We start from the raw sequence: 144,179 nt of genomic DNA, 5'->3' as shown, positions 1-144,179 counted from the left end.
TGGGAGATAGAGTTTATTCATACTCTACAGGGTGGATCATTTTTGATAAAACATGTTAATATCAATTTAGACAATTTTATTGATGTCTCATTTGTTTTGCAGAGTTTGTGTAACCTATGGGACAGGTAATTGCTGTGGTATTTTCATGATGTGGATGTGCCGCTGTTGGACTGGGGTGGATAGATCAGAAGTCACATGACACTAGGTTATAGTCCAACAGATATATTTGAAATCACAAGTTTTCAGAGCACTGCTCCATCTTCAGGTGATGTTCTCCTGATGAAGGGGCAGTGGTCCAAAAGCTTGTGATTTCAAATAAACCTGTTGGACATAACCTGGTGTCATGTGACTTCTGATGTGGTATTTTTAAGTCAATGCTTTTCCTTCTTAAAACTATTCTAATCCAATAAACTCCCAGGTTTTAAAATAAGATGATGAAATTACAAAATCAATGGGCCATGTTTTATCACGATCGTAGCAATTGGGGGAATCATCCGGTACTGGGGTTATTTGAAGAGCCATATAAATATCACTGCCACAAGCCAGCTCAGGGTGGCAACTTTGCAGAATGTAACTTATCTCAAAAATCTAAGCACTCCAAAATCTACCAGTCATCTACAAAGAAAAGATCAGGGATGTGATGGAATACACATGGTGTACATGGATGAGTGTAGATCCAACACATAAAAACATTTAACGCAATCCAGCACAGAGCACCCTGTTTAACCTACATCCTCTCCACCACAAAAAAACATTCACTTCATCCATCATTGGTACAGAGTGACAGAAGTGTGTATCACCTACAAAATTTATTGCTATCGCTTACCATTGCTGCTTAGACAGGTAGCCAATGCTATTTTCCTAAGGAGGGGAATTAGTCAAGGCACTCCAGGATCATCTTGCAGTCTTTATCAACTGCATAAGTACCTTTCGTTATTTTGTAATTCCCTTAAATCATTGTTCTCTTTGGCTTCTCTCCTCTGCTATTGCGAGTAGTTTCTGCCTTTTCACTTTGTTGAAATCTCTCATGCTTATTAAATATAAATCAAATTTCCTATGAACCTTCTCTACTCATAGGGAAACAGTCCAATCTCTCCAATCTATCAATGCAGTTGACGTCCCTTATCCTTGAAACCATTCTTGCAAAACTTTTCTCACCTTTTTTCATGCAATAAGCCAGTTGAGGCTAAGTCAATTCTTTATAAAGATTCACCATTACTTATTCCCCATTGAATTCTATGACTCGGCTTATATAGCTCAAGATCCCAGATGTCTTATTAATCATTTTCTCAATTTCCACTACCATTCACAAAAATGCATGTCCATATGCCCCACCTTTGCTCCTCTGCAAACTTTAGAATGGTATTCTTCATTTTATTGAGTCATGGAAACAGATCCTTTGGTTCAACTTGTCCGTGGTGACCAGACATTCCAATCTGACTTAGTCCCATTTTCCAGCATTTAGCCCTCATCCCTGTAAACCATTGCTATTCACCAACATGTCTTTTAAATGTTGAAATTGTACCAGCCTCCATCACTTCCTCTGGCAGCTCATTCCATACACACAATACCCTCTGTGTGAAAACATTACCTCAAAGGCCCTTTTTAAAATTTTCCCTCTCACCTTAAACCTATCCCCTCTAGTTTTGGTCTCCCCACCCAAGGAAAAAGATGTTAACTATTCACCCTATCCATGTTTCTCATAACTTTACAAACCTTTATAATGTCAAACCTCAACCGCTGATGCTCCATGGAAAAAAGCTCTGGCCTCTTTGGCCTCTCCCTATAACTGAAACCCTCCAAATCTGGTAACATCCTTGTAAAACTTTTCTTCACCCATTCAGGTTTAACAAATTTTTTTCTATAGAAAGGCGACCAGAAGTGTATACAGTATTCTAAAAGTAGCCTCACCAATGTCCTGTACAGTCACAACATGACATCCCAACTCCTTCACGTGATGTTCTGACCAATGAAGGCAAGTGTGCCAAATGCCTTCTTCACCACCCTGTCTACCACCAGGTGACTCCACTTTCAAGGAACTATGCACCTGCACCCCTAGGTCTCTTTGTTTGGTAACACTCCCTGGGGCCCTACCATTAACTGTTTAAGTCCTGCATTGACTTTCTTTACCAAAATGCAACACCTCACATTTAACTAAATTAACCTCTGTATGTCACTCCTCACCCCATTGGCCCATCTGAGCAAGTTCCCATTGTACCCTGAGATACCTTTCTTCATTGTCCACTATACCAACTATTTTGGTGTCATCAAATTTACTAACCTTCCCTCCTCTATTCACATCGAAATTATTTATATAAATGACAAAAAGCAGTGGACCCTACACCAATCCTTGCAGCACACTGCTGGTCACAGGCCTCCAATCTGAAAAGTAACCCTCTATCACCACCTTCTGTCTCCTACTTTCAAGCCAATTTGGTATCCAATTGGCTAGCTCCCGTTGGATCACATGTGATCTAACCTTACTAACCAGTGCACTATACCTCTCTTCCCAACATTTGTCACTTTATACTTTGCTGCATTTATCATCTGTCCCATATTTACGCCTTTTGGCCAGATTGTTTAAATCTTCACAGCTTTCATTAAAGTTCCCTCTCCTACTGCTAATGCAATTAACAGGAAAAATTTAGTGCTTTGCATCAATTAAGTATTTTGAAAATCCTGCAACTATTCTGCAAAAGCCTTGCAGAATTTTTTTAACCAGGGGTTATTGCTTAAAAATATGGGCTGGAAATTAAACCATAAAACCTGTTTGATATGTAACACTTTTAAAGTGTAGCACAAGATGAAAGAATGCAAAATAGATGAATAAATGATTGGTGAGTTAGGTCAAATTGAAAATGTGCTACAACTGTTCAAAGCAGCTGCATTCATCTTCTGCAGGAATGTACATTTCCACTGACAGCTAATGTACATTCCATGCTTTGATGTTCAGTCGTTGCACTTATTTTACGAGTAAGATGATTGTTAGTTCCATTTAGAAAGTGTCCAGCATTGGCAGGTATTTATGTTCCTCTCTGAATATTATACATCATACACATCCCACTCAAAAATATTTACCATCATTAAAATCATTTGACAATTTGCTGTGATCCACTGACCATTTCATCTTCTGTTTAATATTTGTGGAATTTTTGCTGTGAATGTGAAATAATTAACATGATGTATTAACTTTCATCTTTGCCTTTTGCAATTCACATTGAAAGAACAATATCAACTAATGTATCTGATACCTTAAACCAGTCAGCATCTGTGATTAATGATATTACTGAAGTGTTCAATTATTGAACAGTTTTTAACTACAATTCCCAAATTATTTCTTGATGTGCAATCTAATTATGGTAGAAGTATGAAGAATTTGGAGGCATTGAAGTTTGATAATTTTTACAGTATTAATGTTGGGCTTACTTTAGTTATTAGGGAGTTGAACTAGATATAGGGGATTTATCAGAGCATTCCATTTTTCTTTAATTTAAACAAATAGAATCAGCTTAAAATTTATTTTAGTAGCAGGAAGACACATGTTTTGTATTATCTGCTAGGGTAAGTGGCATACTTGTCTCTCTGTTCTAACACCCACTTTCCACCAAGGCTAATGCTCTGCTACTCTAACAATCCTTTAATGTCTTCCCTCACTTGGTCTCAAATCCCTAATCTCCCACGGCACTAATCCTGCCTGACTCCTGCACTGCCTACTTGCTCACCTTTGCCTCACCGACACTAGCACTGACAACAATACCACCCACGTACAGCCACAAGAGAGAATCCCAGTCTTTGCAGGAAAAGACTAGGTTGCTCCTGTGGGAATGATGAGACCTCTATGTTCCACCAAGTAAGGAAGTACCATTCTTCATACCACTGCTTAACATTATCCCTGCTTTCACTGTCATTGATTAGGATGGCATCAGGGCACTACGGTGGCTCAGTGGTTAACACTGCTGCCTCACCACACCAGCAACCTGGGTTCGATTCCAATTCTGTGTGGAGTTTGCACATTTTCCCTGTGTCTGTGTGGCTTTCCTTCAGATGCTCCAGCTTCCTCTTACAATCCAAAGATGTGCAGGTCAGGTGGATTGGTCATGTTATTCCCCTGTTCGGGGATGTGCTGGCTAGGTGGATTAGACATGGGAAATCTGGGATTACAAGGATAGGGTTGGGTCTGGTTGGGATGCTCTTCGAAGGATTGGTGTGAACTCGATGGGTTGAAAGGCCTGCTTCCACACTGTAGGGATTCTACAATTCTGCACCACATCTGACTATTGGCCACTATGCCTTCTCTTTCTTTTGTCTTGCAGGTACCGGAGGGACGGCCACTAACTCTGCAGAGGAATGGCCAGATTCACCAGAAGCCATTTCTTTGAACTCTGGGAACGAGAGTACTGAAGCCTCAGAGGAAGCAGGAGCAAGACTGTCTCCTAAATCGCTCTCACCTCAGTTTCTGATACGTTGGTGGGAATGTCAGCCTTCGAAACACATGCTGGTGGATATCTTACTGTGACAGCCCAGACCATTGGTCGTCGGAGGATTGCCCAAGACCAGGCACCTGCTCAGCTCCAGGCAGGAGAGAACACCATGATGTCGGCAACCAGATACTTTATCTTTGAATAAAGCAGAAGCTGCAGAGATGGAATACAATTGCCCTCACTACCCAGAGGCTGCAGCATTGCAGCTACGCTATAAGGATCCAGCTGCCCCAAGTATACGACTGCCTGATCACTTCTAGGCAGAGCTAGGTCCAGCTCTTTCAGGGTCTGTTGGACAGCAGCAGACACTTTTACTCCATCGACCCAGCCAATAGTCCTCAGGATTACAGACAAAGAGTACAGGGAGCCTGCCTGCCAACAAGGGCCCTACTTCACAAGGAGACAGGCCAGTGCCAGTAAGCTAACAACTGGAGGAGGAATCACACAGAGAATCCCCAAGTCCTCTGTTAGAATACTCCAGAGGTGGCCAAGCCCTCCACCCCACTCTGCCTACACTCCGTCTAACCCTTAGAAGTTGAAGCTGAGGATGACTCACTTGCCTCAGGCAAGAAGCCCCTCAGCGTTTCTGGGCCATCAAGACACAAATGCATTATATTGGCTTCTAAGCTTTGATTCCAATTTATCCCCTAGGGCAGACCTATTCTCATTGCATTGATGTTGCCATTTTATCAATTAATTTTTATTCTGCATTGTTCCTTTTACTTTTCCAAACTTATTGTATTATGTTCACTGCTCTTTAAATTCTCCCTCCTAACCCTTGAACCACTTAAGACAAGTAATTCCACAGAATGAGATCCAGTAATACTTCCTTTCTCATTGAGTTAGAAGTATACTGTGTAAGAATATATCTTCAACAAACTTCAGGAACTCTTCAGGCTTTTAAAACTATTACTATCCCAGTCTTTATGAAGACAACAAAAAAATGCACACTGTTCCTCTTTTTGTAGATGTTGCATACTCTGTTTAATTTATATATGCTATCTGTAATTCTGCTGCAAATCTGATTCTCTATACCTTTTGCATTAATGGCACCCAACATAGTCTAATGGCACATCTACTGTTTCACGACTCCAAAATCTGATATTTTCAGACATTGTCCCTCCTTCTACAACACTGTGATATTTTACTTAACATGGCACCTTGCCTCCCTCTTTTCATTGCCTATCTCTCTTGATCAATCCACATCCAAGAATGCTTTGGGCTCAGTCATGTTTTTATTTATTTGACAGGGTCTCCATTATCACCACTACTCCATACTTCCATGTTGTGATCTGTGTAGGTAGCTTAGCAATCATCTGTGATTTTAAAAGCACAGTCATAGAGTCATACAGCTCAGAAAGAGACCCTTCAGTCCAACCAGTCCATGCCAACTATAATCCCAAACTAAACAAATCGTACTGCCTGTGCTTGGCCCATATCCCTCCAAACATTTCCTATTCATTAACTAACAGAAATGTTTTTTTTTAATATTGTAACTATAACCACATTCATCACTTCCTCTGGAAGGTCAATTCACACACAAACCATTTTGTGTGTAAAGAAATTGCCCCCATGTCATTTTTAAATCTTTCTCCTCTCACCTTAAAAAATATGTCCCTTAGTCTTGAAATCCCCTACTCCAGGAAAAAGACTCCTGCCATTTTCCTTATTTATACCTGTCATGATTTTATTAACCACTGTAAGGTCACTTTCAAACTCCTGTGTAAAAGGTCCCAGCCTATCCAGCCTCTCCCTATAACTCAAACCCTCCATTCCCAGCAACATCCTGGTAAATCTCTTCTGAACCCTCTTCAACATAATAATATCCTTCCTACAACAGGGTGACCAGAACTGGATGTAATACTCCTGAAGAGGCCTCACCAAGGTCTTGTACAATCTTAACATAACTTCTTCAACCAAGATTCTCGCCCACCCTCTGACGACCCCTTCTCCCACCTCCAACACACCCCATCCACCTGGACACCCCGTGCTGGCCTCTTACCCGCCCTCGATCTCTTCATAGCCAACTGCCGCCGCGACATTAACCACCTCAACTCCCCCACCCCTCTCACCCACTCCAACCTCTCACCCTCGGAACGTGCAGCCCTCCACTCCCTCCGCTCCAACCCCAACCTCACTATCAAACCGGCAGACAAGGGAGGTGCGGTAGTAGTTTGGCGCACCAACCTTTACACCACTGAGGCTAAACGCCAGCTCGCGGACACCTCCTCCTACCGTCTCCTTGACCATGACCCCACCTCCACCACCAAACCATCATCTCCCAGACCATCCAGAACCTCATCACCTCAGGAGATCTCCCATCCACCGCCTTCAACCTCATTGTCCCACAACCCCGCACCGCCCGTTTCTACCCCCTGCCCAAAATCCACAAACCTGACTGCCCCGGACGACCCATCGTCTCAGCCTGCTCCTGTCCCACCGAACTCATCTCTGCATTCTTCAACACGGTCCTGTCCCCCTTAGTCCAAGAACTCCCCACCTACATTCGGGACACCACCCACGCCCTCCACCTCCTCCATGATTTTTGCTTCCCCGGTCCCCAACGCCTTATCTTCACCATGGACATCCAGTCCCTGTACACCTCCATCCCCCATCACGAAGGACTTAAAGTCCTCCGCTTCTTCCTTTCCCGCCATACCAACCAGTATCCTTCCACTGACACCCTCCTTCAACTGACTGAACTGGTCCTCACCCTGAACAACTTCTCTTTCTAATCCTCCCACTTCCTCTAAACCAAAGGAGTAGCCATGGGCACCTGCATGGGCCCCAGCTATGCCTGCCTCTTCGTAGGGTATGTGGAACAGTCCATCTTCCGCAGCTACACTGGCACCACCCCCTACCTTTTTCTCCGCTACATCGATGACTGTATCGGTGCTACCTCGTGCTCCCACGAGGAGGTTGAACAGTTCATCCACTTTAGCAACACTTTTCACTCCGACCTCAAATTCACCTGGACCGTCTCAGACTCCTCCCTCCCCTTCCTAAACCTTTCCATTTCTATCTCGGGTGACCGAATCGACACGGACATTTACTAAAAACCGACCGACTCCCACAGCTACCTAGACTACACCTCCTCCCACCCTGCCCCCTGTAAAAACACGATCCCATATTCCCAATTCCTTCGACTCCGCCGCATCTGCTCCCAGGAGGACCAGTTCCAAAACCGTACAACCCAGATGGCCTCCTTCTTCAAGGACCGCCATTTCCCGCCAGATGTAGTCGATGATGTCCTCCACCGCATCTCTTCCACTTTCCGCTCCTCTGCCCTTGAGCTCCGCCCCTCCAACCGCCACCAGGACAGAACCCCACTGGTCCTCACCTACCACCCCACCAACCTCCACGTACGACGTATCATCCGCCATCATTTCCGCCACCTCCAAATGGACCCCTCCCCTATCAGCGTTCCGAAAAGACCACTCCCTCCGTGACTCCCTCGTCAGGTCCACCCCCCCCCCCCCCCCAATCTCCACTCCCGGCACCTTCCCCTGCAACCGCAAGAAATGCAAAACTTGTGCCCACACCTCCCCCCCTTACTTCCCTCCAAGGCCCCAAGGGACACTTCCATATCCACCACAAATTCACCTGCATCTCCACACACATCATCTATTGCATCCGCTGCACCCAATATGGCCTCCTCTATATTAGGGAGACAGGCCGCCTACTTGCAGAACGTTTCAGAGAACACCTCTGGGACACCCGGACCAACCAACCCAACCACCCCGTAGCCCAACACTTTAACTCCCCTCCCACTCCACCAAGGACGCGCAGGTCCTTTGACTCTTCCATCACCAGACCATGGCAACACGACGGTTGGAGGAAGAGCGCCTCATCTTCTGCCTGGGGACCCTCCAACCACAAGGGATGAACTCAGATTTCTCCAGTTTCCTCATTTCCCCTCCCCCCACCTTGTCTCAGTCAAATCCCTCGAACTCAGCACCGCCTTCCTAACCTGCAATCTTCTTCCTGACCTCTCCGCCCCCACCACACTCCGGCCCATCACCCTCACCTTGACCTCCCTCCACCCTATCGCATTTCCAACGCCCCTCCCCCAATTCCCTCCTCCCTACCTTTTATCTGAGCCTACTGGGCACACTTTCCTCATTCCTGAAGAAGGGCTTATGCCCGAAACGTCGATTCTCCTGTTCCTTGGATGCTGCCTGACCTGCTGCGCTTTTCCAGCATCACATTTTCAGCTTAACATAACATCCCAAATCCTATACTCAAAGGTCTGAGCAATGAAGGCAAGTGTGAGAAAAGAACTAAAAATGAATCAAAATAAAAATTTTATACTACTGCAATGTAATAACTGTAAGAATTCTAGAAATAAACCTGAATCTCAAGAGCAGCTGCAAAATTCATGCTACTCTGAGTCCATGATTTTAAAATCAATTTGTTACGATTTCCAAAGATATTGATAACTTTTTAAAGTTATGCATTTTCCATTCCAGCACATGGAATCACCGAAGTCTTATGTTTCAATACTTCTACTGACAAAACAACCTAAAGCCAACATCCACTAAATATTATTCATCAGTAATTAGTACACCATAGTAAAGCTATTTCTATTGTTATGCATCACTGGGATAGTGAATTTATTTTGCTATAAAAGCACAACACCTGCAGGCAGTCAATGCAGGCACTCAATCCATGTGACATTTTATAAATTCCTACTTTGGAAATCGAACTAGCCTGACTCAAGATTGAAATACAGACAGACTTTAACCTCACTCCTTTCATGCATTGCCCGAGCTGAGATGTCACCTTTTTGTTTCATAAAACCATAAGTTACCTCGGGACTGTGACTTGAAAGAAGTTCTGGGATTTACATAATAATGAACTGAAACCTGCAACCCATTCGAAAAGATGAAAGACTTAACAGCAATCTAGGTTTGTTCAATATATCACATCAGTTCCATAACACTATGATCTTCAGCTATAAATTGTGGCAGCACGGTGGCACAGTGGTTAGCACTGCTGCCTCACAGCACCAGAGACCCGGGTTCAATTCCCGCCTCAGGCGACTGACTGTGTGGAGTTTGCACATTCTCCGTCTGCGTGGGTTTCCTCCCACAGTCCAAAGATGTGCAGGTCAGGTGAATTGGCCATGCTAAAATTGCCCGTAGTGTTAGGGATGGGGGTAAATGTAGGGGAATAGGTCTGGGTGGGTTGCGCTTCAGCGGGTCGGTGTGGACTTGTTGGGCCAAAGGGCCTGTTTCCACACTGTAAGTAATCTAATCTAAGTAATCTAATCTAAAATTCTGAGTCTTATGATCCTGATAAAGGAGCAGTGCTCTGAAAGCTTGTATTTCCAAATAAACCTGTTGGACTATAACCTGGCATTGTGTGATTTTAAACTGGATTCCAACAGGTGTAGGAAGATGTATGAAAAGTCTATGGCTTATTCGATAAAAGTCACAGCTCACAGCAACTGCTGAAGGAAAATAGTTTTCTTCATTGTTAAAGTGGCTTTTGCTGCAGAGAATAGCAAAGTTGCTGAGCTGGTGGAGGTCTGACAGCTTCTCACCATCCTGTTCGCAATCCCCAAGTTGTTCAGCCACCTGAGAACAAATCACATGGTTGTTGGAAGGCAGAAAGCCTTGGTCATTGATAACTTGTCACTAGTCTACTGACCAATCAGCTGTACGTTGCCAGCTGAATTGCCATTTGAACACAACTCCCAGCTCCAGCTCTCTGCAAGCTACACTTCAATTATAGCTTGTACAGGCAGCTATATAAATTACGCTTAAGATGAATGTCAGGTTACTGGTTTTAAAAGCTGCAGTAATGCTTCAGCATCCTTGATTACGGAAGCAATTCTTTTCCCATTTTTCCACAATTGAAAGTACAGAAAAACAAAAAGAAAAGACATGTTCATAAACTATTAACTTTTTAACATCATCAAAATATCCACACCACATTTATCAATTATACCGGACTCTCAGGTAAAATATGAGCTTGTACTGAAACTCTCAACCTTCACCTAGCTTGAATAGGATCACTTCCAATCCTATCAGGGTGAATCTTCCAATGTCCTTTTAAAAGAAAGTTCTTAACACAGTATCCTGAGCATGATTAAATGGACATGCATTAGTAAAGTGTGCTCTGACAATTTCTTCATCATTCACCCTCCACAAACTTTGTTCCTTTGAACAAGGGATATACCTCATCAACATTCTGCTTGGTGCTAAAGTTGCTTACAGCTATGCATGATCTTTTGCCTCGCATCACTCTGTGTGTGTGTGTGTCTCTCTCTCTATCTCTCTGACTGACTGAGTCTATATACAGCAAGACTGACCTTCTCTACCTTGTGTCCGTGTTTAAACTTAGACAATCAATAAGTATTGGTCTTTGGCTGTCTACCTCTCTTTTGCAGTTATGTTCCTGTCTGGGTGTCTGTAGGGAGGGAAAATGCAGAGAACGTCTACATTAACTTGGTTGGACTTCCTTGATGGTTTGGCAGTTACCCATTCTCATTCTTTCTGCGCATGCTTAATTTGTGATACAGCCACCTAGGTAAAAACAAGGACTGCAGATGCTGGAAACCAGATTTTAGATTAGCGTGGTGCTGGAAAAGCACAGCAGTTCAGGCAGCATCCGAAGAGCAGGAAATCGACGTTTCGGGCATTCCTGATTAAGGGCCTTTGCCCGAAATGTCGATTTTCCTGCTCCTCGGATGCTGCCTGAACTGCAGTGCTTTTCCAGCACCACTCTAATCCTGATTCAGCCACTTCTAGAACTGTGCTATCCCTGTGGTTCTCAGCCTTGCCAATGCACCACAGTAACGTCAGTTGTTGCTCAAGGTCAAAACCTGGAGCTCAAGATCTGGCAGCTGTTGACATTCCTGCACATGTGGTTACCCAAGCCAGGGGAAGCATCCTGGAGTTTTCACACAAATGAAAATGCACATTCCATGTAACTGAGCTACTCCAACATTCTTCTGTTTAAAAAAAACTATTAACTAAATTAATGCAAACAATCTTAAGATTCAAAAACAACAAATAAAAAAAAACACCTACCTGCTACTCATTTTAAATTCCTTCCATTCTCCTTACTATTACAACCAGTGTATCATAGAATCCCTACTGTATGGAAATAGGCTATTCAGCCCATTGAGTCCACACCAACACTCTGGAGACCATCCCACCCAGACCCACCCCCACTACCCTATACTTGCAAATCTGCATTTCCATGGCTAACCCATCTAGCCTACAAATCTTTGGACTGTGGAAGGAAACTAAAGCACCTGGATGAAACCCATGCAGACACAGGGAGAATGTGCAAACTCCACACAGACAGTGACCTGAGAGTGGAATTGAACCTGTGTCCCTGGCGCTGTGAGGCAGCAGTGCTAACCACTGAGCTATTGTATTACCCCAAAGTATAAGGGAGATAGGTTCCTCTCTTTATAAACCCCTGTTAGACAAGTCATATTAAACTTGATTTAGCACAGTTCAGTTCAAATGTAATTAACTAGATCAGAATGAAGGAGTCAATTTCAAGGCTTGAGCAAGGAATTTTGTCACCTATTAACCTGAAAGTAAGAGTAAAAACCTGACATTCAATGCACACACAAACACAGGTAATAAGCGTTAAAAGGGGAGAGGAGAGTGTTCCAATAGACAAGAAGGTAAAGGCACTTATAGTATAATGTTATTTAAGTCCCTGAACTGCAGGAGTGAAGCCTGAAACCCATTGGTTCAGCTATGGTCTTGCTTCTTCTGGATTGGTGCAGGATATTAAAGTCCCTTGAAAACTGGATTTCCCTAATACTTACTGTGTAGCATGTTATTTCATTTAAATGCTATTTCAGCAGTAATTAGTTTCCCAAAATTCGAGCATGGGGAAACAAAAGGGAGAATTACAGGAAACATAGAGATCATAATGTGTACTGAACCAGAATCAACAACTTACCCGATGCGAAATCGACTCTATTACCAATCTGTTCCTTTCAAAAATAAGGAGGTTTTTCTCAGAAGGAATGAAAACTAACCTTCAAATGGTGCAGCAGATATTATAACAATAATTGTTACTTTACCAGGCGTAAAGGGAAAACACATAACATTTGAAGTATATTTCTTTTTAAAATTGAATTGAGATGATAAGCCAATAAAATGGGGATGTAAATGACTGGAAAAATTATTTTGGTTCATCTCACTTCCTTCCAGCTTAGTCAGAGATAACATTTCACAGCAATGTTGGAAGTTGCAGAAAGCATATTTAGTACTGAAGGTTCTGTAGAAGTAAGGACAAAGCACGCGAATCATTCAATAGATGACAGGTGAGTCAATCTGTTTTCCTGAAACTGGAGAGCAAGATCGGCATGGGACAACAGTCACCCAATGCCATGAGAGGTTGTCCCACTGCCATTGTCCAAAAAGGTTCAGACAATTGATTAACACAGAGAAATGAACCTGTCCCAAGGAATATGACGTCACCAGGACAGAAGGGAATTATCTTTGGGCAGATTTCATCAAGCAGACCTTGCAGGCAGCAGTTCCCATCTTTTCATCTCAAGGGAACAGTCTTCATCAAGCAGTCCTCTTTAGGTAGATGGAAAATGAACCAGAAGGAGAGGGGAAAGGTCCAGGAAAGAGCTCCCTAACATCTCAGCTCCAGGTTGTCCACTCAAATTCAAGGAGACCAAAGCGTTCCATGCTGAAGCCTATTTATCCGCTGGTATCAGTTTTCACAATTGTATATTTCTTTATCTAATTAACAAATATTTCACATTTAAAGTGCTGCTACTTAATAAACTATCAGAAAATTATTTACAAATTGTTGACTACTCTATTAGGGAACTGTGATAGCGAACCCCATAAAATCAACACTGAATCTTGAAGATGGTCTTGTTTTCTTGGTGAATGGTGGTTTTCCCAAGCTGCTGTTTTTCTGATGCTTTCTTCTAAGATTGTGAGAGACAGCAGAGACAATGCCAACCAGTTTATATTTTAAACCCATTTTCTCATGTCCATATCCTGCTGTTCAGAAGCAGCAGTTGATAAAGGATGGTTTGTATTGTCCTGAGCTTGCTCATTATTTTTCTGAGTGACGTACTCTGCAAACAACTTTTTGTCTCAATGCATAATTCCCACAAAAGTGTTAGTCAACTGCAGACGCAGATGCAACTAGGAGCTGCAGTTTCCATGTCCTTTTGTAACAATGTTAGTTTCAGCTCAGACTAATCCATGTTTATTGATGATTTCATGAGCTTGGTTCAAACTGGTCAAATGATCATAGCAACTATTTTAGCATTTGTCCCTTTAAAATAATTTCTCGCCCAGGAAAGGCCTCAGGTATGAAAATCAGACGATGCAAGTTAAATATTAATAGTTACTTTTACTACGTTTGTATGAAGAGTGCCAGCACTTATCTCACTCTCTGACATTTGCTCTCCTTATTGCGAGATGTTCTGAATCAATTTAGCTTATTATTGGTGGAAAGTTACCTTGTCTGTTTCCATGCAAACTGGACCTTGTCATCCTTTCTAGTCTTATGATGTCAATTTGAGACTTTGCCATTCACTACTGGTAAAACTCCTGTCTGTTCCTTAAAGGAATTAAAATTACTGTTTAATAGATTATTTTAGTTCTGAAGATCCATCATATTAAATTGATAAGTAAATTATTTGCATACTATTAGCTCAACATATCATCTGAGTTTAAGAGTAAAATCAAATTAATATCAGCAATCATGTACCTGCTGTTCTCGATCATCACTCCTTGATTTGTTTTGTTAATTTTGAAGTTTTGGTTTCTAACTCTGCTCCTATCTCTCTCTCTCTCTCTCCAGCAGACGAGTCTCTAAGGCCTTTCTTTTCCTCCGACAGTCCTCTGAATCTCCTGAGCTGACTTCCTATGCCTGGTATCTTAGTTCTGACTTTACCCTGGATCATCCATCTCAAAGTCCTAAGGTTAACTTTCCAGGTCTATGTCACTCCTCTCTTTCTGCCACAGGCCTGGTTTTATCTTGGGTCATTTCCCAATCCCCCCTACTCCCACCCACCAACACCCCTAACCCCTCTTTGTCTTCTGCAGATTGAGTCTTGGGTCTAGTTTTATTCTTTGTTGCACTGCGTGCACTCAGAATAAAAGTAGTTATGTTTTAAAGGCAATCATCAGCCAGGTCACAATCTGAGATTTCCTGAAGGCATAGTATGGTGCTATTTCATTGTAAGTGCTTTTCCTCAATCTTCCATCCTCTGAACATAAAACGAAATTCTACATTAAATATCAGGCTTTTTGTTTTTACAAGATCCTTGGGATGATTCACTATTTCTTGTCCAATTCTAACATACCAGCAAATCTTGGTAATTCAACACATTCCAAATCCAAATCTCAGAAAGTTAATTAACGTCAAATGTTGCCAATAAATTTTATAATACAGGGCAAATGGAGTTAAATGGTTTGATGGAATTGTGTGAAACCATAAGCTATCAAAAGATCATTTAACTGCACTTACTGGTTGTGCGTAGTAATGTCGTCAAGTATGGAAAATATTCAAGCGATAAGCCGCATCTTCAATCATTTTTATGAGAATTTATAATAAGTCCTGGCTTTAACAAAATTATTAAAGAACTTAAAGATATGAAAAAAATCATATTAATGATCTTTTTATGTTGTTGTCAGGACATGAGCCACATGGACAAGTCATTGCTCTGTTAAGACACTTTGATCAGCAGAGGTCTGGAAGGAGATAGGCATTCACAGTAAAACTGAGAGGGAATTTCAAGACATTATTGCTGGCTTTGAAAGGATTTTAACTATCGATCTGTATCGGATTCCAAGTAATCTGCATGATTGCTTTCATGTTGACAATCGTGGATGAGAAACAAAAGTAGAAATTGCTTGAAAATTTCAGTAGGTCTGGCAGCCTATGTGGAGAGAAATCAGAGTTAACATTTTGATCCCAATAACCCTTCCTCAGAATCATGAATGAGGCAACTGAATGGAGTCTTATGCAAAGGGTAAAGGAATATAGAGTGAAGGGGCTAAGGTAGAAAGAGGTAACTTAAACTGTTGGAGCTCATATAGAGTATAAATGTTAGTATTGAACAGTTATCCCAAATTATCTGCTTTCCATGCTGTAGAATCTATGTACAGAATATCGGTACAATATATCTCTTGATTAGATAGAACAATATGTGAATCAAAAGTAGGAGAATTAGTGCACAATGTCACAAAGAGATAGGACATCATAAGTTAGCAAACATATCTGTTTAATTTTAGAGATGTTTTCTGTTTAAATTTGGAAGAAAGCCATTGTGCAAAGACTCAGAAGTTCAAGGAATTTCGCACCAATAGGCAACACTACAGGTAAAGAAAAACAAAAATGCTAGCAAGTTCCCATTAGCTGATTTGAGGGTTGGGTTTTGGCTGCAGTTGGTGACATACTTCATTGATATGCTTTCAGGTGCTGTGAAGGTGCTTCAGACTTGTTCCTCTGATGATACATTTGAAAAGTCATCCTTACACATATAGGGTATAGCGTCCTGTGTAGTGCCCTCCTCCTCCCTTTTCATTGGAGACTTCTGCTCTTTCCTGTCCTCTTGCCAGCTGCCCCTCATTATGCACAGATAACAGAAATAAAACTATTTTGAAGGCCAGTATAAGGACTGCAGCATCAGTGAAATATTTGTGATTAGAAGTTGCATTTCAGCTCTGGAATACAGAAATTCAACAAATAATATCACCAAAGTTAACCCACACCGAAAAGGACAAATTGACAACAAACCTTTATGAATATCACAGCCATTTTTTTGTTGTTTTCTAAAACCGTGATGATCCAAATGCATTTATCATGTGGGAAGTCAAGTAATGTGCTGACCAGTTTCCAAACAGGATCCTGCAGTGCATTAATATTTTTAAAGGGCTAAATATATTTGGGTCAGTAGTGCATGGAAGAGGTGAATCAAATAAGACACTCTTGTAATAGGAAACAGTTGAAGAACTCTCGAGAGTTGTCTAAGTGGGTTGTTGCATTGCACTCATCTGGAAACGACAAATATTATTGGATAAACTATCAGACTCAGTGCTGAAGGAGCTATTTTGGAGGTGGCAGTTATAATTGCTAAATTGAGAAAACATCTTTCATGCATAATGATTAAAAGCCATGAGGGTAGCAAATGAGGGTAGTAAAAGACATATTTGTCAGCTCTCTTATGCAGAAATATATATATTACTAACTGCAAAATTGTTTTTGAAGGTCACAGAATCTGTTAAAGATTGGCGCATATATTTCATGTTACTCAAAAAAAATGAAGAGATTTCTTCTCGTAATGAATGAGCTGCTAATGCAATAATGAACAATATGGCTTTGAAACAGCCAGTTTCAGTCATGGGAATGACAAAGATGTTGCCACTGCATCACTGACCTTTCAAAACTTCAGAAACAGCAACTAAATAATTAACTGATGTAAATGTTAAAAAGACTTCTGAAGCAATTGCTTTGCATAATATTTTTCAGGAAATTTTTCATTATATGTCTTGCATTCTTTTTTTTTTAAAAGTATTTTCAAAATATGAGCACAGGCTTGGTGAGAGGAGAGCAGAAAATTGTAGACCCTGAAATTACACAGTGGGCTACTAGTTTACAAGTACTCAAATAAATCAGCAGAAATTTACTTTAGACCATAAGCTGTACGAGACAGTGAGGTCTGCAGATGCTGGAGATCAGAGTCGGGAGTGTGTTGCTGGAAAAGCACAGCAGATCAGGCAGCATCCGACGAGCAGGAGAATCGATGGTCCGTGCCAGAGCCCTTAATCAGGAATGAGGCTGGGACTCTCACTCTTCACCCCCCCGAGGCTCCCAGCCTCATTCCTGGTGAAGGGCTCTGGCCCGAAACGTCGATTTTCCTGCTCCTCGGATGCTGCCTGACCTGCTGTGCTTTTCCAGCAACACGCTCTCAATCATAAGCTTATAGGAGCCATTCAGTCCATCGGGTTTGCTCCACCATTCACTGTGATAGAGTCATAGAGATGTACGGCACAGAAACTGACCGTTTGCATTCTGAGCATGGACTGGACCAATGAGCTGTCAGAGGAGGTGGGTACAACTACAATATTTAAAAGGCATCTGGATGGGTATATGAATAGGAAGGGCTTAGAGGAATATGGGTCAAATTCTCGCAAATGGGATTAGTTTAATTTAGGCGATCTGGTTGGCATGGACGAGTTGGGCGGACAGTCTGTTTCTGTGCTGTACATCTCAAACGTGGCTGTACTGATTTAGAAGTTATTTAACCTATTTTAACCTTAAACATCAGGAAGAAATTGTCTCATAGAGTCATACAGCATGGAAACAGATCCGTCCAACCAGTCCGTGCCAAATAATAATCCCAAACTAAACTAGTCCCATCTGCCTGCTCCTGGACTATATCCTCTAAACCTTTTCTATTTATGTACTGAGCTTTATTTTTTAAAATGTTGTAACTGTGCCCGCATCCACCGCTTCCTCAGGAAGTTCATTCCGTATGCAAACCACCCCCTTATAAAAAAATGGTCCTTCAGGTCTTTTTTGAATCTCTCTCCTCTCACCTGAAAAATATAGTCTTGAAATCTGCCAATTTTGGGAAAATTAACCTATCATTAACATTATTTACAATCCTCATGATTCTGTACTCATGAGTGCAGTGATAAGGTTGCAAAGCCACCACTTATGGCATTATCTTAAGTACAAGGGCACCTAGGATGTTAGGAATAAATTAGAAAAGTCAAGAAATAAAAAGTTCAGTATTATATTACTTCAAGCAGACCACGTCGGCTCTCACCTCCAGACCACACCTGGCCTCACCCCCAGATCATACCAGAACTTATTTTCAGACTGTACCAGGCCTCACTTCCAGACTGCACCAGGCTTCGTTCCCTGAACTCACCAGGGTCTTGCCTCCAGACCACGCTGGGCCTCACCTACAGATCACACTGGGCCTTGCCTCCACTCCATGCTGGGCCTTGCCTCCAGACCACGCTGGGCCTCACCTCCAGACCACACTGGGCTTCACCTACTGACCACACTGGACCTTGCCTACTGACGATGCTGGGCTTCGCCTACTGACGATGCTGGGCCTCACCTACAGATCACACTGGGCCTCACCAACAGCTCACACTAGGCCTCACCTACAGCTCACACTGGGCCTCACTTACTTACCACAATAGGCCTTGCCTACAGACCACACTGGGCCTAGCTAACAGACCACACTGGGTCTCACCTACTGACCACGTTGGGCCTCACCTACAGACCATGCTGGGCTTCACCTCCAGACCATGCTGGGCTTCACCTACTGACCACACTGGGCCTTGCCTCCAGATCACACTTGGCCTCGCCTACAGACCATGCTGGGCCTCACCTACAGATCACACTGGGCCTCACCTACAGATCACACTGGGCCTTGCTTCAGAGACCACGCTCAGCCTTGCCTACAGACCATGCTCGGTCTCACCTACAGACCACACTGGGCCTTGCCTCCAGACCACGTTGGGCCTCTCCTATAGACCACACAAGGCCTTAACCCTAGACTGCACCAGCCCTCACCTCCAGACTGCACCAGGCCTTGCCCTCAGATCATATCAGGACTCGCCTCCAGACCATAGCAGGCCTTACCCTGAAACCACACAAGGCCTCACCTCCAGTCTACAGCAGGCCTTACCCCCAGACAGCACCAGGCCTCACCTCCAGACTGCACCAGGCCTTACCCCCAGACCACACCAGGCCTTACCTCCAGACTACACCCGACCTTGCCTCCAGAGTGCACCAGGCTTCGCTTCCAGACTTTGTCATGCCTCATCTCCAGAATATGCAGGAGTTAAACGTGCTAATCATCTTTATATGTTCTGAGGAATGAGGAGAAAAATGTAGGGTCACATCACACTTCACCCCAAGGAAGCTATGCAGCAGCAGAGGATAGAGACCATCCATAGACTTGAGACAACTAGCATTTATAGCATGCTGGTCATAAAGGTTTGTATAGTTCCAGCCAAGGTAGTTTGTGATGAGGCAGTTTAAATAGCGGAAGACTTCTGCTTTTCTCTTTCATTTCTTCAGTTGAGCAGTGTTCAGTCAGGCAATGTTGCAAGAATGTTAGAGAAAAATGATTCAGGGAAAGAAATTGATGGAGCAGGTGTAAAGATTTGCCAGAGTGGTGCCAGGAACGAGATTATCCAGTTATGTGACGTGACGAAAAGTGATTAAATTGTTTACCTGGGAGCAAAGAATGTCATGGGGTAATTTAGTCAGGGTGTTCAAAATGATGAGGAGAGCTAAGGCAGAACTGTTCCCGGTGGCAGAACACACAAATTTCATTTACTGGCTGTGAAGGTCAGAGGATGGATCAGGATAGAGAACTTCTACACTGGGGCTGATTTCAGTTAGGAATGTATTGCACTGAAATGGTAGCGTAGGCAGATTCAATAGTGCTTTTCAAAAGGGACTTGGATAAATTCACAAAAGTGTAAAAGTATTAACATTTCTGCTTCAAATAGCCTGCTGGCCCTGGAGATAATTCCAAATATGAATAATAGAATAGTTTATACAGGAGCGTATATGTGGATGTTATCAGAAATATTTTGAAATGTTTTGCTTCTGTGGTCTAACTTATTTCAGTTCGATACAATTGTGCGTGATGTTAAATAGGAGAAAGTGAGGACTGTAGATGCTGGAGATCAGAGCTGAAAATGTGTTACTGGAAAAGCGCAGCAGGTCAGGCAGCATCCAAGGAGGGCTCATGCCCGAAATGTCGATTCTCCTGCTCCTTGGATGCTGCCTGACCTGCTGCGCTTTTCCAGCAACACATTTTCAGCTGTGACGTTAAATAGGCAACTAGTCGCTGCACATTGATCAGAAATTTAAACGCACCAATTAAATTGTCTGTAGCACAATGCCCAACAAATTCAAAATGAAAAGGAAAAGACGTTTTCAGTCAGCATTCTGTCTCCATTTCTAAATTGCTTCACTAGTTCCTTGAACTGAAATTACTGAAGATGCAAGAACTGAACACAATTGCTGAGGCAATACATCTCAAGGCAATATGCAAAACATCATAATTCCAATTAATCCTTACACGTGTTTGTTACTTTTGCATTATATTAACATGTAATTAATTAACAATGAGTAAATTAATCATTGTCAGATTGCAGACAGTACACAACAATGACAATTGACAAAGAAAAATTGACAGTCAGCTTTCTTTAAAAGTTGTTTTACACATAAACAAAATGAGCTGCTTATGTCAAAGTTAATAATGTGTTTATTTCCAATTTGAATACATGGTGACAATAAAAAAAATATATTTACACATGAAAATGATTGTTACTACAACTGTTAGCTCCTAGTTGCAGCAAACATAATTATTTGCACCACTTTTAATTCCCATGCTATCGTTATATATCTAAAATATCCAGTAAATCAATAATAATAGCTCTGAAATAATTCCCTGTGACACTAACCTGTGAATTCCAAATGTTGCAGCTGAATTCCATTCTCTGTTGTCTTAATGAAGGTAATAATCTATTTATTTTCAACAACATTAAAGCATTCATTAAAATAAAAGCTGGATTTCAGAAAAAAAGTGCCAGGTTTCAATGAATGTTAAGATACCAAAACATTTTAACATCTGAGTGGCTGCAGTCCAAATCTTAAGCACCAGCCTTTGGTGCAAATGATGAAGGTATACCTCACAAAGTCCCGCCAGGAATACCACTTTCAAAAACACTCCCAAATAGTGCCTGATACTTTGTGAAACCAGTTCAAAAAATTACTTTTCCTGATAATTGGATGCTTGTTTCTGTTTAAGTAATTCTTGTGTAAAGTCAGGAATCACATGACACCAGATTATAGTCCAATATGTTTATTTGAAATCACAAGCTTTTCATTTGAAATTACGAGCTTCACCTTCACCTTCTTCAGGTGAAGGAGCAACGCTCTGAAAGCTTCTGATTTCAAATAAACCTGTTGGACTATAACCTGGTGTCGTGTGATTCCTGACTTTGTCCACCCCAGTCCAACACCGGCACCTCCACATCAATGCTTGTGTTGATCTTGAAGCTTCACATTTGGGGCACAATTTCTAAGGCTCGCAAAATGACTTAAATTCCCACAGGATATTTTACCTGTTTAAGTTAACTCCGTGACACAAGAAACTGGACTGGTTATTATCCTTTTGAAGAAACCAAGAGACATGCATTGTAGATAACTATTATATGCAAATGCTAGATTACAACAGAACAGCAGTAAATCAGACACTTCTAGTAGTGTTCCATGCTCCAAGAGATTCCAGTGCAAGATGAAGTATGAGAACTTCACACCCGAAGGTCATGTTATGTCCATATTACAGAGGAGGAAGTGCGGAATGTCTTGAAACGGGTAGAGGTGGATAAATCCCAGGACCTGATCAGGTGTACCCTAGAACTCTGTGGGAAGCTAGACAAGTGATTGCTGGGCCTCTTGCTGAGATATTTGAGTCATCGATAGTCACAGGTGAGGTGCCAGAAGACTGGAGGTTGGCAAACATGGTGTCACTCTTTAAGAAGGATAGTAAGGACAAGCCAGGGAACTATAGACCAGTAAGCCTGACATCGGTGGTGGGCAAGATGTTGGAGGGAATCCTGAGGGACAGGATGTACATGTATTTGGAAAGGCAAGCACTGATTAGGGATAGTCAACATGGCTTTGTGCATGGGAAATCACGTCTCACAAACTTGATTGAGTTTTTGAAGAAGTAACAAAGAGGATTGATGAGGGCAGAGTGGTAGATGTGATCTATATGGACTTCAGTAAGGCGTTCAACAAGGTTCCCCATGGGAGACTGGTTAGCAAGGGTAGATCTCATGGAATAAAGGGAGAACTAGCCATTTGGATACAGAACTGGCTCAAAGGTAGAAGACAGAGGGTGGTGGTGGAGGGTTGTTTTTCAGACTGGAGGCTTGTGACCAGTGGAGTGCCACAAGGATCGGTGCTCTAGTTTTTGTCATTTACATAAATGATTTGGATGCAACCATAAGCAGTACAGTTAGTAAGTTTGCAGATGACACCAAAATTGGAGGTGTAGTGGACAGTGAAGAGGGTTACCTCAGATTACAACAGGATCTGGACCAGATGGGCCAATGGGCTGAGAAATGGCAGATGGAGTTTAATTCAGATAAATGCGAGGTGCTGCATTTTGGGAAAGCAAATCTTAGCCGGATTTATACACTTAATGGTAAGGTCCTAGGGAGTGTTGCTGAACAAAGATACCTTGGAGTGCAGGTTCATAGCTCCTTGAAAGTGGAGTCTCAGGTAGATAGGATATTGAAAAAGGCATTTGATATGCTTTCTTTTATTGGTCAGAGTATTGAGTACAGGGGTTGGAATGTCCTGTTGCGGCTGTACAGGACGTTGGTTAGGCCACTGTTGGAATATTGCACGCAATTCTGGTCTTCTTCCTATCGGAAAGATGTTGTGAAACTTGAAAGGGTTCAGAAAAGATTTACAAGGATGTTGCCAGGGTTGGAGGATTTGAGCGATAGGGAGAGGCTGAACAGGCTGTGGCTGTTTTCCCTGGAGCATCGGAGGCTGAGGGGTGACCTTATAGAGGTTTACAAAATTATGAGGGGCATGGATAGGATAAATAGACAAAGTCTTTTCCTTGGGGTCGGGGAGTCCAGAACTCGAGGGCTTAGGTTTAGGGTGAGAGGGGAAAGATATAAAAGGAGCTGCCAGAGGAAGTGGTGGAGGCTGGTGCAATTGCAAAAGGCATTTGGATGGGTATATGAATAGGAAGGGGTGGGAGGGATATGTGCCGGGTGCTGGCAGGTGGGGCTAGATTTGGTTGGGATATTAGGTCACCGTGGACGGGTTGGACCAAAGGGTCTGTTTCCGTGCTGTACATCTCTATAACTCTTTGACTCTGTGTGCTAAAACACAGTGATCAAATGATGAATATGTCCCTTAACAGTGCTGACACACTGAGTATGTGACATAACACGATATGTGCCTTCTTCCAAAAACAACAGTTGTTCCAAACAGATATGCATGGCTGTACTTGTATAAATATTATCAAACTGGTAATTATTCAAACAGGCAAAATAAGGTTTCCAAGACTACCATTCAGAACTTCAGTGTGAACACAATGGGTGTTTGACAATATTTTCTGGTCTGGTGAGTGTGTATCCAATGTGGAGATGTAAGTATTGTGCTTTGTGCACTTGTTTGACACCTTGTTTACCCTCCTGATGCATGCTGTCACTCAAAATCACCGTACAATCATCATTGTCAGGCTGTTCTTCCTCACTCTTTTCATGCATGACTGAGGTGTCAAACATTGGTCTGAGCTGGCTTCTGCGCCTTCACAATATTTAGATTAGATTAGATTCCCTACAGTGTGGAAACAGGCCCTTCGGCTCAACCAGTCCACACCGACCCATTTCCCGCTGACTAATGCATCTAACACTACAGGCAATTTAGCATGGCCAGTTCACCTAACCTGCACATCTTTGGATTGTGGGAGGAAACCGGAGCACCCGGAGGAAATCTTCGCAGATACAGGGAGAACATGCAAACTCCGCACAGACAGAAATGTTGTGCAGCTGGGTTTTAAATATGGGGTCCAGCAGGTGTACACGGGAAGGTCCCAGCAAACATAAAGGATGCTGTGCTGTGTGATTTGCATAACTATTAAGGTGACAAAATAAAGATTGTGTGTGAGAGGTCACTGTGAGCCACAGTAGACCAGGCACTACTTGACAAAACAATAACTCAAAATGAACAAGAATTCAGCATGTTTTTCCCTCATCCTGATAACCTTAACAATTATAGTTGAGCACCATCTACTGGTGGTGCACAGACCTCCTGACTTCAACATTATCTCACAGCAATAGATATTTTTAATTAACCTGTTCAAAGATATTACCACACATCTTTGGAGCAGGTGGGACTTGAGCCTTCTGGCTAAGAGGTGGGAACACTACCACTGCACCAGAAGATACCCATCTTATGGTGATAAACACAATGGCTTTGACAATTGCACCGGAGTCTCCTTGAACTCTGATACATATATACATAATCAACAATTCTGAACAGATGCTCACAAATAGCTGGCTTCTAATACTTACTTATACACCTTCAGATTTGTCTTCTTCTCAGGCATTCCCTCAGGAATGGGGGTTACTTTCACTCTGGAGCTGTGGGTTATGAGCTGTTTGAATAGTCAAATACAGGATCCACAAACCCAGCTCCCCGACAAGGCAGTGCTGCTGCCTGAGGCAGGTGCGTGGGCTGCCCAGGTTATGTTACATTTCTAAAGCTGTTTGCACTTGGTCTACACAATGGTGGAACCTATGCAGTAGCCTTTACTGTTACGATAGTAGTCGATTCAGTAGATGATCCGTTTATTTAAAATAGATTAATTCCTCTATTAACATAATGAACAAAGGAATGTGACAAGTGGCATGTTCAAATGCTAAGGAAAGCAAACAGCTGTTTTCATACTGCATGGAGAAACCGTCCTTGTTTGCACTGCCTACACTAACCTTTACCTATGCACACTGCATAAGCACATGATAGTCAGGGCAGAGCCACTTGCGATGCAACTGTCTACATTTTCCATCAAATCATTTCCACACTTTATTGTGGTTAGTATGAGCTGCTCATCTATGATGAGTCGTTTTAGAATAAGTGCAGCCCAGAATATCTAGTTTACGCTAACTACAGTGGGTTTTGACATTGTGATAGCATAAAGCTGGAAGTCTTATGGTGCTGTGGGTAGCATTCCCTACCTCTGAAGCAGAATTTCCAGATTCCATTCCCAATCCTGCACTTGATGCCAGTGGGATGTGGGTTTGAATCATGGCCAGGAAGGTTGGTTATAAATCTTTCCAATATACTTAGGGTTAGTTCTAAGAGCTGGAGATAGTCCCATGATAGGGCTCAACATAACTTGTCCCACCAAGTCACATTTCAGGAATTTGGGTGCCCACTGATAGCAGTTGAATACCCAATCGTGTTACCAACAGGCAAATCAATAACATTAGGATCACGTGTAGGCAAAACCAACTCTAGAGAAATGTCAAACAACTTTCAGTTCATTTAGTGCTTCTGCAGAACTCACAGAAATAAACTTTGAATAAGAACTCAACCACAACAGGAATACTGGGTGTTTTCTCCTATTCATGTTAAACTGTGACCTTTTTATAAAGGGAAATAAAGGCACTTGTTGTGAAATTACTGTCCATTGCAATTTGTCAGCTTGATGCATGAGGTCAGAGAATTCACGGTTCCTCATTTCCAAAGACCCAATCTGACCTGATGGATCTGATTTATTTTTCCACAATACATTGCTGCATTTAAAGGAAACAATCTACCATGGTTCAGTTACTGTGCTTTAAGACTGTGACTTGCAGCTATTAATTTATTTCACTCTTCAAATAATACATCCTGATGCAACAAAATTCATAAATGGTGCTGGTTTTGTATCAGGCCCTGCTGCAGCAGGTGGCATTGGTGTTGGGGAGCATTGAGTACGGGGCCTGTGCAGTTCTCTGGGATGTCTGCCTGCAGGTCTGACAGTGATGAACACTGGTCAAACAGACTCTGGCTGAAAGGAAAGGGCGTCTTAGTGGAGAAAGAACTGATGGGAATGGGAGCAGACAGGCAAGGAACCTATGTACGCCCCCATACAGTCATTCCATGTTCGAATTCTCAATAGTCCCTTGCTATCCTCCATTTCCCTTCTTGTTTGTCACGATCAGATGCCAGTCAAATCACGAATCCTGTCTTTCATGATCTTTGGGCCATCAGTGCATTCAAATCTCATGTTATATTTCAAAATATTGACATTATCTAATGGTTTAATCAGGGTAGCATTAAGGTTATAGTATGAAGCCCATAAAACAGAAATAAAAGGATGGTGGAAAGCTAAGCGATAAGCATGCCACCTAGATTGGAGACCATGAATAAAATACATACTACATAATTGTTTTTAAAATAGCTGGTGGAGCCATTAGAGACCTAAATGTCTTCACACTTAATATGACGAGGATAGTACTAAGTGGCAGGATCCCAGGGAGTGTTGCCAAACAAAGATACCTTAGGGTGTACGTACTTGGTTCCTTGAAGGGGGGGTCATAGGTAGATCAGGTAGCAAAGGAGGTGTTTGATACAATTGCCTTTATTGGTCAATGCATTGATAGTCGGAGTTGGGAGATCATTTTGCAGCTGTACAGGCCATTGGTTAGGCCACTTATGGAATACTGCATTCAATTCCGGTCTCCCTGCTATAGGAAAGATGTTGTGAAACTTGAAAGGGTGCAGAAAACATTTACAAGGATGTTGTCAGGGTTAGAGGGGTTGAGCTATAGGGAGAGGCTGAATAGGCTGGGTCTATTTTCGCTGGAGCATCGGAGGCTGAGGGGTGACCTTATTGAAGTTTATAAAATCATGAGGGAGATGGACGTGGTAAATAATCGAGGTCTTTTCCCCAGGGTAGGGGGCTTAGGTTTAAGGTGAGGGGTGAAGGATTTAAAGTGGACCTAAGGGGCAACATTTTCACGCAGAGGGTGGTGCGTGTATGGAATGAGCTGCCAGAGGAAGTGGTGGAGGCTGGTACAATTGCAACATTTAAAAGGCATCTGGATGGGTAGATGAATAGGAGGGGGTTGGAGGGATATGGACCAAATGCTGGCAATTAGGACTAGATTAATGGCGAATATGTGATCAGCATTGTAAAGTTGAACTGAAGAATTTGTTTCTGTGTTGTACATCTCTATGATCTATGATTACTGATCTGGAGTTGTCCACCAAAATAATAAAAACATAGCTTAGTAATGACGCAGAAAGGTCTCTGCAGAGAATTTCCTCAAATTGGTTGAGGCGGGTTTGGAGTGGAAGGGTGGAAATATTGTGAAAATTGGCATTGTTCAAGTATCGTTAATCTCAACCTAAACTAGTCCTACCTGCCTGCTCCTGCTCATATCCCTCCAAAGCTTTCCTATTCATGTACTTATTTGAATATTTTTTAAATGTTGCAACTGTGACCACATCCATCACTTCCTCAGGAAGTTAATTCCACACGCAGACTACTCTCGGTGGAAAGAATTTGTCCGTCTCACCGTAAATATGTGCCCGAGTCTCCCATCCTAGGGAAAAGACACCCACCATTAACCCTATCCATACCCCTCATGATTTTATAAACCTCTCTAAGGTCAGCTCTCAAACACTTATGTTCCAGTGGAAAAGGTCCCAGTCTATCCAGCCTTTCTTTACAACTCCAACCTTCCACAACCGGCAACATCCTGATAAATCTCTTCTGAACCCTCTCTACCTTAATAATATCCTTCCTCTAACAGGATGACCAGAACTGGACACGTGGCACACTGTTTGAAAACTCCCATGACAGAAAGTTTACGCGAGTGTACATAGCCAATCAAAGCATTGTTAGATGTCTATTACAGACTATACTGCTCTGCGTCTTCAGTGTTAAATTGATAAGATACTTGCTACTTTTCTCCAATCATTCAAGTTTTAGAATAATTGACTTTTATCATAACAGGAGTAGTATAAAATGAAGAAATTACACTACAGTCATAGAAAGCTCTTGTCAGACTACCATAAGAACACATTGGGATGCAGCCAAAATCTAACTGATTGGTGGAGAATTGAATGTCCTATCCTGTTCCTTGATTACTATGCCATTAAACTGTGGCAACAATCTCAACTCTGAAGCAGAAGGCTGTGGGTTTCAGTTGGGCATACTATACATTATTGACATTAATAGGTATTAATCACTTTAATGTCTCTCATATTTCTGTTAGTAAGTCAATGCAGCCAGCTATGATGTGGATCAATGAGTGGAGCAGGTGGGAGGAACATGGATGTGGAGGACATCAGCAAAAAGCAAGTCAAATTCTGAACAAAGACATTGTTCCTGAGCTCTTTTATAAAATAGAATTTTAACCCAACAAGGACATACACAAACACACACAGACATGTTGTTTCAGTGGTGACCCAGACTGATTGCAACACATGACACTCTGTTTACAACAACTCATAAACAATGGTCTCTCAGGATTTCGTCCTGCCTTACCAAGATACAGGTATAACATTTATTGCCAGCGTGCACCTGGAAACATTCCATGCTGAAAGCACAATATGATTGCAGATAACCATAAAAACAAAGTACTTCAGATGCTGGAAATCTTAAACAAAAACATAAATTGCTGGAGAAACTCAACAGGTTCTGGAAGCATCTGTAGAGAGAAAGCATAATTAGCATTTTGGGTCGAGTGATCTTTCTTCAGTCCACTTGGTTGAAAGTAACAGAGGAAAGCTACTTCCAAAAGTTCCAAAACAATACAACAACATATAAAACAGTAATTGCTGCTCCTGGAATTCAAGGAAATCAACTCCAACACCTAAAATAGCTCAAATAAAAATGCTGTTACAGCCAGAAATGTTCCCATCCTCCATTTTCGATTACCCAAAGCTGTTTTCTCTGTAGCGCCGGAGGCTGAGGAGACATAGAGTCATAGAGATATACAGCATGGAACAGATCCTTCAGTGCAACCCGTCCATGCTGACCAGATAGCCCAATGTAATCTAGTCCCACCTGGCCCATATCCCTCCAAACCCTTCCTATTCATATACCCATCCAAATGCCTTTTAATGTTGCAATTGTACCAACCTCCACCACTTCCTCTGGCAGCTCATTTCATACACGTACCACCCTCTGTGTGAAAAAGTTAGGTCTCTTTTATATCTTTCCCCTCTCACCCTAAACCTATGCCCTCTAGTTCTGGACTTTGCCTATTTACCCTATCCATGCACCTTATAATTTTGAAAACCTCTATAAGGTCACCCCTCAGTCTCCAACGCTCCAGGGCAAACAGCCCCCGCCTGTTCGGCCCCACCCTATAGCTCAAATCCTTTAACCCTGGCAACATTCTTGTAAATCTTTTCTGAAACCCTTTCAAGTTTCACAACATCTTTCCAATAGGAAGGAGACCAAAATTGCATGCAATATTCCAACAGTGGCCTAACCAATGCCCTGTACAACCACAATATGACCTCCCAACTCCTGTACTCAATATTCTGACCAATAAAAGAAAGGATACCAAACGCCTTCTTCACTATCCTATCTACCTGTGACTCCACTTTCAAGGAGCTATGAACCTGCACTCCAGGCTCTCTTTGTTCAGCAACATTCCCTAGGACCTTACCATTAAGTGTATAGGAACTTCTAAGATTTGCTTTCCCAAAATGCAGCACCTCATATTTATCTGAATTAAACTCCATCTGCCACTTCTCAGCCCATTGGCCCATCTGGTCAAGATCCTGTTGTAATCTGAGGTACCCCTCTTCACTGTCCACTACACCTCCAATTTTGGTGTCATCTACAAACTTACTAACTATGCTCTTATGCTCACATCCAAATCATTTATGTAAATGACAAAAAGTAGAGGACCCAGCACCCATCCTTGTGGCACTCCACTGGTCACAGGCCTCCAGTCTGAAAAAACAACCCTCCACCACCACCCTCTGTCTTCTACCTTTGAGCCAGTTCTGTATCCAAATGGCGAGTTCTCCCTGTATTCCATGAGATTTAACCTTGCTAATCAGTCTCCCATGGGGAACCTTGTCAAACGCCTTACTGAAGTTCATATAGATCACATCTACTGCTCTGACCTCATCAATCCTCTTTGTTACTTCCTCTCAAAACTCAATCAAGTTTGTGAGACGTGATTTCCCACGCACAAAGCCATGTTGACTATCCCTAATCGGTCCTTGCCTTTCCGAATAGATGTACATCCTATCCCTCAGTATTCCCTCCAACAGCTGACGTCAGGCTCACTGGTCTATGGTTCCCTGGCTTGTCCTTACCACCCTTCTTAAACAGTGGCACCACGTTAGCCAACCTCCAGTCTTCCAGCACCTCACCTGTAACTATTGATGATACAAATATCTCAGCAAGAGGCCCAGCAATCCCTCCTCCAACTTCCCACAGAGTTCTCGGGTACACCTGATCAGGTTCAGAGGATTTATCCACCTTTACCCGTTTCAAGACATCCAGCACTTCCTCCTCTGTAATATGGACATTTTGCAAGATGTCACCATCTATTTCCCTAAAGTCTATATCTTCCATATCCTCTTCCACAGTAAATATTGATGCAAAATACTTGTTTAGCATCCCCCCCATTTTCTGCGGCTCTGCACAAAGGCTGCCTTGCTGATCTTTGAGGGGTCCTATTCTCTCCTTAGTTACCCTTTTGTCCTTAATGTATTTGTAAAAGCTCTTTGGATTCTTCTTAATTGTATTTGCCAAAGCTATCTCATGTCCCCTTTTTGCGCTCCTGATTTCCCTCAAGTATACTCTTCTAAGGATTCATTCAAGCTATCCTGTCTATACCTTACACATGCTTCCTTTTTCTTAACCAAACCCTCAATTTCTTTAGTCATCCAGCATTCCCTATACCTACCAGCCTTCCCTTTCACCCTAACAGGAATATACTTTCTCTGGATTCTTGTTATCTCATTTTTTTTTTAGATTAGATTAGATTACTTACAGTGTGGAAACAGGCCCTTCGGCCCAACAAGTCCACGCCGATCCGCAACCCACCCATACCCCTGAAGGCTTTCCATTTTCTAGCTGTCCCTTTACCTGTGAACATCTGCCCCCAATCAGCTTTCGAAAGTTCTTGCCTAATACCGTCAAAATTGGCTTTTCTCCAATTTAGAACTTCAACTTTTAGATCTGGTCTATCCTCTTCCATCACTATTTTAAAACTAATAGAATTACGGTCACTGGCCCCAAAGTGCTCCCCCACTGACACCTCAGTTACCGGCCCTACCTTATTATCTAAGAGTAGGTCAAGCTTTGCACCTTCTCTAGTAGGGACATGCACATACTGAATCAGAAAATTGTCTTATACACACTTAACAAATTCCTCTCCATCTGAACCCTTAATACTATGGCAGTCCCAGTCTATGTTTGGAAAGTTAAAATCCCCTACCATAACCACCCTATTATTCTTACAGATAGCTGAGATCCCCTTACAAGTTTGTTTCTCAAATTCCCTCTGACTATTAGGGGGTCTATAAATCAATCCCAATAAGGTTATCACCCCTTTCTTATCTCTTAGTTCCACCCAAATAACTTACCTGGATGTAATTCCAGGAATATCCTCCCTCAGCACAGCTGTAATGCTATCCCTTAACAAAAATGCCACCCCCCCCCCCACCTCACCAAACCTCTCTTGCCTCCCTTTCTATCCTTCCTGTAGCATTTGTATCCTGGAACATTACGCTGACCTTATAGAGGTTTATAAAATCATGAGGGGCATGGATAGGGTAAATAGAAAAGGTCTTTTCCCTGGGGTGGGGGAGTCCAGAGCTAGAGAGCATAGGTCAAGGGTGAGAGGGATTTGATATAAAAGAGATGTAAGGGGCAACATTTTCATGCAGAGGCTGGTATGTGCATGCAATGAGCTGCCAGAGGCTCGAACAACTACAACATTTAAAAGGCATTTGGGTGGGTATATGAATAGGAACGTTTTAGAGAGATATGGGCCAGGTGCTGGCAGGTGGGACTAGATTGGGTCGGCATGGACAAGTTGGACTGAAGGGTCTGTTTCCATGCTGTACATCTCTATGACTCTATGACTACTTCATGGTCTAACTGGAAGAGTATCCCGCAGTGAACAAGATATTGTTTATTGCATGTTAATAAGAGGTGTTAGAGAGGGATGGATGTTCGATCTGACTTCTTAGAGATCCTCTGCTGCACTGTCCTCATGCCATCATCAGAGAGGGTGGGACATACAGTATTCCTCAGTACTAATCTTTTCAGATCAATCTGCAACATTTATCCTCGAAACTTTTATTTTCATCATTAATACTGTACATGTGAATAATTAAACTTCCTGTTGATATATCTCCCACAAAGTCTCTGACTTCACAAATTTAGATGATCTGAATTCTCCCAGAATGCTTTCCACAGACCTGGTGGTTTGCCAGGCGGAATACTGTCGTCTTTGATTCCCTTCTTGATATCTAAGGTCTGAAGGACTCTTTAAGCTAGAGCACTTTGAACTGACTGAATTTCCTTCATGGAGAACATTATCCCAGCAGAAATAGGCAATTTCTTCTTTTCAGTATCCTGAATCTCTGAAATCGGTAATCATTTCATTGCAGTATCATGAATTGTTGAATATCCCGTCCATAGAGGTTGTGTGTATCACCATCTTGTATCCATGTCAGCAGATCTTTATTCTCAATCTGCCCGTGAATCTGTGCTAAAGCGTAACAGTATCTTACTTCTACTTCTTGATGGGAATGGACTATTCATAATGAGTTTCTACATTTTAAAAAACTTTCACACAGCCCCACAACCTTTCAGGTTACTAGATGTCTTACTTTGGTGTTTAGTAAATGCAGAAATCAATTTACACACAGCAATCATTCACAAATAGCAATATGACCATTGTAATGTTCAATGTTCTAAGTTTGATTGTGTGTACCTGTTGATTGATAGGCTCCCTGTGCTTGATTGGCTAAGCATAGTGTGACAATACTGAAAAGCAAACACATTATTGTGTTGCGCTAATTGCTTCAAGAGAATATTAGACCATATATCAGGTATATTTCCTGCTTCTACACTGAATAACACCCTAACATCATGTAATACTAAATTGAAGAGACAACCATTCATCATTGAACTGATCCACTAACACGTCTAACAATGCAGCATTTATTTAATATTGCACTAAAGTCTAAGATTAGGGTGGTATGGTGGCTCAGGGGTTAGCACTGCTACCTCACAGTGACAGTACCCAGGCTCGATTTCACCCGTGGGCGCCTGTCTGTGTGGAGTTTGCACATTCTCCCCATGTCTGTGTGGGTTTCCACCAAGTGCTCTGGTTTCCTCCCATAGTCCAAAGATGTGCAGGTTAAGTAGGTTGGCAATGCTACATTGCCCAGTGTCCAGGGATGTGCAGGCTAAGTGGGAAATACAGGGATAGGGTGGGAGTGTGAGCCTGAATGGGATGTGCTTCAGTGGGTTGGTGCGAACATGTTGGACCGAATGGCCTGCTTCCACACTTCTAGGAGTTCCTAGATCAGAGAATGTGCTTAGGCTCAGGATGAACAAACAACTTTCTGCCTTGAAGGAGAAGATGCAACACAGCCCAATTGGCTAATAGTCATCATCTACTGTATAATGTTATACTTCACATATACTTCCTTCATGTCCTCTGTCACTTTACGGGAACAGTTTTATTTTGAATGCTCATTGTGGACTGAAGAACAGAAATGTCTCAGGCTTGTACAACACTGAGAAGTTCACTCCCATTCAAAGTTGCTGATTGATTGGCACCTCATCCACCTCTAGCAGAATAGTGTATTGCACATGAAATGGACTGCAACACCTTACCAAGGCTCCTTTGATAACCTCAGTTTCCTGAAGTACAGACAGCAGGTGAATGGGAATCTGCGAGTTCCCTCCTAGTCACACATCAATATGAGATGGTATGATGGCCTAAATCATCTTCTGAGGAGACGATCTCTGCAGATTACCACCCCTCTCCTACTTTCTTATGTTAGGACTGATCTCCACATTTCTCACTTGCATTTCCAATCCTGGCCCATTCAGAAATATGGAGTGTTCCTGAAATCTAACTGCTTCCTTGCATGTCGGATAATCAGAGGAAGTCAAACCAAGCCCCCCACCCAATTTTTCTTTTGTGGAGATATATAAGTAGTCTTTTAAGTTTAAATGCCTTGAGTTGGCAAGTCTTCATATAATTATGAATAATTAGTAATTATACCGTGGTTGGCAATCCTTTGTTTCATGTGAAGATGCAACTCCCTGCCCTGACAGTGATAGCTAACCCACACCTGTCAATAGTGATTAACTTCTCCTCCCTGACAGTGGTCAGCACTGCAGTGATCAAATCCTCATTGATGAGTGATAACCCCCTTGCTCAACCTCCCCAATTGTGTTCTCCTCCCTCCATCACACTCACCACTCTCCTCCCCATCTGCACTTCCATGGCAAGGCAGATTACCTCAAAAGTTGCCTGGACACGAGCCAGGTTTCTGCGAGGTGAGTCAGGAGGATTGACATGGTTCAAGGGGTGCTGAAGGTGAGAACAGTTTGTGGTATTGGAAGGGGGTGAACACCATCCAATGGGGGACAGTCTTGTGAATATTACTAGGTGCAAGCTAATTATTGTCAAAGGCACTGGAGTGCTTCGACCCTCCAACTGATTAAGTCAGAGTGATGCTGCTCAGTGGTTTTTAGACCAGCTTTAAAATCTTTTAAGTAAATCCATGTAAAAAACAGTAAGTGGAGGGCAAATAGCCCAAGTTCAAGAACAATTAGAGTTAGACAATAATCATACTTCTCTTAATATGCCTTAAAGACAATATTAAAAAATAGATCAACTGAGCTACCTAATAATGTGTTTATTTTGGTTACAAAACATAAAGACATTCAGCTCTAAGACATTTTTAAAATTATTTTTGTTACATTATAAAATCCAATTAGAACAACTACATGATTTATCCCAATTCAGAATTCTGTACATAAACTTTACTATTTTGATGAATTAATTTTCAGAGATTCAAAACCTGAAATACTTAATGAAAGCCAAGATATGTAAAACATGCACAAATATTGCAAGACAGGGTGTATACATTGAACAGTATTAGCCCCTTATACACTTTCCAAACCAAAGAAATCATTTATCATTCTGTGATACACATTTTCATGACCAAAAATACTTGCTAATTTTAGAAAATTTTGACTTTTTAAAAAGTGATTTATTATTTGAAGCTTTCCCTGTGGGCTGGTTTATTTGTTGTTTATGTCTTTGCTGAGGGAGGGAAAGCATGCTGCCTACTTCCAGGACTTTGTCATTGCCAGACACCATGAGAATACAGATGCTGGAAATCTGAAAGAAAAACAGCAAGTGACAGAGAAATTCAGCAGATCTGGCAGGATCTCTGGAGAGAGAAACACAGAGTTAATGGTTTGAGTCCAGCATGGTTTATCTTCAGTTCCAAATAAGAGTCAGACTGGACTTCAAAAGTTAACTGTTGCTCTCTCCAGAGATGCTGACAGACCTGCTGAGTTTCTGTAATATCTTCTGTTTTTATTAGGAATGCAATCACCCCTACAGTATCCCATCACCAAGTCACCCTTCATTTACACTATAATGAGCTCTGATCATCCAGCTCAGACCCTGTCCCTAGAATGAAGAGATTTTTTGAATCTCTTGCTTAACTCTGTCAGCCAGGGCTCCCTGATTGATTGGGATTGTTAAGCTGAGCCAAAGATCTCATCGTCAATAAGACTCAGTGGTCCTTGTACCAATCACTATATAGGTTTAATTTAATTTTTGTCCCAGTCAATACTTGTTCATTCTGAAATGCCACAGCTGTGTCACAACTCAATCACATTTCCAAATAAAAATAAAACAAGAGTCCTGAGGAAGGGTCACTCAACTGGAAATGCTACCTTTGATCTGTCTCCACAGATGCTGAGACCTGCTGAGCTTTTCCAGCAATTTCTGTTTCTGTTTCTGATTTACAGCATCCACAGTTCTTTTGGTTTTTATTTACATTTTCAAACATTTGCATGGAAGGATTTATGCATCATTGTTCACTTTGGGACACTAAGATTAGCTGGTCTTTTTTAATATTTCATTGAGAAAGAGCCATAGACTAACACTGACGATCAGCGGTGATCACCATAATTAAAAGCAATGCTGCACTGTTATGGTCAAGCCATTTATTTTTCTCTTGTTCTCATCATCCTTTTCTTTAGTATGTAAAACTATTTTCATAGTGAAGCAGTAATAGAGGAACACACACAATTAACATTAAAAAGCATCAAACAATAAAAGAAATTATGGAAATAATTTTACTGATTCTAATTGGAGGTGTTCCTTTGTTTACTTTTTTGTGCAGAGCCACTTTGATACTCTGAAACAGAAATATTTTTCTTCCGTATGTTGATCATAAGTCAGGAAGGAAGCTGATACGAAGAGGACACGATTCGGTTTTTCAAATGACATACACCATTTTGTCTCCATTGTCTTAACCAACAGTTAGAGCAGTTGTATTGCCCCCCAAAAAGTCCCATCTCCCTTTAATGCAATTTGTGCTTGAATTCGTGGTATTATAAGTTCCAGTTCATCGCCCACTTCAAGTTTTGCAATGCCTGGTTGCAAAGAAATAGTTGGTCAGAAACGGTGTTAAAAACAAAAACAATATTTTGAACAAGCCAACGCAAGCTCTAAGATAAATCCTTACCAGCTGTAAAGCAAGTATCATTTGGGCAACAGGCAGACATGCTTTGAATACATCGGAACAGGATCACAGTTCGTGGCTCACTGCCAACACTATTGGCCTTTCTCCTCTGGATAAAATGTCCCATTGTAAATGAATTATCCTTATACCACACCTAGAAATTCAAGAACATAGTAAGTAAAGAACTCTGACAATTGATTAAATCCCTGAATGACAAACCAACTTGCCTGACTGTATACCAGAAAGTAGCCAGCCTCTTTGATCAAGATGTTGTTGTCCTTTTTGACAAGAGCATTTCCATTTTTCAAACTTAGAATCCATGGGACAGTTGTTTCCTCTATAATATAATTTCAAAATAGCTCATCAGTGAATGATAAAAGATGCCAACAAGTTGCATATTGTTTTTTTTTTAAACATTGAAAGTAACTAAGGAAACTGAAGACGATTCCAGGTTTGCATTCTGGTCTGTGGTGCATTAACTCAACTCAGTCAGAGTAATTGGAGACAGATTGTGATTGGTCTGAGCACTCCTTGAGCTGCAAGAGGGGAAATGAATCAGGATTACTATTATTCCAACTGAAAAATACATGTGTAAGTACCATAAGAGCACAACATCTGATCTGACTCTAAGACAAATGCGTGTTTTGGTAGATCCCACCGAGGTGATTGCATCTGAACTGATACATTGTTTGCATGTGTCTTGTGATATTACCAGGGACTGACATTTCAATGAGATGACAGGAAGCATCAGTGATGGGTACTCCTGTAAATTGGTGTAAGGTGTGATATGCTGGAAGAGGTTTGGGAGTACAATGTTGGGGTGATATACACATCTGGATGCAACTGAGTCCAGCTGATTTTCTTTTAAGTTTGTTTCTTTATTTGTTCGTGGGATGTGGGCGTTTTAGATGAGGCAGTATTTATTGCCATCTCTAATTACCCAGAGGGTGATTAAGAGTCAACTACATTACTGTGGGTCTGGACTCACATGTAGGTCAGACCAGGTAAGGATGGCAGTTCCCTTTCCTCAAGGACACTAGTGAACTAGATGGATTTTTTCCAACAATTGGCAATGGATTCATGGACAATATCAGGCTCTTAATTCCAGATTTGTTTCTTGAATTCAAATTCCTCTTTCTGCCATGACAGGATTTGAACCCATGTCCCCAGAACATTACCTGGGTCTCTGAATTAACAGTCCAGCAATAATACTACTAGGCCATTGCCTCCCTTTTATTTGCTCAATTCTCTCCTGTTGGTTGGGTCAGCATTTATTGCTCAACTCTAGTTCCCCTTGAGGAAAATGATGATGTATTGCCTTCTTAAACACTGCAGTCCACAAAAGTTTGTTCAGCTTTCCACCTATCAGTATAATATCTGCTGTGATCTCCAGTTTGGCCTTCTTGCTGTCTGAAGAGGTGATATTTTCTTTACCTCCCCATCGGAAGGGAAGCTCCTTTGAAAGTGCAGCCTTGCTATATTTAAGAATCCATTACCACAGTTGCTTCCTTTGTTCTGCTATCTGCACAATCTCTCAACTGTCTTTTTTATAGTTCCTCTTTAAACAGTTCAACTAATATAAGTCATCATCATTGCACCCACTCAGAAAACCAACAAGTTAGATGCAGATATGGTGCCTGGATTAAAAGCCATCTATAAAAGCATTGCACATACTTCCCAGTTCCCCCTGGAATATCTGCCCTTGCCCACACCAACCTCTGTCTGCTGAGACCTCACCAACCAAACTCCCAAAGATTAAACATTTCAAAATTTCACCTGATGCTTCAGGCCAATTACCTGCTGTCAGCAATGAACAAACTTGGAGATAAAATAGTTTTTAAGCAATTACAGAGAGGGAAACAGTGAGGAGAATGTGTCAGAGAAGAAAGAAGGAAATTATGTTTCTGCCTGGATAAGTGCAAAGTATTTATTGGGCCTTTAAATAGTGGTTGTTTTGAGTCAAATGTTTCTCATTTATCTATGTGTGCCCCCAGATATTTTAATAATGATAAGCACAGTATACATTAAGCTAAAGCTGGAAAGAGGTTGATATCGACAAGATATTCGCAATGTCAATTTTCAAGCTAAAAGAGAACCATTTCTTCACTGCAGAAATTCACCTCAGACAACACCTTCCAAGCCCACGACCACTTCCATCTAGAAGGACAAGGACAGCAGATACATGGGAACACCACCACCTTCAGGTTCCCCTCCAAGCCACTCACCATCCTGACTTGGAAATATATCACTGTCGCTGGGTCAAAATCCTGGAATTCCCTCCCTAAGGGAATTAGATTAGGCTCCCCACAGTATGGAAACAGGCCCTTCGGCTGAACAAGTCCACACCGACCCTCCGAACAGTAACCCACCTAGACCCATTCCCCTACCCTGTATTTACCCCTGACTAACACACCTAACACAATGGGGAATTTAGCATGGCCAATTCACCTAACCTGCACATCTTTGGATTGTGGGAGGAAACCAGAGCACCTGGAGGAAATCCACGCCAACAATTGTGGGTCAACCTACAGCATATGGACTGCAGCTGTTCAAGAAAGCAGCTAACCACCACCTTCTTAAGAGCAACTAGGGATGGGCAATAAAGGTTGGCCAGCCAATGATGCCCGTGACTGAATAAATAAATTTGTGTCATCTCAATATTTTGGTGTGATAGTGAAATTGCAGATAAGTATCCTCCATTTCACATTTTCTCTTGGTCACATTCATAGCTGGATCTCAATCGCTTGTACATTTATATTATTTCTCAGTGATGAAGGTTGAATACAGTTGGTGGCCATGTGGTATAAAAATGGAAATACATTAATGCTACCAGATTTAAAGAAAAGGAAACTTCATAATCATTAGTATCAGATGTTTCATTTTTAATAATCTTTTGGATTGAAGATCACATCTATTGGACTCTGCTATTACTGTTACGGTAAAGCAACAAAACAAAGTTAGTCAGGACAACATCTGTTTCTGCAGTAGCGTCAATGACAAGAGGTCATCCATTTAAAATTGCTACTAACAGTGAAGAAAGAGGTGAGAAGAATTTCCTTCATGCAGAGGGTTATTGGAGCGTGATTGCTTTACAACAGCATGTCATTAAGGCAGAGGTAACTGAATCTTTCAAAAAGAATTACATAAACATTTGAAACCAAAGATGTAAGTCAACAGGATTTGTTTTGCATGGTTCAGTAAACAACTGCAACAAATATGATAGCTCTTCTTTTCTCTCTCTGTGCAATATGCTTGTACAGTTCCTTGAGTGTTTGTCTGTAGAATTTGGGAAGTGAGGGAATTCAGTACAATAAGAGAGGAGATGCCACTCTGTTCTTTTTACAAAACCAGCGGAGTACGAGAGCAGGAGTTGAAGATAACAAAAATCAGATTCTGAAGGTGGAAGGTAGGCAGGATAATTACTTAAACTCCATAAATTTAGGATAATAGTTGTGGCGTTTCTAAACGTGAAACCCAATTGGGTAAAAGGCAGATGTGCTACAGTGAAAGTACATGGATGGTAGTGTGATCTTAGGCAACCACATCAGCAACTTCAGCACAGAGCTGGAATCCAAGTTTTAGTGGTACATTAAGGAGGGTTGTTATGTGGATTCCTTATTCCAGGAGGCAGTTGCCATCCCTACCATGCCCTTAAGTTATGTCGCTCAGATTGGCCCATTGTTAAGGACAGGGCAACGACAACTTAGGCAAGTAGAGGATCGAAAGGAGGTCTTGCTGTCATCCATATTGCTCAATGTCCTTGCAGCTTCTGTGGATGAGCAGGGTTGTGAGAAAGCACAACACAAACTGACCACAGAACCATGGTGCAGGGGCTTTAAATGTGTGGGTTGGTTGGAGGTGGGGGTGGGTTCTGCAAACTGTACTTTGCAGTTGACAGAAAAACTCCTAAAGGTCATGTTGCTTGCATGGTGCCAAGGTTATGGACATCATCTCAGCACTGGAGAGGAGTAGGAGGGGAAAAGTCTTGCTGCCCCGGTCTCTTGGATAGCAACAACCTAAGCAGGATTAAGAATGTTTCTGCTGAGGGGATAGGAACACCTAAGTTTAAAAACAAATCTCAAAAGTAATAATCTCTGGAATGCAACTGAGGAGCTGTAAATTGGCATTGAGTAAAAAAGATCATAGAGTTGAATGCATGACTCAAAAGATTAATATGGGAGGAAAATGGGGCTGTACCATTGGGACGACCTTCACCAGAACTGGACAGGGATTAACGTATTGTTGATTATCATCACTAGGGCTCTAAAGAAGGGTTTAAATTAAGTACAAGAGAACTGTTCACTTCAGAGGGGAGTTCAGTCATGGAGCCCAGCATGTGATACACTGAGATTTTCCTTATTGTCTCTCTTGTCACTCTCAGGTGACGATCATAGGAGGGAAGGTCAGCAGAATCAGCTTTGAACACACCATCATCAGTCTCCCAAATCTTCCACCAATTCAATTACATTCACATACCCATATCAATGCTGAGTCCAAGGCTGATAAGAGGCCTCTGATAACAATGCATGGTCTCCTCCATGGAGATGTTGGCTACTGCCAATGGAGAGCCAGGTTTATCATATGATCCAAATGCATGAGGATCTGCATATCTTGGCTCTGATGCCTGAACATTGGTGGATAGTTAAGAGGTGAGCAAGGCACTTGAATCTCCCACAAGGCAGTCCTTCTCCTCAGGGATACAGTGTGGTATTACCATGTACCATGTGAGTCAATTGTCATGAGGGCACTCCTCGTCCCATCTGTCTCTGAGCCCAGAGCGTCTACTCTTCTGGAGGAGATCTCAGTAGGCCTGGGCTCTTCAAGGTCTCAAGCACACCAGGGTGGGCAGGGACATCTGCTAATTTCATCCCATGGAATGGGCATCAACCTCATCACATAGTAGCTTGCCTTCCTTTAAAGAACATTAATGAACTAGGCAGGTTTTTACAACAATCAACACCAGTTACCTGATCGCCATTTATTTAATTGCAGATTTTTATTGGACTGAAATCTCACCATTACCATGGTTGGATTTTAACCCATTTCTCCAGAATAAGCCTGGATAACTAACCCAGTGATGTGACCACAATACTCCTGTGTCCTTTGTAATTTCTCATTAAGAGTTTGCTTACTTGATGTATGGGTACATGATTTTTAGGATGCTCTTACTCAAAGAATATTGTATCGTCGTGCTTCATATTTGTGAATCGTTGCTGAAGGGAGGGCTTTGAGGATTTCTCGTGAGTGTGGGCAGCAATTTATATATTAATCTTTATTCAGTGATATCACAGATGGTGTAACTTGATGACATGACCATGTAATAATATATATTTTGTCAAGAAAGCTAATCTGACTTTATAAAAGTAGACACAACAACTTAAAAATGGTTCCCAGGAACCATGTAACTGTCCCTACTGATTCTCACTGGCAAGAAAGACATAAACCGATGACACACTAAACCTTGGGGCAGCTGCCAATAAGGTGCACCGGGCAGAGAGGTTCTGAGGTCTTCCAGCAGAAGTTAAATTAGGAACTGTTCAGTTATTGGACCCTCCCAGTGCCTCAAATGAATGTCTATAAAATCTGGTTCAAGTCAGAACTGTCTTTAGTTTGCTTGTGGGATAGAGTCAAACTCCAACGTTTGCTTGTTTTCTTCACATATCAATGTACAGAACCGAACTGCGGTTGTGACCATATATATATATATATTTTCTGTGAATAAAATTGAAAATGTTTGAAATGAAAAAAAATTCAACCAGAAAAGGAAGCCACTTATAATTTGATCAATCTTTGGAAAAGACAATTAATTCTTCAAGGTGGCAGAATTCAAAGCTTCAAATACAAACAGAATATTGGAAGGATGCCTCAGGGGAATTGCAGCATTACTGACTTTATGGGATAGCAATTCATCAAATGTTAAAATAGTAGACATCTTAAGATTAATGTGTATTAGACAGTGTTACATTTCAAATAGTGTCTCATAGCCTAAGAGAAAAGGTTCAAGAGTCAGCAGTGGAGAGAGGCTTCTCAATGAGGAGAGATGATAAAGTCAAAACAGTGAAGAGCTGCTGTACTGAACCAAGCTACTAAGTGCCAATCCCAGCAGGGTGATAAAACTGAATTACAGGAGCCTGCACTCCCACTCAGAACCTGTTCTGCTCAGTTCAACTGTGGGAGAAACTTTCAACCACTCAATTACAGAAGCCATCGCTGCTGTGGACTTTGACTTCAAATTTTCAACCACCTCCCCTTTTGAAAAAGAATCATTGACCAAGTAACAAGCCAGCAATAAAATTTGACTGAAATTATTTTCATATTTATAAGCATCTTTTATCTGTGTCTATGTTTAATCTTTGTATCTGTATTGTATTTTATCAATAAATCATCTATTTTACCAAATAACTTAGAAGAAATATTCCTGTAATAACCTAGTGTTGCATGGTTTTTTAACTTTGTCCATCCCAGTTCAACAGTGGCAGCTGTACATCATGGCAGTTCAAAGATGTGCAGGTTAGATGGATTATCCATGGGGAATGCAGGGTGACAGTGATACGGTAGATCTGTGTGGGATTTTTTTGAAGAGTTAGTGTAAGCTTGATGGACTGGATGGCCTGCTTCCAAACCATAGGGATTGCTTGATATCTTGGTGTGCTTATGGCCTTGTCAGTATGAGAAATAAATAGAAAGATGGCTATAATAGTTTATATTACTTATATTCCAGTGAAAAGCCTATGTACTTGGGGCAGTAATTTCCTGGCATCCTATGTGATCAAGGACTGCTACATCTTCCAATGGGAAGAGGACAAAGTTGGTATGAAGAGAGAAAGGTAGGGTGAGGATGGGTGTATATGTATGTGTGCATTTATAAACACAGCAATTACTCTCTGACATACCTTCTCTTTCTAAATTCCTATCGGTAGATTGGGCCAGGAGACAAGGAAATCCCAAGTTGAAAGGCAAACCATTTCTAACTCCCATTTTCATAGGAATTCTGCCTAGGCTAGCCCACACTGTGCATCGCCAGAGGCAAAAACAAGGCAGATGCTTTTTAAATCAAACTCCAAACCAAACATCTATGAGATATAATTCAATATTTATACTTACGTTTACTGTTTTCATTAGAAACAGATCTTCGCTCAACTCGACAAGTTGACTGTGGTCTTCCATGCATATACTTCAGACAATCATTCACTAACAATCCATAAATATGACAGAGTCAGAGGGGTGAGTTCCACAGACAATAATGGGACACAGTTACATCATTTCCACTTATTATTAATGATATTATATATCAAATATTAATGTTAATCATTATTAATTGTAATTAAATGGTATTACCTTTTAGAAGTGGTCTTTGATCATGCACAGCAATCAACTGCATAAAGGACTGCTTCTCTAAAGCAGAAGGAATAAAAGTCAAACCAATGCACTAACATTCATGATTCCATGAAGTAGGCAGACTGCAGTCTGAGCAATAGAAATCAAAACAAATCTGTTTAACGGTTTCTGTAGGTTGGCTTTTAATTTGAATTCTGTTTAGAAACAATATCAGCATTGATTGGATGTAATCCTACTTAGAAGTAAAAATATAAAAACTGACAGAAGATTACATTGTAAGAATGCAGGGTTTGCTGGTCTGTGAATTAATTTAAAATGATCGTGAAGCAGAGAACACCTTTCTTATTTATGCTGACTCTGAGTAGTGAGAGTGCCTACTAATCCATCAACATGCTTCAATATGTGGTTTGAAATTCAACATAAATTTTTAATGAAAACAGGTGTTAGTGTAATCACTCCATATGGAAGATCAGCAACCTGATTGAGAATTTTAAATTGCAAGTGTATTAAATCTATTCCTCAGTACACTCCTCCAAAGCAGTAAGACCTGGACAACATAGAAGTGGAAGGAAAGAAAAGGATGAACAGTTTCTATTTTACTTCCTCATGCCTGGTATCCCTTGACAGGGCTAGGCCACCAACTCATAGTTATAGGCATACAGCACAGAAACAAATCTTTGGGAGAAGATTTGTAGCTCGGGTGCTCGTTGTTGTGGTTCTGTTCGCCGAGGTGGGAATTTGTGTTGCAGACGTTTCGTCCCCTGTCTAGGTGACATCCTCAGTGCTTGGGAGTCTCCGTGAAGCGCTTCTGAGATGTTTCCTCCGGCATTTATAGTGATTTGTATCTGCCGCTTCCGGTTGTCAGTTCCAGCTGTCCGCTGCAGTGGCCGGTATATTGGGTCCAGTTTGATGTGCTTGTTGATTGAATCAGTGGATGAGTGCCATGCCTCTAGGAATTCCCTGGCTGTTCTCTGTTTGGCTTGTCCGATAATAGTAGTGTTGTCCCAGTCGAACTGATGTTGCTTGTCATCTGAGTATGTGGCTACTAAGGATAGCTGGTCGTGTCGTTTCGTGGCTAGTTGGTGTTCATGGATGCGGATCGTTAGCTAAGATGACAAGCAACATGAGTTCGACTGGGACAACACTACTATTATTGGACAAGCCAAACAGAGAACAGCCAGGGAATTCCTAGAGGCATGGCACTCATCCACAGATTCAAGCAACAAGCACATCGACCTAGACCCAATATACCGGCCACTGCAGCGGACAGCTGGAACTGACAACCAGAAGCGGCAGAGACAAACCACTATAAATGCCAGAGGAAATATCACAGAAGCACTTCACAGGAGGCTCCCAAGCACTGAGGATATCACCTAGACAGGGGACGAAATGTCTGCAACACAAATTCCCAACTCGGCGAACAGAACCACAACAGAAACAAACCCTTCGGTCCAATCAGTCCATGCTGACCATAATCCCAAACCAAACAAGTCCCACATGCCTGCCCATGGCCTATATCCCTCCAAACATTTCTTACTCATGCACTTATCCAAATGCAGTTTGTAACTGTATCCATATCCATCACTTCCTCTGGAAGTTCCTTCCACACACAAACCACTTTCTTTATAAAGAATTTGCCCCATATGCCTTTTTAAAATCTTTGTCCTCTCACCTTTGATCATCTTCTTTGATCATGCTCTTCTCAATGGTGAATTGACAACTAGGTCATGACATCCTGGCCAGCTATTCCTCTGCTACAAAAATTCCCACCTTGCACTAGTGAAGTTGGCAGATATTGATATTGACACAGACAAGCTAGCATCAATGGTTACCCCACCTCAAGGAGAAATGGAAACCTCAGCTGGCCAAGAATAAGCTTCAGAGAAAATAGGAGCCAGGGAATCCCATGTGTTCTCAGGCGACAGTCTTCATCTACAACTATCGCTACAGAGACTGCCATGCGAAAGTGGTGTTCCTGAACCACACTAGTTAATACTGAACACAGTCAATATCAAGCTACGAATCATCATCACAACAGGTTCAAAGATGTCAAGAAAGTGTTACTTGACAGTTAATACAGACTTTATCAACTCCATGCTGTAGAGGGATGATCCAAGTAAATCCTCCTGCATCCCTTATACAAAATTAATTTTGAAATCTGATGCTTTTACCAGACAATAAGCAGTGATTTTTAATTGCACAAATTAAAATCATACATTGATTATGGTCAACAAACAATTTCCTGTCAAGTATCAAATTCAGGAGCTCAAGTCAGATGCATTTGATCAACATATTGAGCATTAAGTGCAGGTTTAAATCTCAACTAAGAAAGGTTACTGAACTCGGAACACTAACTCAGTTTTCTCTCCACAGATGCTGCCAGACCTGCTAAGTTTCTCCAGCATTTTTTTTTTACTCTGTAACTTACAAATTGCTCTGTAACAAAGTATTTACCTGGAAGCCGGTGGGCACCAGGGACTTGGGTTCGATTCTAGCCTTGCGTGACTGTGTCGCGTTTCAACATTCTCCTGGGTCTGCAAGGGTTTCCCACCAGCAGTTCAAAGATACGCAGCTTAGGTGGATTAGCCATGCTAAGTTTCCCCATTGTGTCCAGAGATGTGCACACTAGTTGGATTAGCCATGGGAAATGTGAGGAGAGGGTGGGCACCTGGGTTTAGATGGAATGTTCTTTGGAAGGCTTTGAAAGCAGACTTTAGAGGTTCTACCCTTTGATTCTAAGCCAATCTAAATGGCAGGCTTTACTCCTGTTAGAGAAATCCCATTGATTTGATTTATTATCGTCACATGCACCTAGTTACAGTGAAGAGTTTTGTTTTGCCTGCAATACAGGCAGATCATATCACACAAATTACATTGGGGTAATAGAACAGAGCAAAGAATATAATGTTACGATCGCAGAGAAAATACACAAACACTGAGATGAACATTCAGATTTAAAATTGGAGGTCCATTCAGAAGTCCGATAACAATGGGGGAGAAGCTGTTCTTGAATTTGCTGTTACGAGTGTTTAAGTGTTGTAACTTCTGCCCAACAGAAGAGGTTGGAAAAAATGATAATCGGGGTGGAAGGGGTCTTTGATGATGTTAGCTGCCTTCCCAAGGCAGTGAGAAGTGTAGATGGAGTCAATAGATGGAAGGTTGGCTTGTGCAATGTATACACTGTATACAAGACCACAGCCAAGCAGCATTTAGATTTTAGTGGCTGTTGGGTCAAGATTGCATGAGTAAGTACAGCATCATGGTGGGTGGGTGGGGATCTGTCCGCAAGAAAATGAATTACTACAAAAAGTGAGAAAGAGGCTGGAGATGAGGAGAAGCACTGGGGTATTACTGGGAAAAAGCCAGTATTACTGGGGTTAATGATTGTGGAGGCTGGTGACCATGGGGATTGCAAGCTGGGATTGTAGAGGTGACAAGATGAGGTTTACATGTCTGCTTCTCCTGGCAAACCAGTAAATATCCTTCCTGATTGATCCAGCCTCTCTTCCCTCCTTTCATCTGACAGGTTTTGGTGAAAGTAGATAACTAGTTAAACTGAACACACACTTACCTGAAGGCAGAGAAGTTCATTTTAGCACCGTACACTCTGCTACAGCTAATAATGCTCCCATGAGTATAAATTTCTGATTACTGTCAGAATAGATCTGCCCAATGGTAATCATACAAAAACATGTCCTCTTACATCTAGACTTGTAAACCTGCCCTGTCTCAGATACCCTGATTGCAGCCTGTTGAGTTGGTCTTTATACAGTGCAAGGGAGATTGAACCATATACCTCATGATGCTAGAGGTTCTGAGAATGGTCCATACTGACAGCAGAAGACAGCACCAGGATTTAAATTAAAAGGTAAATGCACTGAAACTTCTATTGCATTGTTTAGATATCACCAAGCTTTTCCTTATTTCTTCTTCACCTTTAAAACATTTAGCGCTATTATTGATTAATGTGAGTGCAATGATTTTCAAGATTTCTTTTTAAGATTCAGTGCCACTGAACATTGCTTTGCTTATTTAGTCTAATGTTCCATGCTATTTCAAGATTTCTAGTTGTAAGTCTGGGAAAGTATCATGAGGTAGCTGGAACGAAGGGTGGTGGATGGGTACGGTGGCGGTTAATTGAGTGAGGCTGTAGATTACGTTGGATGGGGAGTTGGATTCGGGTCAGGGGTTGTCAGGTCAGACGGGAGGGTGGGTGCTGAGTAGGGCAGGATTAGGAGTAGATAAAGGTTAGGGGTTAGATGGGTCAGGTTAGAGCAGAAGTCCAGGGATGGTGGGCATAGGTTGGGTCTGGAAGGGACTTAGCTCTCCATGGTGGATGGGCAGGGAGTTGAGAGGTGATTCAGGGCCTGTGGGTGAGGTTAGTTTCATAATTACACTGTTGGAGCAAGTTGCATTCCCTCAATATTTTGTTGGGTAACTGCTCAGTTAAATACGTCAGACCTATACAAAATCTTAGAATCTAACTCAGAATTGGGAATGTATTCAGAGGATTCCAAATATCAGCTAATTACCCAATAGAAGTTTCAATTTCCAGGGCATTTCCCATGTAGTTAGCTGCCTTGGGATTTCCACATAGTCCTTAATTGCAATAGACACAGAGGGTGGTGTGCGTATGGAACGAGCTGCCAGAGGAAGTGGTGGAGGCTGGTAAAATTACAATGTTGAAAAGACATCTGGTTGGGTATATCAACAGGAAGTGTTCAGAGGGATATGGTCTAAATGCTGGCAAATGGGACTAGATTAATTTAGGATATCTGGACGGCATGGGCAAGTTTGACCCAAAGTGTCTATTTCTGTGTTATACAGCTCTATGACTCTGTGTGCGCTCTACATTTCAGCAAGGGTCAATGTCCTTTCAGAAAATGTTAGCCACTATGCTTCCAAACTTGCTGTTAGAGGTATAATAATAGAATTGGGAGCATCATATTTACTTTGTCTTAAAAGCTTCTTGTCTACCATCCGCTTGTGAATGGTGATGAATAATTAAATTACAAACAAACAGGAGATGGAGGCTTTGCAAATATCCCTATTCTCGGTACAATTGAAAAAGCTGAAGGATTTGCATCCATCTTCAGTCCAAAGTGCCAAGTGATTGATCCATCTCAGCTTCCTCCAGAGGTCCCCAGCATGACAGATTAGAGTGATGCTGGAAAAGTACAGCAGTTCAGGCAGCATCGGAGGAGCAGGAAAATCGATGTTTCGGGCAAAAGCCCTTCACCTATTCCTGATGAAGGGCTTTTGCCCGAAACGCCGATTTTCCTGCTCCTCGGATGCTGCCTGACCTGCTGTGCTTTTCCAGCACCACTCTAATCTAGACTCTGGTTTCCAGCATTTGCAGTCCTTGTTTTTACCCAGCATGACAGATGTCAGTCTTCAATTTTATTCGCTCCGTGTGACATCAACAAAGAGCTGAAGGATCTGAATACTACAAAGTCTCTGGGAACCAACAACAATCCAACAATTGGACTGAAGACTTGTGCTGCAAAATTTGCTGAGTTACTAGCCAAACTGTTCCAATCTAACCACAACAGGATCTACCTGACAACATGAAAAATTGCCCTACTATGTCCTGTGCACAAAGAACAGGACAAATCCAATCCAGCCAATTACTAATTGAACAGTCTACTCTCTATCATTAGGCAAAATGTGGAAGGTATTGTCAATAGTTCACTTCACTTGCGAAGAAACAACTTGCTTACTGACCTTCAATTCAGGTTCCCCACCAGGACCACTGAGCTCCTGATCCTATTACAGCCTTGGTCCATAAATGGTGAATAGAGTTAAACTCCAGAAAAGAGGTGAACACAACTACTTGTGACATCAAGGCAGCATTTGGCCAAAGAACCAGGAGACCCCAGGTAGAACACTCTGCTGCTAGGAGTCATACCTGGCACAAAGGGAAATGGTTGTGGTTTTTGGAGGTCAGTCATCTCAACGGCAGTATTGGGATGACAGTATTGGCGTAGTCAGCAGGATCCAAATGGATTGATATAATCGGAGGATGTCAGCGGCCACCCGGAACATCGGTGTCTTGAGACAGACAGACCCACAAGATAAGAATTTAAACATTGTTCCCTCTCGATATTCCTGTGTGCCGGAAATGGTCCCCTTGCTCAATCGCACTTTATTCTACAGATTCCTTGAATGGTAATTGTTCCGTCGAGAGACACAGTTTTGCAAGCACACTGGCAGGCAGAGGTTCGGGTCCTCTGCACTGCACTGGGGGTAGAGGGGTGAGATTAAGATTTGAGTCCTCTGCGCGGTACTGGGTTTCGAGTCTACTGGGTGGGCTGATTTGAGGTGCAAGTCCTCTGCACTGTGTTTAAGTGAGCTTTGAGCTCTCTGTGTTTAATTGGGGTTCAAGTCCCTGTGAGAAGTAAAGTGAGAAAGGGGTTGGAACCCTCTAGTGGTGAAATTTGAGACTCTGCACATCTTTGTTCTGTGGGAAGAGAGTGGCTTGGATTGCAGTGCTGCTGCGAGGACTTTCTCTTTTTATAAGTGTAATTCCAATGAGAGGATGCAAACAAAAAAGCGAGAAAACACTGAAATTAAGGTTGTACTAATACTTGGGTTGAAAAAGGAAAGTTTCAATGTAGATTGTGCCATGCTGAGTGTGCTTGATGTTTAAACATTTTGGTTTGTGAGAATACTGGTTCAGAAAATCCTTTTAAGTAACTGTTTTGTCTTGTTTGAATCAAGATCTCAATTTTGCGTTTGTGGGCTATGTAATGGGGCAGATTTTGTTTTTACATTGAAATTGGACAACATTATGTCCTTCTTAAAATGATCAAACTTGTAACCTTAAAACAAATTGATTGAGTGCCTTGAGGCCCTGATACATTTGAGATTCTACAAAGCCTGTTTAAAAAGGAAGTGTTGGGTCAGCAGTCATGCTTTAGCTATTGTATGAAAATATCTTTGCTGCTACTGTGTTTTAATGCAGAGTGTTCACAAAAAAGAAGTCTGCATTTTGAGTTTGAATTTTTGTTATGATTTTCTCAAGAATATGAGAACTGGAGGCTGAGCTGCTTAAATTCTGTTAATTATCATGAAGACTTCATTGGCCCCTTCATATTGCAAATTCAAAGAATGTTGATCTCTCCCAAAGTTGCCACAGTAATTCCAACTGTTTTATTTGGGATGTTTCATTTGGAGAACATGTTTTAAAATATTCAGCATTTGTTTCCCACAAATGTTTAAAATTTTAATCTGAACTGAAACTGCCTCTTTAATTGCTAAAGTACAGGAAACATTTTGTAGTTTTCTTGCTGTTTCAGACTTTTGAAATACTTTTCCTGTCAGCTTTCACATTAGCCAAGTATCAATTTGTTAAAAGCAAATAATTTTTGGATAACCCAAATGAGGTGATTGTTGTTTATAATTGACTGAATTGCTTAGGCAATTAGGAAGTTTAAGGATTGTATAAAGCTTTGATAATGTCATAAATAGTGAACAGAGCAACAGACTTCATGAATTCAAAGAATACTGAAATAAGCAGACACAATTTAGTGTAGTTAAATGTGTGACTGTCTTCATACTGATAACCACCTTGGCAAGGAAGGAATGCGAAAGGAAATACAAAGATACTCTCAGTACCTAACATCTTCTCTAGAGTTTCTCCATTTACAGGTAAAGCACACCTTCGGACCATCGCCCGCTCCTCCACAACCTGATCGAATGGATTCAATCAGCTTCTCAGTCATGAGCATGAAAAGTGAAGAAGCTAGCAACAGTAAAGAGGAGGTCAGTCCGCTTTTTGTCAGTGGCCTTTCTGTGGACATTAAACCACGTGAGATTTATCCTGTCTTTTGATCATATAAGTGATATGAAGGTTCACTGATCAAGCTAACATCACAGCAGCCAGTTGGCTTTGTTACATTTAACAGAAGAACGTGAGCAGAAGCAGCAAAGAATGCTGCATTCACCTAGCCTGCAGCTGCCGCACTGCACACTCCGATGCGCTGGTATCCTCCATCTGAAGCATCTCTGCAAGGACAGAAGTCTTGTCAGCTTTGTTAAATACTTGACTGCCCTTATCCAAGAATTCGGTCTTCTGTGTGGAGTGATGTGCAAGGACAGACTTGAATTTTGTTTTCAGGTTGGGCTTTACTGAAGGAGATTTTGGAGAACTGGCTCGTTTCCACTTGACTTGGAGGGGTTGGAGTGGTCACTGAGGACTGTGGATTTAAGAACTTTACTGATGAATTTTTTTTCCACATGGGAGGATGCTTAATTCTATTTACTGTAAGGAATTAGGGTTTTTTTGTTATTATAATCACTGCATGTTGTGTATCAATAACTTGTTTAAATACTGGTTATCTAATGCCATTGGTTATCATGAAATGATATCGGAGGGAATGAGAAAGTGTATCGGGTATAAGCAGGCAGGGAAAGAGTTCCGTTCAGAGTTTTGTGAAGCAAGTTCAGCTGAGCATGACTCAGATAAGAACTTACAATTAACAATGGGGTGCTGCAGGCAAGGGTAATGGGTTAACAAGGTGGAAAAGCATTCATTATGTAGAGCCATTTAAGAAGACGAGGTAGTATTCAGTATGTAACGTCAGTTAACAAAGTGAAAAGTATGCATTATGTAAAACCAGTTATCAATGTTAAGAATATTCATTGTGTAACAGCAGATGGCTTAATCTTTACTGTTGATGCTCGCTGAGTGTAATGGTCACCGAATCAATATGTATGTTGCCTTTTGTGAATGCTCCCTGTAACATGACTATATAGTTCATTACATGCTGCTGTTCCAGAGAAGACTTTGCACTCATGTCTCTGTGCACATAGGTGATTGTTCTCTCTCCCTCCAGGGCCTGGAATAAAGATGAAGGAGGTAAACCTATACTGTGTGTCTGAGTGTTTTGCTTTGACTGGGGCGGGGGAACAAGATGACAGTCCCATTAGAATTCTAATCGGTTTCTCTTAGATCCTTACTCATACTTTTAAATTCCAATGAATATTGGGGAGGCAATGACGTAGTGGTATTATCTCTGGACTGTTAATCCAGTAACCCAGGTAATCTTTTGGGGACCAGTTTTGAATTCCACCATGGCAGATGGTAGAATTGGAATTCAATGAGAAAAACTGGAATGAAGAATCTAATGACCATGAATCCATTGCTAATTGATATAAAAACTCATCTGGTTCACTAATATCCTTTAGGGAAGGAAAATTGCCATCCTTACCTGGTCTAGCCTACTACAGACCCACTGCAATGCGGTTGACTCTTAACTGCCCTCTGAGCAATTAGGAATGGGCTATAAATGCTGCCTAGCCAGCAACGTCCTCATCCAGTGAATTAATAAGAAAAATGTATATAGCATTTACAAATCCAATCACTGTTCATATGTCAGTCTTGCCAGGCCAGGAATCAGTCTGCTAAAACATTGTCACACTACATCCATAGCCAGAGTATTCTTTCTCAGATCAGGAGACCAAAACTGCCCATAACACAATAGTCCTTGTCTCACCAAGACCCTGTATTTGAATCTTCTTGCTATGAAGACCAACACACCATTTGCCTTCTTCACTCCTTGCTGCACCTACATGTTTACTTTCAGCTACTATTGCACAAAAATACTAAAGCACCTCCTCCTTTCTCAATCTATGACCATTCAGATAATAATGTCTTTGTTTTTGCTACCGAAATGGATAACCTCACATTTAACCACATTAAGCTCAATCTGTCATGCATTTAATCACTCACTCAACTTGTCCAAATCACAGTGAAGCATCTCTGCATCTTCTTCACAGCTCACTGGCCCACACAGCCTTGTATTGTTCACTAACTTGGAGATATTACACTTTGTTCCCTCATCTAAATCATTATTTTATAATATGAATGGCTGGTGACCAAGCACTGATCCCCACAGTGGCCCATTAGTCATGACCTTCCACTCAGAAATGACCCAAATGTCCTACTCATCCCTGCTTGCCAGCTAGATCTCTATTCCTGTCAGTACATTATCTATTACGTTATGCACTTTAATTTTACAGGCTGATTTTTATGTGGAGTCTTATCGAGTGCCTTCTGAAAATCCAAGTAAACCACATCCACTGGCTCCCTTGAGTCAACTACACCTCAGAAAATTTCAGGAGATTTGTCAAGTACGATTTCCCTTTCATAACTCCGTGATTCTGTCACTGTTTTCTAAAATAAATTATATTACAATATAGATAAAGCACCTGCTTTACAGTGTGACTATGATTTACAATATGCATTTGTACCTACAGCTCCTAGAATGATTCTTCTGATTAATGTCAAGATTCTTCACTGGACAGGTTAAGATCCGTTACCTGCAAACTCTGATGTTCCTTTTTTAAATTAACTATTCAAAAAGAAGTAATAGATGAAAACATTTTTCAAAGTTAATTTCAGTTTGAGTTTTTGAGTGCGAATTTATCAGAACACCAGTGCGGTGATGGCCTTAGAAAATCAATTTAAAAACTCAGTCTAAATACACAGCACAATCTGCAGGTTTAGTGTTGTAAAGGAACACTATTTCTTAAATACGACACAGTTTTGTTTGCACTCCAAAATCTTTTCCCAGATACAACTAGCCATAAAGCAATATAACTAATTGTAAAGTTATATTTAATGAAATAGTTGGGAGAAAAAATGTTAATGTCCCCGAAAAATGACCTTTCATCAGAAATAAAAGATGTTAGAAACGTAATAGCTTTTAGGCAAATGTCAATGTTGTGTTTTATTACATGGAGTTATGAGTGGATGACACCACAGGAGTTTTATTCAATAATCTAACATCTTTACTGCCATGCTTCCTGCATTAATTTATTTTTAAGTAAGCACACCCATGCTTAACTAATTATACACAGAGGGCAGCCAACCAGCAAGCACACACAATCAAACATCAGAGCAGGGAAAGGGAGAGAGGAGAAGGTAATAAGACAGAAGGTCTGTAACAAGATGGCAGACAGGAAACAAAGATGATGGCGTAAGGCAAAAGGATGTGACAATAAACAGGTATAGAAATAAAATATGGTTCCTGAAGTCAAAATGATTACAGCAGAACCATTATCAGCACTTTGTCATAAAACGCTCTGATATTCTGGTGCAACAAGAAATAAATAGTGGTCTGTCACTGTGTAGAATACATATTTTCACGTTTGAGTTGGATGACAGATATTAAACCCATGCAATGGATTATAAGCATAGGAATGGCTTAAGAATAATATGCAAAAGTTCATCTAGTTCACCTTCTACCATCCTTAAAAATCACACAACACCAGGTTATAGTCCAACAGGTTTATTTGGAAGCACTGTCTTTGGAGCGCTGTTCCTTTATTGAAGGAGCAGCGCTCCAAAGGCTAGTGCTTCCAAATAAACCTGTTGGACTATAACCTGGTGTGGCATGATTTTTAACTTTGTATACCCCAGTCCAACACCGGCATCTCCAAATCATTTCTACTATCCTGTGAGTTGCATGATGCGGTGATGTCAGAATTGATAATTCATAACAGTCCACGATAGACCCAAAGATGATAAGAGGTTATTCTCAACGGTGGAGAATTGTAAGTCCAAAGTTTATTGATAAGCATGCATTTTTGTCGTGTTATGTCTCAGATTTGCTCCCCAGTAGAGAGTTGATTGGGAGTGAAAGATATAGAACTGTAAAATGCAACCCCCCAATCGGCCACTATTTTACTGCTGTGTCTCTGTGTGAGACGTGCACTCCATTACAATCTTTAAACTGGATTTCTACATTGCAGCTGGGAGACTGATTTAAATGTCACGCTTGTCGTATGTCTTAGGTTTCAAGAAACGAGAGCCAAATCGAGAGGGAAACAGCCAGATAGAAGTAGGCAAGTGATTTTAGAGCATTGCTTACATTCCAGTGGGGAAAAACAATTCTTCTAATGCCTCGAGCAAATCTTCTGACGATTTTGATAGTCAGGCAAAGCAGCATTCACCCACCTTCACTGCCCTTTCTGCCATCTCTTCTCAACTTTGTCTTGCTCCTGATTGCTATGTTTTGATCACTTCTATCATGATCTGAACCATTTTGATTCCCAGGGACCCGGGTGTCCTTCTGCATGAATCACAGAGGGTTGCTCTGCAGGTACAACAAGTAATTAGGAAGGCAAATGGAATTTTGTTCTTCATTGCTAAGGGAATGGAGTTTAAAAGCAGAGAGGTTATGTTGCAGTTATACAGGGTGCTGGTGAGGCCACACCTTGAGTACTGTGTGCAGTGCTGGTCTCCTTACTTGAGAAAGGATGGACTGGCACTGGACGGGGTGCATAGAAGGTTCACTAGGGTTGATTCCAGAGTTTGAAAGGGGGGGGGGGGTGGCGTGCAGTTGGCTTATGAGGACAGGCTGAGTAGACTTGGATTATATTCATTGGAATTCAGAAGAATTGAGGGGGGATCTCATGGAAACAAATAAAATTATGAAGGGAATTGATAAAATAGAAGTTACGACGTTTCCACTGGCAGGTGAACGCTAGGACAAGAGGGCATGACTTCAAGATGAGAGGGAGCAGATTTAAGACTGAATTGAGAAGGAACTTCTTCACCCAGAGGGTTGTTAATCTATGGAATTCCTTGCCCAGGTAAGTAGTTGGCGCTACTTCAGTAAATGTTTTTAAAGCTAAGATGGCTTTCTTTTGAAAAATAAAGGAAGTAAGGGAAATGGTGAGAGCGTGGGTAAGTGGAGCTGAGTCCACGAAAAGATTAGCCATGATCTTATTGAGTGGTGGAGCAGACTCGAAGGGCCGGACATCCTACTCTGCTCCTAGTTCTTATGTTCGTTCCTTACTCAACTGGAGTGTGTTTGTACTTAAGTCCTGAAGTGTGACTTGAACTAAGAACTTTGTTATTCAGAGATAACTGCAAGGAACTGAACTACAACTGACCTTCTTAACTGTTCTGAAGGTAGAACAACATCATAATCTTCTTCGATCTGATAATATATTTTCTACATAAATCTTCATTCTAATGAATAATTCCTAAAAGTACTTGAAGCACACACAATTTATAATAGTTATGCGCACTACCAACAGGTGACTTATGCATAGGTTCTGGCTGCTCCACATGACACTGCTGCTCACCTGTTACAACTTCATCATGCACACCACCTCCATCCTCTAGTTTTTGTATAGATACACTGGTGCTTGCAAGTGTTGGTGTGAGTGTAACAGAGTGTTGTGAGGTGTTATCGTGCTCTAAACCACTGATGGTAGGCTCCAATTTCAAGCCTAAAATGGAGAAAGATGGGTAAATGTTTGTTAGAATATCAGCCCGGGACACAATTATCAACAGACCTACAACCTGTTTCACAGTAACCGCTAAGCTCTCAACAGTTAGATAATACGCTGTTCAATCTTTCTTTCGTTCAATGTGAATGATCTCACTCTTAACACCAACTAACCAGAGGACAAGTACTAGTACAGAGAGAAGTGTAAGGGAAAGTATACCAGGAGAAACAATCAACCATATGTAAAAATATGGATGCCTCCCTGATTAAGATACAACACAGGGCTGCACGCATTCTTAAAACTGGAAATCAGAGATAGGCAATCCCCTAAGTGATGTAAAAGATGAATGCGGGCAAGGTGGAAGAGTGAGAATGCCACTGGATTATTGTTCCAAAGTATGGGCTCAGATTCCACCATGGTAGTTCATTACATTTGAATTCAGTAAAGGTTTGACTGCTCTGTCACTGCAAGGTGATAACACACATACATATTTTAGCAGTAAAATGACAGCTCCCTTGAGCAGAGATGGTGTGGCCTATATATTCACAGGAGAGGACAGCTTAAAATTCCTGAGCATTGCCTCATTGAAATCAATAGATCTCCCCTCCTGCTGTGTTAATTACTAAAAATTTAGAATCCCCAACCAGTGAAAATAGTTTATCTTTATCCACTCTGTCTTTTTCCTGTTAACATCTTGAAAAGACGTCAATCAGATCACCACTTTGAAATATTTCTTTGTATGTTGGTTGGTGCAAAATCACCTCCCCGCTTTACCGCAACTCTTTCTCACGTCCAAGTTGCTGTGAATCCTGATTGGTAAGCAGCCAGTTTTACAACACAGACCACTTTAAAAACCTGAGAGACAGTAATGGCCTGTTTGTGTCACAGGATGCAAGCCACCCTCTCTTTAACAGAAATAAAACTTGCCGCAGAAAATACATTTTAACAGACTGTCCCAGTATCCTCACAGGCATAAATGCATTCTGGTGAATAAGACCGTATCTCAGCTCATATACACACGTACTGATAGTGATTTTGGTATTCAGAGTAATCTCTCGAACAAACCTAGGCGTGAAATCACCATTCATTGTTGTTAAAATCTGGTTGCCTAAAATCCTTTTGAGAAAGAAATCTGCCATCCTGACCTGCTCTTGCCAAAATGTGAATCCAGACTCACAGCAATGTGATTGGCTCTTAAATCCTGCCTTCTAGCCTAATGAGGATGGCCAAAATTATTGGCTGAGTCATCAACATCCACATCCCGTGAATGAATAAACAATGGACTCTGTCAACATCCTGATTGTCTATGATGGTAGGACACAGTACATTAGTTAGAAAGACAAGGCTGAAGGATTTGTATCATCTTCAGCCAAAAGTGCCGAATGAAGAATCCCGATCTTAGCTTCTTCCTAATGTCCCTTAATATTTGGGTGGCACACTGGCTTAGTGGTTAGCACTGCTGCCTCACAGTGCCAGGGACTCATGTTCGATTCTACCCTCGGGTGACTGCCTGTGTGAGTTTGTACATTCTCCCCATGTGTTTCAGTTTCCTCCCACCATCCAACGATGTGCAGGTTAAATGGACTGGTGAGGGTAAATTGTCCAGTGTCCTGGGATATGCAAGCTGGGTGGATTAGACATGGAAAAAGCAGGGACAGGATAGGGAGTGGATCTGGGTGGGATGCTCTTCGAGAGTCATTGTGGACTTGATGGCCGAATGGCCTGCTTCTGTACTGTACAGATTCTAATGATTCAATGATCCTGAGCATCACAAATCAGTGTTCAGCCAATTCAGCTCTCTCTGTGATCACAATAGCTGAGCACACTGGATAAAGTAAAAGTTACGGGGGCTACAATAATATCGGAGTGCTTCAGAAGGAGTATTCAACAAAGCTGTTCCATTTGGTCTATAATATTGACAGCTACTCAACAGAATGGTAAATTGTCTAGGTATATCCTGGCTACAAAAAAGCAGGACAAACCCAATCTGGCTGCACTTTCCTCTGACTGGTCTACTCTTAATCATCAGCAAAGTGGTGGAAAGTGTGGTTGACAACAGCATTTACTTACCAATAACCTACTGAACTGTGTAGCACATGTTTGCAGCATACTTCCCTCTGAGTCAGAAACTTGAGAATTCATTCTACAAAAGTCAAAATTGACACTCCAGACCAGTACTGAGGGAGTGTTGCATTATTAGAGACTCACTCTTTTGGTTAAAACATTAAACTATAGCTCCAGCCATCCAATTGTCACCTGAATGCCAATGATTTGATAACACTACGTTGAGGGCAGAGTTGTTACCTCCAGTACCCTGGCCGATATTTGTCCCTCAATCATAATCACAAAAACTAAGATTATCTGATCACTATTATAGAGCAGTTTTTGGGAACTTGCCAGTTAAAGTTGGCTCCCATGCTTCCTACACTTCAAGCATAATTACTCTTCATTCTCAGTCATACAGTATGCAGGTGATGCATCTGTGCCTGTTCACTCAGACTGTGTTTAAGGTCACTTTCGGAAACATACAATAAAATGGGCCTTTTACTACATACCTGGAAAACTAAGGTCCTTTTTCAATCTACACTCTTAGTACAATACTTCCTCCTATCATTTAGGAACATGGGAATAGGGTTAGGCCATTCAGCCCCTCAAGCCCCATCTGTCATCGAATGAGATCATGGCTGATCTGTGGCCTAACTCCATATCCTTGGCTAAGTCTTTTAATACTTTTGCCGAACGAGAACTTATCTATTCAGATTTTAAAATAACAACCAATCTAGTATCCATTGCCATTGGTGGAAGAGAGTTCCAAATATCTTCCACCTTTGTGTGTAGAAGTGCTTCCTGATATCTCTCCTGAACAGTCTGGCCCGAATTTTTAGACTATCTCCCCTACTTTTAGAATCCCCAACCAGTGAAAATAGTTTATCTTTATCCACTCTGTCTTTTTCCTGTTAACATCTTGAAAAGACGTCAATCAGATCACCACTTAATCTACTAGATTCTAAAGCACACAATTATAATTTGTATGATCTCTCTTCATTACTTAACCCTTGAAGTCCAGATACCATTCTTGTCAACTTACATTGTACTCTCTCCAAGGCCAATATATCCTTCCTAAAGTGTGGCCTCCAGACCTGCTCACAGTAGGATCAATGGTAAGGTACTGAAAATAGGTATGTTGGCATTTCTTCTCAACAATCCAGACATAGACATCAAAATTTATCACCATCTTGTGTGCTGACTCTGTTTTTAACTGACTATGGAAAAGTTATTTGAGGGCTGTTATATTAGGTAACAGTGATTCCTGATCTCTTACATGCTTTGTGGACTTGAAAAATATACAGCAGGACACATAAAACAATGGAACAATACCACCTAGAGATGTCTTAGCAGATCATCTAACAGTAGTATCCTTTCCCAACCCAATGTGTTCAGAATTGAAATCCTAATCATTCACAATCTGCTCTTTTGGGGAGATTATGTAATTTATATGCCCGACACCAGACTTCCAAAGCAATTGCTCTGTTTGCAACTCCAGCCCTGGCAGGAGACTACCAGTAGTACAGCAGAAATGTTGTAGTGACGTTCTGCAAGCAGTCCTGAAGAAGCCAAACATCCTGACCAACTCATGAGAGTTTCTGGTGTGTGACCAACCAAAATGGGCCGTGTTCATCCAGAAGGTACTGAACACGTTGAGAGACTTCCTCAGGAGGTGGAGAAGTCAAAGTGAGGAAAGAATGCACGAACCTTCAACTAACCCATCTCACCAACCCAGAGCACCACCTGACCTGCATGTGGAAGAATGTGAAGATTACAGATTGGACTTATCTGCCAAAATCCATTGAACTAAGATGGAAACAAGTTGCCCTCGAGAAGAGAAAATACGTCAAAAGGTATTTAATTGACTGCTTAGAATCATGAGATGCCCAGTGGTTATAAAGATTTGCAATTATAAGGTGCCTTTAGTTTTTTTATTATCCCTATTGAATCTTCGTTTAAATTTGGCTGGACCACTCTTCTCCAAGCCAAACGTGGTCGAGATAAATTAGCCGAATTCCAGAGGGGAGGTGAGACTTAATATCATTGTCATCACAGCAACATTTTCCATTGTGGTCAGAGTCGTCAGAGTAAAATCGGGATCACTGGGAAATAGGAAAATAACTCTCCACACACTGGAGTCATATCGAGTACAAAGGAAGATGGGTAGAATTCAATCATTTCAGCCTCAGGTCACACTTGGATGTGTTTCGTGAGGCGATAGCCCCGAGTAAGCTTTTTCAATTGCTCCATCAATAATCTTTGTACAGTCATGAGGCGGCATGTTGCACAATATTCAGTTTTATTTTTAACTTCTCAGATAATGAAGTGTGCCATGTTCCCATGCAGCGAGACCTGACAACATTCAAGCTTCAATTGATAAGTGGCAATGCCACATAAGTTCCAAACTCTGTTTCCGTCAAGAGAGAATCTAAGCATCTCCCTTTTATCAACAACATTCTCATTGCTGATACTACCAGCAGCATCCTGGAGTTCAATGGTGACCTAAAATTGAACTATAAATATCATGGAGAGAAACTAGCTCAGAGGTCGATGATTCTGCAGTACGTAACTGGGCTCCTGACTACGCAAAGTCTATCCAGTATCTACAATTTACGAATCAGGAGTGTGTGTTAAATATCACTCCACTTGCCCAAAGGAATGTTCCTTCAACAACACTCTAAAGGCTCAACACCATTTAGTCCAACCAAAATAGCCCATTTTTTTAGATTAGATTACATTACAGTGTGGAAACAGGCCCTTCGGCCCAACAAGTCCACACCGACCCGCCGAAGCGTAACCCACCCATACCCCTACATTTACCCCTTACCAAACACTACGGGCAACTTAGCACGGCCAATTCACCTGACCTGCACATCTTTGGACTGTGGGAGGAAACCGGAGCACTCGGAGGAAACCCACGCAGACACAGGGAGAACGTGCAAACTCCACACAGTCAGTCGCCTGAGGCGGGAAATGAACCCGGGTCTCTGGCGCTGTGAGGCAGCAGTGCTAACCACTGTGTCACCGTGCATCCCACTTAAATGCTGGCTCCCAGTGCAATAAAGTTAGGACTTTGCACTCCATTCCATTAAGATTACTTTTTAGATTAGATTACTTACAGTGTGGAAACAGGCCCTTCAGCCCAACAAGTCCACACCGACCTGCTGAAGCGCAATCCACCCAGACCCATTCCCCTACATTTACCCCTTCACCTAACACTACGGGCAATTTAGCCAGGCCAATTCACCTAACCTGCACATTTTTGGATTGTGGGAGGAAACCGGAGCACCCGGAGGAAACCCACACAGACACAGGGAGAATGTGCAAACTCCACACAGAGTCGCCTGAGGTGGGAATTGAACCCGGGTCTCTGACGTTGTGAGGTAGCAGTGCAAAGCACTGTGCCACCGTGCCGCCCAAATTACTTCACTCAACTACCCAGACACAACTACAACATTTAGAAGACATTTGAACAAGAACATGATAGAAAGGTTTTAGAGGGACATGGACCAACCACAGGCAAATGGGACTAGTTTAGTTTAGGAAACCTGGTCTGCATGGACGAGTTGGGCTGTAGGGCCTGTTTCCATGCTGTACCCCTCTCTATAACCATAAGAAAGTGGAAGCTCATCGTTACCTTCTCAGCAGTAATTAGGCATGGGCAGTAAATGTTTGTCTTGTCAGTGATGCTCAGATCCCATAAATGAATAATAGTTCCAACTGCTAGAGCTTTGTGTATTCACCTAATCTATCTGTTGCGATTTCTCAACACTATCCAATAACACTACTCTCTGTTTCCACCTCTCAGTAAACTGCGGACTGATGATAGAAAGTGAGGGCAATTAGATGATGACGGACAAGTTTTGTTCATCAAACTGAATTCTTATTATAAGACAGAGCAAAAAACTTTTTCATGCTAGGTTCTGCTGCTACAATATTTGACATCAATGAATGAGAGGAGAGAAGAGGGTAAATACACCATATTTCTTGAGAATAAGTAAATCTCATTTGGCAACTTCTCTTTCAAGTTACCATTATGCTTCATATTTTCATCTTGGGGATACATTTATTGAGAAGTTATCTTTTACTGAAAAGGGCAAGTCAATGGAGATTATTAAATGGATAACCTTAGCTTGATTAAGGAACCTTTCTACAAGCTCTTTGTATGGGTTGGAATTGACAGTGACAGAGACTGTTTAGATTTTAAGAAGATGGTTGGTATTGGAGAAAAGAAGCTGGCAGCGATTTTTACATTACTGGAGCATCCTTGCCTAATTAATTTTATCTAACAACAGTTTATGGCTTGGGTCATTGGGTTGTCACAGATGTGTGTGTGTAACCAGAAAGGAGGAAAGAACTTTTCTAAGTATTTCTGGCATCCTGTCATATTTCTCAGCAATGTCCCAGACTGCTTCATATCTAAGATTTGATTACTGAAGGAAAAATAGCAGTAATTACTCACAGACCAAAGTCAATGTAGTCAAATTGTAGTGTGGTCCAGGATGCCCAAGAAACCCTTGTGCTTCTTGGAATTGGTCCAAACCATTGGAACAAGGCCTCAGTTTCATGTCAAACCTCAAGTTTGGCATTTCTAAAACCATAGAACACTTTTAATACTGCACGGTGTTATTTTCCTAATGATGTTTGAATCATAAAGTGGAATTAAAAACCCGGCAGCTTCTCAATCAGAACTGATATTAGTACAATTTGAGATAATCTTTCAAACTTCTAGATACATTTGAAGTCAAGTTTCTAGATACTGCAAGCATTCACTGGACTTGTAGTTTCTTGGAAAGTATCTATGATATGCTATTGTTTTAAGGAAACTGCAGGCCAGGACCAGTCAATGCGTGTTTTAATGCACATTTGATTGGGGGGAATAAATCTGTTGATGGTAATTCTTTGCCTTTGAATGGATTCAAACAGTTTTGATGATGTAGGAGCTTAGCAACATGAAAATACACATCTTGTGGTCTGTGGCACTCAGCCAGTTCCTCGGCTTTTAGCCTAAATGATATGACGTGCTGAAATTCAGAGAAATGTTTTTGTCAACTGTTTTCACACCAAACAATCTGGAATGTCCCTATTTGTCCAATGAAGCCAACAAAAAGAACAACAGAATTCCCCTCCTTTACTGATGCTGTGGCATGTTCAATCTCTTAATATTTGCATCAGCAGAATTTCATGGTTGAAGAGAATATGTATGGTGTCTTGAGGTCCCTTTGTGATCCAAATAAGAACTAGCAAAAATCTAAGCTGAACCCATAGTTATTTTTGAAAGGAAAATGAAGAAATATCTGTTAATACCAGTGCAAATTCACAAGACTTCAGACCACAAGGAGGAAATAGTGAGCCATACACAACAGGTCAGGGTCGTGGGGTTGTGGACAGTGCAAAGGCCACTAATTCTTTAGTGCTCTTTGCAAATAAACCAAGTAAAAAGAGGAACCTTTATTCCACAGAACACAAAATTGCACTAATACCAGAGGGTGTATATTTGGTACATGACCTTTCCAATAATTCAAGAACTTCTTTGCTTTTTAAAATGTGGACAAATGAAATGTGAAAATTGAAACTTATGTATTTAATAGTTTAACTATTGTACTTAATTTCTCTGGAATCCTACAAAGTCTCCAAGTTAAAAGGAGACTTTTGGAGGGTTTAAGGCATATGGGAATTGCCCAGCAGAAAATTTGGTTTTCTTGGAAACGTCTTTGGCGTGTGCTAAGATGGGAATTCCACAGGGTCCTCGTCACCTTGTGGCATAACAATTGTCTAGCCATTGGAAATTCCCTGCATCCCAGGTCCGAGCCATTCGCTACACACTTTCATCCTGTTGCTCCTGGTTCATTTGACATTCATCTTACGTCTGTTTTTGATCCTTCAAGCAATGCGAACTGTTTTTCTTTGAACAAAAATTCTTCTCAACATTCTTCTCTCCAAAAGACTACCCAGTTTCTCCAATTCATCCAGTAACATGATTCAGACACATGGAACTTCATTTTCAAAGCTTTTCTGAATCCTGTCTAAAATCTTGACATCATTTCTAAGGTCTGGTGCCAAGAATTAAACACATACACTGGACAAAATTTCAGTTGAGATTTAACCAGACTGTACAGAAGTCATTCATAACGTATTTGCTTTTGCATTCCACACCCCTGTTCAGAAAGCCTAAGCTCCCATCTGCTTTTTAATAACTTTCCCGACCTGCCATGCCTTTAACAGAAGTACAGACTTTTTCCTCTTTCCTGCTTCCCCTTTCAACCAAGACCTTTTTTTTGTTACTTTTCGTTGCTGTTTCTATCAAAACTGATCACTTTACAATACTTTAACTTGTCTCTCAGCCAACATCAGATCCATGCTGATATTATGTGACACTTCATGAACTGTCTTTTGGAGTCCATAAACTACATACCTTAATCAGCCATCTTTATTGCCTCATCGAAACAAATAAAAAACCCCAATCATTTGACATGTTTGTACTGGCTTTTCTTAATGAATCCATATTTATCCAAGTGATATCAACACTGTTCTGGATTATCTTTCCTATATGTTCTTCCACCAGCAAAGTTAAGCTGATTGATTTGGAATGAAGCTTATCTTTACACCCTTTTTGAACAAAGGTTTATCAATTGCAATATTCTTGATTCTCTGCCACCATCCACATCTCCAAGTTTGCTCCCTAGCACATCACTCACTGCAACATGCCAATCAGAATAAGACCCATTTACGCTGTTACACCTTACTGTGGCAGCGGACTGGAAATCAAGCTCTGCTATTCTTGGAGTGGTGTCAAAACCTAAAGGCTTTATAAAAAGTATGTAAAATTATCCAATTTACCTGTCACAAAGGCCCAGGTTGACATGAAGCATGGAGTGGGTTTTTGCACTTAAGAATGACTTTATTGCAAATAAAAATTCCAGCTGCAGATGAATGATTACGAACTATTTATGTATATCTGTGCGACTTAAAACTCTAACTCCCTTCTAAACGATACACATAGACAGGAGAAAAATGGATGTGGTGGGTAAGGGAAAAGACTGGAAAGACTGTTCAATAGCCCCTGTTCACAGGGTACACTGAGATAGTTCTTCTGATTTGTTAGGTTGTGCTGCTCCTTGATTCTCCTTCACCAGATACTTTCACTTGCTTGTTGAAGGTGCAGGGTGGTTGGTTCATACTTGTAAAGTCTCTGATTTACTGGTTAAGAGCCACAGCTTACAGCAAGTGATGGGGGTAAAGTAAACTGGCTTCCTTTATGTTTTTTTTTTAAACTACAGAGGAAAGGGACAGTTCTTGCCATAACGGAGATCCAATGGTTTTTGCCCCAAACATTCAAAACATGTTCAGCTATCTGGGAGGGAACTACTTAATTATTAAAAGGCAGAAGACCTTTGGCATCAATAACTGATCTCTTGTCCACAACCCAATCGGTTACTTGCTGCCAACCGAAGCTCCATAAAAACGTTAGGCTCCAGCTCATATACAAACCTCCCCACACTGGTTGAACATGCAGCCATGTAAACTGCAAGTGCACAAAGTGTTGGGGTTACATGCTTTTAAAAGGTGCAGCAATCCTACAACAATCATTGATTTTTTTTAAAAAACACAGTCCTTTTGCTCTTGCGGTCCACATTCAAAATAATGCAAAAGAAAAAGATAAGGTTTTGACAATGTCTATTCTATTAGTCGAAAAAATTATTAACAGCTATTTGTATGTTTCCTCCTACACCATATTTTCCTTAATAACCTTTGATGTGGCATTTTAAGTACAGTACATTCACAAGCTCCCCTTTATCCACCGCATGTTCAAAGAACTCCAAAAAATTGTTTAAACATGATTTCTCTTTCACCATGTTGACTCTCCCTGATTACCTTGATTTTTCAAAGTGCTACTATGTCCGTAATAATAGCTTCTAAGATTTTCACTGTAGTAACAAATGTTCACCAACTGGCTTGCAATTTATCGTTTTCTGTTTCCCTCCCTTTCTATTTTCAATAAAGGAGTCATAGGGAATCTAATTTTGCAACCTAAAGGAACTTTCCCCAAATTAAGAAATTTTGGGAAATCAAAACCAATGCATTTATTTATGTTAAGATCCTACAGTTAAGGCCGTTAGGACTGAGGGATTTGTCAGTCCACATCTCCAATTGTAACTTTCTTGAATTCCTTCCTCCCTATCTGTTGTCCCGTTTACCCCCACAGCCGAAGCAAAACACTCAGATACACAGTATAGTTTTACCTCCTCCATCTTTATTTGAGGCCCTGGAGGGAGAAAGAACGATCGCCCATGTGCACAGAGACATGAGTTCACAGTCTTCTCTGGAACAGCAGTTTGTAATGAACTATACAGACATTTTACAGGAAGGAACATCCAGATAAGGCAACATACATATTGATTGAGTGACCATTACAATCAACAAATATCAATAGAAAAGATTAAGCCATCTGCTATTACAAAATGAATAATCAGCTTCACTTAATGAATACTTTTCACCTTGTTAAGTGATGTTACATACTGAATGCTACCTCATCTTGTTAAATGGCTTTACATAATGAATGCATTTCCACCTTGTTAACACATACCACTTGCCTACACCACCCCATTGTTAATTAAGTTCTTGTCTGATCTGAGTCATGCTCAGCTGAACCTCTTGTTTCACAAAACTCAGAACTCTTTTCCTGCCTGCTTATACCCAATATACATTCCAATTCTCTCCATATATCAGTTCATGATAACCACCGAGATGGTACTACCAGCTTTCATAAGACTCTGACAGCCAGTATTTAAGCACATTATTGACACACAGCCTACAACGATTATAACAAAAATTATTAGTTAATTACAATAAATTGAATTTGAAGAATCCCCTCATGCGGGAAACAAAATCCACCAGAAAAGTTCTTAAATCCACAATCCTTAGTGACCACTTCATCCCCTATAAGTCAAGTGGAAACAAGCCAGTTCTCCAAAATCTCCTTCAGTAAAGCCCAACCTGAAAACAAAATTTAGTCTGTTCATGCTTCACTCCTCTGAGAAACATGATTCTTGGATAAGGGCAGTTAAATGCTTAACAAACCTGACAAGAATTGCAGAGATGCTTCAGATGGAGGATACCAGCGCATCTGAGTGTGCAGTGTGGCAGCTGCAGCTGCTGGCGAGGTGAACGCAGCATTCTTTGCTGCTTCTGCTCACCCTCTTCTATTAAATGTAACAAAGCCAACTGGCTGCTGTGATGTTAGGTTGATCAGTGAACCTTCATATCACTTATATGATCAAAATACAGGATAAATCTCACGTGGTTTAATGTCCACAGAAAGGCCACTGACAAAAAGCGAACTGACCTCCTCTTTACTGTTGCTAGCTTCTTCACTTTTCATGCTCATGACTGAGAAGCTGATTGAATCCATTCGATCAGGCTGTGGAGGAGCGGGCGATGGTCCGAAGGTGTGCTTTACCTGTAAATGGAGAAACTCTAGAGACGATGTGAGATGCTGAAAGTATCTTTGCATTTCCTCTCTCATTCCTTCCTTGCCAAGGTGGTTACCAGTATAAAGACATTCAAACATTTAACTACACTAAATTGTGTCTGCCTATTTCAATCCTCATTGAATTCTTGAAGTCTGTTACTCTGTTCATCAAAGTTTTATACAATCCATAAACTTCTATATTGCACTGCCTAAGCAATTCAGTCAATTATAAACAACAATCAATGATCCTAAAATCAAACCCTCGGGTACCTCATTTGGGTTATCCAAAAATTATTTGCTTTTAACAAATTGATACTTGGCTAATGTGAAAGCTGACAGGAAAAGTATTTTAAAAGTCTGGAACAGCAAGAAAACTACAATATGTTTCCTGTACTTTAGCAATTGAAGAGACAGTTTCAGTTCAGATTAGAATCTTAAACATTTGTGGGAAACAAATGCTGAATATTCTAAAACATGTTCTCCAAATGAAACTTCCCAAATAAAACAGTTGGAATTACTGTGGCAACTTTGGGAGAGATCAACATTCTTTGAATTTGCAATATGAAGGGGCCAATGAAGTCTTCATGATAACTAAAAAGGAGAAAATGCTGGAAAATCTCAGCAAGACTGGCAGCATCTGTAAGGAGAGAAAAGAGCTGACGTTGAGTCTAACTGACCCATTGTCAAAGCTGAAAAAAGGAGAAGTAGGGAGGTATTCATACTAAGCTGCGAGAAGGTGAGACATGGCTCCAGAAGCAAAGGTAGCAATAAAGAGGTGACAATGACAATGTATAGAGAGATTATAGGGAGATTAGGAGCTGTGAATGACTAAGGCTGAAGCCGGTGCTATGTGACAAAATATGTGGGGGATGGGTGAAACAGAGGCAAAATGGAAAACCGGGGACAAGGGTAGCAAAGGGGGAAGAGGAGAGGAAAAAGGTGATGAGAGAGTGAGGAGCGAGAGAAAGAGACAATCAAGAAATAAGAGATTCAGAACAGCGGTTTCAGATTCCAGCATCTGCAATAATTTGCTTTTATCTTAATGATAATTAACAGAAATAAGAGATTCAGAACAGCGGTTTCAGATTCCAGCATCTGCAATAATTTGCTTTTATCTTAATGATAATTAACAGAATTCAAGCAGCTCAGCCTCAAGTTCTAATATTTTCTAGAAAATCTTAACAAAACATCAAACTCAAAATGCACTCTTTGTTTGTGAACACTCTGCATTAAGAACACAGCAAAGATATTTTAATACAATACTCTCATCTGGCTAAAGCATGACCACTGACCCAACTTTGTGGGTGGCACAGTGGCAACTGTCTGTGTGGAGTTTGCACATTCTCCCCGCGTCTGCGTGGGTTTCCTCCGGGTGCTCCGGTTTCTTCCCACAGTCCAAAAATGTGCAGGTTATGTGAATTGGCCATGCTAAATTGCCCATAGTGTTAGGTAAGGGGTAAAGGTAGGGGTATGGGTGGGTTGCGCTTCGGCGGGTCGGTGTGGACTTGTTGGGCCGAAGGGCCTGTTTCCACACTGTAAGTAATCTAATCTAATCTAAAAAAAAGTAATCTAAACTGTTGTTTTTAAACAAACATTGTAGAATCTCAAACAAATCAGGGGGTCAAGGCACTCAGACCAATTTCTTTTAAGGCTACAGGTTTGATAATTTTAAAAAGGACATAATGTTGTACAATTTCAATGTAAAAACAAAATTTGCCCCATTACATAGCACACAAACATAAAACTGAGATCCTGTTTCAAAAAAGGCAAAATAGTTAAAGGATTTTCCGAACCAGTATTTTAACAAACCAAAGTTTTTAAACATCAAACACTCACAGCATGGCGCAATTTACATTGAAACTTTCCTCTTTCAACCCAAATATTAATACAACCTTAAGTTTACCGTTTTCTTGTTTTTTTTAATCCTCTCACTGACATTATAAAAAGAGAAAGCCCTCGCAGCAGACCACATGGCACCACAGTGCAAGCCACACTCTTCCCCCAGAACTAAGACTCACATAGACTCAAATTCCATCACTAGGGGACTTCAACCCCGTTCTCAAACCCCACTTAAACACAAAACTCAAACCCTGCTTAAATGCAGAAAAGTCAAACCCTGCTGAAGCACAAAACTCAAACCTCGCATAAACACAGAAAACTCAACCTCTATTAAATGCAGAATACTCAAACCCCGCTTAAACACAGACAGCTCGAACCTCAGCACAGTGCGGAGGACTCAAACCTCAACCAACCCCCACACCACCCCTCTCAACCTCAATCAAACCCACCCCAGAGGACTTGCACCCCAGTACCGTGCAGAGGACTCTAACCTCAATTACACCCCCTCCCCCTCAATGCAGTGCAGACTCAAACTTCAATCGCATTCTTCCCCCCATCCCCCCAAGGAGACTCTAATCCCAGTACCACACAGAGGACTCTAACCTCAATCAAATCCACCCCAGGGGACTTGCACCCCAGTACCACGTAGAGGACTGTAACCTCAATTACACCCCCACCACCCCCCCACCCACCTCTGCCATGCAGTGCAGAGGACTTGAACCTCTGCCTGCCAGCGTGCTTATGAAACTGTGTCTCTCGACTGAACTAATTACCGTTCAAGGAATCCATAGAATAGAGAGTGATTGAATGAGGGGACCGTCTCTGGCACACAGGAATATCGAGAGGGACCAAGGTTTAAAATCTCAAGACACCAATGTTCCGGGCGGCCGCTGACACCGTCCGATCATAACTATCTGTTTGGATCCTGCCGACTCTGCCAATACTGTGGTCCCATTGCACCCGTCAGCCAAAGCAAAACACTCAGAAACACAGTGTAGGTTTACCTCCATCTTTATTCCGGGCCATGGAGGGAGAGAGAGAGCAATCGCCCATGTGCACAGAGACACGAGTTCATGGTCTTCTCTGGAACAGCAGTTTCTCAATGAACTATATAGTCATTTTATAGGAAGGAATATCCAGATAAGGCAACATACATATTGATTGAGTGACCATTTCAATCAACAAGTATGAATAATAAATATTAAGCCATCTGCTGTTACACAATGAATAACTGGCTTCATATAATGAATACTTTTCACCTTGTTAACTGATGTTACACACTGAATGCTACCTCATCTTGTTAAATGGCTCTACATAATGAATGTTTTTTCCACCTTGTTAACTCATTACCCTTGCCTGCACCACCCCATTGTTAACTAAGTTCTTATCTGATCTGAGTCATGCTCTTACTTCACAAAACTCAGAACTTAACTCTTTCCCAGCCTGCTTATACCATATACACATTCAAATATCCTTTCTTGCTTTGTAGCTACTTCTGGGGATGTTCCATTTATCCTGTCGTGAACAACAAAGCAAAATATCAGTGCATTTGCCTTGTTATTTTTCCTTAATAGTTTGGCAGACTCACTTTCTATCAGACCAATGCTCACCTTCTTTTAAAAATGACTTTCAAAATTCTTGCTATCTCTTTACACTTCTATTCAGATTTAGAACATAGAACAGTACAGCACAGAACAGGTCCTTCAGCCCACGATGTTGTGCCGACCACTGATCCTCATGTATGCACCCTCAAATTTCTGTGACCATATGCATGTCCAGTAATCTCTTAAATGTCCCCATTGACCTTGCTTCCACAACTGCTGCTGGCAACGCATTCCATGGTCTCACAACTCTCTGTGTAAAGAACCCACCTCTGACATCCCCTCTATACTTTCCTCCAACCAGCTTAAAACTATGACCCCTCGTGTTGGTCATTTCTGCCCTGGGAAATAGTCTCTGGCTATTGACTCTATCTATGCCTCTCATTATCTTGTATACCTCAATTAGGTCCCCTCACTTCCTCCATTTCTCCAATGAAAAAAGTCCGAACTCAGTCAACCTCTCTTCATAAGATAAGCCCTCCAGTCCAGGCAGCATCCTGGTAAACCTCCTCTGAACTCTCTCCAAAGCATCCACATCTATCCTATAATAGGGCGACCAGAACTGGACACAGTATTCCAAGTGCGGTCTAACCAAAGTTTTATAGAGCTGCAACAAGATTTCACGACTCTTTCTCTTGTACTCTCCTTCATTAATGTTTTAGACAGTCTTTACGTTCTTTTAATATTCTGCCCAATTTTCTGACCTGCAACCTATCTTTGTGTAATTTTGTGCTTTTGCTTTATATCTGATGATATTGTTACCATTTCTTAGTTAATTATGAAGGATTGGTTCCTACAAGGCAATCAACTGGGTTGACTTTCAGCCTGGGTTTTCCTCCTCTTTGAGCTTGCTTTGTGGACAGACATTTAAAGGAGGAAAAGAGGACATTCCCTCCTCTACGACCTCCCAATCATTCCCTCCCCTTCTTTTTCCTTTCCTCGCCTTTCTAACCCACTCCCTCACCCATGTTCCCTCTATCATTTAGCGCTCCCTTCCCTTGTCATCCCTGTTCTTTCTCTCACCCCCATCCATTTTCTGCTCCCCTCACTCCATTTCTTCCTCCTCTCAGTCACTATCTTCTCTCTCCTACCCCTCCCACCATCGCTCCTTCCCTACTTCATCCCTTATCGTTGCCCCTGCATCACTAGCCCCCTCAGTCCTTCTCTCCCTCACCACCCACATTTATTCCTTAACACCCCATCCCCAATCTTCACTCATTCCTTCACTTCTGTCCCCTCACCCATCTTTCCCTTCCCTCATCATTTGCCTTTCCCTTCTCTACCCCTCTCCAATTCTGTCCCCTCTCCCTTTCATTCTATCTCCACACTCTTTTCCCCTTTCACCTTGTCACCCACTCCCTTTACCCTCTCCCTCTCTACCTCCTCACCCAATCTCTTCTACCTTCTCACCCACATGCCCCCTCTCTACCTCCCCACTCACTTTCTACGCCTTCCTTTTTCCTTAATCCCTTTACCCACTTGCCTCATCACATTCATTCCTCCACTCTTAACATCCTCCCTTCCTCATTTACCAATCCTTCATAACCTCACTTAACCACCCTTATTCATCCTCAAATATCTTTCCACTTCTCCCTATTCACACGCCTTCCAGTGCTCCTATGCTCATCTTCCTTCTCCCTCAGTCCCTCCCTCCTTTCTTTCTTCCCTCATCCCATCACCACCTTCCCTCCCTCTCCCTATACCACACAATCCCGCCCACGTCTCTAGCTCATCTCCTCCTCTTCATCATCCATTCCCTCTCTCCTGAGGATAACACCTTCCTCACTCCTTCCCTCCCTCTCGTGATGGAAAACAATCACACCAAGAATAACGCCAATAAATCTTTTCAAAGTGACTCTCTTCTGACCAATTAAGTTTGGTAACAATATAGGGCTTTGTTTTCAATTCTTTGATTACTTCTATATTTCCTTTCCCTAATGTAGAAAATTTTTAAAAAGGGGTTTAAACATTTTCTTTGACTTGCTGTACCGCAATAAGTGGAATTCTAAGACACCCAAGTTAAGTATTTCAAACAAAAGTACCTGACTCAACAAGGGGAAGTTTTAAGATTTTGTTGAGTCAGAGTGGAAAATGACTGAAATCCCACAACAGGGAGATTAAACGTCACTGGCTTGCAAAAGAATTCCAAAATGTTAAAAAATCTCCTTGAATAGAAGCTTTCATGTTGTTAATATTGTCATCAAAAGTTGTTCATTTGTGAAACAAGTGAGAAATATATCCACTGTGCAGTTCTAAAAAGGTAAATAAAGAACAATTTTAGACTTAAAGATAATTTGTTTGATTATGCTGCACAGACTATTTCACATATTTTAAAATTATGTCTACATTTTCAGATCAATGTTTTTTCCTCCACTGTAAACAGGTGCCAAACTGACAGCAGTGGCAGAAGTATCCAGATAGAATATAGAACATTGCAGCGCTATACAGGCCCTTCAATCCTTGATGTTGCGCTGACCTGTGGAACCAATTTGAAGCCCATCTATCCTATACTATTCCATTTTCATTCCATGTCCATTTAAATGGTCTTACAACTGGTGCAGGCAGTGTGTTCCACGCCTCTACTACTGAGTAAAGAAACTACCCTGACCTCTGTCCTATATCTATCACCCCTCAATTTGAAGCTATGTTCTGTCGTGCTAGCAATCACCATCTGAGCAAAAAGGCTCTCACTGCCCACCCTATGAACCTTCTGGTTAACTTGTATGTCTCAACTAAGTCACCTCTCAACCTTCTTCTCTCTAAATAAAACAGCCTCAAGTCCCTCAGCCTTTCCTCATAAGCCCTTCCTTCCATACCAGGCAACATCCAAGCAAATCTCCTCTGAACCCTTTCCCAAGCTTCCATATCCTTCCGAGAAAGCGGTGACCAGAACTATATAGCCGCACCAGAGTTTTGTCTAGCTGCAGCGTGACCTCATGACTTTGAACATCAATCTCTGAACCAATAAAAGCTAACACACTATAGGCCTTCTTAACAACCCCATCAACCTGGGTGGCAACTTTCAGGGATCTATGTACATGGACATGGACACAGATCTCTCTGCTCATCTACACTACCAAGAATCATACCATTCGCTCAGTATACTTCATTTCTGTTGCACCTTCCAAAGTGAATCCCTCACACTTTTCCACATTAAGCTCCATTTGCCACCTCTCAGCCCAACTCTGCAGCTTATCTATGTCCCTCTGTAACCTGCAACATCCTTCAGCACTATCCACAACTCCACCGACCTTAGTGTCATCCACAAAACAGCAGTGGAAGAACCTCGCGGTACACCACTAGTAACTGAACTCCAGGGTGAATATTTCCCATCAACCACCACCCTCTGTCTTCTTTCAGCTAACTAATTTCTGATCCAAATTGCTAAATCACCTCCAATCCCATGCCTCTGTATTTTGTGTAATAGTCTAATGTGGGGAACTTTATCAAACACTTTACTGAAATCCATTTATACCAAATCAACCAACTTAACCTCAACTACCTGTTTGGTCACCATCTCAAATGAATTCAACAAGGTCTGTAATGACCTACCCTTTACAAAATGGGTATTGACTACCCCTAATCAACTTATTCCTCTCTAGATGATTATAAACCCCATCTCTTAGTCGTTTCCAACACTTTACCCACAACTGAAGAAAGACTCACTGGTCTGTAATTACTAGGGTTGTTTCTACTCCACTTCTTGAACAAGGTGACAACATTTGCTATCCTCCAGTCTTCTGGCAGTATTCCTGTAGACAATGACGACATAAAGATCAAAGCCAAAGGCTCTCTCTGCCTTCCCAAAGAACCATTGGATAAATCCATCAGGCCCAGAAGATGTATCTATTTTAAACACTTTTCAGAATTGCTAACACCTCTTCCTTGCTAAAGTCAATCCCATCTAGTCTAGTAGCCAGTATCTCAGTATTATCCTCGACAATATTGTCTTTTTCAGTGTGAATACTGACCAAAAAAATTCATTTTGCACTTCCTCTATCTCCTCAGACTCCAGGCACAGCTTCCCACTAGATGAACAACACTTACTTGTATTGTCTAAGTCCATGCTTTGCTCCATAATTACAATTCAACTTTTTTTTTGACAACACTAACAAGAGCATTTCACACATTCTCAAAAAAATAACTAACCTCAATTAACTTTCAAAAATTCTCAGCACAATCTTTAGAACTTTTTAAAATGACAGCGTACATGCTACTCTATTTGGTGTCAAATGCAAGAGTAAGAAATTCCCTCAGGTGGCCTCATATTGCTGGAGTCTGAGTTGGGACAAATTCTAAACAATATTATAATGTGACGCTAAGATTGCAAACTAATATCGTGACTAGACATATGCAAATAAATAACATGTGACAACATATCTAATGCCCTTATTTTTAAATAACTAACACTTGGGAAAACTATATGTAATTGAAAAAAATTAAAAGTTCTGTTTCACAAACAAACCTTGTTCAGGAAGTGACCTTCTTCCTCTAAGTTTCATTTTTTCTTCTTGCCATTTTTCCCTTTGATGCAGTCTTTTCCCAAGAAACTCATTAATCTGATTATTAAAACAAGTTATTTAGATAAAAACAAGTTCAGTGCTCTGCAACTGCTGTAATCTAGTGTAACCAACAACCACTATAATGGATTTAATTGCAAGAAGAGTACCTGATTTATTGAAGTGCTCCAGTTGGTTGACAGATCCTTGGTCACTGTTAACGCTTCCAAGTGATCTAGTTGAAACTTGTGTGTTGCCAATTCCTGTCTGATGGATGAGATTTCTTTTTTCAGCACAATAACATGGTGTAGACTAACTGCTGCAATGTAAGCTGACAGAACAGCTGCCAACATGAGGATGAAGGCAGAGTAAACAAAACATCTGATTCGTGCATCGAAATCCTCGCGTTGTAACATTCTCATCTTTACCCCAAATTTCACTTTTCAGCTAAAATTGTGCAATATCCCAAACACAACAAAACATTAACTTATATTACTTTTCCTGTTTGCATGAGCTGCAACTTCTGACTTTTTCCAACTATGGAGGCACACATGATGAGCAAATGGCACATCACACTCAAACTAAAAATGAATATTGTGCAAGCATAATTGGTCACTGTGGAGAAAAAAAAATCAATTCTAATGAGTAGACTCTACCTCCTTTGAAGTACTCCTCCCCGTCAAACATGACTAAGATATATATCACCAGAAGAAAATTCCCTGGTTGCTATAAGTCCTTCTCATACATGTTCTAAACCCTTTTTTTAAACTAACCTTTCTTGAGCAAGTGATAGCTCATTTTCTTTTATTATTTCAGTATGCTCCAGCAGAGAGCTTTTAACTTGCTTTTCGATAATCTTCAGCCTGAGGGGAAAATATCGGAGGTGGGTTATTGACAAATTGTTTATCAAGACATTGGTTAAGCCAATTTGGGAAAACTGCATTCAATTCTGGTCTCCTTGCTAGAGGAAAGATGGTATGAAACTTGAAAGGATTCAGAAAAGATTTATAAAGATGTTGCCAGGGTTGGAGGATTTGAGCTTTTGAGGGAGGCTGAATAGACTGGGACTATTTTTGCTGGAGCATCAGAGGCTGAAGGATGATCTTATAGAGGTTTATAAAATTAGTAAATGCATGTCAAAAGTGAATAGTCAAGGTATTTTCCTCAACTGGAGGCAATAGGTTTAAAAAGTGAGAGGGAAAGATTTAAAAGGCCCTAAGGGGCAAGTTTTTCACACCGAGGGTGTATGGAAGAAGCTACCAGAAGTGGTGATGGAGGCTGGTACAATAACAATAGTTAAAATGCATCTGAATGGGTACATTAATAAGAAGGAGTTTAAGGCGGATATGGGCCCAATGCTTGCAAATAGGACTAAATTAATTTAGAATATCTGGTTGGCATGGATGAGTTGGATCAAAGGATCTTTTTCAGTGTTGTACATCTCAATGACTCTAAAGTGATACTCCATTCTCCTCTGCTTCACTTATACATAATGGGTTTAGTCTTATATTTGTTATAACATATTCAGTTATCAAGACGAACAAAATGGATATCATTGCCTCATTGTTTTCATGGAGAATTCAGTCAAAGTAGTTATTGCCCCTCAAAAGTGACCAAAGTAAATGATGTTGATGTTCCCTGAATCTATCACCAAAACCAATTTGTTTCCCCACCAGAAGTGTTGGCATAATTTTTTAAAAAAACTGGACATTCTCAGCAGCTCGGACAGTCTCTATGGAGAGAGAGAGAATTAACATTTCCAGTCTGTGGGTTTTCAGAGAAAAGTATTTCTGAGGTGAAAATGACAAGTGTCAATGTGTTATTATATGGGCATGCCTTGCTCATGCTTTTTGTTTGAGACATTGCAAGTGGCTGGCTTGAAATGGGGAAGAGGTTTTTACATTTATTCCAGGTGATGAAAAAACAGTTGTCAGTGCAAAGTTTTGTTTATGGAAGAACAGCTTTTACAATTGTGGACACCTACCATACCTTGCAGTTTTATCAGACTGCTGTGCCTTAAAGTTAACTCTAATTGCATGGCTGCTTGAACAATCTGCACAGAGAAATGAAATTATGGGAGGTCAGCAAGGCTTGTTTCGCGCCGTGAAGCCCATAACAGTAAGGAGTTGGGGACAACAATACAATATAGTTAGCAAGCACTAATTTGATCTAGAAAGATTAACATTCTTTCTTTGGGTCAATTTTGTGCTTTGCAAAACTTGATTTTGCTTTTGGAAAGCAGGGTTTAGAAGCAGATAAGTTATAGGCTCATTTTCACTCTACTAATTTGCCTTAATAGATAGTTAGTTGATCCTAGTAAGTTTGTGGAGGTTATTCTGGATCACTTAATTTCAGAGATGTTTTGATTTTAGTTTGTACTTCGGGTTATTTGGAAAGTTTGCAGCTTTACCAGATATTGACAATTAACTAAATAGGTTAAAGATTGTGTGAAACTTAAAGAAAAGCATAACATTGTACAATGACTGGTGGTAGGTCAGAAGACTGAACAGCATTTAATAAACAAAGAATGACTAAAAATTTAATGAAGGAAAAATTGAAGTATGAGAAAGCCAGCTATAAATATAAAAAACAGGTAATAAAAGTTTATTTATTTATAAAAAGAGTTGAAGCATTGGTCCAACAGAAAATCAATCTGGAGAATTGATAATGGAAATTAAAAAGAGATGGCCAGTTCAATTGAATAGGTATTTTGGATAAGTATTCACTTTAAAAGGATATAAACAACAATCCAGAAGCAGCTATAAATAGCAGTAATGAAGGAACTCAGAAAAAATATACAATCAACAGAGAAGTGGTATTGAGTGAATTTTGAGAGATATGTACTGACACACACCCAGTTCCTGATGAACTACATCGAGTGACTTAAAAGAAGTGACAACTGAGATGTATTGTTTCAATTTTTCAAAAAAAACTCCCTTGATTCAGCAATGGTTCCATTACATTGGAAGATAGCAAATGTAACTTTTTCATTCAAAAAGGGAGATAGAGAGCAGAAAACTCATAGAATCCCTACAGTGTGGAAACAGGCCATTGAGTCCACACTGATCCTCTGAAGAGCATCTCACCCAAGCCTACCCTATCCTTATAACACAGCATTTTCCATGGCTAATCCACCAAGCTGCATATCGCTGGATACTATACACAATTTAGTATGGCCAATCCATCTAACATGCACATCTTTGGACTGTGGGTCGAAACTGAAGCACCTGGCAGAAACACAGGCAGACGCAGGAAGAACATGCAAACTTCACACAGTCACCCAAGGGTGGTATTAAACCAGAGTCCCTGATGCTGTGAGGCAACATGTCATCTCTACTGGTCAACTAGTTTCAAATGTCAGAAAAATATTAGAAGATATTATTAAATTAATTATAGCATTTATACAGGTTCAAGATAATCATACAGAAACAGCATGATTTAGTGAAAGGGAAATAATGTTGAGCCAATCTGTTGAAGCTCTTTGAGCAAGTGATGTGTGCTTTGGATAAAGCAAAACCAGATGATGTATAGCACTTGGCTTTCCAGAATGAATTTATTAAGTGTCATATGAAAATCAATGCGAAAAATCAAATATGGTGCAGGGGTTACCATATTTCCATGAACAGAAAAGTGTTTCTTGTTAAGTCAGCCAGAGAGTAGGCAGAAACAGGCCTTTTACAAGTTGTCAACATGTCACAAGTAATATGGTGCCGCAACTATTTTCAATTTATGTAAATGATGTGAATGAAGCAATTAAAGATGGGTGCCAAATTTACTGATGACACAAAGATTGGTAGGAAGATAAGTTATGAAGTATACATGAGACTACAAGGCAGATTAAGTGAATGGACAAAGCTTGGAAAATGCAGTACAGTAGGAAAATGTGAAACAGTCCATTTTAGTGGGAAGAATAAAAACATAAGATTGAAATGGCGAGATATTGCAGAGCTCTGAGATAGAGGAATTTCTGCACCCTCACGTAAGTAACTAGGAAAGGAAATGCAATGTTAAGATTTATTGCAAGGGAATCAAAATACCATTACGATCACAACATGTAGGAGCAGAAGTAAGCCATTTGTCCCATTCACTCTACTCTGCCATTCAACAAGATCATGGCTGGTCTTATAATCCTCATCTTCACTTTCCTGCCTTTTTCTGAAAATCCTTGATTATTGATTAAAAATTTGTCAATCTCTACCTTTAAATCTATTTAACAACCCAGAATCCATGGGGCTGTGCGGTAAAGAACTCCACAGCTTCACTGCTGGATGACAGAAGGGGAGGCAACAGCCTAGTGGTATTATCAATGGGGTTTTAATCCAGAGACCCACATAATGTTCTGGGGACTTGGGTTTGAATCCCACCAAAGCTGATGACGAGATGACTTATTTTTACAAAAGGCTGGAATTAAGAGTCTAATGATGACCAGGAATCCATTGTTAATTGTCAGGGGAAAAAAGTGTGCACCTGTGGAATCTGGTTTTCTCATGCCCATCATTGCAGCATCAGGGACCCCGGTTTAATACTGCCCTCGGGTGACTGTGTGAAGTTTGCATGTTCTTCCTGCGTCTGCCTGGTGCTTCAATTTCCACCCACAGTGCAGGTTGGATAGATTGGCCATACTAAATTGCGCATAGTGTCCAGGAATATGCAGGCTTGGTGGATTAGTCATGGAAAATGCAGGGTTATAAGGATAGGGTATGCTGGGGTGAGATGTTCTTCAGAGGATCAGTATGGACTCGATCAGAGGAAGGAAACTGCCATCCTTATCTGGTCAGGCCTACCAGTGATTTCAGAATTCTAGCAACGCAGTTGACTCGTAATTGTCATGCAGGCAATTAGATGTTAGCCTAGCTAGCAACGCACTCATCCAGTGAATAAATGAAAAAGAAATTCCTCATTTCTGCCCGAATTAGCATCCCAAAACTGGGATTATGCCCTCTGGTCCTAGATCCACTCACATCGACACAAATATAAAAGAGTTATATTTCGTTTATAGAGGGCACTGGGGAGACTAGGTCTAAAGAGTGCAGAGTACTTATTATCTCTTTTAAGGAAAGATGTAAATACATTGGAGGCAGTTGAGAGAGAAGGCTTATCAGGATAATACTCTGAAGCAACAAGCATTTTAAAGCAAAGATTGATTAGGCTAGGTTTGTATCCAGTGAATTTTAGCAGACTAAGAGGCATCTTGATTGAACCATATGATTATGAAGGGGCTTGACAGGATATTTGTGGAGAATCTAGAACTAGGGGCACAGTTTAAAAACTCAGGTTCACCTATTTAAAGAAAAACAAAATAATTTTTTTTCCTCCCTCAAGTGGTCGTGAGTTGGAACTCTTCCTGAAAAAGCAGTGGAAAGACTGTTAAGTATTTTTAAGGCAGAGGTATTTTCTAAATAGCCTATTATTACACAGCGCTAGAGCAGGTGGGTCTTGAACTGAAGCCTCCTGGATCATAAATAGGAATACTACCATCGCGATAAGAGACAGCACTGGGTTTTGCAGGCAGTCAGATAAACCACAATCTTATGACATCGCGCAGCAGGCTTGAGGGGTTTAAAGTCCTACTTTGTGCTCTTTGTGTGTAATGTTGGTACATAATTATGACTTCCCACCCCACCCACGAATTTTGAGAATTTGATAATTTTGGAACTTGCCCGTACTCATTCTAAAAATACATTTGTGCTCCTTTTGAAGATGATCACACAATTGTTTACGGAAAGTGGTTTAAATTAGAGCACACCAGCTCTCCAATGGAATTATAGAATGGGAAAAGAAAATGGTATGGATGCCTTTCATACATGTACCCAAATTATGGAAAAATTTGTATGTAACACATTTCCTGCCACTTGCTCAATGACATTTCTAACATCAGTGTTCCTGGCATGGCAGGATGGAACTTTAAAAGGGCCAGAAACATACAGAAAAAGCTCACCTTGGTTCTACTAAATAACATGAAGGTGAGCAATGTAAGCCAGTGAGGTAAGAATGTGTGGAATTTGACAACATGATGTAGGGAAATTACATGGGAATTAGTGATGTTGGATGGGCAGAAGTTGCATCAGCCCAGAGCCAAAAGAAACTTAGCCCCTAGGTCTTTGCTTGGAACAAAAAATTAAATCCAGTAAGAGCAGGAAGAAAGATCGAGATACTAATGGAGCCTATTTAAAAATGTCTATTATTGTCATTATTCGTAACGCTTGAAAACAACGGATGATTGGGCATTATTGTATCATAAATCTTGATTAATAGATGAGGAGTTAGTATTAGTATTAATATAGAAATATGTCAAAGTCTTAACTACTCTATTACTTGGAATTAACTCGCAAGTAAAGGAATTGAAAACTGTCACTGAGCTGCTTTGTTTTAATACTTGTCTTAATGCCAAAAGGGGGTGAGACAACTTTTATTGCAATGCCCTGTGAGAATCTTGTTTACCAGCTTTGGTTTTGCAAGCTAAGATCCTGCTCAGAAACAGCAGGTTCTTCACTATGAATTTCATGATCACGCGAACTTAATTCCAATTCAAAGGTCAAAGTCAGTAAGCTACTGCAATAACAAAAACACCAACTAATTTTGGAGCTTTTGCTTCCTTGATTAGATAACTATTTTTATTGATGCTTCTTGCAGCTGTGCACAAATTTATCAAAATTATTAGACCATTGGAGAATTAGGCCAATCGAGTCGCTCTACCATTCAATTACGACTGATACGTTTCTCGACACCATTCTCCTGCCTTTTTTGCATAAGCCTTGACCCCTTTACCAATCAAGAAGCTATCTCTGTCTTAAAGACACTCAATGACTTGGCCTACACAGGCTGCTGTGGCAATAAGTTCCACAGATTCACCACCTTCTGGCTGAAGACATTACTCCTCATCTCAATTCTAAAGGGTCACCCCTTCATTCAGACTGTGCCTTTGCATCCTAGTCTCTCGTACCAGTGGAAATATCTTCTCAGGGTCCACTCCATTCAGGTCTCTTAATATTCTGTAAGTTTCAATTAGATCCCCCCCCCCCCACCTCAACCCATCCTTCTAAATTCCATTGAGTACAGTCCCAGAGTCCTCAATCCCTCCTTATATGACAAGCTCTTCCTGGGATCATTCTTGTAACCCTCCTCTGGACCTCTTCCAAGGACAGCATATCCTTCCTTTGACAGTGGGCCCAAAACCACTCTATATTCCAAATGCAGTCTGACCAGGACCTTACACAGCTTCACCAGTACGTCTCTGCTCTCGTTTTCTAGCCCTTGAGATGAATGCTAACCTTGCATTTGCCTTCCCAACTGCCAACAGAATCTTGAGAATCCTGAACGAGGACTCCCAACTCCATTTGTACTTCAGATTTCTGAAAGGTTTGTAGCTCAGATTGATGGACATCACCACAAACCCCAGGAACCCCATTCAGGACAAACATATAAATAGAAAGCAGGAGCCAACAGCTTCGCTTCACTTGGAGGTCGCCACTGACGATGTTACCTAGCCAGGTAGTGAAACGTCTAGATATCAAACCTACAGCTCAGCGAGCAAACCTACACCCGAAAGATTTCTGAAACCTTACCCTATTTAGAAAATTGTCCCACTCTCTTAGTCTTCCCAAGTCCTTCTGCAGCCTCCCTACTTCCTCAACACGAGCTGCCCCCTCATCTATCATATCGTCTGCAAACTTAGCATCAATGCCATCAGTTCCTTTGTCCAGATTATTAAGGTAAAACGTGAGTAGTTGTGGTTCTAACATGGACTCTGCAGAACTACTAAACACTAGGTGCCATCCTGAAAAAGTTTGCTTTCTGCCAATCCTCTATCCATGCCAGTACCTTGCCCTACAACATGGGCTCTTATCTTATTTAGCAGCTTCCTATGCTGCACCTTGTCAGTAGTTTTCTGGAAATTCAAATAAATTGCCTAACCTGCTGGTTGGCTTCTCAAAGAACTCTAACAGATATCAGGCATGACCTCCCCTTTCTACTACAAACCAACCGACTCCCACAGCTACCTGGACTACACCTCCTCCCATCCTGCCCCCTGTAAAAACGCCATCCCATTCTCCCAATTCCTTCGTCTCCGCCGCATCTGCTCCCAGGAGGACCAGTTCAAAATACGTACAACACAGATGGCCTCCTTCTTCAAGGACCGCAATTTCCCCCCCGACGTGGTCGACGGTGCCCTCCACCGCATCTCCTCCACTTCCCGCTCCTCCGCCCTTGAGCCCCGCCCCTCCAACTGCCACCAGGACAGAACCCCACTGGTCCTCACCTACCACCCCACCAATCTCCATGTACAGCGCATCATCCGCCGTCACTTCCGCCACCTCCAAACAGACCCCAGCACCAAGGATATATTTCCCTCCCCTCCCCTATCAGCTTTCCGTAGAGACCACTCCCTCCGCGACTCCCTGGTCAGATCCACACCCCCCACCGACCCAACCTCCACTCCCGGCACCTTCCCTTGCAACCGCAGGAGGTGCAACACTTGCGCCCACACCTCCCCCCTCACTTCTCTCCTAGGCCCCAAAGGAAACTTCCATATCCGCCACAGATTCACCTGCACCTCCACCCACATCATCTACTGCATCCGCTGCAGCCGGTGTGGCCTCCTCTATATTGGGGAGACAGGCCGCCTACTTGCGGAGCGATTCAGAGAGCACCTCTGGGCCACCCGGACGAACCAACCCAACCACCCTGTAGCACAGCATTTCAACTCCCCCTCCCACTCCACCGAGGATATGCAGGTCATTGGACTCATCCACCGCCAAACCACAACAACGCGACGGTCGGAGGAGGAGCGTCTTATCTTCCGACTGGGAACCCTCCAACCACAGGGGATGAACTTGGACTTCACCAGTTTCTTCATCCCCCCTCCCCCCACCTTGTCTCAGCCGAATCCCTCCAGCCCGGCACTGCCTTCCTGACCTGCAGTCTTCTTCTTGACCTCTCCGCCTCCATCCTACTCCGACCTATCACCCTCACCTTGACCTCTTTCCACCTATCACATTTCCAACGCCCCTCCTCCAAGTCCCTCCTCCCTACCTTTTATCTTCTCCTGCTGAACACTCTCTGCTCATTCCTGAAGAAGGGCCTGTGCCCGAAACGTCGAATCTCCTGTTCTCTGGATGCTGCCTGACCTGCTGTGCTGTTCCAGCAATAAAGTTTCAACTCCCCTTGACTCAGCCCTATTTTAGCACACATTTCCAAGTACTCTGTAATTTCACTCTTAATAACAGACTGTAAAACCTTAATAATGACAGGCTAACCAAACTACAGTTTCCTGTCTTTTTCTCCCCCCTCCTTAAAAACAGGGGCATTACATTAGGCATTTTCCAATCCTTTGGCGTGCGCCCTGTCTCCAGTGATTGCTGACCCTCCATTCTCGTCAGCTATCTCTTTCAGAACTCAATTACAATTAAAGTTCTTACATTTAACAGGAAAAAATGTTTTGAGGTTGTTTCACAGTGAAGTTAGTTAGTTATTAGGCTAGGTCAACGATTTCATAGACAAGATTTGGACATTTTTTGATCCTGGTAACATACCATAAGAAAGATTTTTAAACAGCCACAACATACATATTCAGGCAAGTACTTTTAACAGCATTATGAAAATGATGAATGCAAGTTTGTTGAGTTCTAAAATCCTCTTTGTCCAAGTATACACTAGCACACTTCTCATACAAAAGTAAACCTTTCAGCCCTAATTAGCACACAAATGGCAAAGCTCAACATGAAGATAATGCTGTAGCTACAGAATTGATCTCAGACGAGGAATTCTGGGGCAAGTATTGATGCCCTGTTTTCCCCAGTATCTGTGCAACATCTGCAAGGGACAAGTAAAGCATATGGTGGAACATTCCCACTCAAAAACATGGGATGGCACGGTGGCTCAGTGGTTAGCACTGCTGCCTCACAGCGCCAGGGACTCGGGTTTGATTCCAGCCTCAGGCAACTGCCTGTGCGGAGTTTGCACATTCTCCCTGTGCCTGCATGGGTTTCCTCTAGGTGCTCTGGTTTCCTCCTACAGTCCAAAGGTGTGCAGGTCAAGTGAATTGGCCATGTTAAACTGCTCATAGCATTAGGTACAGTAGTCAGAGGGAAAGGAGTCTGGGTGGGTTACACTTCGGAGGGTCAGTATGGACTTGTTGGGCTGAAGGGCCTGCTTCCACACTGTAGGTAATCTAATTACTCATGCAGCCCACTCAACTCCATTGCCTTTAACATGCACTGCCCTCACTACTGATGCTGGCAACAGTCCATAGCCATCCACAAGATGCAAAGTTGTATTCATCACTGCTCCTTTGACAGAATCTTCCAAACCAACAATCTTTACCACAGAGGCAGCTGATGTACAGGAGCTGCAGCACCAGCAAGTCACACCCCATTCTGACTTGGAATTATATTGATATTCTTTTGCTGGCAATAGGTCAAAAATCCAGGAATTCCCTTCCTAAAAGCACTTTGAGTGCCCCTACAATCCAATGGCCACAATAAGTTCAAGCAGGCAGCACACCACTATCCTCAAGAGGAATTAAGGATGGGAAATAACAAAAACAGTTCTCATAAAACTGCTGTAAGCAACACAATAACATAAGACTAAAATGCAAAGACAAAAAGGTTTATTAATGAATGTACAGGATCAGAAACTTTTGTAATACAGACCGTGCCAAGAATTAGGCAGGTAAAAGCATGGGTTTCAAGCTTTGCTAAACTTCACAAATAATCCATTTCTTTTGGTTCTTCACTACACTAAAGATGTTATTGCCATGATCAACAACTTTTTGTGCACTTTTATAGAGAAATGTGTCTTGGCAGAACTGAGATAAAGAAATATGAATGAAAAACCAGGCCAGCTGAAAGCTTGAGAACAGTTATGAGCATCAGTTGAGAAACATTTATTATTGGGACAAAAATACTTCTGCAGAACTAGAAGAACCATTCTGAAATTTTCAAGTAAGTCATATTTTGTATCCTGCATTGCATGTACTAATGATAAATTATTTAAGTTTAGCAATACAGTAGTAACTGACTGAAACTTCGTTGATGCCCTTTGAACTGTGTTTAATGAAAATAGCCATTACAAGTCAGAGAAATGGCTTCAAATCACTTTTCTTCACTGATCATAACACTTTTTAAACTGATCAGAAGTTGAAGGACATTATTGCACGATGCAGGTTAAACTTCTGATCGACAGTAAAAATGTTGTATCTCATAAGGTTTTCTAATTCACATCATTCAGAGGTTGATGGCCATTAGTTACACAGATATAGATGTAAAAACAGACAATGTACATTTTAAACAGTTATCACAATAGAAATGAATGCAAAGACATGCCTTGTTTCTCACTAGACAGCACCAAAAGCACATTCCAAAAGACTTTCGTCAACAGGAAAGTTTTTCGCAACTTACGCTTGCTTATTATGCATTTGACTTAGACATACTTTACCCAGAGTAGGATGCAAGTAAGGGTCAAAGTCTTTATTTGATAACAGCAGCATCAAAAAGCTCACCCTTTAAAACAGAGAAATCTTGACAATTAAATGTTCATGTGTTATCAAAGCTGTGACTGAAATTCTCACTTGCATTTTTTTTTAAAAGACAAGAAACTCTGCACGTTACAAGATTTTTGCACAAGTGAACATCATTTCACTGGAATTGGTACACAAAATAGAAGAAAGATTTCATCCTGTTTTTGTAAATTTCCAGATGTAATATATTTAAAAACACACAATTTGGCTGTATAATACTATTTTTTCACAGATGCTGTGTGGAATAGCAGTTTTGAACAAGAATTCCTGGATTTAATCTCTTAGAAGGTTGAGTGTTTCAATGAAGCTTTAAATGTATAAAAATAGTACAGTACTTAGTACTTTGGTTCTGTGTAATGAAGCCCTTTGTGGCCATTGTAGGATCTTGGTGAAGGAAATGAGTAGCTGATAAAAAAAAACAGCAAATGTGTGGAATCAGAAACAAGGGGAAAAATGACACTTTATATTGTGAATGGCAGAACTAATCCAAAGCTAAAACAAACACATGGCTTAAAAGCATATCAATTAAGTCTGCATCTAAGTCTAACACAGTGAACAAATCTTATAAGAACAAATACACAGAAAATGTCTTTTTGCTATCAACTTATAATTTATGCATCATTGTGCATCTCACTAGTCATGTTTTTTTTAAACTGTATCAGTTGTCTGTCAATTTAGTTCCAGAAGAATCCATACCAATTTAGCCTACTCAAAAGTTAGAGAGAAATTAACTTTTCAAACTATTCACATTAGGTAGTTAAATTTAACAACAGTTCCAAATGCCAGATTTTAAATGAGGTCTAAAGCATAGGATCTGGAACATATGCCAATCATAAAGAAAAACAAAATCAGCAACACAGTTGATGAAAAATAACATTTCAAAACGCATAATCAATTCTATAATTTTTCAATATTTTATAATAATTCATAATTTATTTTATCAAAGTAATGCCCTGAAATGAAGTTATTCTATGAATGATCAAGATAAACTGGCCTGAAGTTTACAGCTTGTAGTCTACATGCAATTATTTTCGAAAACTGAAAACTACAATGTGTGTGCTATACTGACAATTCTGTCGCATGTAATGGGACTTAATTGCAACATTCAACTCGTACATAGAAAATTTAAATAAAATGTGGATTCAGGAGGAGATATTGTTAAATTAATCACATACACTGCACACACAAAAGAAATAAATTTTACTTTACAATATTGAACTCAGCTGATCAGATCACCAAAGCTCTTTATGAAATATAGTATACTTTTTTCCCATGCAATAAAACAGGTAAAAATGTTCAACAATTGGTGATAAGATAGCAAATAAGGACTTTGCAACTCAATGCTCGTCTTTCACTTGCTTACAGATTTAAAAGTTACATAAGAATACAGAAGTTATATTATTGTTACATTAGATGTGGTTTTTATTTCCTCATGTGAACTGCTTTTTAATAACTCTTTGATGAATTGTTCAAGAGCAGCAAAGTAGCCCTGGCACTGCCAAGTGTCATTGTGAGTTCCATCTGGAAATATTACTAATCTTTTAGTCCGTGATGTAGACAGTTCACAAAGTTGCTTCATCATAACTGGTGGAATTAACTGGTCTGACAATCCAGAAATTAAAAGAGAAGGCATTCTGCACTGTGCAATCTTGTTATAGGACAGAAATTTGTTCTTGTAGCACCAGAGTGGTAGATATCTCATGGGAAAGAAGGAGAACAAAGTGCTGGCCATATGTGGGATACTGAGGAATGTGTTCTCAACAACTATGGCAAAAATACGATGTGGGTTCTCGGAGGCTAGATGAATAGCCACTGCTCCACCCAACGAGCGACCAAATAAGATTATTTTTGTTTTATCAAGATCTGGTCGCGTCATGACATAGTCCAATACAGCCTCTGAATCCAAGTAAAGGCCGTTTTCACTCGGTTCCCCATCACTCCTGCCATATCCTCTATAATCTACAAGTAATACATTAACTTTCAGATTCACCATCATCAACAGAGCATTTTGGATCCTATGACCAATATTACCTGCATTTCCATGGAAATAAATTATGGTTGGTGAATATGATGCATTATCTCCAGTGTACCTCAACAGAATCAAATTGAGTCGAACTCCATCCTTGGTTTTAACAAAGAGGTTCTCATGTGGGATCCCAGTAGGTATGGGAATGTACAAACGTGAGGAGGGTGGTTGCTCTGGGAAGTAGAGGAGTACATCTTGGAACTTGTACAAAATGCCTGCCACTGATGCAAATATCAAGACAAGCAAAAGGATCCCTCCATATAGATGGAAGGTTAAAATCAAAGCTAGCAGAGAAATCCGGCATAAACTCCAAGACCATGAAATCAAAGCAATCAGCCACCTCCTGACATATGTCCATGACTTCCACGTTTTTTCCATTATGGTTTCTTTCAGAGGCACTCGCCTTCTATGTATATTGGTTCTGTAAATAAAAAAAAGATGAGTCAGACAATTCACACAATTATCCTTCCAATAAATCAGAACGTGATACAATGAAATTATAGCTGGTAAAATTTGATAATACTACTCAAAAAGCAGAGGATGTTGCAAAATGAAGCCTAAACATTTTTTTGTTCAATAATAACCAAAGCACCAAGCTCATTAACAAGCATACATCATTAATCTTTTAGTTTATTTCAAAAAATGTTGCTGTTACATCAACTTGTATGGATTAGCAGCTTGAAATGAAGGACAAACACATTTTCAAGTCTGAAAAATAAAGGAAAGCTCAAGTAAGTACGCATCAGATAAATGATATAACATCAGGGCCTGTTTCCACACTGGAAGTAATCTAGTAAATCTAGCTAGTAAATCAGGAAGTATCACCATCCAGGATGTTACACCTTCCGAGGGCTAAATTTAGCAAATAGACTTGAAAACAAAGGCAACTCCATATTGCTACATCAGTGCTCCAATGTTTCAACAGCAAATGCACTATATTGACAACTTTAGGTAATGAGAAAGTTTAAATTAGACCCAATAAAGAACAGAGTAAGAAGAAAGCGTGTGCAATATGTTCCATGTAGCAACTTCTTCCCATTTCTACTCATGCTTAAACTTTTGTTTTTTTAATACATAGCACAAGTATTGCCTTTAATTTCAAAGTATTAATTGGCTGGATTTAACAAAACACAATATTTTGCAGGATTTTTGCACAAATGAGGCAATGCCACTTAGTCCATATAACTATAAGAAACAGGAGCAGAAATTTGGCCATTCAGCCCATTGAATGGCACAGCAGACTCAATCACAGCTGGTATGTTTCTCAACCCCCTTCTCTCATTTTCTCCCTATAACCCTTGACCCTCAGTCTTAAATATTTTCAATGGCCTGGGCTCCACAGCTTTCTGTAGCAATGAATTCCATAGATTCACCACTCTCTGACTGAAGAAGTTTCTCCTTATCTCCATTCGAAAAGATCTTCCCTTTATACTGAGGCTGTGCCCTTGGGTCCTAGTCTCTCCTATCAATGGAAACATCTTCCCAACATCTACTCTGTCCAGGCCATTCAATATTCTGTATGTTTCAATTAGATGCACCCTCATCCATTTCAACTACATCAAGTATAGACCTAGAGTCTTCAAATGCTTTTCATTCTTGGGGCTATTCACATAAACCTCCCCTGAACATGCTCCAAGGACAGTACATCCTTCCTGAAATATAGGGCCCCAAAACTGCAGACAATAGTCCAAATGTGGTATGACCAGAGCCTTATAGAGCCTCAACTAAGTCCCTGCTTTTATATTCAAGCCCCCTCAAAATAAATGCCATCATTGTGTTACAAAGTTGTGGGTTAACTATACCTTTTAAGAGTGTTAATACCTAGCAGTGACAGCACCAAATGTTCTCAATAAGACACAATATAACATGTGCTCCAGCTACTGGAGTAGCTGGTTGCCTGGAAACGACAAAGAACAGATTCAAATTAGGTCAATCAGTTTAAATTATATCCAGAAAAATACCAAATTCCAATCAAGCTTGAATTGAGTATATTGACATTCTTAAAAGCCAACGACACAATCCAATGCTCTGGGATATGAGACCAGGGAAATATTGAACAGTTGGAGGAGACCTGCCAAGCCCCAGCATGTAAAAGACTGCCTGAAAAATAGCTCTCTTAAAAGTACCTTTCTCGATCAGTAACCTGTGAAGGAGAATCTCTAAGAAGAAAAGACGACACAGGAAGATCCAAATAGAAGAACCGAAAGCTGCCTGGTTTTGAGGTAAAAAGTCTTGTCTTTGGGCGGCACGGTGGCACAGTGGTTAGCACTGCTGCCTCACAGCGCCAGAGACCTGGGTTCAATTCCCGCCTAAGGCGACTGACTGTGTGGAGTTTGCACGTTCTCCCCGTGTCTGCGTGGGTTTCCTCCGGGTGCTCCGGTTTCCTCCCATCATCCAAAGATGTGCAGGGTCAGGTGAATTGGCCATAATAAATTGCCTGTAGTGTTAGGTAAGGGGTAAATGTAGGGGTATGGGTGGGTTTCGCTTCGGCGGGTCGGTGTGGACTTGTTGGGCCGAAGGGCCTGTTTCCACACTGTAATCTAATCTAATCTAATCTTGTAAATCTTAATTGAGAGTTTTATCGGACTAGTATTACAGAAAGGAAGGTAACAGATAGGTTAGAGTAAGGAATTGGAAATAGTTGTTAGCTATTTCTTCAAGTGTAGCAGAGCATAATTAAAGTTGTTAATTTTTACTTTAAATAGTTCTTGGCCACTCGAATTTTTAAAGATTACTGCTTGGGATAAATCTTTTCTGTGTTGCTGGTTTAAATTAAGCAGGAGGGTTTGCCCAGTGTCATAGCAGTTTGGGGGTTCAGGTCCATGATTTGAACTGGTTCAGACAGATTTGGGTGTACAAAAAATTCCAGCAGATTTAAACACTTGAACGTTAGAGCCCTAGATCTTTAAACAAAACGTACATGAGACAATTTGTTTAGTTTCGGTGACTTGTGGTTGAATAATTATAAGTGAGAGAAATGGCTCTTGAAATGGCTGAAGAGGTTCTGGGATTTGAAGATGATTCTCAAATTTGCCAAGAAAGTTTAGAAGAAAAGAAAAAGGCCATAATTTTCGAATTAGCAAATACGTTAGATTTGTGTTTAACTAAGGACAAAAGTTACTCAAACACTTAGGTGTATCAGAGAATCAGATAAGTGCAGTAGAGCTGGAAAAACTTAAATTACAATAGAGGAAAATGGATTTAGATGATAAACAGAGAGAGGAAAGAGGCAGAGAGAAAGGGAAAGAGAGGAAAACGGAGGGGGGGGGGGAAGAGCGCGGGGAAGCGAGCGCGGAGGGGGAGAAGAGAAAAAAAAAGAGAAAGAAGGTTCTTAGCTGAGCAAAGAGAGAGAGAAGAAAGGGAGAGACAAAAAGAGAGAATTTGAATTTGAGAACTTGTGACTTAGTCAGCAAAGTCAAGTTAACAGAATGGAGATAAGAACAGAAGGTAGTGATATGTATAAATATGAAAAATCCCAGCAGATTTAAACACTTGCAAGTTAGAGCCCTAGATCTTTAAACAAAGCATAGGTGAGAAAACTGCCGCATTTTGATGAGAAAAATGTTGAAGTCTTCTTTATTTCATTTGAAAAATCAGCTAGGCAGATGGAGTGGTCCAAGGATTTATGGGTAATGCTAGTTCAGACTAAACTGGTAGGCAGAGCTAGTGAGGCATTTGCCGCACTGTCAGATGAGGTGTCAAGAGATTATGAAGAGGTTAAACAGGCTATTTTAAGTGCTTATGAATTGGTACCAGAATCATATAGACAGCAGTTCAGAAACACAGGAGGAGGAGCCAGGTCAGACTTATATTGAGTTCAAAATAATGAAACATCGTCATTTTGATAATGGGTGTGTGCTTTGAAAATAGATCGGACCTTTGAGCCTCGAAGAGAGATTATTCTGCTGGAGGAGTTTAAAACACACTTCCAGAGATGGTAAGAATTCACATGAAGGAACAGAAAGTTCAGGAAGTGAGAAGGGCAGTAGAATTAGCAGATGAGTACATGCTGGTGCATAAGATAAACTTCCGTCAGAATTGCATCCTGTGAGGGATAGAAGTTGGGAGGAGGGGAGATCTTACACTACGAAACCAAGAATAGACAGCACTAGTAAAAAAATACTCAGGATAAAAAAAAGCCCAAGAGGGTGGAAAGGAGGGGAAAGGTCTCAGGTGTTTCCACTGTGGTAAAGTGGGACATGTAAAGACACAGTGCTGGTTGTTAAAGAAAGGTGCAGTGGGAAAAAATGTGGTAAAAGAAACTGAGGCAGTGTCATTAGTCAAGGTAGTAAAGGAAAACCCCAAGAGCTGAGCAGCTGCAGGAGAGTGCACAACGTAAGCAGAGGCAGGGTATGGAGTTAATACCTGATCTCTACAAAGAATTTGGCTCTGTGGGTAAAGTTCACTCAAAGAGCAGGGGACAAGGACAAGAAGTTATAATTTTGAGAGATACAGGATCTAACCAGTCGCTGATAGTAAGGGATGAGCGAATATGCACTCTTTCTGATCTGTTAGCCGAGAGTGTGGTAAGCTGTGGGACAGATGGACAGAAATTTAGCATTCCCCTATGTAAGATCAGGTCTGAGTTCCAAGTTAATTCAGAGAAGTTCGAGTGGTAGTGGTTAACAGACTGTCAATTCCAGGAATTCCGTTTATTTTTGGGAATGATTTATCAGGATCCAAGGTAGGAGTGACACCCCTTGTTGTGGAGAAGCCCAAAGAAGACCAAGAAACTGAGTTAAAACAGAAATATCCTGGTATTTTCCCAGACTGTGTGGCAATCAGATCCCACTATCATAAGTCACAGCACGAAGTGAAAAGTAAAGAGAAAAATGAAGGTGTCGAGGTTCAGTTAGCGGAAACCCTGTTTGAAGTAATGGTGCAGGAAAGATGTGAACAAGCAAAGGGTCAGACAGTACTGTTTAGTCCTGAAAGGCTAAGAGACTTGCAACAGCAAGACAAGACAATAAAATATATATACGTGGACGCATACTCTAAAAAGGAGATGGGAATAATGGGGATAATCTGGGAGATTATCCTCAGATGGAAATGGAGACCATGGCAGGTTAGTGCAGAGGAGAAATGGGCCGAAGTACACCAGATTGTGTTGCCGGTAGCTTGCAGACAGGAGGTGTCACGCGTAGCACATGAATTACCTGTAGGAGGTCACCTAGGGGTATGAAAGACCCAAGCTAAGGTTTAAAAATATTTTTATTGGCCTGGAATGCACAAGGATGTAATTAACTTTTGCCATATGTGTCATACATGCTAAATAGTAGGTAAGCCAGAGGTGGTAATAAAACCAGCCCCTTTGTTGCCAGTTCCCACATTTGAAGAACCTTTCACACGGGTTATACTTCATTGTGTAGGTGCCCTCCCGAGGACTAAACGTAGGAACCAATACTTGTTAACCATAATGGATGTGTCTACCAGATTTCCAGAGGCAATTCCATTACGGAATATCAAGGCAAAAAGGTGGTCGAGGAGGTCGCAGCTTTCTTCTTAGAGTATGGGTTACCCAGAGAGATTCAGTTGGTCCAAGGGTCAAATTTTACTGCTAGGCTGTTTAAGGTGTTTATGGATAGCTTAGTTATACAGCACTTTAAATCCAGTGCGTATCATCCTGAATCCCAGGGAGCCTGAGAAGGTGGCATCAGACCTTGAAGACCACGTTGAGAGCATACTGTCAGGATTACCCGAATGATTGGGATAAAGGTTTCCCATTCATATTGTTTGCCATTAGAGATGCCCCAAATGAATCTACTCAGTTCACTCCTTTTGAGTTAATATTTAGTCATGAAATGAGAGGCCTTTTGAAAGTTGGAGATTTCATACTTTGATTATGTATTGGAGGTGAAGGAGAGATTAAACCGAGTAGATGAGTTAACTAAACAGCACCTAAAGAGGGCACAGTATAGAATGAAGCAGGTGGCAGATAAAAGCTCGGAGACTCTGATGTTTTCCCAAGGAGATAATGTATTAGTATTGTTACCAGTGATTGGAGATCCCTTCAAAGCCAGGTTTAGTGGTCCCTATCAAATTGAGAAAAAGTTGAGTCAGGTGAACTATTTCGTAAAGATGCCAGATAGAAGAAAAAGGAATCAAGTATGTCATGTGAACATGTTGAAACCATATTATACTAGAGAGAAAGAACTGGAGAAACAGGTGTTAGTTACTGCCGAGCAGAGTGAGGAATCAAATCCAGATGACGTGGATTTTGATGTGCTTCAAAATAGTATAAAAAACGAAGTCGTCCTTGAGGAGTGAGATAGGTTAGTAAGTCTCAGGAGCATGGAACACAGTTGAAAGATTTGTTATGCCTGTACCAGGACATATGTAAGAATCAGATAGGGAGGACTAATGCTATTGTACATGAAATAGACCAAGGAAATACTGCTCCAATAAAACACCACCCCTACTGGCTTAATCCTTTCAAAGCCAGAACAGGTCCAGATGGAGGTGGAGGCCATATTCGACGAGGACATCATCAAACCAAGCCAGAGTGAGTGGAGTTCGCCGATCGTCTTAGTTCCAAAACCGGACGGGACTCAACGATTCTGTGTGGATTACCAGAAGGTTAACGCCATTACAAAATCAGACTCATAGCCAATTCCTAGATTGGAGGACTGTATTGAGAAAGTCAGACATCACCAGGTTGGACTTACTGCATGGTTGCCGGCAGGTACCTTTATCAGAGACAGCAAAAAGAAATTTCTGCATTCGTAACCCCAACTAGGCTATATCAGTTTAAAGTGGTGCCCTTTGGAAAGAAGAACACGCCCGCCTCATTCTAAAGATTCATGAACAGACTTGTGGCTGGGTGAATCAACTGTGCAGTCTATTTGGATGATGTAGTGATTTTTAGTAAATCCTGGAAAGATCACATGGTACAGTTGGCAGAGCTCTTTGAACGATGGTAGGGGATTTTAACTTTCCAAACATAAACTGGGACTGCCGTGGTCTTAAGTTTTAGATGGAGGGGAATTTGTTGAGCATGTATATGAAAGTTTTCTGATTCAATATGTGGATGTTCCTACGGGAGAAGGTGCAAAACGTGACCTACTTTTGGGAAATAAGGCAGGGCAGGTGACTGAGGTGTCAGTGGGGGAGCACTTTGGGGCCAGCGACCATAATTCTATCAGTTTTAAAATAGTGATGGAAAAGGATACACCAATTCTAAAAGTTGAAGTTCTAACTTGGAGAAAGGCCAATTTTGACAGTATTAGGCAAGAACTTTCAAAAGCTGATTGGGGGCAGTTGTGCCCAGGTAAAAGGGACAGCTAGAAAATGGAAAGCTTTCAGAAATGAGATAACTAGAGCCCAGAGACAGTATGTTCCTGTTAGGGTGAATGGAAAGGCTAATAGGTGTAAGGAATGCTGGATGACTAAAGAAATTGAGGGTTTGGTTAAGAAAAAGGAAGCAAATGTGAGGCATAGACAAGTTAATCGAATGAATCCTTAGAAGAGTATTAAGAGGGAAATCAGGAGGGCAAAAAGGGGACATAAGATAGCTTTGGCAAATAGAGTCAAAGAGAATCCAAAGGATTTTTCCAAATACGTTAAGGACAAAAAGGTAACTCGGGAGAGAATAAGGCCCCTCAAAGATCAGAGCTGAAAATGTGTTGCTGGAAAAGCGCAGGTCAGGCAGCATCCAGGGAACAGGAGAATCGACGTTTCGGGCATAAGCCCTTCTTCAGGAATGCTTTCAGAAATGAGATAACTAGAGCCCAGAGACAGTATGTTCCTGTTAGGGTGAACTCCTGTTCCCTGGATGCTGCCTGACCTGCTGCGCTTTTCCAGCAACACATTTTCAGCTCTGATCTCCAGCATCTGCAGACCTCACTTTCTCCCCTCAAAGATCAGCAAGGCGGCCTTTGTGTGGAACCACAGGAGATGGGGGAAGATACTAAACAAGTGTTTTGCATCAGTGTTTACTGTGGAAAAGGACGTGGGAGATATAGAATGTAGGGAAATAGATGGTGACATCTTGAAAAATGTCTATATTGCAATGGAGGAAGTGCTGGATGCCTTAAAACACATAAAAGTAGATAAATTCCCAGGACCTGAACAGGTGTACCCTAGAACCCTGTGGGAAACTGGGGAAGTGATTGCTGAGCCCCTTGTTGAGATATTTGTATCATAGATAGTCAAAGGTGAGGTGCTGGAAGACTAGAGATTGCCTAATGTGGTGCCACTGTTTAAGAAGATTGGCAAGGACAAGCCAGGGAACTACAGACCAGTGAGCCTGACCTCGGTGGTGGGCAAGCTTTTGGAGAGAATCCTGACGGACAGGATGTACATGTATTTGGAAAGACAAGGAATGGTTAAGAATAGTCAACATGGCTTTGTGCGTGGGAAATCATGACTCACAAACTTGACTGAGTTTTTTGAAGAAGTAACAGAGGATTGATGAGGGCAGTGCGGTGGACGTGATCTATGTGGACTTCAGTAAGGCATTCAACAAGGTTCCCTATGGCAGACTGATTAGCAAGGTTAGATCGCATGGAATACAGGGAGAACTAGCCATTTGGATACAGAACTGGCTCAAAGGTAGAAGATAGATAGTGGTGGTGGAGGGTTGCTTTTTCAGACTGGAGGCCTGTGACCAGTGGAGTGCCACAAGGATTGGTGCTGTATGTTAAGGTAATGTGTTTAAAAAGTAGAGAAATAAATCAAGCTATCTTTTCATTATGATAGTTCATTTTTTCTTAAGGGAGAGGTGTTATGAAGTTGTGGGTTAACTATACCTTTTAAGAGTGTTATACCTAGCAGTGACAGCACCAAATGTTCTCAATAAGACACAATATAACATGTGCTCCAGCTACTGGAGTAGCTGGTTGCCTGGAAACGACAAAGAACAGAATCAAAATCAGCTAATCAGTTTAAATTATACCATGAAAAATACCAAATTCCATCAAGTTTGAATTGAGTATATTGACAATCTTAAAAGCCAACGACACAATCCGATGCACTGGGGTATAAGACCGGGGAAATACTGAATAGTTGGAGGAGAACTGCCAAGCCCCAGCATGTAAAAGACTGCCTGAAAAATAGCTCTCTTAAAAGTACCTTTCTCGATCAGTAACCTGTGAGGGAGAATCTCTAAGAAGAAAAGACGACACAGGAAGATCCAAATAGAAGAACCAAAAGCTGCCTGGTTTTGAGATAAGAAGTCTTGTTTCTTAAATCTTAATTGAGTCTTTTATCGGACTAGTATTATAGAAGGGAAGGTGAAAGATAGGTTAGAGTAAGGAATTGCAAATAGTTGTTAGTTGATTATTCTCTGTTATACTTTAAAAAATAAAGTTGTTAATTTTTACTTTAAATAGCTCTTGGCCACTCAAATCTTTACAGATTACTGCACGGGATAAATCTTTTCTGTGTTGCTGGTTTTAAATTAAGCAGCAGGGTTTGCCCCATGTTGTAACAATTGCATTTGCCTTCCTAACTACTGACTCAACCTGGAAGTTTACCTTGAGAGAATCGTGGACTAGAACTCCCAAGTCTCTTTGCACTCAGATTTCTGCATTCTCTCCTCATTTAGAAAATACTCCATGCCTCTATTCTTCCTAAGTGCGTGACTTCACATTTTCCCATGATTTAATCCATTTGCCAGCTCTTTGCCCCCCCCCCCACCACCTGCCCAAATGATCCTTCTGCAGCCTCCCCATCGCCTCAATGCTACCTGTCCCTCTATCTATCTTTATATCATCGGCAAAACTAGCCAGAATGCCCTCAGTTCTTTCATCTAACTCAATGTATGAAGCAAAAAGTTGTGATCCCAACACTGAACCTCACAGAACACCACTTGTCACCGGCTGCCATTCTGAGAAGGACCCTTTTATCCCCATTCTCTGCTTTCTTCCAGACAGCCAAGCTTCTCTCCATACTAGCACCTTGGTTATAACAGCATGGGCCCTTATCCTACTCAGCAATCTCCTGTGTGGCACCTTGTCAAAGGTGTTCTAGAAGTCCAGATCGGTAACATCCATTGGCTCTCCTTGGTTTAACTTACTCGTTACTTCCTCGAAAAATTCTAGATTTGTCAGGCATGACCTCCCCTGGATGAAATCATGCTGACTTTGCCCTATTTTACCATATGCTTCCAAGAATTTAGAAATCTTACCCACAACCAAGGTTAGGCTAATTGGTCTGTAATTTTCCATTTTTTTTCCTTACTCCCTTTGTGAACAGGGGTTCCACGTTCGCGATTTTCCAGTCCTCTGGAACCCTCCCGGACTCTAGTGATCCCTGAAAGATCACCACTAATGCCTCCACTATCTCTTAAGCTATCTCCCTTAAAACTCTGGGGTGTAGTCCATCTGGTCCAGGTGATTTATCCACCTTCAGGCCATCCAGTTTTTCTAGCACCTTCTCTGTGGTGACAGCCACCATACTCAACTCTGCCCCCTCATTCTTGAATTTTTGGGATATTACTTGCATTGTCCACCGTGAAGACTGGTGCGAGATAATCATACAGTTCCTAAGCCATTTCTTTGCTCCTCACTATCACTGTCATTTTCCAGCAGCCGAATGTCCACTTTTGCCTCTCTTTTATGTATCTCCTTTATGTATCTAAAGAAACTCTTACAGTTTTCCTTTATATCATTTGCTAGCGTACTGTTATATTTATACTTCTCTCTCTTTTTTTTTGTTGCTCTCTGTTGGTAAGTTTCCTAATCCTCTGGTTTCCCATTGCCTTTCCCCACATTATATACTTTCTTTTTCGCTATCCCTGACTTCCCTAGTCAGCCATCTTGCCTTTGATATGCTTCTTTTCCCTTGGGATGAATCTCTGCTGGGTCTCCGGAATTATTCCTAGAAACTCCTGCCAATGTTCCACTGTTTTTCCTGTTAGGTTCCTCTGCCAGTCAATTGTATCCAGCTCCTCGCTCATGCCTGTGTCGTTGCCTTTATTCAGTTGTAATTCTGTTACCTCTGATTCTATCTTCTCCCTCTCAAATTGCAGAATAAATTCAATCATATTATGATCACTGCCTCCTAAGGGTTCCTTCAGCTTAAGCTCCCTTACCAAGTCTGCTTCATTGCACAACACTAAATCCAGTATTGCCTGTTCCCTAGTGGGCTCCACCACAAGCTGCTCCAAAAAGCCATCTCATAGACATTCCACAAATTCCTTTTCTTGCAATCCTGATTTTCCCAGTCCATCTGCATACTGAAATCCCCACGATCACTGTAATCTTGCATTTCCTACACATCTTTGCTATATCCTTGTGGTATGTTGTGTTCCAGCTCCTGACTACGGTTTGGAGCTAACTCCAACTATGGTTACTTTTATCTTTGTGGTTCCTCAATTCTACCCACATGGATTCTACACGATCTGACCCCAATTCATTTCCTGTTATTGATTTAATTTCATTTCTTACCAATTAGGCAATCCCACGTCCTCTGCTCACTCTGCCAAGTCCTTTCCAAAACTCCAACACTAAAACATTCAAACGGGCAAAAGCAAAGGGTCCAAGAAAGTCGATTGTACATGGTCTATAAACCATAATATGGAAATTCAGCAATGAAGGCTGTAAGCATTTGCTTACTTGTAGTTTTTCCCCCAAAAATGTGCCAGTTATGGTAGTATCTGCAATAAGAGTGTGAGCATTCTTCAAACACAGAAGGTGGTATAACTCTAGATTTTTTTAAAATGAGTTCTTCAAATCAAAAAATGAACCTGTGTCAGACATGCAATTTTCCTTCATGTTGGGTAGAAAATTGAAGTAGCATTCCGAAATGAGAAACCATCTTTCCAAAATTAGTAAAAATCTTGTAATTTTCATTCTCATATGAATTACATAAATATGAACTTGATTTTATATTGAACTGCAACCTTTGAACACCATAGCATTTACACCATGCTTGGCAGGAACTAAAGCTGTGAACTTACCACTGAGGAATAGGAAAAAGGAGAAAGCAACACCAACACTCACAACAATTCAATTATTGGATTTTGAGAGGCAGAGTACAAGATAGATGGTTAAATCACTGAGCAAGGTAGCAGTGAAACCAGTGCCTGAACTGATCCTTGTTGGAAATTTGGAGGATTATTTAGTCAAAACCAAATGGAAAGATCCTCATTACTTCAAACTTCAGCGTCTATAGGAAAACAACACTTACAGACCAAATATTGAACTACAGAAACAATTACCCCAACACCCACACATGAACCTGCATCAGAACATTGTTTCAACGAGCCAATACACCCCGCAGCACAAAAAAAACTATGCAGAGCAGAGGAAAATCACCTATATCGTGTGTTCAAAAAGAATGGGTACCCAATGAACACAGTCCGCCGATTTCTCAGCAACAAACCCAAACAAGTAGACAAAACACGTCCAGAAACTCTAGCCACTCTCCCCTACATCAAAGACATCTTGGAAATGACTGCCAGACTACTCAGACCCCTTGGAATCATGGTAGCCCACAAACCCATCAACACACTAAAACAGCAGCTAATGAACTTGAAAGAACCTATACAATGAGCAAAACTAATGCCATTTACAAAATACCGTGCAAGAACTGTAACAAACACCACATTGGACAAATAGGCAGAAAACTAGCCACCAGGATATATGAACACCAACTCGCCACAAAAAGACATGACCCTCTCTCACTGGTATCCTCACATACGCATGAGGAAGGACACCACTTAGACTGGGACAATACATCCATCCTAGGACAAGTCAAATAAAGACATGCACGAAAATTCCTAGAAGCATGGCATTCCAACCGGAACTCTATCAACAAACACATCGAGTTAGACCCCATGAGAAAAGGAACAGGAAGTGACTTCACCACAGGAAATGACATCACTAACCCAAAGAAACCCAAACATATAAATAGAAAGCAGTAAGTTTCTGCATTGCTTCGCGTGAGGTCCACTGAAGATGTTACCTGGTAAGGTAATGAAACATCTGGAAATGAACCTTTCAGCTCAGCAAGCAAACCTACATCCAGGTCTATATCTCAGAATACCTAGAATTTGAAAATTCTAACATGCCTTTTTGTTCATCCCAGCAAAAGTGAATGACCCCTCAACATTTCATCACTCTTGGGGAGGTGGGTAGTAGGAATTTTAAAAAAATTGGTAAATTAGTAGCACTTGAGCTAGAGATGCAAGTTAGTTTTTGTTTAAAATTGTAACATTTTGCAATACAATTTGTTTATATTAATCCCTGAAGGTTAGAATTTATATTTGAAAAATTAAAAGTCTCTGCTGTGGATTACACAATATAAATTCTGACCATTTCACATAAGGACTTCAAATTAATTCAAATTCAGTTTCAAGCTACCTTAAAGATGTATCCTGGCAGCCAGATTCAAGTGATAAATAAAGCTCCAATTTCATTAGAAAGCTAAGAAGCATGATAGCCAAAATTGATACCAACACTAAAGGCTTTACACAATCTGGCACTATGCACTCCAAAACAAATTACTGATATAAGGATACCCCCTAAAGATGCTGTCATTGTTATTTGCGGCTCCTTAAACAGCATTGTCTCCAGGGCAGGAATGCACTGAACTGGGACGGACGTGAGATGTTAAGGGGTTAACTTGTTCTGCTGGCCTGTAAGGAATTGGATGCCCCGGGGTTGGGTGGTATGTCTTTGTCTTGCAGATACAATGTAAAACATTTACATTGCCATCTCTGACTAGTCAAAAGTAAATTTGCATTGTCATCTCCCTCATTCATAATCAATAAGAACATTGCAGTTGGAATTCTGACCGCACCCCATAGTTTAAAAAAAAATGACAACAACAGATCTGGTCATTAAGGGATGACTCACATTACATTGTTTCTGGAGATGAAAGGTCACCGCACTGTGTCTTGAGTGGCATGCGAGGATGTGGCTGGGGGGGCGTTGTCTAGTGGGTATTACTATGATGTAAAGATTTTGTATAAAGGAAGGACTGTTCCCTTGTTCAGAGAGCTTCTCTTGACACGCTTCGCAGACATTGTGAAGAGTGTTAAGTGATCCTCCAAAGCTTGCACTTGCTTACTAAAATTTTGGTTGTTCATAGAAGTTGGCATATTGTAGTTGCATCAAGTGTTTAAGAATGTCAACAGAAAGAACACTGCACCCTCAAATTAGCTGATATCCTCCATCTGAAGCATCTCCACAAGGATAGAAGTCTTGTCAGTTTTGTTAAGTATTTAACTACCCTTATCCAAGAATTCAGAGTTCTCCATGGAGTAGTGTGCAAGGACAGACTGGATTTTGTTTTCAGGTTGGAGTTTACTGATGATGATTTTGGATAACTGGCTTGTTTCCACTGACCTTGAAAGGGGGTGGAGTTGACACTAAGTCCTGGATTTAAGGACTCGACTGGTGAAATTTTTTTTTTTCCACGAGAGGTTCCTGGGGATTCGCTCTACTGCATGGACTAGTAATTTCTGTTGTTATAATAATTGTACATTGTGTGTCAATAACTTGCTTAAATACTGGCTGTCAAATTCTGATGAATAAGTTGGTAATGCCTACTAGATGGTTATCATGGAATGATAAAAGGAGGGAATGAGATGTTAAGGGGTTAATTTGCTCTGCTGACCTGTAAGAAATTGGATGCCCCAAGGTAGGATGGTATGTCTTTGTCTTTCAGGTACAATGTAAAAGATTTACATTACTTCAGAATGGTCAGAGATGGCAAATTAAAGACAGAGTTAGGAAGAGCAGTCTTTAGCAGGTAGAATAAAGGAGAACCCCTAAAGCTTTCTATAGGTATGTGAGGAATAAAAGGATGAATGGGTAGAAATAGGGCCAGTCAAAGACAGAAGTGGGAAGTTGTGTGTGGACCCTGTGGAGATCAGAGACATGCTAAACGAATATTTCTCGTCCGTTTTCACTTAGGTAAAGGAGAATATTGTAGAGGAGAATAATGAGATACGGGATATATTAGACTAGAAAGGATTGAGGTTAGTAAGGAGGAGGTGACATCAATTCTAGAAGGAGTGAAAGGAGACAAGTCTCCTGGGCCAGATGAGATTTATCCGAGGATTCTCTGGGAAGGGAGGAGATGTTGGAGCTTTTGGTCTTGATCTTCGAGTCGTCATTATCTACAGGTTTAGTACCAGAGGACTGGAGGAATGCAAATGTTGGGCTCTTGTTCAAGAAGGGTAGGAGAGATGACCTAGGTAATTATAGACCAGTAAGCCTTACACCTGTTGTAGGAAGAGTTTTGGAAAGGATTGTAAGAGATAGGGTTGCATAATTTCACAGCAAGGATTAAACACCTACTGTGAACTTTTCTGTGACTATGTGTTCCTGCAATGGTACAATTGGTATACTATACAAGTGGAGCTAATTGAGCAAGTTGAAACTAGAAAGTTAGAGACACAAACACAGGAAAAGAGACATAAGTGAGTAGTTATTTTCAGCAGAAATTGTTTATTTGCAGAGGTTGCTGAGACGTTTGAAATGATAAATCAAAAGCATCACGGCTTGGTATGGCAACTGCTCTTCCCAGGGCTATAAGAAACTATGGAAAGTCGTCAACACAGCCTAGACCATCACACAAGCCAATTGATTCCATCTACACTTCCCGAAAAGGCAGCTATGTCAATGACCCCTCCCACCCTCATCTATGCCGACCAGATATCCTCACCTAATCTAGTTCCATTTGATTAGATTAGATTTAGATTAGATTTCCTACAGTATGGAAACAAGTGCTTCAATCCAACTAGTCCACACCGACCCTCCGAACAGTAACCCACCCAGACCCATTTCCCTCTGACTAATGCACCTAGCACTATGGGTAATTTAACATGACCAATTCACGTGACCTGCACATATTTAGCCAGGACTTGGCGCATATCCCTCCAAACTCTTCTTATTCATGTACCCATACAGATGCCTTTTAAATTTCTAATTGTACCAGCCTCCACACTTCCTCTGGCTGCTCATTCCATACACGCACCACCCTCTGCATGAAAAGTTGCCTCTTCGGTCCATTTAAAATTTTTCCCCGTCTTCTATAAAAAAAATCAAAACTTCCTTCTGGACTTGTCTGTAAAATATTTCAAAACTAACACATGCATGCCTTTGACCAAAGAGGCAGCGGGGGCGGGGAGTCAGTGCATTTCTTGTTTGAGATTACTATACTTGTTTAATGGACAATATGCAATGCACCAGTGTATGATACTGGAATAAACGTTAATGTTACAACTGTAATACTAAAATGTTTCACCCAGCATTTTACATATTGCTGAGTGCTTCATATATTTTGCACTGACTGGCAGTTGAGATGGAAGTTCTCAAATCTTAGAATATGGCTCAAGCTCATAACCTTCCAAGAAAGAGCTTAGAGTGCTAATACTGAAGGGATCCAAATCTCCAGTGGGTAGCAGGAATCATATACACATTTCTCCAACAAACCAATTGTGATCAAGACCCAGGTAGATTTACCACGTACAATCCTGAACTATTACAGAGGAATCTCGATTAGCTGGCTGTTGACTATCCGAATTTCCGATTATCCAGACTAGATCGCAAGGTCTCGATGCTTGGCTAAACAGTTATCCAGCATTCGATTATCTGAATAAAATACTCCCCGCCCATGTCATTCAGATTATCGAGGTTCCTCTGCATACCAAATAACTAGGTCTTTACTCCCACGTATTCTCTATTTTTGCTGGGCAGCGTCTCAGCCTGTTAAATGGAGTGAAGTAATTAATTGTCTATAAAGTGCTTTGGGAGATCCTGAGGCATATATTTTTCACTTTGTCATCCAGATGTAAAGTGAATCCAAGCTTAAAAGAAACAGAGTGAGATCATCAGTCACCTTGTAAGGAACGTGTAAATATGAAATACTGTAATAATCAAGTTCTCAATGCCCAAGTGTAATATTACACTATTAGTTTAGCTTGTGAACATGATTGCCATACACTAGTTAAACCAAAGGGTCTACTGCATTTCCATGCTGTATGACTATTTTTAGTTTTAATCAAACAGCATGGGTGTTCAGCACCCTCAACTGGTTAAATGAAGGACTGCAACTGTGCAGATTATTGTTACTTTCTAAGCGCATTTACATTAAGCACATGGGTGTACATAATAGTTTCTGGTCTCCAATTACACCACTGTAATCTTTTTCAAATGGCATAATTTTAATTGTCCTAAGATTTTCTTTAAAAATTCATTTAGACGGGAAATTGCCTTGGATTCAGCCTCAGAGACTCCCATAAACTGATCCCTATGAACTATTAAGTCTGTATTTTTCTTTTAAATTCCCAAGAGCTAAGGACAAGAAATTAAACTGAGTGGTCAGAGAACACCTGGTAGTGTACTCTGGCTTGCTAGAGTATATCATGTGTGACAGTATGGTCGCTCATCTTTGGTAAACAGATTTGAGACAGACTAAGAATAATCTGTTATCATCAAGCCAGGGCATCAAGTATAATTCAATCCTAAAAAAATGAGCGATGTCAATCTGGTGATTGACACAGAACTAATTACAAGCCAAATAGTGACACAGCATGCAGTAGACAGGGCTACTTGATCCCACAATGAACAGAACAGACCCAAACAGCCAGTTCTGAATGGTTAACAATGAACAGGAAGCGGCTTCACAAATATCTACACCCTCAATGACTGTTGTCAGTCTTCAGTCAAGTGGATTAATTCTGTGATATCAAGGGGTTGCACGCTGCAATGAACATGGGCCTTGAAATAGTACTGAAGACTCCCATTTCAAAAAGTAGCTACACCAGGAGTCAAGGCTCTTCCAGTACAAACATAACACTGGTATCTACATGGCAACACCGAAAATTGCCTAGCTGTGTTCTGTCCGCAAAAAAAACTGATAAAATATCCAACCTGGCCACCAATTGTCACCCTTTCATTTATTCTGGATTATCAAGAAAATGGTGGAATGAGTCAATGTTGGCACACCAGCATATGTTCACTGACATCTTGCTCATTTGACAGTCAGTTTGGAGTCTGCCAGGGTCACACTTCCTGACCACATTACAGCCTTAGTTCAAATAGGGTCAAGAGAGGTGGAACAGCAAGGAAATCAATATGACATCAAGGAATTTGAGTAAAACTGGATTGGCTATCTGACAGAAGGCAGAGAGTTGGGATAAAAGGTTCTTTTCGGAATGGCAGCTGGTGACAAGCGGTGTCCCGCAGGGTTCAGTGTTGGGGCCGCAGCTGTTCACATTATATATTAATGATGTGGATGAAGGGACTGGGGGCATTCTAGCGAAGTTTGCCGATGATACAAAGTTAGGTGGACAGGCAGGTAGTACTGAGGAAGTGGGAAGGCTGCAGAAGGATCTAGACAGTTTGGAAGACTGGTCCAGGAAATGGCTGATGGAATTCAATGTGAGCAAATGCGAGGTCTTGCACTTTGGAAAAAAAGAATACAAGCATGGACTACTTTCTAAACGGTGAGAAAATTCGTAAAGCCAAAGTACAGAGGGATCTGGGATTCTCTAAAGGTAAACATGCAGGTTGAGTCCGTGATTAAGAAAGCGAATACAATGTTGTCAATTATCTCAAGAGGGTTGGAATATAAAAGCACTGTTGTGCTACTGAGACTTTATAAAGCTCTGGTTAGGCCCCATTTGGAGTACTGTGTCCAGTTTTCATCCCCACACTTCAGGAAGGACATACTGGCACTGGAGCGTGTCCAGCAGAGATTCACACGGATGATCCCTGGAATGGTAGGCCTAACATATGAGGAACGGCTGAGGATCCTGGGATTGTATTCATTGGAGTTTAGAAGATTAAGGGGAGATCTAATAGAAACTTACAAGATAATACATGGCTTGGAGAGGGTTGACGCTAGGAAATTGTTTCCGTTAGGCGAGGAGACTAGGACCCATGGACACAGCCTTAGAATTAGAGGGGGTAAATTCAGAACAGAAATGCGGAAACATTTCTTCAGCCAGAGAGTGGTGGGCCTGTGGAATTCATTGCCACAGAGTGCTGTGGAGGCTGGGGCGCTAAATGTCTTCAAGGCAGAAATTGATAAATTCTTGATGTCACAAGGAATTAAGGGCTACGGGGAGAATGCGGGTAAGTGGAGTTGAAATGCCCATCAGCCATGATTGAATGGCGGAGTGAACTCGATGGGCCAAATGGCCTTACTTCCGCTCCTATGTCTTATGGTCTTAAAAGGAATCAGACATTAGTTCCTTACCTTATACCATACTGCGACAATTCCTCAGGATAGTGTCCTAGGCCTAACCATCTTCAGTTGTTTTATCAATGACATCCTTCTATCATGAGGTCAGCAATTTGGATGTTCACTAATAACTTCATTAATTTCAGCATTATTTCAGCCTCATCAGATACCGAACCAACATGGTCACGTTCAGTAAAACATGGAAAATATCCATGGTTGAGCCTGGAAGTGGCAAATAAATTAAAACCACGCAAGTGCCAGACAATGATCATCTCAAACATGAGAGAATCAACATCCCGGGGGTTACCACTGACCAGAAACTGAACCAGGCCATCCATTTATAGTTACTGTGGCTACAAGAGTAGGTTAGGGTATTGAATTCTGCAAAGCGTAACTCATCTTTTTTTTAAAGCCAAATCAATACAATTTCCAAGCCAGGGTTGAGAGGATTACAGTACTCTGCACTAACCTGAACTTCAACAACACAAGATGTTCCAATATCCAGAACAAAGCAACCTCTTCAACTGGCACTATCAACCAACTTCAACATTTACTAAAGGCACCATCACACAGCACATTAGCAATGTACACCACCTATAAGATACTGTGCATTAACTAACCAAGACTCCAATGACATCACCTTCCAAACCCAAGATCTCTACCACCTAGAAGGACAAGGGTAGTAGATTCATGGGAACATCAACTCCTTCAAGTATTTCCAAACTACATCTCATGCTGATTTGGAATGACTTCATCATTTCCTTCACAGTGGCTGGGTCATAATCCTGGAACTCCTTCGCTACTGCATTGTAAATATGCTAAGACCGTTGCCCCCCCCCAAAAGAACTGCAATGGTTTAAGAAGACAGCTCATCCCAAACACAATAAGGGAGGGGCAAGAAATTCTGATCTAGCCAGGGACTCCCACATGAAAGAATAAAACGATTAAAAAAGAATCAAAAGTTGATTATTTCAACTAACAGGCAACGAATATGCCCAGGCAGCTCAATATCTCAAATGAGATAGAAGTCATTTTAAGTAATGTTCTGTATGAGAAAGGTTGCAACCAGCCATTTAGTGCAGGAAATCTCAGGAAAAATAGATAACGGAGAGAGGGTTCATAGCCAAAGGAGCACAAACGGGAGATCTTTCAGAGATCATTTGTCGTGATGCAGGAAGACTCCAGGTAATCTGCAATGAGTTAAGTTTTAAAATATCAATACACAAAAAGGTGATAGATGATGTTCTTTCACAACAGAAAACTGGTCTCTTTCCATGTCTCTTGTGAAGCATCAATCTTGGAGACATAGAAGCAAAGGGCTATTGATATTGATATAGCGTGTGAGGTGGACTTTGAACAATGACAAGCATAGCTTCTGAGCAGAACGTTCGGCTTGGTACGTCAATTTCAAAGGGTAATCAGATTAGTCGTTCTGGAAGCTTCAGATAGTCTCAATGATCAATGAACAAGTCACCTGACTCTTGGAAACTATCACAGCATTGTTTTAAAACAAAGTTGTAGTTTGGAAGCTTCCCCACACCTCCACTACTTGCCTTTAAACAACCGCCAAACCTCAAACAGATTGTTGTTCGTAGCAAGCTGCCCGGCTCTCAGGACAACTCCATACAACCCTGTCATGGTGGACGCTGCAAGACATGTCAGAGTGTGGACATAGATACCACCATTACGTGTGGGGACACCTCCCACCTTGTACATGGCAGGTACTCATGTGACTCAGCCAACGTTGTCTATCTTATACGTTGCAGGCAAGGAAGCCTGGAGGCATGGTACATTGGGGAAACCGAGCAAAGGCTACGACAACGGATGAATGGGCACCGCACAACAATCAACAGACAGGAGGGTTCCCTCCCAGTTGGAGAACACTTCAGTGGTCCAGGACATTCAGCCTCGGACCTTCGGGTGACCATCCTCGAAGATGGACTTCGGGACAGGCAGCAGAGAAAAGTGGCCAAGCAGAGGCTGATAGCTATGTTCAGTACCCATAGGGAGGGCCTCAACCGGGACCTTGGGTTCATGTGACCACCACTGCACTACACACACGCGCACACCTATACACACACACGCACACAGACACCCACACACACACACACCCTTACAGACACACACACTCCCATACGCACCCCCTCACAGACTTAAGACACTCTGCATTCACTATACACACACACACACACTTCCTGCATTTCTCACACTCACAACCCCCAACCCAGACAGACAGACAGACACAGACAGACAAAGACCCACATGCACACATATATTTTGTGGGGTGAATTTGTACTTGCAGGGTTACATTGTACTTTGCTCAAAAACTGCATGAATTTATGTAAAACTCCGTTATCTCACTTTTTAGATTAGAATCAATCTAAACATCGTGGCATAGACAGAGAACACAAGAGGCCAACACCCTCAACATATTGTCTAGCTATCACCATTGTTAACAGCTAACCCGAGAATGCAACTTTTTAAAAAAAAGGTTTTGTGATTTGCACATGAAAGAAGTGAAATAATCATGGTATTCTAACAGATGAAAGGATTAACAGACAATCAATTTTTCAATGTATAATTTCAGTTACATCACAGAATTTATAGCAAAACTTTACAGTGTGTGTTAGGATTGAGCCCACCACCACCACCTGATGAAGGAGCGTCACTCCAAAAGCTAGTGTGCTTCCAATTAAACCTGTTGGACTATACCCTGGTGTTGTGTGATTTTTAACTTTGTATTCCAAATTAGTAAGCAAGGTCGACACATTTAGAAACAGAATAGTACAACAATTTCTGAATACATTTCCACTTTGTCCCCCTAAATGCTTTCTTACTTTTGAAAGGAATTGCAAAATTGCAGTTAAACTGATGACAGCATCAAATAAAAGCTATTAGATAAAATGTTAAATGGAAAATGATATAAACTATAAGTAGAAATGTATTTACTTAAAAGTAACATTGATGTACATTGTAAAGAAAGGACAAACTTGCATTTATTTTCTATTTTTCATGTCTTCAGAATGCCCTAACAAGCACAATGATTACATCTGAAATAGTGCCACAGGTGTAAGGCAGGGTTTGTATTGCAGCAAACAGTCTGATTGAACAACACTTATTTAAGGGATGACTGCACTAATTTAAACAGTAGAAACAAGTCAAGGCACAACTAAGATCAGAATGTGAGAAGGAATGAAATAGAAGTGCACAAGAAAATAATTAAGTCAAGTCCTCACATATGTTATCAGGTGAGCAAGTAACCACCCAAGAGAACTAAAAAAAACATAAATGTATGTTGCACTTACACTTTCAAAAGACACCTGAAGAAATACTGTGCAATCCAAAATGCTAGTTTAATACCCTCTAAGAATTCAGTGTAAACTTTAGGAATAGTTAAGAAATTGGGTGTATGGTAGGATGCATGTACTTGTCAAAGACATATAGGAAGACAATCAATTCCAGATTTTTCCTAGGAATCAACAGAGCGTCTAACTTACATCAATAGCATGAATCCAAAATTGCAAATTGAAGATGCCAAACCAGGAGGGGCAGCATTGTAAAAGGAGATAAGTTCGAAACTAAGTATAGAATTTTGGCAGGTGGTGGCCTCATGGTGTTATTGCTGGACTATGAATCCAAAGACCAAGATAATGCCCTGGGGACCATAGTTCGAATCCCACCATGGCTGAAGAAGTTTGAATTCAATAAAAATCTGGAATTAAGAGCCTAATGATGATCATGAAACCATTGTTGATTGTCAGAAAAACCCATCTGGTTTACTAATGTCCTTTAGACAACGAAACTGCCATCCTTCTCTGCTCTGGCCTACATGTGACTCCTGGCCCATAGCAATGTGGTTCACACTTAACTATCCTAAGGCAAAAAATGCTGGCCTAGCCAGTGACAGCCACCTCCCGTGAATTTAAAAAAATGGGTGAAACAATTGCAGATGTAATTCGATGTGGTCAGATCAAAAGTTTATTTTCTGATTATATGAATGGCAGTAAACTGGAAATGGAGGTAGTGCAACAAGACCCAGGTATCCTTGTGCAGTTGCTAAATGCGATCGTTTAGGTGCCGCAGGCAATGAAGAAAGCAAACAATATGTTGGCTTTCAGAGTGAGAGGATTAGAGCATAGGAGCAGGGATGGGATGCTACAGGTGGACAGGCCCTTGGTGAGACCACACCTGGAACATTGTGTGCAGCTTTGATCTCCTTATCTGAGGAAGGATACTTCTGACAATGGAGGGAGTGCAACGAACTGCCATCAGAACGATTCCTGGGATGGCAGAACTGACATATGAACAGACACTGCATCACTTAGTACTACATTCAATATAGCTTAGAAGGATAAGCTGCTGGAGGTGGGCAGGGGCGCAGGCTCTCAGAAACCTGTAAAAATCAAAGAGAACTTGACAGAATAAATGCAGAAAGGTTGTTCCTGATGACCAGTGAGTACAGAACCAGGGTCACAGTTTCAGGAGATGGGGTAGACCATTTAGGACTGAGGGCAAGAGAAATTTCTTCATTGACTAAATGGTGAGCCTGTGAAATTCTCTGACACAGGAAGCAGTTGTGACCAACATACTTAGGCAAAAGGGGCCAAAAGGTAAGGGGCAAAAGAGGGAACAGGGTACTGAGTTGGATGATCAACCATGGTCATAATGGTTGAGCATTTTGAAGGGCCAAAGTGCCTACTCTTGCTTCTCTTTTCTAGGTTTCTAAAAGCAAAACAAAATGAAGGCAGAGGTTCTGACTTGAAAATGTTGGAGCTCACTATTCAGTGCAGAAGGTTTTAAAGAACCTAATCAAAAGGTGATATGCTGTGCTTCAAGGTTACTCTGCGAAGCCACGCATGGACAGGCTACAGGAGTTGTAAGGGAAAATAAAGTGATAGATGACCAGAAGGCCTGGGTGACGTTTGCAGGCCAATTAGAAATGCCACACAGAGCAATTATCCAGTTTGCCGCTGTTTCCTTATTATATAATAAAACTAAGCTGCCATCAGTGTCATCACATTATAATAAATTTATATTAGCATAAGGAAATTACTAATTTTTGTGGAATGAGGTTCTAAAACTTTGGAAAGGAGCAAATAACAGTACGGGTGTTGCATCTCCTATTGATGCACAAGATACTGCTACAGGAATGGGAATATAGTGTCTGAAGAATGGGAAAGGGTGTTGCAGAAAGAATGGTGCCTTTGGTATGAATATTTGATCATGGCATCACACTGGATCTGGCAGAAGTAGCAAACAAAACTGCATAAAATATCCTACAACACTGACAAATTATGATTGAACTATATTGTGCCTTGGTCAGAATGAAGTTTAAATGCCACCTCCTGTTCTGGCTATTAAGACAAGTAGAAAACACATTACCCCTAATAAGTTAAAGTTCTGTCCAGTCAACCACAAAGTGGAAATGTGCGCAATGCAGGCTATCTAGGAATCAGAGGACATCAGTCTGTCCTCAGAAATTAAGAAGTGAAGGAGTACGCAAACCAGATTAAAAAGTAATTAAATTTTCCAGTTGGGGAAGAGGACAGGAATTGCTGCTGTTAGTCATCAATGTAATAGCAAATGGGGAAGGAATGGACCTGTGTACGATTAGAACAAAGAACAACTACATATTCAATTAAATTGATTGATTGATTGATTTTATATGTCACGTGTATCAAAGCACAGTGAAAAGTTTTGTTTGCGAACTGTACAGGCAGATCATAGTAAGCAAGGGCTATACATAATTAGGACCAATGTGAAGTCATAGAACGTAGAACAGTACAGCACAATAAAGGTTTTTCGGCCCGCAACGTTGTGCCAACCTCTAAGGTCAAACTAACCTATATACCCTTCATTGTAGTATCATCCAGGTGTCTATCCAAGAATCGTTTAAATGTCCTTAAACTATTTGACTCTACTACCACCTCTGGCAGTGCATGCCATGCACCAACCACTATCTGTAAAGAACCAAACTCTGACATCTCCCCTAAACCTTCTTCTAATCACCATATTATGCCCCCTTGTGACAGCCATTTCTGCCCGGGGAAAAATGTCTCTGACAATTCACTCTATTTATGCCTCTCATCATCTTGTACACCTCTATCAAGTCACCTCTCATTCTTCTTCATTCCAATGAGAAAAGCCCTGACTCCCTCAACCTTTCTTCATAAGACATGCCCTCCAATCCAGGCAGCATCCTGGTAAATCTCTTCTGCATCCTCTGTAAAGATTCCACATCCTTCCTGTAATGAGGTGACCAAAACTGAACACAGGGCTCTGCAGAGCTGCAACCTAACCTTGCAGCTCTTAAACTCAATCCCCCTGCTAATGAAAGCCAATACACCATATACCAACAACCCTATTGACTTGGGTGGCAACTTTGAGGGATCTTTGGACACGGACACCAAGATCCTTTAGTTCCTCCACACTGCCAAGAATCCTGCCTTTAATCCTGTATTCTGCATTCAAATTTCACCTTCCAAAATGGATCACTTCACACTTTTCCAGCTTGAACTCCATCTGCCATTTATCAACCCAGTTCTGCATCCTGTCAATGGCCTGTTGCAAATTACAACAGGCCTCCACACTATCTACCACTCCACAACCTTCGTGTCACCGGCAAACTTACTAACCCACTCATCCGTTTCCTCATCCAAATCACTTATAAAGTCACAAGGTGCAGAGGTCCTAGAACAGATCCCTGCAGAACACTATTGGTCATCAAGCTCAAGGCATAATACTTTCCATGTACCACCACCCCCCGTCTTGCATAAGCCAGCCAATTCTGTATCCAGACAGCCAAATCCCCCTGTATCCCATGCCTTCTTACTTTCTCAATGAGCCTACCATGGGGTACCTTATCAAACGCCTTGCTAAAATCCATGTACACCACATCCACTGCTCTAACTTCAATGAGTTTTGTCACATCCACAAAGAATTCAAAAAGGCTCGAGAGGTATGGTCTGCCCCTCAAAGCTACGCTGACCATCTCTAATCAAACTATGGTTTTCCAAGTAATCATAAATCCTGTCTCTCAGAATCCTCTCCAATAATTTGCCCATGACTGATGTAAAACTGACTGGTCTGTAATTCCCAGGATTATCCTTATTCCCTTTCTTGAACAAGGGAATAACATTTGCCACCCTCCAATTAGCTAGCACCACTTTAGTGGACAGTGAGGACACAAAGATCATCGCCAAAGGTGCAACAATCTCTTCCCTTGCTTCCCATATGAACTTTGGGTATATCCCACCTGGCCCAGGGACTTATCTATCCCTACGTTTTTCAAAATTTTCAGTAGATTCTCCTTCTTAACATCAACCTGTTTGAACATATCAGCCTGTTTCAAGTGTCCTCACAAATGTCACGGTCCCTCTCAGTAGTGAATATTGAAGCAAAGTACTCGTTAAGGACCTCCTCTGCCTCCAGGCGCAAGTTCCCTCTACTATCCCTGATCGGTCCCACCTTCACTCTGGCCATCCTCTTGTTCCTCATATTAGTGTAGAATGTCTTAGGATTTTCTTTAATCCTACCTGCTAAAACCTTTTCATGCCTCTTGTTCTCCTAAGTCCATGTTTCAGTTGCTTCCTGGCTACCTTGTAGCTTCCAGAGCGCTATCTGATCCTTGCCTCCTCAACCTTAAGTGAGCTTCCTTCTTCCTCGTGACTAGATGTTCCACATCCCTTGGCATCCAAGGCTCCTTCATCCTACTATTTCTTCCTTGCTGGACAAACCTATCCAGCGTTATCAGCAACTGCTCCCTAAACAACTTGCACATTTCTGTCAAACATTTCCCTGAGAACATCTGTTCCCAATTTAAATACCCTGTATAAGTGAGTTGGAGTCAAAGGAGAAGTTGGTCAATTCAGCCTTGTGAGCAGTATGGTGGGCGACGTTCCCTCTAAGCTGTGTGGCTACAGGGAAAGTCTGCTCATGCTGTTTGGCATACCATGCACGGTTTCCACTTCAAAAAATGCTGCTATGCACAGATCTCAGGAGGTCTGCGCAGCAGCAAGTAAAGTTAGAGGGACCGTTGGTGGTGAAGCATAATGATTGGTTAGGCTTCTGGTCAAGGAGAAATGGAGAGCTCTCAGGATGCTGGAAAATGTAGGTGTACAGTGACTGGACACTTGCAAGTTCTTTTTGTAGGTTGCTCAAAGTTAAAAATCATAGCGCCAGGTTATAGTCCAACAGGTTTATTTGGAAGCACTAGCTTTCGGAGCACTTCATCAGCTGGTTGTGGAGTATAAGATCATAAGACACAGATTTATAGCAAAAGTTTACAATGTGATGTAACTGAAATTATATATTGAAAAAGACCTGGATTGTTTAAGTCTCTCATTTTTTAGAATGAACATGTTGGTTTCAGTTCTTTCATATGTAACTCGCAAAACTTTTTTTAAAAAGTTACATTCCCAGGTGTACTTTAAAAATTGGTGTCATTGTTGGCCCAGATAATGTACTGAAGGTGTGAGCTGTCCTGCGTGAAGCCACAATGGTCAGACTGATTCTAATCTAAAAAATGGATTTCCAGAATCTTACATGAATTCATGCAGGTTTTCAGCAAAGTAAAATGTAATTCTGCAATGTAATACTCCACAAATCTATGTGTGTATATGTGCAGGCAGGTGGGTGGGTGTGTGTGTATGTTTGGGGGTGGTTATGATTGTCTGTGAGACAGTACGTGTATATGCATGAGTGTTTTGTAGGTGTAACACTGAGCTCTTGGTCATGCATCATCCAAATTTTTTCATCCCTCTCTCATTCTAACATCACAAACCTCATTCACTAACGGATCCAATAATGCTGAATATAAACTCAAAGAATGGTACCGCATCATTCCAGTTTACACTTTATTAACCTCCTGGAACTGAACTGGGTTCAACAATTAGAGACCATAAACTTTGCCTCTGATTCTTTGACAGTAATTACTGACCATGATTCTGCTTTTCCCAATTATATCTTTGATAGATTTAGCTTCCTTCTTGTCTCATTGACATCTTTTACTTTGCAGCATCATTGTTTGTTATTTAGTGTCTGTTCCTCTCCACTCTATGATAAGTCTTTGCTTTTGTTCATCACAAATATCTTTATCCTGAAACAAAACTGTTAAAATTACTGCATCTGCAGTATTTTGTCTTTGACATTTTTTTCTGACCAACAGACACTAATACAGAATTTCCAACAGTTTCAGCTTGTGCAAATACACAAATCTAATAGCAATGATTAATAATCCAATATTGTCTTTCATTTGATTTTATTGTAGGTATAGTAAGTGGAGTTTAAAGAAGGCAATCAATTTTAAAACCCTCACAACTCTGAAGCTATTCAACTGAAGGAGAATGCAACAGACTTTAGGGCTATACATACAGAACTAAAATTTAAGAGAGAGACATTACTCTAACCAGACTCCTTGCATTCAAGTGTCCAGTTTGGGCAGAGCCAGGTAATCACATCCAGGACAGTGGGTTGCAACTGTCTGCTGCATAATCGCAAATGGAAAGTCTTGCATGTGCAAGGCAACAGTGCAATTGGGCATAATTCTTTCCTTACCATTATAAAGAAATCCTTGATGTGATCAACAATAACAATTGACAGTTTAATTAGTGCAGTGAAAAATGTCTATAATTGAATAAAAGCATTTTTAAGAAGGATAGCCGATCCGTCAACTATGAATTGCTTACTTTCAAATGACTAAGAATTATAAAATAATAATGAATATGTAGCAGCTTCATGCGTGTGGATGTGTTATTTAGAACTTAACATGGGAACCATTTAAAATCTGCCCACTTGTACCCCTTGTTTTAAGAATATGAGCTTAATTTGAAGAATTTTCCAACCAAGCACAATGAACAGAATTTTGTCATTATAATATGAACTTAATTCAAGTGAACTAGCAAAGATCAGGTAAATGCAAAAAGTTATTTTGCATGTAACCTGCATTTAAAATTTCACGATCAGGTCAAATTCATCAATATAACTAGTTCAAACAACTTGTTATATATCCCCCCCCAAAAAAAGAGTTGTTATTTAATAGAGACCACAATCTTACACATTTATACATAAAGAGTTACACATATCTTAAAGGTATGATGACAGCTACCTCCATTGACACCATGCAAGAAACATTAAAACAGGAGATGAAATAGCTTATACTTAAGGGACAGAAACACAGATTTGTACAAGTAGGCAAGATTCTTCTGGGATCATATAAAAGAATATGCCTCAATGGCAATTCCGATACTATAATGTAAAAGATAATATATTAATTCTAACACTCTCACTTTTAGATTATCTTAAAAAGATTTTACCTGACACTGCAATCAACCTGGGATGGGGTGGGGAATCTCTCTCTCTGGGTGTGGGGTGTCTCTCTCTCTGGGTGTGGGGTGAGGGTTGAAGGTGGGTGGTGAGAGTGGGGGTGAGGGTGGGAGATCAAGGGCGGGGTGGGGGGGGGGGCGAAGGTGGGAGATGAGGGGGTGAGGGCGGGGAGGGGGGTGAGGGCCTGAGGGTGAGGGGGTGGGGTGGTGAGGGGTGAGGTAATGGTGGGGGGGGGGTGAGGTGAGGGTGAGGGGGGGTGAGGGTGAGGGGGGGTGAGGGTGAGGGGGGGTGAGGGTGAGGGTGAGGGGGGGTGAGGTGAGGGTGAGGGGGGGTGAGGGTGGGAGGGTTGATGGGGTGGGGGTTGAGGTAAAGGAGCACGAGGCTCGAACCGCGCCTCGCTTTAAAATCTGGAACATAAACACAAACCTTCATGACTGTTCGGGAACAATCCGCATTCAACTGCTTCACTCACACACACACTCCATCTTTACACGGAGTGGGGAGGGGGGGGGTTGAAAACAACAGGCCGGAAATGACGACAAGCACCTCCATCAGCTTCCGCTCTCACAATATGGCGCCAAGGGCCTCGCTGCTCCTGTGGCCCGGAGAGCGCCTGTGCAGAGCAGGCAGCTCCTTTCGGTGCTTATACAATTCTGATGAAGAGTCACCTAGACTCGAAACGTTTGCTTGCTCTCTTACCACACATTCTACCTAACCCGCTCCGATTTCCAACATTTTTATTGTTTTCACTGCGCCTATGCTGGACCAACCAGCTCCTGTGGGTCAGTCTGCGCTTGTGCAGTTCCGACGCTTGTGTGTGAGAGAATGCGCCTGTGCGGTACCGGCAGCTTCTGTGTGTCAATGCGCCTGTGCGGTACCGGCAGCTTCTGTGTGTCAATGCGCCTGTGCGGTACCGGCAGCTTCTGCGTGTCAATGCGCCTGTGCAGTCCTGGCAACTGGTGAATGCGCCTGCGCGGAGCCTGGCTGACCCTGGGGTCGAGGAGCTGTGGTGATTTTTACCTGAAACAGTGAGTTGAGCCTCAGTCAGAGCGAACCGTTCCTCAATACTTTATTATCGTTAATGGCGACGGTTGTTGGATGTTGGTAGTGGCTGCTGTGTAATACTGATGATAGTGAGGGTTCACCGGATTGGCGGTTGCCCCCCCCCCCCCTGTGGCCATTCAGCCCCAGCAGCTGCACCTCCATTCACCTTCAAACTGAACCAGGCTCGACTATTCTGTCTGCTGTAATCTCTCTCTCTCTCTCTCTTCCATCCCCCTTCCCGTTCCTGTGACAAGCCACTGTTGACAGTTCTTGGCTTGGTGTTTCCTCACCCTGTTTCATGTTTGTCTGGACAGGGCTGTTGGGAGTTAGCCCAGCCCTTTTCCATTCCTGCACCATCAGATCTTCAGTGCTTTCGAGGAGGTGAGGACTGCAGATGCTGGACGGTCAGAGTTAAAGAGCGTGGTGCTGGAAAAGCACAGGCGGTCAAGGCAGCATCCGAGAGTCGAGGTTTCCGGCATAAGTCCTTTATCAAGAATGTGACGGGGAAGTGGGGCTGAGAGATCAATTAGATGGTGGGGGACAGGGGCCTGGGATGGTGATAGGTAGATGGAGGTGGGAGTGTGATAGTGATAGGTTAGTTGGGAGGGTGTAGGTGGGAAGATAAACAGACAGAGAGAACAATTCAAGAGGGTGGTGCTGAGTTGACGCTTCCTCTGGCAGTTCATTCCATACATGCAACATCCTCTGTATGAAAAAGCTGCCCCTTTGGACCCTTTTTAGGACCCCTTTTTCCTCACACCTTAAATCTAAGCCCTCTAGTTTTGGACCCCCCCCCCCCACCCTGGGGAAAAAAGACATTGGCTTTTCATGTTATCCACCCCCCCCCCCCAAACACCCGATTTTATAAACTTCTATAATGTCATCGCTCAATCTCTGCTCCAGGGAAAATTATTGCAGCATATTCAACCTCTCCCTATAGCTCAAACCCTCCCGTCCCAGCAACATCCTTGTAAATCTTTTATGCATCCTTTCAAGTTAATCAGCATCTTCCCTATAGCAGGGTGACCAGAATTGAATGCACTATTCCAAAAGTGGTCTAACCAATGTCCTGTACAGCTGCAAAATGACCTCCCAACTCCTATACTCAGTGCCCTGCCAATAAAGGCATACGTACCTTCATTACCTTGTCTACATATTACTCCACTTTCAAGGAACTACGAACCTGCACTGCAAGGTTCTTTGTTAATTGCCATTAAGTGTATTTGATTTGATTTGCCTTGCCAAAATGCAACACCTCACGTTTATCTAAACTAAAGTCCATCTGCCATTTCTTGGTGACTGTCACCATCTGTCCAGTGCGTTCTGTTTTTGTTGTTGAACTTAGTGCACGCTGCTTGATCTTCCAAAAGCAGCAGAAGCAAATCAAAGTTTGACATCTCCTTCATTGTTCCATTTACTGGCAATAACAGATTGAGATTTGACACCTATTCAAATGATGCTTCCCGGACAGAGTCATAAAGTTTTACAGTGTTGAAAGAAGCACTTCAGCCTATTGTGTGCAGGCCAGTCATCAAATGCTTATCTACTCTAGTTTTATTTTGCAGCACTTTGCCTGCGGTCTTGCATCCAATGATGCTTCAAGTGATCATCTAAATGCTTCTTAAGTGTTACGAGATTCCTGCTTCTGCTACCCTTTCAGTCATTGAGTTCCAGGTACCCATCACCCTCGGGGTGAAAACATTTTTCCTTAAATCCTCTAAACCTTCTACCCTTTACTTCAGCTACAGTTGGTGATTCTTTTCTCATTTATGCCTCTTGCTTTATCTTTTGTGTCTTTTCTTTGTCCCATTATCATCCCATTATGCCTTTTACAATGATCCCTTTTATCATTTAAACTCTACTATTTTCCACCCTGTCTCTCTCCCCATCACCCAGTCCTGACGAAGGGTTTCAGCCCGAAATGTTGACTTTCCCGCTTCTCAGATGCTGTTTGGCCTGCTTTGCTTTTCCAGCTTCGCATTTGTTTGCTCTGTACAGGTGTTTGGTTATCTCAGATTGCTGGTTGATTGGAGTGTGGTGCAGAGTCAAGATTAGAGTGGTGCTGGAAAAGCGCAGCAGGTCAGGCAGCATCCAAGGAGCAGGAGAATCAACGTTTCAGGCAAAGCCATGATTTGGAGATGCCGGTGTTGGACTGGGGTGTACAAAGTTAAAAATCACACAACACCAGGTTATACTCCAACAGGTTTATTTGGAAGCACTAGCTTTCGGATTGCTGCTCCTTCATCAGGGTGTTGTCAGCATTCCTGATGAAGGGCCTTTGCCAGAAATGTTGATTTTTCTGCTCCTCGGATGCTGCCTGACCTGCTGTGCTTTTCCAGCAGCAATCTAATCTTGACTCTGATCTCCAAAATTTACAGTATTCACCTTCACCTGGAGTGTGGTGCAGATGATACCAACCACACATTGCAGTGGTTCTTCATGGTGACTTGCCTTACACCATTACTGTTGTGAAGTAGTATCTCTAAAGCCTCTACAACACATTTGAATTTGCCTCTGAAGTAAGATTCTTGTTATTTGTGCAAATCCCTAAAGGCTTTATAGCATTATTTCTCATTTCAGCTTTACACTTCCAGAATTGACTTAATGTCACAGTTCATACTGCAGTTGAGGAACTGCATGTCTGCACACTTGATTTCCATTTTCCATTTAGAGTTGCAACATCAATCACATTTTTTTTGTCTGTTCATCAGGTGACAGCTAAGTCTACTTTTATGGACTTTCTTCAATGAAATTGTTACTTATACGAAAGAAAAATATCCATTCCACTTTTCATTTTCTTCCTGAATCTTGAGCCTTCCTATAGCTTCATCCTGGAAAGACCAGTTAACTCCCATTTGGGCACTGAAGTCTCTTAATTTCAGCATTAAATGTGGTGCATACTATAAAACAATGGCATTTCTATGTAGTGTCCACAATATTGAGTATGCACCATGTGCTTTGTCAACTATTTTCTTGAATTTTAGTTTAATTCATCCTCATCCTATGAATGGTTTTTCAAAAATGACAATTGCTTCCTTCTCTTTAACCAAGCTTTTGATGATCTGTCCTAATGTTTCCTCCCTGTCTTTTGAATTGGTAGGTTACATCTGTGCACTATTACCCCGAGTTCAACATGTCTGCAGCATCTGCATCAAATAATTCGCTAATAAAGACTGTGGCCAGTAAAGTGCCTTTTTCTGACTTGTGTTCAACACTGGAAAAAATCCAGAAAAGTAGGTCCAGACCTGATAAAAATAAGTATTTCAAGGACTTTCTGGATTCGTGGAGAAATTTCCATGACACACTCCATAAGAATGATTTAAACACTACTGATTCCTTCTACCCAGCACTGCGTCTAATTCTTCCTCAGCTCGAAAGGGAAAGGATGGCATATGGAATAAAAGAGACAATGCTTGCCAAACTTTACATTGATGTTCTTGGTCTACCAAAAGATGGAAAAGATGCACTTAAGCTTCTGAACTATCGAGCTCCAACCAGTTCACATGGAGAGGCTGGTGATTTTGCTGTGATTGCATATTTTGTTTTGAAGCAGAGGTGTCCAAATAAAGGCACGCTGTTTGTGCAGGATGTGAATGAACATTTGGATTCTATTGCACTCAATAATGCTGCCAAGAAAAAAGATTTGATCAAAAAGAGTCTGCTGCAGCTAATCTGTCAGAGTTCAGCTTTGGAACAAAAGTGGCTTATTCGTATGATCTTGAAAGATATGAAACTTGGTATCAGTCAGCAGACTATATTCCAGTTATTCCACCCAGATGCAGCAGAGCTTCACAGTGTAACGACAGATCTGGAGAAAGTTTGTAAACAGCTTCATGATCCTACAGTGTCCCTCAGTGATGTCTCTATCATGATGTTCTCTCCTTTTCGGCCAATGCTTGCCGCCATTGCTAACATAAAACACATTGAAAAGTTAATGCACAATCAGAGCTTCTATTTGGAAACTAAGCTGGATGGAGAGCGTATCCAGCTTCACAAGGACGGAGATGTTTACAAATATTTCTCACGCAATGGATATGATTACACCCAGCAGTTCGGTGCTTCTCCATTGCAAGGATCCCTCACACCATTTATTCATAATACCTTCAAGAGCAATTTGCAGAACTGCATACTTGATGGAGAAATGATGGCTTACAACCCCATCACTCAAACCTTTACGCAGAAGGGCAACAAGTTTGACATCAAAAGAATGGTGGAAGACTCAGAATTGCAAACTTGTTTCTGTGTCTTTGATGTGTTAATGGTAAATAACCAGAAGCTGGCAAATGAAACCCTCAGGAAAAGGCATGAAATTCTTCAAACTCTCTTCACATCAGTGCCAGGGCGCATTCAGGTTGTGGAGAAAACTGAGATAAAATCAAGAAAGGATGTAGCTGATGCCCTAAATGAAGCAATAGATAAAAGGGAAGAAGGAATCATGGTGAAAGATCCTTTGTCTGTGTATAAACCAGACAAGCGTGGTGAAGGCTGGTCAAAAATTAAGCCGGAGTATGTTGATGGCTTGATGGATGAGCTTGATATCTTAATTGTTGGTGGTTACTTTGGGAAAGGACATCGCGGTGGAATGGTATCTCACTTCCTATGTGCTGTCGCAGAGCCTGCTTCACCTGGTGAGAAACCATCAGTCTTCCACTCGCTTTGCCGTGTCGGATCTGGGTACACCATGAAGGAATTGTACGATCTTGGGCAGAAACTGGCTGTACACTGGAAACCGTACCGCAAAAGAGATCCTCCACCAAATATCCTCTGTGGCACAGAAAAACCAGAGGTCTACATTGAGCCATGCAATTCTGTTATTCTACAAGTTAAAGCAGCTGAGATTGTGAGCAGTGATATGTATAAAACTGGTTGCACCTTGCGTTTTCCGCGAATTGAAAAGATCAGAGATGATAAGGATTGGCATGATTGTATGACATTACATGATTTGGATCAATTGCATGATAAGGCATCCGGGAAACTTGCATCAAGACATGTTGACCTAGATGATGAGGAACTGGACAAGAAAAAGCGTAAAATTCCTTCAAAGTCCAAAAAGTTGATTGGCATTGCAGAACAGTTTAAAGCCCAAGATCTGTCCAGTGTTGACAAAGTTTCTAATATTTTTGAAGATGTTGAATTTTGTGTCTTGAACGGTCTTGATGACCATCCTAAAGCAGAACTAGAAAAGGGAATAGCTGAATGTGGAGGGTTGGTCGTGCAGAACCCTGGGCCAGACACTTATTGCGTTATTGTTGGCAAAGTTAATATCCGCGTCAAAAACCTTATTGCTGCTAATGAGCTTGATGTGGTCAAAGCTGACTGGTTGGTGCACTGTTTGCAAAAGAAGTGTTTTATACCATGGCAACCCCAGTTTATGATTCATATGTCACCTTGCACAGAAAAACATTTTGCCCAGGAATATGATTGCTATGGAGACAGTTATTACGCTGATGTTAATAAAAACCATCTGCGGGAGATATTCAAAAGAATGAGTAAACCAGAACACCATTTACCCTTTAAAGCTATTGCTGACTTGGAACAGCGTTACCTTTGGGATGCGTCACCTCTATGTATGTTCAGACACTGCATCGTTTATGTAGATCTTTACGCTATAATTGGTGATGCTAGTGCACAGGTACATGGCACAAGCTTAGATTTGAGAGTTTTGGAGTTGCGATTTCACGGTGCACAATGCGTTACTAATTTGACCGAAGGTGTCTCACATGTCATCGTTGGTCGTGATGTACGACGTCTTTCCGAACTAAAATTGCTCAGGATGACATTTGAAAGGAAGTTCAAAATTGTACTGGAATCATGGGTAACTGATTCAGTAAAAGCAGGAAGTGTGCAAGATGAAAAGAATTACCTACTGTAGAAGAAATAATCTCTGAAATATGAGCAAAATGTGGGCAGTGTAGAATTTGTCTGCAAAATTGCTTAAAGATCAGTGTATCTGAAGCTGTACAACTCTACTCAAAACTTACAGTTTTCTTCTTTTGTTGCACTTATTTTTCTCATGAACACGTAGCAATAGATGACCCAGATGGAACTTTTTAATTTTCACTTTTCAGTTTGTCCTCCAAAAAGGATGAGTTTCTTAATACAAGCAAAAATACATCAATAATATTAGTATCTGATTATCATAAATTTCAGTTGGGTAACTAAAATGCTTGGCATCACTCCAGAAATGGAAAAGCAATCATCAACATTTAAATTTCAATGTTGGTACTAAGGCTTCAGAAATAATGTTAAAACAGCAAAAAAAAAGTCAATACTAGAGGTGAAAGTAACATCAAAATGTTGAACCTAATCATCATAAAGTTAATATTCTCATATTAAAATTTACATCCTTTATAGATAACATCCAACATCAGTCAAAAATCAGACACAGAGATCTTACCAGCTATTAACTTTCATAGTTAACAGTGAATATTGTAGTCAGTCATTATTATTTGCCTTGTCTGCCATAAATGTAATATAGAAGAACCATGATTATCCAGCATTCGATTATCCGAATTTCGGATTATCCGTACAAGATTGTAAGGTCCTGATGCTTGGCTAAACTGTGTTATCCAGCATTTTATTATCTGAATATTCGATTATCCAAACAAAATACTGCCCACCTGTGTTGTTCAGAAAATCGAGGTTCCTCTGTATTTACCATTCTCTCTAATATGACTGTTTGTTTCAAGTGGCATTTTGTGTCACCTTACAAACTGGAACTGTTTCAAGTATTGAAAGTGACACTTAATGAAGCTAGAATATTGGTTTAAGTTAGTGATGTATACCTCAAATTCCTAACCATTTGTTGCACTGTTCCAAGCAAACCAAAGAACAAGCTTTAAACAACATTATGGACAAAAGTACAAACTGAGTGTTGTAAACTTTCCTTACTGAAAGGAAAAAGGAACAAACTGAAATTAAGACATTCCATGACTAATCAGGGTGAAGGTGGTGACATAAATTGTGACAAATTGTGAGACAGTGGAGGAGGATATGTGGTTTTGCATAAAACTCCCTGATTCTGCTGCAAAGTCGTTGTGGTAGAATCCATGAAGCAAATACTTGTTAATGTTTTAGAGGGTGTTCTCAAGCATGTTCATTCATCTCTTTAAGGGAGCTTCTGAGATTTTAACAATGATTATATATGTACTTTCAACACATACAGAATTTTCTGAATGCGTTAATCTCCATAGACCATAAAGTTATTTGTTTACCCAGTTAAATACCATTGGAATCTTTGAATTATTGAAACTGCAGGGGACTTGGTACATTGTCTGAGAGCTGCTTAGTTTTGCTTCATTATCTGTAAAATGCATACATGTCAGGTCATCAGCTTTTTGCACCAGATGCTTCATTAATGTCTATATATTGATTTCCATTTTTGAAGTACATTATGTTCCTTATTGTGTTGGAAGATGCATAAGTTGAGAATAATCCATGGTAGACCACATGATATGGCAAGTAGTGGAGTCGGTTAATAATGGGTTGAAGTAAGGAAATGTCTCTGAATAAAAATTGTCTGACTTGCACATGCTGTTTCTATGTTATAAATTAACTTTTTGGATGTTAAAGTAACTTTATCTTTTAAATGTGAAAGATTAATTTCTAACAATGAGTTGCTGATTTTCATCAGTGATGATACAAACAAGTCAATGAAAAAATAGACTTTTTTTAAAGAAAGGAGCATTCCCATCCCTGTTTTTGCTCCAAAACTAAATTGTAATTCAATATTAAAATGTATATTTTGAGTATCTTTAGCAATGATAAAATGATATTATTCAGAAAGAATTTTACATTTTTACTCAGTCTGGTGTTTATATGTGCTGATATTTTTCTCCATCTTAATATCATTAAGTTGTGCTTTGGAAAATTATTTAATAAAAGTAAACTCTTTAAATGTGGAACATGTTGGCTATTTGTGCATTACATTGATATCCACGATTACATAATAATAGATATTATCCACTCTTTAAAAAAGACAACCAGATCATGAACAAGTGGCGGTTTCCTCTCCTCAAGATAGGTGACCAATATTCTATAGCTGGGCACTAGACAAAGCTTGCAACCAGTGTGAAAGTCACAGATAATTCCACAGCAATGCGAACTCCCATCACCGTATTTTCAAATCATCCACACCTAGAAATATGAGACTCTACATGTCGCTCTTCTTTAACTTTGTAGGTTTATGTGGTATTACGATCATCTAACTCTGAAAATCTTTCTGGTACTTGCAACTGCATTACAGTTTCCATATGCAGAGTAAGTTCGTTTTGAACTGAAGCCTGTGGCTTTATTCACTGCTTCCTAGTAATACTGATGTAGTCTGGAATTTGTTATCCATTGCCTGGTGCCTCCATATCTTCACAAAAAGGACAGGCGTATTTTGGAAAATTATTTCAAAAGGCAACTGATTGGGTAATTTCAATGATTTTTATCTAAAATTGTCACTTTTCATTATCTGTTAGAAATTTGGTTTTACCATTTGCTACAAGCTTAATTTGTTACTAATAATGGCTTAGGAGAAAGCGAAGACTGCAGATACTGGAGATCAGAGTCTAAGAGTGTGGCGCTGGAAAAGCACAGCCGATCAGTCAGCATCCGAGGAGTAGGAGAGTCAGTGTTTCGAGGAGAAGCTCTTCATCCTGATGAAGACAGACAGGAGGTGAATCTTGTGCAAATTATAATGTGTCCTTAACTACAAGTATGACCTCAAAACTCTTGAGCTGCTACTCTTCCAGAAGTACAGAATGTTGTTATTTTGACCTCAAGCCTGTCCCAGGGAAGGCTTAATTTCTATAGCATGAAACTGTCTCTGCCCTGTGTGGGCATCTGCTCTGGCTTTCAACCTGGGTGTTGAAACGGTGTTTCACCACAACATAATGGGAATTTGCAAAAATATGCACAAAATGCAGAAAACATCTGAAGCTCACTGTGCTACCTATCCAACAGTAAATGAGTGCCTTTGATTGCATTTAGGAAAGCAGTACTTGGCTGTTCCCTCCGTGACTACCTGGTCAGGTCTACGCCCCCCCTACAACCCACCCTCCCATCCTGGCACTTTCCCCTGCCACTGCAGGAACTGTAAAACCTGCGCCCACACCTCCTTCCTCATCTCTATCCAAGGCCCTAAAGGAGCCTTCCACATCCATCAAAGTTTTACTTGCACATTCACTAATATCATTTATTGTATCCGTTGCTCCCGATGCGGTCTCCTCTACATTGGGGAGACTGGGCGCCTCCAAGCAGAGCGCTTTAGGGAACATCTCCGGGACACCCGCACCAATCAACCACACTGCCCCATGGCCCAACATTTCAACTCCCCCTCCCACTCTGCCGAGGACACGGAGATCCTGGGCCTCCTTCACCGCCGCTCCCTCACCACCAGACGCCTCATCTTCTGTCTCGGAACACTTCAACCTCAGGTCATCAATGTGGACTTCAACAGTTTCCTCATTTCCCCTTCCCCCACCTCACCCTCGTTCCAAACTTCCAGCTCAGCACTGTCCCCATGACTTGTCCGGACTTGTCCTACCTGCCTATCTCCTTTTCCACCTATCCACTCCACCCTCTCCTCCCTGACCTATCACCTTCATCCCCTCCCCCACTCACCCATTGTACTCTATGCTACTTTCTCCCCACCCCCACCCTCCTCTAGCTTATCTCTCCATGCTCCAGGCTCACTGCCTTTATTCCTGATGAAGGGCTTTTGCCCGAAATGTCGATTTCGAAGCTCCTTGGATGCTGCCTGAACTGCTGTGCTCTTCCAGCACCACTAATCCAGAATGCATTAATTAATTCCAAGTCTGTCAAATACATAAATCTTCTTCCATAATATCTACAATGCATGTGGAATTGAAAGCAGTAAGATTTGTGACGATGGGTCTGTTTGGTAGTTTGTATTGAGGCTTAAAGTGGAGCCAGAGTTTGGGAGAAACAAGTCATTGAGATGTACGGCACAGAAAAGGCCTTTGATGCATCGTGTCCATGCCACTCAGAAACAATTATCTATCTATTCTAATCCTATTTTCCAGCACTTGACCCATAGCTTCGTATGCCTTGACATTGCAAGTTCACGTCAAAATAATTCTTAAATATTAAGAGGATTTCTGCATTTACCACCCTTAGAGGCAGTGAGTTGCAGATTCCCACTACCCTCTGACTGAAAATGTTTTTCCTCACATTTCCTGTAAACCTTTTACCCTTTAACTTTACACTCTCATCATTGTTCCATCCATCAAGGGAACATTTCTTACTGTCTATCATACCTATGTCCCTTATAATTTTATACATCTCAATCATGTCCTCCGTCAATTTCCTCTGCTCTAAGGAAAGCAACTCCAGTCTGTTTAATCTTTCTTCATAATTGAAACTGTCCAGCCCAAGCAACATCCTGGTAAGTCTCCACTGCACCCTCTCCAGTGCGACTATATGCCCCCTATAATGTGGATTCCAGACTGCACATGATACTCCAGCGGTGTCCGCATCAACATTTTATAGAGTTCGAGCATAAACGCCCTGCTCTTAAGTGTTATGCCTGGACTAATCCAGCAGAAGTTTTTAACTTCGGACACTCGTGAAGAGTCTAGAACAATCAATGGTAGCTCCTTGAAGAAGTTTTCCTCCTCTCTCTACAAGAATCTCAGGGAGTCTCTCTCTCATTGCAACTCCCAGGTCATTTCCTCAGCCCTGAAGCTCTTCAACCATGTCCTGAAACAAACTCGGTATCACAGCCACATTTGCTTCCTCAGTGCCTGTCTCCGTAACCAACTCACCCCACACGGACTCCGGACCACCTTTAAACCAGCAGAGTTCGGACCCGAACAGGACAAACAGTACAGATTACAGATTCAAAAACACCAGCAACGGTTCTCCATCAAGATCCTCCGCTCCACGCTTGCAGCAATGCGCCGGTACCTAACCTCTCTACAGTCTGCCCTGCCTCAGCTGAGGGCCACACTCTCTCAGAATTGCAAAGGACCCACTCTGTACTACATCCTCAGGAGAATTCATACTCTCAACAAACAGTATTTCAATTCCATCTCAAACATCAAAAACTGTAAGTACAACAAACTTTTATCTACCCAGCTCCATAACCAGCGCTCCTTGAACATTCCAGAAGATTCCCCTGGCCTCGGAAACGCCATTAGCCATGCGGCTGATGCAGCTACCACCCCCACGCTGATTGATGATGTCACTTCTGCCCCCATCATGGCCACTCCCACAGCCACTTCTGGCCCTCACATCATCGCCGATGCCACACCCTCAGTGACTTCCGCCACCCCTACTGCCGTGTCTGCCACCACTTCCGCCCCCACCAGCGCCACTCACCTGCATTCTGCTGACACGCCCCCCACAGACCCCACTGTCACTATCCCCACCCCTCAGAACCCTGAGGGGAACACTACCCCTGCTCATGACTCTATCCCCATTCCCCCCACCATCACACCCACTCCAGGTACTGGCTCCGACCCCACTCCCAGCTCTACACCTACACCAGCTCCCAGCTCCCAGCCCTGCCGAGTTTTCACCATCCCCCCAGACCTCCCCCTCACTGAGGACGAACGATCAGTCCTCAGCAAAGGACTCACCTTCGTCCCCGTCCGTCCACGCATCAATGAATTTAATACACGCCGTGACATCGAACAATTCTTCCGTCGCCTCCGCCTCCGAGCTTACTTTCATAATCAGGACTCCCGCCCACCTTCTGAGGACCCCTTCGCCCACCTCCAACACACTGCATCCACCTGGACACCCCGCGCTGGCCTATTACCTGCCCTCGACCTCTTCATTTCCAACTGCCGCCGGGACATTAACCGCCTCAACCTGTCGACCCCCCTCCCCCACTCCAACCTCTCACCCTCACAACGCGCAGCCCTCCAATCCCTCTGCTCCAATCCTGACCTCACCATCAAGCCAGCGGACAAAGGGGGCGCAGTGGTAGTCTGGCGCACTGACCTCTACATCGCTGAAGCCAAACGCCAACTCAAGGACACCTCTTCCTACCGCCCCCTTGACCATGACCCCACCCCCCATCACCAAACCATCATCTCCCAGACCATACAGAACCTCATCACCTCAGGAGATCTCCCACCCACAGCTTCCAACCTCATAGTCCGGGAACCCCGCACTGCCCGGTTCTACCTCCTTCCCAAGATCCACAAGCCTGACCACCCTGGCCGACCCATTGTCTCAGCATGCTCCTGCCCCACTGAACTCATCTCTACCTACCTCGACACTGTCCTATCCCCCCTAGTCCAGGAACTCCCCACATACGTTCGAGACACCACCCACGCCCTCCACCTCCTCCAAGACTTCCGTTTCCCCGGCCCCCAACACCTCATCTTCACCATGGATATCCAATCCCTCTACACCTCCATCCGCCATGACCAGGGCCTCCAAGCCCTCCGTTTTTTCCTCTCCAGACGTTCCCAACAGTACCCCTCCACCGACACTCTCATTCGTTTGGCCGAACTGGTCCTCACCCTTAACAATTTCTCCTTTGAATCCTCCCACTTCCTCCAGACCAAAGGGGTAGCCATGGGCACACGTATGGGCCCCAGCTATGCCTGTCTCTTTGTTGGCTACGTAGAGCAGTTGATCTTCCGTAATTACACCGGCACCACTCCCCACCTCTTCCTCCGCTACATTGATGACTGCATTGGCGCCACCTCGTGCTCCCGCGAGGAGGTTGAGCAATTCATCAACTTCACCAACACATTCCACCCTGACCTTAAATTTACCTGGACCATCTCTGACACCTCCCTCCCCTTCCTGGACCTCTCCATCTCCATCAGTGACGACCGACTTGACACTGACATCTTCTACAAACCCACCGACTCCCACAGCTACCTGGATTACACCTCTTCCCACCCTACCTCTTGCAAAAATGCCATCCCGTATTCCCAATTCCTCCGCCTCCGCCGTATCTGCTCCCAGGAGGAGCGGTTCCACCATAGAACACACCAGATGGCCTCCTTCTTTAGAGACCGCAATTTCCCTTCCCACGTGGTTAAAGATGCCCTCCAACGCATCTCATCCACATCCCGCACCTCCGCCCTCAGACCCAACCCCTCCAACCGCAACAAGGACAGAACGCCCCTGGTGCTCACCTTCCACCCTACCAACCTTCGCATAAACCAAATCATCCGCCGACATTTCCGCCACCTCCAAACAGACCCCACCACCAGGGATATATTTCCCTCCCCACCCCTCTCCGCCTTCCGCAAAGACCGTTCCCTCCGTGACTACCTGGTCAGGTCCACGCCCCCCTACGACCCACCCTCCCATCCTGGCACTTTCCCCTGCCACCGCAGGAACTGTAAAACCTGCGCCCACACCTCCTCCCTCACCTCCATCCAAGGCCCCAAAGGAGCTTTCCACATCCATCAAAGTTTTACCTGCACATCCACTAATATCATCTATTGTATCCGTTGCTCCCGATGCGGTCTCCTCTACATTGGGGAGACTGGACGCCTCCTAGCAGAGCGCTTTAGGGAACATCTCCGAGACACCCGCACCAATCAACCACATCGCCCAGTGGCTCAACATTTCAACTCCCCCTCCCACTCTGCCGAGGATATGGAGGTGCTGGGCCTCCTCCACCGCCGCTCCCTCACCACCAGACGCCTGGAGGAAGAACGCCTCATCTTCCGCCTCGGAACACTTCAACCCCAGGGCATCAATGTGGATTTTAACAGTTTCCTCATTTCCCCTTCCCCCACCTCATCCTAGCTTCTAACCTCCAGAAACTCGATCCCCTGACCTGTCCGGACTTGTCCGACCTGCCCAGCTCCTTTTCCACCTATCCACTCCACCCTCTCCTCCCTGACCTATCACCTTCATCTCCTTCCCCACTGACCTATTGTACTCTATGCCACTCTCTCCCACCCCCACCCTCCTCTAGCTTATCTCTCCATGCTTCAGGCTCTCTGCCTTTATTCCTGATGAAGGGCTTTTGCCCGAAACGTCGATTTTGCCTGTCCTCGGATGCTGCCTGAATTGCTGTGCTCTTCCAGCACCACTGATCCAGAATCTGGTTTCCAGCATCTGCAGTCATTGTTTTTACCTCAATGGTAGCTCCATGTCACCATAAACTACAACTTTGAACTCAAAACTCTTTGAGCTGCTACACTCCCCGATATAACCTTAATTTTCCAAACTTATTAAGTGAATTCAAATTCTGTAGAGACAGGGTTATTAGTCCAGTCACATTACTGTGCGTTACTATCTAAGAGCCCAGAGCGGGAGTCGGAAATTCAGCCCTTTGAGCCTGCTTTGCCATTTGTTTTTATCATGATCCACCCCATCTCAGCCTCAACTTTCCTGCCTGCCTTTCATAACCCTTCAACCCTTTACAAATTAAAAATTTGCCTATCTTCTCCTTCAGTTTACTCAATGTCACAGCATCCACTGCACTCTGGAGTAGTGAATTAGATTAGATTACTAGATTAGATTACATTACAGTGTGGAAACAGGCCCTTCGGCCCAACAAGTCCACACCGACGCGCCGAAGCGAAACCCACCCATACCGCTACATTTACCGCTTACCTACGGGCAATTTAGCATGGCCAATTCACCTGACCCTGCACATCTTTTGGACTGTGGGAGGAAACCGGAGCACCCGGAGGAAACCCACGCAGACACGGGGAGAACGTGCAAACTCCACACAGTCAGTCGCCTGAGGCGGGAATTGAACCCGGGTCTCAGGCGCTGTGAGGCAGCAGTGCTAACCACCGTGCCGCCCACAAAGATAGATTGCATAGATTCAAAATACTTTGAGAAATATAATTTCTCTTCATCTGTTTCAAATCTGCTATTCCTTATCCTAAAACTATGACCTCTTGTTCTAGATGGTGTCAAATGTGTAAACATCCTTTCTACATATACTTTGTCAATCCTCTTTATGATCTTTTATACCTGAATTACATGTCCTCTCATTCTTCTACATTTCAGAGAGTATAAGCCTAAACCTTTTAATCTTTCTTCACAAGACAAACCCCCTCAACTTTGGAATCAATTCAGTGAACTTCCTCTGAACTGCTTCCAATGCAATTACATCCATCCTTGAGTAAGGGCGCCAAGGTTCTATTTAGTACTTCCCCTGTAGTCTTATAAATATTGACCACAGTTGTAGCAACACTTCCCTACTTGTATACTCCATGTCTTCAGCAATAAATGCCAACAGGGAAGCCCGTCTCATCCTAAGGAGAAAGTGAGGTCTGCAGATGCTGGAGATCAAAGTTGAAACTTTATTGCTGGAACAACACAGCAGGTCAGGCAGCATCCAGGGAACAGGAGATTCGACGTTTCGGGCACAGGCCCTTCTTCAGGAATGAGCAGAGAGTGTTCAGCAGGAGAAGATAAAAGGTAGGGAGGAGGGACTTGGAGGAGGGGCGTTGGAAATGTGATAGGTGGAAAGAGGTCAAGGTGAGGGTGATAGGTCGGAGTAGGATGGAGGCGGAGAGGTCAAGAAGAAGACTGCAGGTCAGGAAGGCGGTGCCGGGCTGGAGGGATTCGGCTGAGACAAGGTGGGGGGAGGGGGGATGAAGAAACTGGTGAAGTCCAAGTTCATCCCCTGTGGTTGGAGGGTTCCCAGTCGGAAGATAAGACGCTCCTCCTCCGACCGTCGGGTTGTTGTGGTTTGGCGGTGGATGAGTCCAATGACCTGCATATCCTCGGTGGAGTGGGAGGGGGAGTTGAAATGCTGTGCTACAGGGTGGTTGGGTTGGTTCGTCCGGGTGGCCCAGAGGTGCTCTCTGAATCGCTCCGCAAGTAGGCGGCCTGTCTCCCCAATATAGAGGAGGCCACACCGGCTGCAGCGGATGCAGTAGATGATGTGGGTGGAGGTGCAGGTGAATCTGTGGCGGATATGGAAGTTTCCTTTGGGGCCTTGGAGAGAAGTGAGGGGGGAGGTGTGGGCGCAAGTGTTGCACCTCCTGCGGTTGCAAGGGAAGGTGCCGGGAGTGGAGGTTGGGTCGGTGGGGGGTGTGGATCTGACAAGGGAGTCGCGGAGGGAGTGGTCTCTACGGAAAGCTGATAGGGGAGGGGAGGGAAATATATCCTTGGTGCTGGGGTCTGTTTGGAGGTGGCGGAAGTGACGGCGGATGAAGCGCTGTACATGGAGATTGGTGGGGTGGTAGGTGAGGACCAGTGGGGTTCTGTCCTGCTGGCGGTTGGAGGTGCGGGGCTCAAGGGCGGAGGAGCGGGAAGTGGAGGAGATGCGGTGGAGGGCACCGTCGACCACGTCGGGGGGGAAATTGCGGTCCTTGAAGAAGGAGGCCATCTGTGTTGTACGTATTTTGAACTGGTCCTCCTGGGAGCAGATGCGGCGGAGACGAAGGAATTGGGAGAATGGGATGGCGTTTTTACAGGGGGCAGGATGGGAGGAGGTGTAGTCCAGGTAGCTGTGGGAGTCGGTTGGTTTGTAGTAGATGTCCGTGTTGATTCGGTCGCCTGAGATAGAAACAGAAAGGTCTAGGAAGGTGAGGGAGGAGTCCGAGACTGTCCAGGTGAATTTGAGGTCGGGGTGGAAGGTGTTAGTGTAGTGGATGAACTGTTCAACCTCTTCGTGGGAGCACGAGGTAGCGCCGATACAGTCATCAATGTAGCGAAGGAAAAGATGGGGGGTGGGGCCAGTGTAGTTGCGGAAGATGGATTGTTCCACATACCCTACGAAGAGGCAGGCATAGCTGGGGCCCATGCGGGTGTCCATGGCTACTCCTTTTGTTTGGAGAAAGTGGGAGGATTGGAAAGAAAAGTTGTTCAGGGTGAGGACCAGTTCGGTCAGTCGAAGGAGGGTGTCGGTGGAAGGGTACTGGGTGGTACGGCGGGAAAGGAAGAAGCGGAGTGCTTTGAGTCCTTCGTGATGGGGGATGGAGGTGTACAGGGACTGGATGTCCATGGTGAAGATGAGGCGTTGGGGACCGGGGAAGCGGAAATCCTGGAGGAGGTGGAGGGCGTGGGTGGTGTCACGAACGTAGGTGGGGAGTTCTTGGACTAATGGGGACAGGACCGTGTCGAGGTATGCCGAGATGAGTTCGGTTGGGCAGGAGCAGGCTGAGACGATGGGTCGTCCGGGGCAGTCAGGTTTGTGGATTTTGGGCAGGAGGTAGAAACGGGCGGTGCGGGGTTGTGGGACTATGAGGTTGGAGGCGGTGGATGGGAGGTCCCCTGAGGTGATGAGGTTATGGATGGTCTGGGAGATGATGGTTTGGTGGTGGGGGGAGGGGTCATGGTCAAGGGGACGGTAGGAGGAGGTATCTGCGAGCTGGCGTTTGGCCTCAGCGGTGTAAAGGTCAGTGCGCCAAACTACTACCGCGCCTCCCTTGTCAGCTGGTTTGATGGTGAGGTTGGGGTTGGAACGGAGGGAGTGGAGGGCTGCGCATTCCGAGGGTGAGAGGTTGGAGTGGGTGGGAGGGGTGTGGGAGTTCAGGTAGCGGTTAATATCGCGGCGGCAGTTTGCTATGAAGAGGTCGAGGGCAGGTAGGAGGCCAGCACGGGGTGTCCAGGTGGACGGGGTGTGTTGGAGGTGGGAGAAGGGGTCGTCAGAGAGTGGGCGAGAGTCTTGATTGAAGAAGAAGGCACGGAGGCGAAGGCGGCGGAAGAATTGTTCGGTGTCACTCCGTGTATTGAATTCATTGACCCGAGAACGTGTGGGAACGAAGGTGAGACCTCTGCTGAGGACTGATCTTTCATCCTCAGAGAGGGGCAAGTCTGGAGGGATGGTGAACACACGGCAGGGCGGGGAGCTAGGACCTGGTGTGGGACTGGAGCTGGATGTGGGGGCGGGGTTAGGCCTCGGGGCGGGGACAGAGGTCGGCGTGGGGGCGGAGTTGGACATGGTGATGGACACCGGCGGGGGGGGCGGGGTTAGGCGCGGTGACGGAACTCGGCCGGGGGGCGGAGTTAGGCGTGGTGGCGGAACGTAGCGGGGGTCATCTCATCCTAAGCACTCTCACACCCCTACCATCCCAACTGTGCCCTCAACCCTGCTAGCTATCTAGCACCTTATAACTAGTCTTCATTTCCCACCCAATTTTCCACTCCGTAACTATCTAACACCAGCCTAAATACCAATCCACTCCAACTACTCAGTGTCTCCAAATTCCAATTCCGCTGGTCCAAGTACTTAAGTTTCAACCACCCCTATCTCTCTCACCCCTGACAATCTATCTCTGGTTATCCCGCTAACAATCCCACCAAATTCTGATCCATCACCAACACTATTCCCCACCAACTCTCACTAACAGTACTATACAATAATGATTTAAAAGCAGGACACTGGCACTAGCCCACCTCCCCAAAGTGGGGTCTGAAAGGTTGCAACATCTGCTCTACCATTATTTTGTTTTCACTACAATATTAACATTTGTAAAGCCTGCGCAATGTGAAAGGGCAAAAGACTGTGGTGCAGTTTCTGTTGCAGTGAACCATGGTTGCATCAAATAGTTGCCTTTCAAGTGACAGATGATTGAATCTTGCATCCATCAAAATTCCACATCAACATAAAGCACTCCATGAAACATCAGTTGAAACATCTGACCAGTAAATAGTTTGACTTTGGCAAGGATAGTAGGAAAAATCTGAAGCAGAAACTGATTTAGTGTACTGTACCCGAATATTGAGAGTGCCGGATTACATTTGACTTGCCATTTATTGGTACAATGCTTGCATCCCTAATTTAGTGAAATCTGTGCTCAAGCAGTGCTGATGAAGACATAGAAATAGATGTAAAAATTTCAAAGATGGATGAGACAATGAAACCAGTTTTGAACCAAGTCACAAAGAAAAGAAGCTTGCTAGCAGTGATGAATATTACAACATTGCAAATTATTTTAGCCAGACATGGCATTGAACAATGTGTCTGTCTGATTTAAATTATGAAGGCAAGAAAACAGGAAACCAGAGTGAAGATTAAGTCTCTGTAACACATAAATATCAATCCTTCATGATATATTGGTAGGTAGGACTTATATACTTAATGGTAAAGTCCTAGGAAATGTTACTGAACAAAGAGACCTTGGAGTGCAGGTTCATAGCTCCTTGAAAGTGGAGTGACAGGTAGATAGGATAGTGAAGAAGGCGTTTGGTATGCTTTCTTTTATTGGTCAGAGTATTGAATACAGGAGTTGGGAGGTCATGTTGCGGCTGTACAGGACATTGGCTAGGCTGCTGTTGGAATATTGCGTGCAATTCTAGGCTTCTTCCTATCGGAAAGATGTTGTGAAACTTGAAAGTGTTCAGAAAAGATTTACAAGGATGTTGCCAGGGTTAGAGGATTTGAGCTATAGGGAGAGGCTGAACAGGTCGGGTCTGTTTTCCCTGGAGCGTCGGAGGCTGAGGGGTGACCTTATAGAGGTTTACAAAATTATGAGGGGCATGGATAGGATAAGTAGACCAGGTCTTTTCCCTGGGGTGGGGGAGTCCAGACCTAGAGGGCATAGGTTTACAGTGAGAGGGGAAAGATATAAGAGAGACCTAAGGGGCAACTTTTTCACACAGTGGGTAGTACGTATATGCAATGAGCTGCCAGAGGAAGTGGTGGAGGCTGGTACAATTGCAACATTTAAAAGGCATTTGGATGGTATATGAATAGGAAGGGTTTGGAGGGATATGGGCTGGGTGCTGGCAGGTGGGACTAGATTGGGTTGGGATATCTTGTTGGCATGGACGGGTTGGACCGATGGGTCTGTTTCCGTGCTGTACATCTCTATGACTCTATGACTCAGGTAGGAATGATGTTGGTTTTTTTGTCTTTCATGCTATGGACCACTCAGTTCTTGCCTGATGCAGTGGTCTCCAGTGTCAGCCACTTCCACATGGTGGTCGTCAGTTGATGTGTTTGGTGAAGGTTAAATATTCAGAGACCTGGCATCAGTCTTGTGTGCCTCTATCTTTTGCCAGAGTAAAGCAGGCCATTGTACACTTGATGACACTGCATTCAATTATACTGCACCACGCTCTAGTGTCAATTTTTGGAGCACTTTTTCTAACCTTTTTGTCCTAGTTCTTTTTTTTTTTCACTCATGGAACATCGATCTCACCAGCTGGGCTAACATTTAATGCTTGTCCCTGGTTGCCTTTGAGAAAATGGTGTGAACTTCCTTCTTGAACTGCTGCAATCCATGGGTTTTAGGTAAGATCCACAGTGCTATAAGTGAGGGAATTCCAGGATTTTGACACTGAAGGAACAGCGACAAATTTCCAGGTCAGGATGATGGGAAGGGAGCTTGCAAGTAGTATGGTGATGGAAGCAGAACTAATCCTGAACAAGGCAACTGAGGCACAGCAAAAGCACCAAACCATCTTTTTACTCAATAGAGTGGTTAGTCTTTCTGCCTCAGTTAGAAGTAGAGTGGTTAATTAGTAACTGCTGCCTTCTGCCAAGTTGTGACTCAAAGATCCCAGGAATCATAAACCTGCCTCCGTCACCATGGGGCTGATTTCCAAAGGGCTTGAAGAAATTGCCACCTATTCAAGGGTGTGCTCCTACAGTTTTTGTTTTAAATAGGAGGTCCAATAAGACTTCTTTGTTTTGACAGCCTGCTTAATGATCAGGCAAGCATGTATAATTAAGAGCAAGGACCTGCATCAATATTTTCTCTGTCTCTCTGAACCATCATCTGACGTACCTCATGACAGAGTATGGAAAAGAAATAGGAAGCTTAGTAGTATGGTGTAAAGACAACAATCTCTCCCTCAATGTCAGCAAAATGAAGGAGCTGGTCATTGACTTCAAGAAGCAGACTGGAGGACAGACCTGTCTGTACTGATGGTGCTGAGGTGAAGGTAGTCAAGAGCTTCAAGCTCCTAGTAGTAAATCTCACCAACAATTTGTCCTGGTCCACCCACGTCAACACTACAGCCAAGAAATCACATCACTGCTTCTAGTTCCTCAGAAGGATAAGAAAATTTGGCATGTCCATAATAATTCATCAATTTTTATAGATGGACCATAGAAAGCATCCTATCCAACTGCATCTGAGCTTGGTATGGCAACTGCTCTGCCCAAGACCACAAGAAAGACCAGAGAATTATGAACACAGCCCATCCATCACACAAACCAGCCTTCCTTCCATTGACCCCTCTCACGCGGGTTATACTCTCTTCCACCTTCTTCCATCAGTCACAAGATACAAAAGTTTGAAAACATGTACCAATTGATTCAAGAACAGCTTCATCCCCACTATCAGACTTATGGAACAGACGTCTCATATGCTGGAGTTGATCTTTTTCTGCATCTTCTCTGTAGCTGTGACACTATGTTCTGCATTCTGTTCTATCACACTGATGTACTCATGTAGGGTATAATTTGTCTTGTCAGTGCGCAAAACAATACTTCTTACTGCATCTCAGTAATAAATCAAATCAATTCACCTTTGAAAGATTTTGTTGTATTAGCTTTCTGAACGGTAGCCATTGCTTGCTGAGTGAAACGATGCTGAAAAATAGGTTTATGAGGGGATTGAGTGATATTGAAGCACAAACCTTGCCCTATCCTACACACTAAAACAGTGAACATTTGCCAGAAGAGATCCTATTTTCTTCAGAGCTGTTTTTTATATCTAACTGTGCACCACCATGTGGTATGGTTAGTAATTGCAATTCACCTCCTCTATTGCAGTGATGCTGGGTGACCCAGCAGGAATATCCTTCTCCTTTACATTATTTGTCCTTTGTCCTGCAATAATGGGAGAGAAATAGAGATAGATGATGCCCTGCTTGTCTATCTTAGCCTTATCAGGGAGCAGTTGATAAAATAAATTACATGCATCTGTGCTGACAAAGTCTCAACAGGCTGAGTGCTCTGAACATCACTGAGAGGTCAGTAAGTATCCTGGGTACTCACCACACTGACGTTCAGGAGCAATGTGTACCCACAGGTTCCTCAGATGGTGTGCCTATCACCCAAGTCTGACCATGCTCTCTGCTTGCCCAAAGAAAAATGGTCACAGAATGCATTACAGCACTGCCCTTGAGCCTCCACACTGCTCTCCTGTTGCTAGCTGTTCCAGCCACCCCTGCTTTGTTTGGGAAGGTGGCTTCCTTCTAACACCTGGATAAAGGACTTTCCTCCTCATTCACAAAGCCTCCCGCTGAGGCCTTGAGGTCAACATTTGAGCATCTGGCTCTGCCTCTCTTGCATTTCTCCTTTCAAATGGCTGCCTTAGTCATGGCTATGGTGCTTTTAAATTGGACCTATGTTTTAGAATTCCTGCCTCCACCCTACACCTCCCAACAATTGGCCATTATTTGCCATCCAGCCTTTACACAGACAGCACATGGAAAAATGGATGCAGCCACTCGATTGGCACTACATCTACAAACATCCACTCCCTCCACCACCGATGCTCAGTAGGAGCAATGTGGGCTAACTACAAAGATGCACTGAAGAAATTTGCCAAAGATCCTCAGACAACATTTTCCAAATCCACCACCACTTCCATCTAGAAGGACGAGGGCAGCAGATACATGGGAACATCACCACCTGCAAGCTCCCCTCCAAGCCACTCACTATCCTGACTTGGAAATATATCGCAGTTCCTTCACTGTCACTTGGTCAAAATCTTGGAATTCCCTCCCTAACAGCATTGTGGGTTAACCCACAGCACGTGGACTGCATAGTTCAAGAAGGCAGCTCACCACCCCCTTCTCAAGGGGCAACTAGGGCTGGGCAATAAATGCTGGCCCAGCCAGCAATGTCCATACCCCACAAATGCATAAAAAAAAATTCTCAGGCTCTCGTTGCTTCCAGCAGGGGTGGGACCAAGGCCCAATGCTGAGTTTTCTGATCCCAGAGGCAAAATCGTGTCCACTGAATTTTATTTTGTTGAAAACTGTCAGTGCTGAAGGAACATTCCTGGAAGTAAATTTTGGAGTCTTTATTGAAAAAGAAATGGCGTTCACTCTTGTCTGTTGACATGGTCATTACCTGCGAATAGAAAATGTCACATTTCATGTCTCATACTTTTCTCACCTGAAAGGTTTTTATTCAGTCGAGTAAATGGAGCAAATACCAGTCAAGATTCTACTTTTCAACAGTACCTATTGTTTGCAGCTGTTCCTACATGAACTAACACAAAGCAAAAGCTCTTGCTTTACAGTGACATATTTGATCTTGATCACTCAGTTGTTCACATCGAAGAGAACATCTTTGAGGAATATCACAGGAATCAGATAAATGAGAGAAAAATGCAAACAGCAAAAAGGAGGAGAAAGAAACAAACAAGAAGTATGTCAACATCTGACAGCACCACAATGGAAACCTTTACTGTTAACACCTGTTCAGATTCTTTTTATGATATCAACGGGTTTCTGTT

General features: G+C 42.0%; 3 protein-coding genes across 4 annotated transcripts; 1 reads left to right on the top strand and 2 right to left on the bottom strand.

The window, feature by feature from the left end:
* Positions 1-34,916: 34,916 nt before the first annotated feature.
* tnfsf13b (TNF superfamily member 13b) lies at positions 34,917-77,247 on the bottom strand. Its single transcript, XM_043692674.2, has 7 exons — positions 76,981-77,247; positions 76,777-76,870; positions 44,109-44,165; positions 43,875-43,961; positions 36,998-37,107; positions 36,774-36,924; positions 34,917-36,681 (listed from the first exon to the last, which is right to left on the bottom strand). The coding sequence occupies exons 1-7, from the start codon at positions 77,230-77,232 to the stop codon at positions 36,569-36,571; spliced, it is 864 nt and encodes a 287-aa protein (XP_043548609.2). The 5' UTR covers positions 77,233-77,247; the 3' UTR covers positions 34,917-36,568.
* A 10,155-nt stretch (positions 77,248-87,402) lies between these two features.
* abhd13 (abhydrolase domain containing 13) lies at positions 87,403-120,542 on the bottom strand. The gene is made up of 2 exons (XM_043691188.2): positions 120,244-120,542; positions 87,403-90,775 (listed from the first exon to the last, which is right to left on the bottom strand). Exon 2 carries the CDS (start codon positions 90,730-90,732, stop codon positions 89,722-89,724), a length of 1,011 nt encoding a protein of 336 aa, XP_043547123.1. The 5' UTR covers positions 90,733-90,775; positions 120,244-120,542; the 3' UTR covers positions 87,403-89,721.
* A 24-nt stretch (positions 120,543-120,566) lies between these two features.
* lig4 (ligase IV, DNA, ATP-dependent) lies at positions 120,567-128,765 on the top strand. 2 transcript variants are annotated; one of them, XM_043691186.2, is made up of 2 exons: positions 120,567-120,845; positions 123,962-128,765. In XM_043691186.2, the coding sequence occupies exon 2, from the start codon at positions 123,995-123,997 to the stop codon at positions 126,731-126,733; it is 2,739 nt and encodes a 912-aa protein (XP_043547121.2). In that variant the 5' UTR covers positions 120,567-120,845; positions 123,962-123,994; the 3' UTR covers positions 126,734-128,765. The 2 variants fall into 2 exon arrangements, with proteins under 2 accessions (XP_043547121.2, XP_043547122.2); XM_043691187.2 differs by lacking the exon at positions 120,567-120,845 and adding an exon at positions 121,224-121,242.
* Positions 128,766-144,179: the final 15,414 nt, after the last annotated feature.

Source organism: Chiloscyllium plagiosum, unplaced genomic scaffold, assembly GCF_037043375.1.
Source record: "Chiloscyllium plagiosum isolate Xiang-an unplaced genomic scaffold, Cpla_swu_hap1 HiC_scaffold_6, whole genome shotgun sequence".
In the NCBI taxonomy this organism is placed as follows: domain Eukaryota; kingdom Metazoa; phylum Chordata; class Chondrichthyes; order Orectolobiformes; family Hemiscylliidae; genus Chiloscyllium; species Chiloscyllium plagiosum.
The sequence above is the reverse complement of the archived record's forward strand: the minus strand, read 5'-3'. Positions and strand labels throughout refer to the sequence as shown.

Coding starts and splice junctions, on each gene's coding strand:
- tnfsf13b (XM_043692674.2), bottom strand. CDS start 77,232: ATGAGAATGTTACAACGCGAGGATTTCGATGCACGAATCAGATGTTTT. Junction 43,962..44,108: donor TCAAAGACCACTTCTAAAAG/GTAATACCATTT, acceptor ATGGATTGTTAG/TGAATGATTGTCTGAAGTAT. Junction 37,108..43,874: donor TTCTAATGAAAACAGTAAAC/GTAAGTATAAAT, acceptor ATTATATTATAG/AGGAAACAACTGTCCCATGG.
- lig4 (XM_043691186.2), top strand. CDS start 123,995: ATGTCTGCAGCATCTGCATCAAATAATTCGCTAATAAAGACTGTGGCC.
- abhd13 (XM_043691188.2), bottom strand. CDS start 90,732: ATGGAAAAAACGTGGAAGTCATGGACATATGTCAGGAGGTGGCTGATT.